The 111,836-nt window shown below is 49.6% G+C and overlaps 7 protein-coding genes across 15 annotated transcripts; 3 read left to right on the forward strand and 4 right to left on the reverse strand.

Moving 5' to 3' along the window:
* Positions 1 to 1,055: 1,055 nt before the first annotated feature.
* Positions 1,056 to 4,902, reverse strand: ARF6 (ARF GTPase 6). Its single transcript, XM_054634401.2, has one exon. The coding sequence runs from the start codon at positions 4,516 to 4,518 to the stop codon at positions 3,991 to 3,993; it is 528 nt and encodes a 175-aa protein (XP_054490376.1). The 5' UTR covers positions 4,519 to 4,902; the 3' UTR covers positions 1,056 to 3,990.
* An 11,678-nt stretch (positions 4,903 to 16,580) lies between these two features.
* NEMF (nuclear export mediator factor) lies at positions 16,581 to 37,270 on the forward strand. 3 transcript variants are annotated; one of them, XM_077180891.1, is made up of 34 exons: positions 16,581 to 16,762; positions 17,838 to 17,906; positions 18,657 to 18,759; positions 20,216 to 20,341; positions 21,109 to 21,257; positions 22,094 to 22,161; positions 23,770 to 23,856; positions 24,541 to 24,617; positions 25,038 to 25,108; positions 25,189 to 25,264; positions 26,474 to 26,536; positions 26,765 to 26,842; positions 27,089 to 27,297; positions 27,761 to 27,946; positions 28,261 to 28,324; positions 28,771 to 28,859; positions 29,457 to 29,560; positions 30,276 to 30,338; positions 30,459 to 30,571; positions 31,442 to 31,499; positions 31,817 to 31,875; positions 32,273 to 32,393; positions 32,737 to 32,791; positions 32,846 to 33,103; positions 33,577 to 33,619; positions 33,702 to 33,751; positions 34,179 to 34,332; positions 34,582 to 34,659; positions 34,734 to 34,928; positions 35,510 to 35,542; positions 36,148 to 36,254; positions 36,330 to 36,373; positions 36,466 to 36,545; positions 37,049 to 37,270. In XM_077180891.1, exons 1-34 carry the CDS (start codon positions 16,704 to 16,706, stop codon positions 37,124 to 37,126), a joined length of 3,267 nt encoding a protein of 1,088 aa, XP_077037006.1. In that variant the 5' UTR covers positions 16,581 to 16,703; the 3' UTR covers positions 37,127 to 37,270. The 3 variants fall into 3 exon arrangements, with proteins under 3 accessions (XP_077037006.1, XP_077037005.1, XP_054490363.2); XM_077180890.1 differs by having other exon boundaries at positions 32,737 to 32,774; positions 32,805 to 33,103; XM_054634388.2 differs by having other exon boundaries at positions 32,737 to 33,103.
* Positions 37,271 to 37,566: 296 nt separating this feature from the next.
* KLHDC2 (kelch domain containing 2) lies at positions 37,567 to 48,776 on the reverse strand. The gene is made up of 14 exons (XM_054634394.2): positions 48,639 to 48,776; positions 47,114 to 47,280; positions 46,272 to 46,351; positions 45,356 to 45,473; positions 44,217 to 44,332; positions 42,976 to 43,057; positions 42,788 to 42,871; positions 41,834 to 41,914; positions 41,694 to 41,752; positions 41,430 to 41,539; positions 40,943 to 41,015; positions 40,071 to 40,158; positions 39,722 to 39,774; positions 37,567 to 38,402 (listed from the first exon to the last, which is right to left on the reverse strand). Exons 2-14 carry the CDS (start codon positions 47,267 to 47,269, stop codon positions 38,279 to 38,281), a joined length of 1,224 nt encoding a protein of 407 aa, XP_054490369.2. The 5' UTR covers positions 47,270 to 47,280; positions 48,639 to 48,776; the 3' UTR covers positions 37,567 to 38,278.
* A 1,672-nt stretch (positions 48,777 to 50,448) lies between these two features.
* On the reverse strand, positions 50,449 to 71,935 carry KLHDC1 (kelch domain containing 1). The gene is made up of 13 exons (XM_054634399.2): positions 71,417 to 71,935; positions 68,895 to 68,965; positions 67,302 to 67,419; positions 66,621 to 66,739; positions 65,175 to 65,253; positions 64,230 to 64,313; positions 63,366 to 63,449; positions 58,910 to 58,968; positions 57,072 to 57,184; positions 56,544 to 56,616; positions 52,438 to 52,522; positions 51,690 to 51,742; positions 50,449 to 51,359 (listed from the first exon to the last, which is right to left on the reverse strand). Exons 1-13 carry the CDS (start codon positions 71,516 to 71,518, stop codon positions 51,185 to 51,187), a joined length of 1,215 nt encoding a protein of 404 aa, XP_054490374.1. The 5' UTR covers positions 71,519 to 71,935; the 3' UTR covers positions 50,449 to 51,184.
* A 2,167-nt stretch (positions 71,936 to 74,102) lies between these two features.
* On the forward strand, positions 74,103 to 91,850 carry POLE2 (DNA polymerase epsilon 2, accessory subunit). Of its 7 annotated transcripts, none has more exons than XM_077180895.1 (19): positions 74,103 to 75,173; positions 77,284 to 77,384; positions 78,328 to 78,403; positions 80,427 to 80,504; positions 81,186 to 81,279; positions 81,646 to 81,720; positions 81,985 to 82,068; positions 82,561 to 82,617; positions 82,995 to 83,043; positions 83,907 to 83,979; positions 84,404 to 84,576; positions 86,126 to 86,215; positions 86,397 to 86,451; positions 86,786 to 86,845; positions 86,943 to 87,020; positions 87,374 to 87,482; positions 90,596 to 90,772; positions 90,862 to 90,929; positions 91,668 to 91,850. In XM_077180895.1, the coding sequence occupies exons 1-19, from the start codon at positions 74,344 to 74,346 to the stop codon at positions 91,684 to 91,686; spliced, it is 2,346 nt and encodes a 781-aa protein (XP_077037010.1). In that variant the 5' UTR covers positions 74,103 to 74,343; the 3' UTR covers positions 91,687 to 91,850. The 7 variants fall into 7 exon arrangements, 6 of the variants coding, with proteins under 6 accessions (XP_077037010.1, XP_054490366.1, XP_054490365.2 ...); XM_054634391.2 differs by having other exon boundaries at positions 75,038 to 75,184; XR_013182918.1 differs by lacking the exons at positions 90,596 to 90,772; positions 90,862 to 90,929; positions 91,668 to 91,850 and adding exons at positions 87,913 to 90,102; positions 90,177 to 90,339 and having other exon boundaries at positions 75,038 to 75,184.
* Positions 91,851 to 93,196: 1,346 nt separating this feature from the next.
* On the forward strand, positions 93,197 to 107,521 carry DNAAF2 (dynein axonemal assembly factor 2). Its single transcript, XM_054634389.2, has 3 exons — positions 93,197 to 95,462; positions 104,662 to 104,808; positions 106,890 to 107,521. The coding sequence occupies exons 1-3, from the start codon at positions 93,318 to 93,320 to the stop codon at positions 107,379 to 107,381; spliced, it is 2,784 nt and encodes a 927-aa protein (XP_054490364.2). The 5' UTR covers positions 93,197 to 93,317; the 3' UTR covers positions 107,382 to 107,521.
* A 1,511-nt stretch (positions 107,522 to 109,032) lies between these two features.
* On the reverse strand, positions 109,033 to 110,950 carry MGAT2 (alpha-1,6-mannosyl-glycoprotein 2-beta-N-acetylglucosaminyltransferase). Its single transcript, XM_054634392.2, has one exon. It carries the CDS (start codon positions 110,862 to 110,864, stop codon positions 109,521 to 109,523), a length of 1,344 nt encoding a protein of 447 aa, XP_054490367.2. The 5' UTR covers positions 110,865 to 110,950; the 3' UTR covers positions 109,033 to 109,520.
* Between the last annotated feature and the right edge of the window lie 886 nt (positions 110,951 to 111,836).

The raw sequence follows: 111,836 nt of genomic DNA on the forward strand, positions 1-111,836 counted from the left end.
TAACAGGGATAATTTCCAATTAGGAATGGTGGGCAGAGTTTTTGCAAGGCCCGTCCATGAGGACAGGGCCCTGCTGGGGCTGAGTCACGGTGCGCTCCGGGCTCACCGCGCTCCGATGGGGCGCGATAAGCGCCGGCATTTTGAAATGTGACTCACGGCAGCAGCCAGAGAGACACCGGTTCCCCTGCTTGTCTCCCAGCTCCGAGCAGTTTAATTAACTCAGAGTAACTTCATTTACACAGCCACACCCTGGTCTGACAGCCAGGCAGAGCCTGAACACCCTGGAAGGGGAAGGCTCCTGCACCCACCTGGCTGGATAATCACGGAATCACGGAATGGTTTGAGTGGGAAGGGACCTCAAAGCTCAGCTCGTCCCACAGGCAGGGATGCTGCTCACTAGAGCAGGTAACGATGCTCCTGAGCATTCCCAAAGCTTTGCAGCAAGGAGACAGTTCCAGGGCTGACACCTGGCCTGGCACCTGCAGCTGTGGGAGCAGCCTCGGAGCAGAGCCCTGGCTGTGACCCCCTGCCTGTCCCAGGGGATGGCAGCTGTCACAGGATCCATATCCCGCTGCTCCCCAGCCCCCCCGCAGCCCCAGCACCTGCCCCAGTCCTTTTATCGGCTCACTCGAGTCCTACTCAGGCACCAGTGAGTCCCAACGTCACATCTGTCACTCCACAAGCACCCCTAGTCACTCATCAGCCCCTTTGTCCATCCCTGTGCTCCACACCGGCCTCGTGCTGCCCTTTCCAGGGAATTTCCTGCCTGGAACACGGCAGGGACAGCCCCTCCCTGCCCTCACCTTCCCCACTTAAGTGGGGCCGGCACCGAGGCTGGAGAGCCCTGACAATAAAGTTTGCTCAAGTGGGAATATTAAAGCAGCATCTTCCTTTTCCACTTTCTCATCTAATTCTCAAAGGAATTACAGCCAGGCTTCCAATCTGGGAGATCCAGAACAGAGCCCTCTTTATGCCAGCACAGCGCCCGAGTCCAGCACCAGATTGCCCCTTTCTGCTTCTCTCATAATTCAATACAAGTAACATACCAGGAGAGCTCCGCTGTATAATTGCTTTATTTTCTGCTTATTAGTTCTTTACCAACACTACAGCCATATTGAGAACACAAAATTCCTGGGAACTTCAGTCAGGGAGATCACAGGCCACAAACTCAGTCACTTGGTCGGACACGATTGAACGCCATTCAAAACTTACTCCATAAATTCACACGAACACAAATCGATGCACTTGGAATTCCAGACTGGTTTGTTTGGTACAGAATTCCCACTTTATCCTACTGACAGCCACTCCCTCGTGCTGAGGTCCTGCTACAGCCTAGAAAGGACGTGTTGGAAGTGAAACCTGTGGGGTTTTGTTCGGTGGCCACGGCCGTTTATTTCTGACGGCTCTGCCACACCTTCCAGTAACTTTTTCTCCCCCACCTCTTCCTCCCCACTCCCCCCCACCCAAAAAAAAATTTTTTTAAAAACCCAGAAGCAAAAGCGATTTCCTTTCACCTACAAAACAGAATTACAAAGTTACTTCTAAGGGGATACAAAATTGCAAAATCAACTTAATGCAAAGGCTGCCCCAGCGCTTGGAAACACAGGAAACCAACTCAGACAAAAAATGAAGGTATTGAAGTTTTCATGTTGACTGAGAATAGGTTTAAGAAAGTTCAAGAACCATTAATAGAGCTTCAAGTTTTCCAGTTTAGGCATTTACTTTGTGCTTGGCTATTTTATTGATGCTCCAGAAGAAAACAGTAACCATATTGTTGTAATTTTAAGTTTTTATACCACCACACTGTTCATTAAGTTACAGCAACAGGAAAAGAAAAACGAAAGCTAGAAAATAGAGCAATGATATCCCAATGGCAAAAAGCCTTGGATTAAAATAAACTAATCTCACTTCCTCTTCTTTAGGGCTGAGATGGAAGAGTTATTTCTACATTAAGCTTCTGCAGACTCTCTACAATTCACAAAGTCCATCAATGCTCTATCTTCTAGCACCAAGAACCCATCCAGTCCCATTTGCAACCCACATCCAGAAAAGTCTTTTTTTGGAACCATACTCTAAAAGGACTTTGAAGTGCTCCAAAGCATTGGATTTCAGAAGTGAATTCAGGATTTTTATCTTCCCATACATCTTTGGTAAGAGCTCCATGTACAAGGTACTCAGCATGCAGAGTCACCACTGCAGCAATGTAGTGTAATGCCCCCAATTCCATGTAAAACTTATATTCTTGAAAAGAGAACACAATTAAGGAAAAAAATGGAAAATAAAAGCCATTTTCTTCTGGTTTTGTAGCATACATTCCTAGAATTCCCCAACGGAGTTTTAACTCCTTGAGGAAATCTGAAGTTAATCCTTAAGGCTGAATAAGAACCAGCTGCTTTAACAGTTTGTGCACCCAGCGTTAATTAATACTTGATTGAGTTTTTATGCAAATACTCGCTCTGGGTGGGGTTTTTGATTGGCCAGTCCCAGCTACAGGCTGTGACATGGCTAACGAGCTGCTTTGCCCTTTAAGAACTAATTATGGAAGTTTACATTCAGCGTCGATTCTCTCTCTCTCTCTCTGCCCTCCCCGCTCTCACGAGCAGTTCCTCAATGGGCCTCAGACATCCACGTTAGTTCCCTTTGCTACAGGACCGCAGCAGCCCCGGGACACGGGCAGAAGCCTCCAGCTGGGCTTGGAAAAACCAAAGCAAGCAGTGATTTCCTCAAAATGGCCATTCCTGATGGCAGAAACCCCGGGCTCGAGCAGAGCTCGGCTCGGAATCGCCCCTTCGCAAGGCTCCAGCATGGAAAAAGAACAATAATAATAATAACAACAACAATTTCCTTCTGGCTGTTGGAAAGAAACAGGAATCCTTTCAAGGTTTAGGTGTCTCCAGCTGCCTTGAGATGGAAGCGAGAGGCAAGTCAGAGCTGGACTTTTGCCAAAACATCTGATTTAAAGTCAAACTCATTGCAACATTTTATTGCTGCATCTGCTGGAAAGAGCCTCGGCCCGAGGACCGACACCAAGGAGTAAAAAACTGCAACTAAACCTCATTTAAGACAAAAAACCTGCCCAGTGCCTGCCCTGGAACTACAGCATCGCTCATGCCTGGTTTGCTATGTGGTGTGGGGAGCTGGTTTTGCATCCCTCCTCATGCATGATGTATGGGTCAGAACTTCCCAGCTGACATTCCAAAGCAGATCTTACATTTCCCAGCGCCCGACACGCACTTTGAACACCTTACAGTGGAATTCCCACTCTCTGCCACTGCAGGCAAGAATTCCCCTCGTTAGCCTGAGCCGTGGAGCCAGACTGAGTCACTGTTTAGTTACAGATTAACAGAACTTTTTTTTGTTTTTAAAAAAAAAGTCCTTAATATAAAAAGACAGACTGCAGTTTGATTTTAAGCAACAATTTTCAGTTTACTAGATGAAGTCGACCTAGCAACATATCCTGCAAGAATGCAAAAAAGTAGCAATCTACAGCAAAGTGAGAGAAGAGAGAGAAAAAAAATATATATAATCAAAAAAGTAGACCCAGAAAGCATACACTGAAAATGGACCCCCTCCCCCAACATCCCCCAAAATAATCAAACCAGCAAAGGGCTAACGAGAGGAAAAGAAAAAAAAAAACCAAAAAAAAGTTACTTAGCAAGTCTATAATGTGTCCTTCCCCTGTTTGCTGGAAGTCTGCCATAGCATCTAGTGCCTGTGTTCGTGTCACATTCGGAGGTTAGAGCATCCTAACGCCAAGCAGGAGGAGTTAGAACAGGAATCCAGCCAAGGGTGCAGGAGGAAAGGGTGGCAACTGGAGAAAGGTGATCATAATCCTATGGATGCGGTTTTGTTTTTACTTTTCAGTAGAGAATCATTCTTCTGGAAAGCCACGTGGGTTATTTTAATTTTTTTTGTTTCTTTTTTTTTGTTTGTTTAATTTTTTTTGTTTTGTTTCTTTAATTCTTTGTAGACTAAATAGTTCCTCTCCCATTAGGATTTATAATTGGACGTTAACCACGTCAGCCCTTCGTAGAGTCCATCCCCCGTCGTGGCACAGGAGGGCTGCACATACCAATTCCTATCCCTGATCCGGGTCAGGCCCAGTTTCTCCTGGATCTCGTGGGGTTTCATGGCGTCGGGCAGGTCCTGCTTGTTGGCGAAGATGAGGATGATGGCGTCCCGCATCTCCCGGTCGTTGATGATGCGGTGCAGCTCCTGCCGCGCCTCGTCGATGCGGTCGCGGTCGGCGCAGTCCACCACGAAGATGAGCCCCTGCGTGCCCGTGTAGTAGTGCCGCCACAGGGGCCGGATCTTGTCCTGGCCGCCCACGTCCCACACGTTGAACTTGACGTTCTTGTAGGTGACGGTCTCCACGTTGAAGCCCACGGTGGGGATGGTGGTCACCGACTGGCCCAGCTTCAGCTTGTACAGGATCGTGGTCTTGCCGGCCGCGTCCAGCCCCAGCATCAGGATCCGCATCTCCTTGTTCCCGAAGATCTTGGACAGCACCTTGCCCATCTCGGCGGCATCCAAGGGAGGGCGAGAGGGCGAGCGCCGGCCCGGCGGGGAAGGGCGGGCGGGGCTCAGCGCGGGCCGCGCATGGGGCGGCGGGGAGGCGGCTCCGCTGCTCCGCCGGGCCCGCGGCGGCGGCTCCGCCCGCTCCTGCCTGGGCTCCCGCCGCGGCGCCTCAGCTCATGGGTGCCGGCGCGGCGGCGGCGGGAGGGTCCCGAGGGCCGGGGAGCGCCGGGGAGCACCGGGAGTGGCCGCGATGGCCCGGGAGCGTCCCGGCCGTACCTGAGGGCCCCGCGCGCCGCTCCCTCCGCCCGCGCCGCCGGAAAGGGGCCGCGCGCGCCCGCGCCCGCTTCCGCCCCGCCGCCACCCCGCGCATGCGCCCGCGCGGACCCCGCCACGCCCCGCCGCGGCCCCGCCCCCCTTCCGCCCGCGCCTTCCCGCCCGCCCCGCGCGCCTGCGCCTGCGCCGCCGCCCCGCCCCCGGGGCTCCGCGGGGGGGCGGGGCCTTGCAGCTGATTGGACGGGGCGGAGTCGCGCGTGCGCGGCGCGCGGAGAGGGCGGGGCCGCAGTGGGGAGAGGCGCCACGCGATCGCGCGTCAGCGCGGGGCGCGTCTTAAAGGGGCAGGACCAGAGGGGACCGCGCCCGGGACCGAGCCGTGCCCGGGAGATAAACCCTGCCCGGGACGGGCGCTGTGCGCAGCGGGGATGGGGAGCCCCCGGCACAGGTGCCCGGAGAGGCTGTGGCTGCCCCCGGGTCCCCGGTAGTGTCCGAGGCCGGGCTGGAAGCGGCCGGGGCAGTGGGAGGTGTCCCTGCCATGGGCCGGGCCGAGAGGGCCCTTCCAGCCCCTCCGCCCGTGATTCAGCGCTGCCTCATCGGGGCTGTGCCTCCTCCTTGTCTCGGGTCACTCCCAGCGATTCCGGCGGGTGAAACTCCACGGATCAGCGCCCGGGACACCCCGCGGCGGCCGGGGCCCGTCCCTGCCCTGTGCCCGGAGCTGTGCCCGGGCACGCCCGGCCCGGCGCCTCCTGCACGCACACGCCGGGCCGGTCCCGCCGCCCGGGCCTGCCCACACCCCGCCCCGGGGCCGTGCCGGGGACCGGGACACGGGAACGGTGCCAGCCGCTCCTCCGGGCCGGGGCTCGGGTGCCCACCCGGGTCCTGTGAGTGCCCGCCTGTGTTGGTGGCTGCTCCTGAGTTCGGGGAGTGAATGGGGGAAGCGGCGCCTGGAACACAAATCCCACAAAACCGTGGAATCCCAGACTGGTGCCGGTTGGAAGGGACCTTACAGCCCATCCCCTTCCACCCCTGCCGTGGGCAGGGACACCCAGGGACACCTCCCACTTGGTCACTTTGGGGTCTCCTGCTGGAGAGCACGGTGTGCATTCCCTTGAGGTTGTGTAGGATTGACTTCACTCTATCTTCCCATTCCCTTCAAAACCACCACACTGTGGGTTGATTTCTATGGCTGATGTCCTGGTACGTGGAAAGCAATCCCTCTTGCAGCTGCCAAGGGAATGCTTTGGTGTCTTTAGGAGATCGGGAGGTCTCCTAAACTGCAGAATTATTAAGGGATCAATTAATAAGGGATCTTCCCTCTGGTGAGCAGGGACAGGAAGGGCTGGAGCTGTGTAGGGAGGTTTAGCTTGGAGATAGGGAAAGAAAGGTTCTTCCCCTGCAGGGCCAGGGGTTGTTCCATGGTCCCTGGGGTCCCTTCCAGCTCAGGATTTTCCATGATTCTGTGATGTCAGGAGGATTCTTTGAGGAAGGCTTTGCTCTTTCCTGCAGCGAGCCAAAGGGAGGATGCCAAGGCAAACACAGCATCCATGGCCTCTCCTGGTGAGAGGCTGTGCCAGGGCATGGCCTGCTGACCCCAGGGCTCAGGAGTGTCCCTGCCTGCCCGGGCACTGCCAGAGTTCACCTCTGCTGATTAAACCAGCAGATAATGCTGCTAATTACCACACTGGGTTGGGATTTCCAGCAAGCCCTGGTCCTGCTGGATGCAGCTGGCTCAGTCTCCTCTCTCACTAGCATGGGATATTTATCTAAACAGAGAGCTGAATATTTGCAGGGCTAAAATTACCATCAGGCTGTGGGTGTTGCTGGGTTTTCACTCAGCTCTGCTCAGTGTGACCATTTCTGTGCTGCTGAGTTCATTCAGTCAGGCAGCACGAGCCCACAAGGGTTACAACAGCAGAGAAAGGTGATGCCAGGAGCTTTGAGGTCCTTCCTTTGCCCATGAGCCGGAATCTGAGTTCTTCCCTCAGCCTCAGAGCAGCTTTTTGTGCTGTCAGGAAATGACTTTTGGTGCTTTTGTTCTGACAGTGCAGAGCGTTGAGGGGAGGGTGTGACTGTGCTGAGGTTGTTCTGCTTTCCTTTGTAAGGGCTGAGAGGCTCCTCTGGGGCTTTCTCCAGGACCAGCAGGTGAGGAGCGTGGATCTCAGGGATTAGGTGAGAATAAAGCACAGGTGCTGGAACACAGGGTGGGGGCTGGGGGCTGTGTCACCCCCTCAGGGTACCACAAAACCCCCTGGAATGAGCACCTGCAGGGTGGGGAAGTTCCCTTTCCATCATCCGCTCCCCACTTTGCACCCAGCCCTGCTGTTCCTCGGGCCTCTCCTCTTGAATCTTGGCTTTGTTTGTTTTGTTGGAGACTGCATTGTCCATCATCCCTGGGCACTGGGTGCAAACAGGGCTTGGCCTGCTTTGGCTTTGCCCATTTCACCTGGCAGAAAGCTTTTCTGAACTCCTTCTGTCCTTTCCCTCCTGGAAAAGTGATGGGACCTGTGCAGCCCCTGCCAGAGTTTCTCTGAGCTGCTCCTGCCCTGGAGTCCTGTGGAGATCGGCCCCTCCCAGTGCCCCTGCTCCAATCCTTGTTGTCCCTCTGCCTGCTAACAATGCCTCAGGTTTGAGCTTTTCTATTTTTCACATTCTGTGCTGCTTTAGTGTGTGGGTCTGGGCTTCATATCAGGGGATGGTGAGCTCTGTGCACAGAGCAGGGAGACAAAACAATTCCTGCTCCAGCTGGGCACCAAGGACAAATGATCCAAACCTCAGCCCAAGAGCACAAACCCCGTGGGCTGGAGAGAGAAAAACAAGCAGGGTGGGACTGCAGGGGCTAAAGCTGGAATGGGACAATGAACTGCAAGGTGCAAATGGAGCAGAACTGATCCCAGGGAGAGACCCCGTGCCCAGCCGTGCATTTTGGGGCCATTTTGGTTCATCTTGGGTGCAGGCCTGGCTGGGCTCTTGTGCTGCCCAAGGTGGATGCATGGAGGAGATGCTTTGAATCAATCCCTGCTTTATTCTGGAACTCTGCCCAGCCTCTGCTCTAGGGCAGCCTCCTCTCCTTTCCCTGGATCCCTGGCAGGGCCCGTGGCTGAGTTGAGCTGCTCTGGGCTGTGGTTGCAGCTTCTGCCTCTGGGTGACACTGAGAGCACCCAAACCTGATCTTCCCATGATCGTCCACGGCTCCAAACCTGCCAGAGGGGAATGATGAGCTGCCCTTCTTCCCACAGAAACCCCACAGTGATGGGGGGATGTGGTTCCGTGCCCTGGGCAGCTCGGGTTGGAAGGGACCACAGAGGGGTCACCTGGTGCCACCTCCCTGCTCCAGGATTGTGCCCAGCTGGGTCTGGAATGTCTCCAGGAGTGCAGACTCCTCTCTGGGCAATCTGTTCCAGTGCCTGGTCACTGCACAGTAACAAGTTCTTCCTCAGAAGAGAAATGGGATTCACTCAAATGCTTTTCCACCTGTGCTGGGATTCATTCCCAAGGATCCTCCCTGCCCTTCAGGAAAACTTCCCAACCTCACCAGGGGAAGATTTGCCATGGCCTGGCTGTGCTTTTAAAGCAAATATTCCTGCTCTTGAGGAGGACAGATAGCGAGGAACCATTTGAGCACTCAGCACTTTGGGTAGTTAAGATCTCAAATTAGTCACTGATGAACTCAGTGCAGTCAGTCCTGGCAGCTCCCGGTTCCCAGTCCCACGGGGAATGGGGAGAAGCTGGGGACAGAGCACCACCTACTTTTGGAACAGTTCAGTGGAGTCCTGGTGGTTTCCGTGAGTGCACGGGAAGGAGGGTAAACAGGAAGCAAATGGAAATAACTTCAGAAAAGCAAAAAAAGGCTTTGCTGTCTGAGGGATCCCACTGCTGAGTCCCTGCTGAGCCTCTGGGAGAGCACAGCCTTTCCAATGAGAATTTGTTTGGGAAAAACAGGCCTTTATTTTTAACAGAGAGATTTAGCTGCTGTGAGGTGCAAATTTGTCACCACAGATGAAGTGTGATGGTCTGAGCAAAGCAGGTTCTTCCCCTCAGGATGGATATAAATCTGTATTTACAGATGGGCCTGTGACACCCTCAGGGAAAGGAGTGCACCTCTGGGCACTGTCCACTCCATAGAGCTCAGCCTTACCCTGCTGGCTGATTTTCAAGATAAAATACACCAAAAAAGCACTCAAAATACCCAAATATGTTCTAAATTACCTGAAAAACGTGAGCTCTTAGGAGGGCTTCAGTTTCACACACCTGCTGGAGAATTCAAACCCTTCTCAGGTCCTTGGCAACCCCCAGTGAGTTACTGGGTAGCCTGCAGGAGTTAAATATTTTAAAAGTCAGTTAAATATTTTAAAAGTGAGTTAAATGTTTCAAAAGTAAGTTGAATGTTTTAAAAGTGAGTTAAATGTTTTAAAAGTGAGCTGAACGTCTTAAAAGTGAGGTGAGTGTTTTAAAAGTGAGTTAAATGTTTTGAAAATGAGGTGAGTGTTTTAAAAACGAGGTGAGTGTTTTAAAAGCCAGCACTGGCTGATGCTGTGTCAGTGGATGGGTTGTCCCTGTACCTGCTGAGGATTTACAGCCCAGAGGGTAAAAAGCAATCATGGTTATAAAGTGATTAGGGCTTACAGCCTGGGGAGAAGGGCAGCAAATACCTGTGGGACCTTGTGGTGGCTCAGCTGGGCCTGGCTGCTCCTTATCTTTCCTTATCTTTCCTTATCCAGAAGCAACTCCTGGGCAGTGCAGGTACCAAGGTTTGCATTTATTGTTTTCCACGGATTTGCAGGCTGTGGTTCCATGTTCTGCCCTCCACCAGAGGTCCAGGTGCTGTCACAGCAATGTGAAACACCAGATTAACCAAACCTTGAGGAAACTGATGCTCATCAATTAGATAATTTTTATCTCTTTGGCTATAAATCAAATTCCAGCCACTGTGGACCATCGGGTCAAACCTGTTTTGAGGGGTGCAGCCCATCTTTCCCTGCTTCCCTCCTGACAGAGATGGGAAAAGCCTTTGTTCCCTGATCCTTCAAAGACCTTTGTGGCTTTCCAAGGAAGGAAAAGGGAATATAATAACAGCTCTGGCTTTAGTATCTGTGTTAGATAAATTCTCCTGTTGTGAAAACAAATTACATCCTCGATACAACAATGGCATTCCAGGGGCAGATTTGTCATGGAGATATCTGACACAATGGGCCAAGTGTCCTGTGCTGGGGTGACTCAGGGAGAGAAGCCTTTCCCAGAGCACTTGGCCCTGGTCCTGCCTCCCTGTGGGCAGGGAGGGGTGGGGATGGTTCCCATGGATGTCTCAGCCCTGTTTCCTGTGATTTGGGCTGCAGCAGCAGCTGGGATTGGCAGGAAGCTGAACCTGAGACCTCCAAAGGTGTGTGTGTGTGTGTGTGTGTGTGTGTGTGTGTGTGTGTGTGTGTGTGTGTGCTACAGGCAGTGGCATCAGAGACACCCCTGGATCTTCCCATCCTTGGGTTAAGAAGCGGAGATGGGAAGGGGTGTTGGAGAATACAGGAATTTGTTGGGAAAGACAGGCCCTTATTGTTAAGAGAGCAACTTTAGCCACTGTGAGGTGGAAATTTGTCACCACAGATGAAATTTAATAGAGCAAAAAATATCCTGACTGCAGCAGGTCTCTGTGAGCCCCAGTGTGCTGAAATGATGCCTTGAGGATCCTGAAGCACCAATAAAATCCCACAGGTATCATCAGGAAAAAGCCCTGTCCTGGTCTCCAGTGCCCTGGGGAAGTGAGGAAGAGATTCTCCAAAGTGGCCTCTCAAGGAGGAAAACCTGTCTGACATCCTGGAGGGGAGAAGGCTCCAGGGAGAGCTCAGAGCCCCTGGCAGGGCCTGAAGGGGCTCCAGGAGAGCTGGAGAGGGACTGGGGACAAGGCATGGAGGGACAGGAGCCAGGGAATGGCTCCCAGTGCCAGAGGGCAGGGATGGGTGGGAGATTGGGAATTGGGAATTCTTTATTCAGAGGGTGGTGAGGTATTGCAATCAGGTTTTCAATATATAAATCTACTCCCTGTAACCATCCTCAGGGAAAGAAATGCACCTCTGGGCACTCTCTACTCCATATAGCTCCGTCTTACACTGCTGATTGATTTTCAAGGTAAAATACCTCAAAAAAACCCCCAAAAAACAAAAAACAAAAAAACCCACAAAAACCCCACACTCAAAAAAAGCACTGTTGGATGCCCCTGGATCCCTGGAAGTGCCCAAGGCCAGGCTGGACACTGGGGCTTGGAGCAGCCTGGGGCAGTGGGAGGTGTCCCTGCCCATGGAATGGGATGGGATTTAAGCTCCCCTTCCATACAAATCATTCAGGGATTCTACGATTCCAGAATATTTAGGGTTTCTAATATATCTTAAGTACATCCAAATGTCTCTACAGGTGCTATTGGCAAAGCTGGCTCCTCCTTTCCCAGGGTGTTCTCAGGAGCAGAGAGAAGAAACGAAGAGGGAGGTGGATACTGCCTGACCAAACCTTCACCTGCCAAAATCCTGGATCACCACCATGGCAACACCAGCCTGGAAAATCCTGAAGCCTTAACAAGAGGAATAATTTGAGGCCCATGGTGGGATTTTGGGGTGTCCTGTGCAGGGCCAGAGGCTGGACTCCATGGTCCTTCTGGATCCCTTCAGCTCCGGGTGTTGTGTGGTTCTATTCCGTGCCTCTCTGGTGGCCTGGCCCTTGGAAGGAGGAGTTCTGGAGCTCAGCGCGATCCCCAGGCTGGTGATTTGTGGGGCTGGAGCCTGGCTTAGCCCTGGCTGTGCACAGAGCTCCCGCGGGGAGCTCAGCGGGATCCTGGGGCAGCTGCTCCCGCTGGGCTGGGCGGGTCCACGGCTCCGGGACGAGCTCCAGAGGGCAGAGCAGGCCCTGGGCTCCGGGATGAGCTCCGGAGGGCAGGGCTGGGCTGCGGGATGAGCTCCGGAGGGCAGAGCAGGCCCTCGGCTCCGGGATGAGCTCCAGAGGGCAGGGCTGGGCTCCGGGATGAGCTCCGGAGGGCAGAGCAGGACTCCGGGATGAGCTCAGGGCAGCCCCTGGGCTCCGGGATGAGCTCCCTGGCTGTGCCAGCCCGAGGGGGCTCATTTGCCATCTCAGCTGTTGCTTTGGTGCTGCCCAGCTCTGTCAGACCCTCTGTCTGCATCCTCCCTGTGCCTGGGCCTTCCTCAGGCTGCCAAGCCCCTTCCCATCACATTTTTTTTTCAGGAAATCATGCCCCTGCTCTCCCAAATCCCTCCTGCTGTGGTTTTTTCACATGAGGAAAAACCCCTGTGTCAGTGGCAGGAGAAGGGGTTACTGGATGTGTTCAGTGTTGTTTCTGTGGGGATGGTTTGCCTTTCTCCCCTGTTTGTGGATGCCAAGCCCCCCCTCTCCTCATGCCTTGATCCCTAAATCATTATCCTAATGCCTTTAGCCAAAACTCCAGCTGTCACCAACAGCTCTTCCTTAAGGAGATAAAAAGAGCCCAGAACAAGGTCTGGGATCTCTCCTGTGCAGTCCTGACACCCTTAATGCTTCAGGCTTGTGCAGCACTGGGGAAAATCTTATTTTCCTTCTCGGAGATGGGATTGTCCTGTGGACTTTAGCCCTGGACTTTGCTCCAGTAGCTCGGGAGGGGCTGGAGGAAGTGCTCGGACACCTCGGAGTGGCTCTGGCAGGGCAGGAGGTGTGGCCCTGCCTGGGCAGGACACCCTTGCCTTGACCTCTGTGCTGGAGAAGCACAATTCCATGAGCCATCCATGGAGGAGAGGGAGCAGCCACTTATTCCCATGGGATACCTGGGCAGGACACTTTGCAGTTATTCCCATGGGATACCTGGGCAGGACACTTTGACAGAGGCAAAACACAGAGTTAAGATAAAAAATCCTCAGTGAATGAGGCAGCTGCCTGTTATGGCAGGGAATGGATAAAAGCAGGGAGCTCCTGAATTTTATTCCTTGCCTTCTTAGGTTTTTGTTATTTTTGTATCCCTTGCTGAGCATCATTCAGCTCATTACACCTGCAGGGAGCAGCTGCCCTTCAGAGTATTTGTAAATCCTTCTGAGCTCTCTCTGGGCACATCCCAGAGCAGGACCATGAACTTAAATTTTCAGCCTACACCAGCACAACCTGCCCTGTCTAAGCCCAAGCATTGTGCTGGGTGCTCACTTGAAGAGCTAAATTTTGCTCCCTGTGCCTGCTGCTCTTCCCACGGTGCTGCTGCAGCCCTGAGGAGCTCCCGAGGCCGGAGGAGCCGCTCCAGGGCTGACGGGGAGCGGAGGCAGCGCCGGGAGCAGCCGGGCACGGTGGCTTGTGCCTGTAATCCAAGCTCCGGGGAGGCTGAGGCTGGCGGATCGCTGAGCCCGGGGGTTCTGGGCTGCCGTGCGCTGTGCCGAGCGGGCGTCCAAGCTAAGGCCGGCATCGATATGGTGGCCCTGGGGGAGCCGGGGGCCACCAGGTCGCCTAAGGAGGGGTGAACCGGCCCAGGTCGGAGACGGAGCAGGTCAAAGCTCCCGTGGCGGTCAGTAGCGGGACCGCGCCTGTGAACAGAGCCTGCAGCGCAGCCCGGGTGATAGGACGGGACCCAGCCTCTTTTGGCACCTCATCCCCTCGGACCCAGCCTCTTTTGGCACCTCATCCCCTGGCCCCAGCACATTTTGGCATCTCCCCTCGGAGCCAGCCCCCTTTGTCAGCTCTCCGTGCCGCGGAGCAGCCACATCGGCACTCCCAGGGATGCTCCTCGTGAAGATGCCGCGCCAGCCTCGCCCACCCAGGCGCGCTCAGGTTTTGGTGGGATGTGTTGGGATCCCAGCAGATGTGATGTAAAACTGGGAAATGCCGGGTTCCTGTGCCGGCCAGCAGGAATTCCCGTCGTGTTTCTGGCTGCGAGTCAGTCCCATCCCGCCCTCAAGGGCTGGGGAAGCTCGCAGGAGCCTCTCGTCACTCTGTTCCGCCCGGCATTCTCTGTCACAGCCCATCGGTGCCCTCGGCTCTGAACTCTCAGGACAACGCTGGCAAATCGGAGAGCTTTGCTCCAGGAGGAGTTTTCCAAAGCAGGACATCCCCGGTCTGCTCTGTCCGCAGCTGTCCCGGGGACAGAGCTCGGGGCTCGGAATGAGAACAGCACCAGCGTGTGCCTGCTCTGGCTGCCAATGGGGGTTTGGGCTTCCTCAGCAGCTCAAACCTCCCCAAAACCCATTCCAAGCGGTTTGGAGCATAAAGCAGAGGGAGCTCAAGGACGTTCCCTCGGTTCCTCACTGCCACTGTGTGGCCAGGCAGAGCTCGCACAGCTCGGGTGGCAGGAATCTGCAGAATGGATGGATCTGGTGGTTTCTGGGATCCGAGTGCTGAGGTTGGGATTTTGGGCTGCGGTTGTTGTGCTGGTGGAAGTTCAGTGTGGATATGGTGCTCCTGAGGGAGCCCCTGATCCCAAATCCCACCGTGAATCTCTGGGAACAACGCCCAAATTGTGTAGGAAGTGAAGTTTGTGCCAAGGATGGGGAAGGGGAGCTCTGTCCTTGGCCTGGCTGCTTCCTCAGCAGGGAAAACTGAACTGTGTGCTGGGGCGAGACAGGGATGGAGGGAAAGGGGAAATAGGAAGGGAGGGAGGAGGGAAAGCAGAAGGGGAAGGGGAAAGAGAATGGGAAAGGATGAGAGGAATGTGAAAAACACATGTATTTTATGACTGGCTTTTCGCAAATATTAAAATGAATATTATATGTGTTGTGTTAGAAAGTAATGCTGTATTAGTTTTCTTAAGTACTGTATTAAATAGAGTTTTAAGTTATAAAAAAATTGTTAAAATAGAAACTACGCTATGTAGGATACTTTTTTTAAAAAGAAAGGACTCGCAGTGAGACAGCAGCCACAGGACACCTAAATCTTTCAGAGAAGAAGAATTTATTGCCCTCTTATCAGAAGAAATGAACTTCTTCCCACCTTGAAGGCGCTATTAGGATTCGGAGGAAGAAGTTGACGGTGACCAGACAGAATCCTGTATTTGAATGGAATTTCTGCATCATGGATGAAGTGTATGAATATACAACAGGCTGTTGTTTTTAAGGGTTAATCCTCTGTTAACGTGGGGCCTTTTTCAGGCTCGTGCTGCCCAGAAAAAGGTACCTGGACGTCCGTAACTCTTTGTCTTTATTGTCTCATATTGTCCTAATTCAGTTTGTCCAAATTATTATTACTCTAATTGTATGACTATTTTTATAACCATTTTATTACTCTTAAACTTTTAAAATTTTGGAAACAAGTGATTGGCGTTTTTAACAGGAAGAAGGGGAAGGGGTAAGGAAAAATGGGGAAGAAGGTGAAAGTGGCAAAGGGGAAAGGTGAATGGGAAGGGAAAAGGAAAAAGAGAAGGGGGAAGAAAGGAAATAGGAAGGGAAATGGGGAAAGAAAAGGAGGAAGAGAAAGGGAGAAAGGGGGGGAAAGGAAGGAGAAATGGGAAGGGGAAAAGGAAAGGGGAAAGGGGGGGAGGAGAAGGGGGAAAAGGATAAAGGGAAGAAAGGAGAAGAAGAAGGAGGAGGAAGAGAAAGAAATTAAGAAGGAGAATAAGGAGAAAGAGGAAGACGACAAGGCGGAGAAGAAGAAGGTGGAGAAGGAGGAGAAGGAGGAGGAGCAGGCCAAACAGGAGGGAGGAGCGGGAACAGCAGAGGCAGCGGGAGGAGGAGGAGCAGCAGGAGGAGCAGGAGCAGCGGGAGGAGGATCGGGGCGGAGCAGCAGCAGCAGGAGGAGGAGGAGGAGGAGCAGGAGGAGGATCAGGGCGGAGCAGCAGCAGCAGGAGGAGGAGCAGGAGGAGGGTCAGGAGCAGCAGGAGGCGGGCCGGGGGCGGAGCGGGGCGGCTCCACACAAACCGTACCGCTGTCGGAGCGAGCTGCGAGCGCCGGGCGCGGTGGCGCGTGCCTGTAATCCCAGCTGCTGGGGAGGCTGAGCCCGACGGATCGCTTGAGCCCAGGAGTTCTGGGCTGCCGTGCGCTGTGCCGAGCGGGCGTCCAAGCTAAGGCCGCCATCAATATGGTGACCCGCGGGGAGCTGCGGGACACCAGGTTGACTAAGGAGGGGTGAACCGGCCCAGGTCGGAGACGGAGCAGGTCAAAGCTCCCGTGGCGGTCAGTAGCGGGATCGCGCCTGTGAATAGCCACGCCAGCGTAGCCTGGGCAATACAGAGACACGCGGGCTCCCCTTTTGCCCCACTGCACGAATAACACACCCCAAAACCCCCCAAAAATCCCCTTTTTGCCCCAAACACAGACACGCAAACACCACCTCCTACTGCCCAAAGGCCGCAACAACGCCGCGCCGCTCAATCACTAAATTCTCAGCTGTAAGCAAATTTTGAAGCCAAATCAGCCCTGAAATAATAAATGTGCACAAACACTCATGAAAGGGTCCCGCTGATCGCTTTGCTGCCGGACACGGACACACCTGGGCTCCTTTGCCCTGCTCAGCACACAGGGACGCGGGGCGCTTTCCTGCCCCTCTCACCACGGACCCTTTTCCCACACACGGGACCCTCTCGCGCCCCTTTCTGTCCCCCTTTCGCCGCCCTCTCCCGGGACCCCTTAGTTATACAAGAACCCTTTTTTGCCACTCCCGGAGTCTTTTTTGTCATTCATGGACCCTTTTCTGTCACTCCCAGACCCTTTTCTGTCTCCGCCGGGCCCCGCTCGCCGCCCGCTCCCTCAGAGCCCCCTCGCTCACAGCGCCTCCTACCGGTCGCGCGCGGCACCGCCCCGCTTGGTTCGGCAGCTGCGCGGCCGCGGAGCGCCGGGGATTGGCACCGGGCGCGACCCGTAGCGCCTGTGGGCGCAGGCGCGGGGCGGCCACGGAGCGCCGGGAGCCGTGAGGGACCGAGAGCTGAGGGGGGCCGCGGGCCGGGATCCCTGTGGGTCTCGGCGGGCGGCGCCGGCGCCATGAAGTCCCGCTTCAGCACCGTCGACATCCGCGCGGTGCTCGCCGAGCTGCGGCAGAGGTACCGGCACTCCCCGCCTGTGCGGCTCCGGGAGCGGGGCCCGGCCCGGTGGGATCTGGTCCTGCCCCGCGTCCCGCTCCGGGCCCCTGGTTCTGGTTTTGGTTCTGTCCCCTCTCCTCCTTCTAGCCGTGGTCCTGGTCCCGGCCGTAGTCTCAGGGCTGTGGGGGCTCTGCTGCTCCATCGTGTTCCGCTGTCACAGCTCTGCCCCTCAGCACAGAACCTCCTCAGCCCCGCTCCCATCCCATTCCATTCCATCCCATCCCATCCCATCCCATCCCATCCCATCCCATCCCATCCCATCCCATCCCATCCCATCCCACCCCTGCCATGGGCAGGTTGCTCCAGTCCCTGTCCAGCCTGGCCTTGGGCACTGCCAGGGATCCAGGGGCAGCCACAGCCACTCTGGCAATTCCAGCCCAGCCAGGAATTCCCAATTCCCAATCTCCACCCATCCCTGCCCTCTGGCACTGGCAGCCATTCCCTGGCTCCTGTCCCTCCATCCCTTGTCCCCAGTCCCTCTCCAGCTCTCCTGGAGCCCCTTCAGGCCCTGCCAGGGGCTCTGAGCTCTCCCTGGAGCCTTCTCCTCTCCAGGGGAACACCCCCAGTTTCCCAGTTGGGAAACTCCTGACACATTCCTGGTGTCCATCCCTGCTCTGAAGGGAGTGACTGACACCCCCAGGCCAGTTCAGTGCCCATACTGGGATTACTGGTGCCCTGTGCAGGCCCAGGAGCTCCACTATCACCATTTCATTTTACATCCCTGCCACAAAGAGGAGCACGGGCAGGACCTGGCAGCTTTCTCCATTTTATCCATTAATATAAATTTCTCCATCTAATTTTCTTCCTCTCTTAATTGCTGTGTCTTAAGAGCAGTTTCTCCATCTCTCCATGGTTGTTGCTTCCAGCTCATTCCATTAATCTTCCTTTGCTGCCCTTTTGGTTACTCCTTGGTAATTTATAGAACATGGTAATTTATCATAACTTGCTCTTCTGTGTGCTTTAATTGCCACTGGGATTTTTCCCAGCCAGTTGTGTTTTGGGTTCTCTAAGGCATTCCTTGTTTTCCTTTTGGCAGCTTGTTGGGAATGAGAGTGAACAATGTTTATGATGTGGATAACAAGACCTATCTCATTCGCCTGCAAAAGTAAGAGCTTTAAATGTCTTTACTTACAAATTCTTTAGAAATGCTGTGAGAAAAACAGATTTTTTAATTGTCTGCAGTAATTTCTGACTTGTTTCCAGTGAAATTCTGCTGGTTTTTTGGTAAAATGCAGTAATTTTTACCCAGAAAGCTCTTAGGAAATGGGAAAACCCTGTGTAGGTGGGTGGGTGGTGGGGTGGCTGCTCCTGTGACACGTGGGATCCCAGAATGTCCTCATTTGGAGGGGGTGCAGCTGGAGGTTTTGGGGTGCAGCTGGAGGTTTTGGGGTGAAGCTGGGGATTTTGGGGTGCAGCTGTGGGTTTTGGGGTGCAGCTGGGGATTTTGGGGTGCAGCTGGGGGTTTTGGGGTGCAGCTGTGGGTTTTGGGGTGAAGCTGGGGGTTTTGGGGTGCAGCTGGGGGTTTTGGGGTGAAGCTGTGGGTTTTGGGGTGAAGCTGTGGGTTTTGGGGTGCAGCTGGGGGTTTTGGGATGCAGCTGGAGATTTTGGGGTGCAGCTGGGGGTTTTGGGGTGCAGCTGGGGGTTTTAGGGTGCAGCTGGGGGTTTTGGGGTGCAGCTGGGGATTTTAGGGTGCAGCTGTGGGTTTTGGGGTGCAGCTGGGGGTTTTGGGATGCAGCTGTGGGTTTTGGGATGCAGCTGGGGATTTTGGGATGCAGCTGTGGGTTTTGGGGTGCAGCTGTGGGTTTTGGGGTGCAGCTGGGGGTTTTGGGGTGCAGCTGCCCTGTTTGTCTCCCAGGCCAGAGTGCAAGGCCACGCTGCTGCTGGAGTCGGGGATCCGCATCCACCTGACGGAGTTTGAGTGGCCGAAGAACATGATGCCATCCAGCTTTGCCATGAAGGTGAGCCCTGCAGGGCTTGGGTTTTAGAAAGTGTCTGCACATCAGGAAGGAGTGCTCACCTTCTGTCCTCGGAGGCAGGAAATTAGGGAAGTGAATCCTGGTCCTGCAGGTGGCTGAGGACAAGGGAAGAGCAAACGTGGGCTCACATCACTGTGTTCAGTGCCTGAAAGAGTCAATATTTATAGATTTTTTATAAACTTTACTTATAGTTTTTTTATAAACTTTATTTAGAAATTCCTTCTGGAATGTTGCCCCAGTGAAGTCCTTGTCATTCCAGTTGGATTGTGTGAATTTTTAGGATGCAGCACCCTGTGCTCAGGAGTTCTCTGTTCAGTCTGCTGAGCTCTGGGGGTTCAGGCCTTGCTCCAGGCTCTTAGGCTGGGCTCCTGCAGGTGCATCCACGGGTGGATCCATGGGGATACAGCCTGGGATGACTCCCATGGATCTCTTTAACCTCTGGGTGCAGCCAGAAGTGACTCAGCAGCGATTTCCAGGGTGGCTTTCCACAGCAGAGATGAATGCAGGGATAATCCCAGTTCTCTTTACAAATAAACTCTTAGAATTTGAACCAGCTGCTCCTTTGAGCTAAACAAACAACATGGAAAAATTATCTTAATGTTAAGATTTGGGCTCAATTATATTTATAATTATAACAATGAAGTGTTTGATGAGCACCAGCATTTTTACTCTTGTGGTATTTGAGTTAAATGGGAAGCGGTTGGTGCCACAGGAGGGCTCTATAGCCAAGCCATTCCCAGGTGTTTTCAGATGTTTCCCAGACATTTTCCTCACTCCTCTGATGCCTGGAGAGGCTGCCTAGAGCAGAGGCTGGACAGAGTTAAAGGATGAAGGTCGATATTTATTGAAAGGCTTTCAAAGGGCACACCCTGGGCAGGCAGGATTCCTGCAGAGGCCACACCCAGGTGGGACAACAAGCACGAGTTTTTCAGACAGATGAAAGTTTGGTCCATTTGCATATCAGAGGTTAATTGTCCAGTTATACCTTCAGGTAATGAAGTCACTTACTCCAAGTTTGCCCCCTGTCCTGGTTTAGGGCAAATTTGGGAGAGAACCTCTCAATAGGTTTCTATAGAAAGCAGATTAAATTGCAGATTCAAAAAGCAGATTCAATTCAACCCAAGCAGTTCAGGAAAAACACTTCCTTGGAGAAAAGTGGAAAAAGCTGTTTATTTCACAGGCAAAGCATTCACCAGCACAAAAACAAAACAAAACAATATTAAACAACAAAATAATTCACTGATTGTTATTCATTCACTGCTGGTTACATTTTTCGGGCCCTGAGCCAGTGAGGCATCCTTGAGTTTCAGGCCTAGAGTGGAATCATTTTATCTGCATAGAACAGGAGGGAACAGCAGCTGAGAGAGTTTGTAGAGTTCCCCCCTGAGGCAGGGCTGAGTTGGAAACCACAAAAGCTCCAACCTGTGCCTCCCCGCAGTGCCGGAAGCACCTGAGGACGCGGCGCTTGGTGAGCGTGCAGCAGCTGGGCGTGGATCGCATCGTGGACCTGCAGTTCGGCAGCGAGCAGGCTGCCTACCACCTGATCCTGGAGCTCTATGACAGGGTGAGCCAGCCCCTCTTGGGGCTCAGCACTCTTCTGTTCTGCTTCTCAAGGTCATTTTCTGTGGTCTGTAACGTCCTTTCCCTGGCCTGCTCAGGTCTGCCCAGCAGGTCAGCCAGTGGCACACTCCCCGCCCTCAGGCAGTGTTGTCTTTTTATACTAAAAACTACTAAAAACTACTAAAAACTACTAAAAACTACTACCTTTTATTCTAAACCTACTACTTTTTGTTCTAAACCTACTACTTTTTATTCTAAACCTACTACTTTTTATTCTAAACCTACTACTTTTTATACTAAACCTACTACTTTTTGTTCTAAACCTACTACCTTTTATTCCAAACCTACTACTTTTTATACTAAAAACTACGTGTACTTTATCTACAATAATTTGCCAATACCTATCACCTATGTTAGACAGTCCATCTCTACCCTAAACCAATCCAAAAGTGCCACCATCACCCAAAAGATGGAAGAAGGAGAAAAAAGGACAAGGCACGCCCAAATTTCTCCATCTTGGGACCCTGAGCCCCCATTCTAATCTACTTTTCACCCTGTGACAAACTAACTATCATTCTGCTTAAACTCAGTGGCTTGTAAATGCTCATATGAGGTTGGTAATTTTTTCCAAGGGCTAAATCAAAGGCCCAGGGGTCTGGGTCTCGAGTCCTCCAGGGCAGCCAGAGGAATTTCCTGGGTTCCCACAGGCTGCCAGTGTCCCCTGGGGCAGGGACACCATGCTGGCCTTGCTCAGGGTCCCTGTGCTCGCAGGGCAACGTTGTCCTCACCGACCACGAGTACCTGATCCTCAACATCCTGAGGTTCCGCACCGACGGCGCCGACGACGTCCGGTTTGCCGTGAGGGAGCGGTACCCGGTGGAGAGCGCCAAAGCTGCCGTGCCCCTGCCCACCTTGGACAGGTAACTCCAATTTCACAACTCATAAATGATACATTTATTGTGGCCAGAGCCAAAGCTGCCGTGCCCCTGCCCACCTTGGACAGGTAATTCCAATTACTGTTGGAATCTGAAATGCAGGGAATTCTCAGAACTTTGAGCCTGTAAGGCAAAGTTTAGAATTAAACACAGGATTTCATCTGAGGCCTTGGAAAAGGCTCCCAAACTGAGGTGCTAGAAGTGAGAATGTGGATTTGTAGTTTAAAGCAGAGACACATTGAGCTAAGTAAAGGAAAGTTTAGAGTTTTAGAGTTTAAGATATAAAAATAAAAGTAGTTCCAGAGGTGAACAAGGAGTTTAGAATGCAGCACTGTGGGTGTGTGTGCCATAACATGAATGGCTAAGGAAGCTCACACTGTAGCAGGGGTCCATAAGATGAAATATTTAAGGATTGGGTGAAAACCATAAATATCCTTGTTGGTGGTGTTTTATTGGTCAATAAATCCTTAAAAAGTCTTGTAACTGGGGGTCTTGTGACCTTCTGAGCCATGCAGTGAAGATGTGAGCCCAACTCACCCTTCCTGTACAAGATAAGAAAATAAATCACAAAATCTAAAATCTCAGAGGTCCCATCTCTAAGTCATTCAAAAATCCCCATGAATTTCAGAGCTCGTAAATTGTGTATTTACTGGGACAAATCCAAATTTATCAGAGCTATGAAAATCTCTGGGAATTTTATTTCAGACCATTTTTAGTTTCATTTTTTTAAGGCTGGAAATCTTTTGTAGCTTCTAAGCAATGCAATGTTGTTTTAAAACACATTATTCTTTGGAATTGCAACTTTTTATTTTCTCCTGCAGGTTAACTGAAATCATATCAAATGCACCCAAAGGGGAGCAGCTGAAGAGGGTTCTCAACCCACTCCTTCGTAAGTGATTGGCCTTTGTCAGGAGATGGGGTGAGGTCACTCAGTGTGTGCTCTGCCATGCTGGAAAATTGGAATAACAGCCTTGGTTTGGAAAGCCAGGTGCCTGCTGAGGAAGGCAGGAGCCCCCCCTGAAATGGAGAATGTGAAACCCCCCCCAATTGCTATAAATTTTAAATTAAGGGGCTCTCAGGCAAAAATATGGGAGCAGGAATAGCAGTTCTTTAATAGGGAAGAAAATCAAAGGATGAAATGAACAATGCAGTGACCAAACCAACAGTGCCAGAGTCAGAGCCCAGCCTGACACCCTGTGGGTCAGGGTGCTGGCACAGCCCCATTGGAATTGTGGCTCAGCCCTCCTGCAGTGCCAGGGGTGGCTCTGCTGGAGCAGGGATCCTGGAGAAGGGTGGAGGCTTCCTCTGCAGATCCAGGGGAAGGAGAGGCAGCTGCTGCTCCTCTGGGCAATCCAGTGCAGAAGCCGTGCTGGTGTTCCAGAATCTCCAGATTCTATCCAGGCAGGAATGCTTGGCTCCTCCCTCTGGGCTCCCATCTGCCAATGGGATGCTGTAGTTCTTATCAGCCATGCAGGGACATTCCATGGCTGTTATCAGCAGGTGTCCCCTCCCAGGGAGGTGTGAATGTGGAAGAGATAAGGAAAAACTGCCCCCTTGACAAGAGACAGCTGCCACACAGATGGTGATAGGACACATCTTGCCTGGCAATCTGGGACAATAACTTATCACAGACCCTGGAGTGGTTTGACTGGGGTTTGGAACCTTAAATCCCATCTCATTCCACCCCTGCCTTGGGCAGGGACACCTTCCACCCTGCCAGGCTGCCTGGAAACAGGGATTTGGTGATTCCAAGGCATCTTCACAGAGCTGAGCCTGCCCTGGTGCAGTGATGAGCCCTGGCAGTGGCTCTGCCTTGGGGCATTTTGCACCATCCTGGTACCACACAGGAGCTGCCAAGTCAGTTTTTCCTGAGCCCAGAACCAAATTTGTCATGTTTGAGGTCATCAGAACAAAATTGGTTTTCCTCCTGACCTGCCAATGCTGCTCAAGCAGAGAATTTCCTGAGCAGCTCAAATCACACCTGAGCATGACTTTCCCCATCTCTTGATTTTCTTTTTCACCATCCTTTTCTCTCACTTTCTCTACCCTGCTCTCTTAAATAATTTCTAAATGATAATGATTATAATAATAATAATAATGAATAATAATGAATAATACTAATAATAGTAGTAGTAATAATGTAGAATTGCTAATTAGTGTCCCCCACTGATGCCAGTTGTGCTGTATCCATGCTGGAATTTGGTGTTTCTGATCCTGTCGTGTAGGAAGCCTTGGCCTCCCTTGGTGTAACTGATCCAGTCACCAGGCACAGCTCCTCCACTAAAATCCCCACCATTTTCCCCTTTTTGGCAATTTTGGCTGTTTCTACCCCTCCTCCTTACCCACCCATCCCTCCTGCCCCTTCCCTGATTTTTGGTGCTTCTCCCTCTTCTCACACTCTTATGTCCAGTTTGGTTTTGTTTTTTTTTTTTAATGCAAATTGTGAATATTTTCTACAGATGATCCTTCACTATTTCTTTTTTTTTTTTTTGAACAGCTTATGGGGCCACTCTCATTGAGCACTGCCTTATAGAAGCTGGATTTTCTGGAGCTGTCAAAATAGATCAACATCTGGAAAATAAAGGTGTAATATTTTAAAGGCTGGGCCACAAACATGGGGAGTTTTATGTCTCTGTAGTGTATTTTTTTCCCAAAGAGATGAGTGAACCTGTGGTTCTGACCATGTGGTTTTATTTTTAAATATTTTTAGCCTGGGGACCATCCTTGTTTGCATTAAAACTGTTGATTTGTGCATAAATTAGAGATAAAATGTCAGATTGTTCCTGTATCTAAATAATTTTATACTGACACCACCTCACCCATGAGGTGAGTTCTGGGTGCTTGACAAGAAGAATTAATATCCAAGTCTTTATTTGTAGCAAACATTGGGGATTTGGTAAAGCAGCAGCTTTACATTTATTGGGAAATTAAAGATTTGGGTAATAAAATCAGAAAATATTTTCCTGCAGTCGTATTTTCCTCATGTGTTTTATATTTCCCATAAATCCAGAGGGTTTTTTCCTTCCTACTGTGCAGTAAAAAAATAACTTCTCACAGCTTCTGGTTTATGCTTTACCTCTGCAGCTTTAATTTCATAAAGTGCTGATATTTGTGGGGTCTTTTTTTTCCTCCTGAAACTTGAATAATTATGTGCTAAAAGCATCTAAATAAATTTTTATATTAAAAATTTCCCAGATGTAAAGTTAGCCTCCTGTTGAAAATGAGCAGTAATTGCAGGGATGAAATATTTCTGCTGTTTTCTCTTCAGAAAACCTTGAAAAGGTTCTTTCAGCTCTAGAGAAAGCAGAAGAATACATGGCCCTCACTGACAACTTCAGTGGAAAGGTGGGTCTGGGTGGGTTTTCAGGGATTTGGAATTGCAGAGTGAAACTGGCAAGCAGGGATTCCTCAGGAATTCCCAATTCCTGCTCTTCCCAGCTCTGCATTTTATTCCTGGGTGTCAGATGCTGATGTGGAATAAAAATTGCTTCTTTCCACAAGCTGGGCAGCAATTGAATAATGCACAGGCAGATTGTGTGAATCCTGGGAGATTTGCACTTGGGTTTTAGTAGGTTCTGCAATAAATCCTGCACAGAAACTCTGCATTTATGGCATAGTCCTGAGGGTTGGAAGAAGTTCACTTCTTTTTCCAGAAGAAATTGGAGTCAAGACAAGCCAGTGGGTCAGGCACAATGTTCCCTGCTGGAATTATTTATTGATACCTAAACCTTTCCACAGACAAATGATATTTTTGTTTTCTTGCAGGGTTATGTTATCCAGAAAAGGGAGAAAAAGCCCAGTCTGGAACCAGACAAACCAGCAGAAGATATCTACACGTAAATATTTGAAGTATCTCTACTAGTCTGCATGACAGAAATTAGTTTTCAGGTGATAATATCAAATGTGTATTTTACAGATATGAGGAATTTCATCCTTTCTTGTTTTCTCAACATTCAAAATGTCCCTACTTGGAATTTGACTCATTCAATAAGGTACAGTGCTTTTGCTGATGCTGTACTTGAGTGCTTGAATTGACTGCTGCTGAAAAGAGTAATTAAAACATGGTGCAGGGTTGTTAATGGAAGCAGAGACCCTGGAGGGATGAATCATTTTATGGGTGAATGTTTGATGAGAAGAGGCCACCCCCAGCAGGGCCTTTGGGCTGCAGCTGGGCAGTGCTGGCTCCTGAGCTCGGGTCCTGCAGTGAGGGAGGTGGAGGCTCCTCTCAGAGAATCCCAAATGTTTTGTTCTGCAGAGCTGGAGTCTGAGTGGGCCTGGAGTAACAGTTGTGGCAGACATCACATTTACACCTCTGCTCCTGCTCTGCAAGCCTCAGGCCTCTTATTTGGTGTTTCCTTGGGCATTGTCCTCTGCTCCTCCACTCATTAACATCTGGGGTCATTAATTGCCTCTTATTCTTGACCTTGAGCTCCAGAATTCCCACTCCATGCTCCTGCCCTGCTTCCTGCCTGAATTTCTGTCATTTCCTTCAGTGATCACAGAACCCCAGAGTGGAAGGGACTCAGAGCCCACCCAGTGCCACCCCTGCCATGGCAGGGACACTTCCAGTGCCCCAGGCTGCTCCCAGCCCAGTGTCCACCCTGGGATCCAGGGGCAGCCACAGCTGCTCTGGCCATTCCAGCCCAGCCAGGAATTCCCAATTCCCAATCTCCCACCCATCCCTGCCCTCTGGCACTGGGAGCCATTCCCTGGCTCCTGTCCCTCCATCCCTTGTCCCCAGCCTCTCTGGTGATCTAAACAGCCCCAAACCTTCCTCACCTCGTGCTTTAAACAGCCCCAAACCTTCCTCACCTCGTGCTTTAAGCACAGCTGGAACACCAGGAGCAGTTCTCTGGCACTCTGGGTCTTTGTGCTTGTTCACTGACCCAGTGAAGCAGCAGGGATTCAGGGCAGACACATCTGCCTGTGCAGCCATTTAATCTGAACCAAAGCAGCTTTTCCATCATTCCTTACCAAAGCAGGTGAGCCATTGCTTGGGCACTTTTTCCTTCTGTGTTTGCACTGAGACTCAGCCCTGAGTGTCCTGCTGGACTCCTCCCATGGGATGGGAAATGGGGAAAGCTCCTGGAGGTGTTTCAGCCTCTTTTAGTGCTTTGCAGCCCCTTCTCTGCAGGGCCCCTCCTGTGCCTGCCCTGAGTCAGGCCAGCCTGGGGATTCTCCAACCTGACTCTCTCCTGCAGGCTACAGATGAGTTCTACTCCAAGCTGGAGGGGCAGAAGATTGATCTGAAGGCCTTGCAGCAGGTGAGTCCTGATCCAGGCTGGGCAGCTGGGATGGCTCCCACATCTCCAGAGGCTTCTCTTGCTTCTTCCACTGATTACCTGATGCCATTTGGTAATGGCATCAGATAATCACTGCAAGATTAAATAGAAACATAAATATATTTTAATAGAAATATATTTTAATAGAAATATATTTAATATAAATATATTTTAATAGAAATATTTTTACTTATATCTTTTATTTAAAAGGAGAAACAAGCATTGAAGAAACTTGAAAATGTCCGTAGGGACCACGAGCATAGACTGGAAGCTCTCCAGCAGGCTCAGGTAAGGCAGATTTTGGGTTTTAATTAAAAAGGTGCATGATCACAGCACCATGGGATGGTTTGCTTGGGAGGGGACTTCAATCCCACCCAGCTCCAGGGGTTGGCAGCACTGGGGTTGGACCTTCTCCCATGCCACCACTCCAGTCCATCCTTGCATTTCTTCCCCGCTGCTTCCATTTCTGTAACGCCTCCTGCTGAGCACTGAGCTGTGTTTGGCTGCACTGCTCCAAGCTGCTCCTTTCCCAAGGAAGCTGATAAGCTGAAGGGGGAGCTGATAGAGATGAACCTGGAGGTGGTGGACAGGGCCATCCAGGTGGTGCGCAGCGCCCTGGCCAACCAGATCGACTGGAGCGAGATCGGCGCCATCGTCAAGGAGGCCCAGGCCCACGGGGACCCCGTGGCCACGGCAATCAAAGAGTTAAAGCTGCAGACAAACCACATCACCATGCTGCTGAGGTGAGTGCACTGCAGCAGGAGCCCAGAGATTTAAAAATACCCCAAAACAGCTTTTCTGTACCCAGAAGTTGTGGTGTAAAAGCTGGGAGTGGCAGAGTTAATCAGTGAGTTTTTGGTTCCCTCGCTTTCAGAAGTAGCAGTTTATAGAATAAACCTTATATATAAACCTATATAGAATAAACCTATATAGCAGAGCAGTTTATTGTTTTCAGTCAGTTCCTTGGATTGGAAGAATTGGGCTCTTTATCTTCTGCTTTTGTTTCTTTTTCTCCCCATATTGGGCTGACTCCAGGACAAAAAAGGGTTGGCACACGAAGCTTCCTGTGTCTCCAACTGGGAATGGTTCAGAGGCTCCTTGGGCCTTTGTAAACTTCTGAGAGAATGAAATTAAGAGCACGTTGCACCAAAGATTAAAAATGAACCAGTTCTCTTACCTTAATCTTATGATCTCATGTGTTTTTAGGAACCCCTATGTGTTATCTGAAGAGGAGGAGGAGGAGGATGATGCTGATGTAGAGAAGGAAGAAACAGAAGAACCAAAGGGAAAAAAGAAAAAGAATAAAACCAAACAGTTGAAGAAACCTCAGAAAAACAAACCCTTATTGATTGATGTTGATCTCAATTTGTCTGCCTATGCCAATGCCAAAAAGTAAGATTTTTCAGTAAAAAAATGTTTGTTTTTTGAAGCAGAAATTTCTCTGTGTGTGCAGTTGTTGGTGATAATATTGCAGGAGGAAGGGTTTTGGGATATCTTGTAAAAAATAAGAGTTAAAAATTGAAATAGCAGCTTGTCCTGAGCTCTGGGATGGGAATTCCCTGCTGCAGAGCAGCTGCTCTGTGGCTCACACTGACTGAATTCTCCAGTTCTGCCCATGGAACAAAAGGCAGAGGCCTGGGATGAGTGGGATGGGGTTGAAGGAGTGGATCTGCTGGGCTTTCAGGACACACACTTGTTTTTCACAGGTACTATGACCACAAAAGACACGCGGCCAAGAAAACTCAGAAGACAGTGGAAGCTGCAGAAAAGGTATTTTTTTCTCTTGGATTTTAGAAGATATTTAAAAGGAAGATCCCTGCCACTCCTCAGTGGGAAATCCTGAGCTGATCTGAGCAGCCCTAGCAAAACATGACAGGGAAAAACAATTACCCAGAATTGTTTTATTCCTGACATTTGGAGCTCGTGGAGGAATGCAGATCCCTGATGGATCCTCCTTTTCCAGCAGCATTGGGAATATTCAGAGCAGGTGGAGGCACTGACAGACCAGGACTGAGAGGGGAAAATCAGTGGGAATCCTTCCCATCCAAGGGCTGATCATTGCAGGGAGCAGCTCTGCAGGGTGCAGTTCTGAGAGCAGGGCTGGGGGGAGCCTGCACTGTGATCAAGTCCAGGCCATTTCCTCCCAACTTTCCCAGTGTTCAGTGGGGAATTCTGTGATTCCTGCAGGTTGGTGATGGTGCTTTCTGTCCAAACAGGCTTTTAAATCAGCTGAGAAGAAGACAAAGCAAACGCTGAGGGAAGTTCAGACTGTCACCACCATCCAGAAGGCCAGAAAGGTCTATTGGCAAGTACAGCTCCATTGTCCTTCTCCCATGTGTCAGGATGGACCTTCCCTGGTTTAGGAGTGGAGCTCTTTGGGATTTCTGAGCTCTGCACTGTGCCTGGAGTCTCCTAAAGAGTCAGGGGATCCCAGAATGGTTCCCAGGGGCAGCAGCCCAGAGCAGCTGTGGCTGCCACATCCCTGGAAGTGTCCAAGGCCAGGCTGGATGGGCTTGGAGCAGCCTGGGACAGTGGAAGGTGTGGTCCAGGGGGACTGGATCATCTTTAAGGTCCCTTCCAAACCAGACCATTCTGGGCTTCTGTGCTTTAAAAAGCAACAAACAAATGAAACAAAACCTCAAAGCTTTTAATTATTAAAATAAAAACAAATAGGAGGACTGTGCTTCTCGTTCCATCTCCAAATCTCCCTGCCAGGGATGCTGTGGTTGTCCCATGCCTTGTTTTTATGTCCCAGGCCTGTGGATGGAAGTAAAAACATTTTCAGTCTCATAAATTGTAGGTGCTGAGGGGGATATTCTGAGATTGGTATCAAAAACCACCTGTGCAATGTCCTGTTAGTTCCAGGTGTTACTCACACTGTGGATTTGCATGAATTTGGCAGGTTTGAGAAGTTCCTGTGGTTCATCAGCTCTGAGAATTACCTGGTGATTGCTGGCAGGGATCAGCAGCAGAACGAGCTGATCGTGAAGCGCTACCTCAAACCAGGTGAGCCCATGGGGGGCTTCCTCCTCTGTCCCACTTCTGGCAGTGTCCAGCAGTGACAGGGCAAGGTCCCTCTGCTTTGTCCTTGAGCTGGGCCTTGGATCCAAGGGAATTTTGGTGGTGGGAGTTCCTCTGGTGCCATGGGGCGAGAGCAGCTTGGATGGGCTCCCCTCAGGAGCTGATTCCCCCTGGGACAGGGATGGGCTGAAAGGGTGTGTGCTGGTGTTCACAGGGGTCCCAGGATGAGGGAAGAGATGAGAATCTTGGCTCCATGTTTCAGAAGGCTGATTTATTATTATATATATAACATTAAAAGAAAATGATATATTAAAACTATACTAAAAGAATAGAAGAAAGGATTTCAGCAGAAGGCTTGAAAGGAATAGGGAAGGAATGATCATAAAATCTTGTGACTGACCAGAGAGTCCAAGCCAGCTGACTGTGATTGGCCATTAATTAAAAACAAGCACATGAGACCAATCCCAGATGCCCCTGGTGCATCCCACAGCAGCAGATAATCATTGTTTGCATTTCATTTCTGAGGCCTCTCAGCTTCTCAGGAGACAAGTCCTGGCAAAGGGATTTTTCAGAAAATTTCATGGCTACACTTCTGTGTCCCCACCCTGCCCCTTGCAGCCAGAGCAGGCATTTCCATCTAACCTTAGAGATTCCCTGGCTCCAGGGCTGTGTGGGTCTGAGGGGACTCTCTGTTTGCCAGGGGACATCTACGTGCACGCGGATCTGCACGGAGCCACCAGCTGCGTCATCAAGAACCCCTCAGGTACCTGTGGAGCCCTGGGGACAGGAGCTGGCAGTGCCCTCCCTTGGGATGGGGATCAGTCCTTGCTGGGAGGCTGCCAGGCTGGCTCAGGGCAGGATCTGAGGGCTCTGGGTGTTCCAGGTGAGCCCATCCCGCCGCGGACGCTGACGGAGGCGGGGACCATGGCCCTGTGCTACAGCGCTGCCTGGGACGCCCGCGTGGTCACCAGCGCCTGGTGGGTGTCCCACAGCCAGGTGAGCACTGCAGGCTGCACTGGCACAGGGCCCAGGGGGCTGGCACGGCACCCCAGACACGAGCCCATGGCTCTGGGTCAGACTTCTGTGTGAGGGTGTGGAGATCACACCAAAGGTGTGCTGGTCTTGTTGATGCCTCAGGTTTGAGCTTTTGTATTTTTCCCATTCTGTGCTGCCTTAGTGTGAGGGTCTGGGCTCCATGTCAGGGGATGCTGAGCTCTGTGCACAGAGCAGGGAGACAAAACAATTCCTGCTCCAGCTGGGCACCAAGGACAAATGATCCAAATCTCAGCCCAGGAGCACAAACCCCGTGGGCTGGAGAGAGAAAAACAAGCAGGGTGGGACTGCAGGGGCTAAAGCTGGAATGGGACCATGAACTGCAAGGTGCAAATGGAGCAGAACTGATCCCAGGGAGAGACCCCGTGCCCGGCCGTGCATTTTGGGGCCATTTTGGTTCATCTTGGGTGCAGGCCTGGCTGGGCTCTTGTGCTGCCCAAGGTGGATGCATGGAGGAGATGCTTTGAATCAATCCCTGCTTTATTCTGGAACTCCATCCAGCCTCTGCTCTAGGGCAGCCTGCACAAGGCATCATTGTCCCCTGAATGCTCCTGAGTAGATCCTGGATTTATTTCCTGGGTTGCTCACCCAGGACTCCTAAAACTCAGTGCTGGTAGGGTGTGATTGGATTGAAGCATCCCTTAGGAAAACTCCCTGCAAAGGAGAGGAAGAGCCCCTTGGATAGGGAGTCCTGCAGAGCTGTTCCCAGGAGATCAGCTCCTGTTGAGCCAGTGTTTCTCTTGGTGCTGTTGTCACCTGATGTTGGCATTCTGTCACAGAGATTTTTTACAGTTTCTTGTGGTTTTCTTTTAGGTTTCTAAAACTGCCCCCACGGGAGAATATCTCACTACTGGCAGCTTCATGATCCGAGGTGAGGCACAGGGGAGCAGTGGCAGTGGGATGTTTTCCCAAAGGTGCTGGGGTGTCCTGCAGTGGCAGCAGATCCCACCCTTCTCCCAGAAATCTGTTGGGAATGGCTCAGTCTGAGTATCAGGCAGCTGCAGCAGCCCCCTGGGCAGAAGTTCATTAACTCAGCTGCTTTTGAGCTCTCCTGTTCTCATCCCAGAGATAAAAACCCCCAGTGTAATTTTTTGGTAGCCTAAAGCCTCTAATAAAAATGAATTTTGGAAATACATCCTGCAGCATGGCTGCTAAACCTCCTCATGAGACTCTCCCTTTCTTTTTCAGGGAAAAAGAATTTCCTTCCACCTTCCTATCTGATGATGGGCTTCAGCTTCTTGTTTAAGGTACAGCTTTTCCCATGCAGCTCCTGCTGGCTTTTGTAATTTGCTTTGAGCTGCAGGAGGTTTATTTTCTGCATCTTGCTTATCAGTATATTCCCAATTACTTCTTTTCCCACTGGGAAAAATCCCATAAAGAGCTTCTTGCTGATAATGACTCAGGGCAGAGATGGAAATGGAAGCAGTGTCTGCATTCCAGGCAGACTCTGCACCTTCCTGCCTCTGCCAGGGCTGCCCTCCCAGCTCTCTTTGCAATCTGAACGTTTCTGTGGGCTTGGCACACTTGGGTCTGGTTTCATTTTCCTGCCTTTTGATGGCAGGAAGTGTTAAAAAGGGAAGGAGGAGCTGAGGGAGGTGCTGTGTGAGCACTGCCAGGCCTGACCCAGAGGCTCCTCATTTCCAGGTGGATGAGAGCTGTGTCTGGAGGCACCGCGAGGAGAGGAAGGTCAAGGTCCAGGATGAGGAGCTGGACACGGTGTCCAGCAGTGCCAGCGAGCTGGTGGCTGAGGAGCTGGAGCTCTTAGGTACAGGGGGACTCTGGGGGCTGCTGGGGGATCCCAGTCTGGGTCACTGATAGGACAAAGGGAATGGTCTCACACTGACACAGGGCAGGGATGGGTGGGATATTGGGGTGGAGTTCCTGGCTGGGAGGGTGGGCAGGCCTGGCACAGGTGCCCAGAGCAGCTGGGGCTGCCCCTGGATCCCTGGCAGTGCCCAAGGCCAGGCTGGACAGGGCTTGGAGCAGCCTGGAGTAGTGGAAGGTGTGGGTGGCACTGGATGGGCTTTGATGTCCCTTCCAACCCAAACCATCCTGGGATGATGGATCAGTTTGGTGTTCCTGTGTTTCCCTGCCCTGGGGGGCCCCAGATGGAGGAGACAGCAGCAGTGAGGAGGAAAAAGCTGAGGCAGCTCCAGAGGCTGAGGAAGCTCCAGAGGCTGAGGAAGCTGCAGAAGGTGAGGAAGCTGCAGAGGATGTGGAAGCTGCAGAAGGTGAGGAAGCTGCAGAGGATGTGGAAGCTGCAGAAGGTGAGGAAGCTGCAGAGGATGTGGAAGCCACAGCTGAGAGCACCCAGGGTGAGCAGGGAGGAGGGAACACTCCTGCTCCAGAGGCTGACTCCGAGGAGGACGATGGAGACTCTGAGGAGGAGCATCCAGAGCCCAAGGGGGAAGTGAAGGAGGAGGAGGTGAATTATCCAGACACCACAATCGACCTGTCACACCTTCAGCCCCAGAGGTGAGAGAAGCAGCAGCTGGGGCACCTGAGGGTCTCCTAAAACACTGCCAGGACAAGGCTGGGATGTGTTGCCATCCCTCCCTTCCTTCCATGCTCAGCAGTGGCAATGCTGAGCAGCTGAGCCCTGAGCTGCCTCTGCTCTGCTCAGGCTGTGGGATGAGCTCAGCTCCCTGCAGTGCCTGGGACTCCTTGCAGGGTGCAGGGGGCAGGGATTGGGTGAGGCTCATGGGAAGCTGCACACTGGGGCTCCCTCAGTGCCCAGGCTGTGTTTGGTGCTTGTGTGTGTGAGAGAGGAGCTGGCAGAGGGCTAAGATGGTTTTCTAAAGTGAATCCCAGGGTTCCTGCCTTTTCCAGTCAGCAAAGCTGGGATTGCCAAGCTCTGAAAGCTGAAAGTTAGAGCCAGGCTGCTGAAGTCTGGGCGGTCTGAAGCGGTTGGTGTGTCCATGGTGAGCTCCTTTTGCATCTCCCCACAGATCCCTGCAGAAAATCATCCCCAAAGAGGAGGAGCCCAGCTTGGTAAGGTCCCAGCTGCCATGGGTGGCCCAGAGCAGTGGGAGCTGTGGGCAGGATCTGCCCTGAACTGCCTTTGCCTCCTCAGGGTGACAGCAGGGCCCAGGGCCGGAGGCATCTCTCTGCCAAGGAGAGGAGGTGAGAGCCAGTGGCTGTTCCAGGGAATCCCAGCATGGTTTGGGTTGGAAGGGACCTTAAATCCCATCCCATTCCACCCCTGCCATGAACAGGGACGCTTCCACCATCCCAGGCTGCTCCAAGCCCTGTCCAGCCCAGCCCTGGGGCAGCCACAGCTGCTCTGGGTAGATGCTTCTTCCTCATTCCCTCCCCATGTCCTGGGCACATCTGTACCCAGTCCCTGCCCATTGTCCATCCTGCATTTCCAGGGCAGGTGCTGCTCCTGGCCTTTGGGAATGCTGCCTGGGAACAGTTGTACTGCTGGGCTGGGGAGGTTTTTCTGAGCAGGGGCTGTGTCCAGTGTTGCTCTGGGTCCTGGGAATGCTGTCAGGAGAGCAGCAGCCTCTCTCATCACCACAAATGGGGGTGCTGGGATTGTTCTCCTTAGGGAAATGAAGAAAAAGAAGCAGCAGAACAACTCTGAGAACTCGGAGCTGTCTGAGGAGAAGCAGAAGGAGGCAGAGCCAGAGACCCAACCTGTGGCTGCTCCCAACTGCCCCAAGGCAGCTCCAGCCCCTCAGCCCATCAAGAGGGGCCAGAAGGTGGGCAGGGACAGGGGCCATGGATATGGGGACAGCAATGCCAGATGTCCCAGACACCCATGGCTGCCTTGTGGTGCTTTGGGCAGTCTCAGATGGTGGTGCTGGGGGTTAGCACAGTTAGAACCAGTGCCTTGCTTACTGGTGACCTGCTCTGAAAGGTTGGGATACTGGGAAGGGAGGAGCATCTGTGGTTGCAAACACTCTGCTAAGAGTTGTCATTTCTGAAGCTGTTGGTGTTTCCTCCTGCAGAGTAAAATGAAGAAGATGAAGGAGAAGTACAGGGACCAGGACGAGGAGGACAGGGAGCTCATCATGAAGCTGCTGGGGGTGAGGGGGGAGCTGTGCCCTGCCCGGGGTGTGGGGGCTCTGCTCACCAGCCCTGACCACCTGTGCCACCACAGTCTGCAGGCTCCAACAGGGAGGACAAAGGGAAAAAAGGGAAGAAGGGGAAGACAAAAGAAGAGGCGGCAAAGAAGCAACAGCAGAAACCCAAAGCCCAGCGTCGTGCAGCAGGAGGGGGCAAGGAGACCCTGCCAGCAGGAATTGTGCTGCACGAGGCACAGGAGCCAGCCCTGGAGGAGCTGCAGGAGGACAAGGTGAGCAGTGGGATGGGAGGGTGAGCAGCAGGAGGGGAAGGTGAGCAGCTCTCCCATGTGTCTGTCCTGGCTCTGTGTAGCTCTCCCGCCCGGGAGGCTGAGCAGCTGCCCTTGGATCCTGGGCACAGTGGAGAGAGAGCTCTGTGTCTGCTGCCAGGGCTCGGGGCTCCCACTGAATTCCCAGAGCAGCCCAGAGCCCTGCAGCCATCCCTGTGCTCGTCCTGTTGCCAGCACAGGCACAACTGGGGCTCGGAGCAGTCCCGAGGCTCGGGTTCACCCAGCACCTCCCCCTCACCGGGCGTGCCCCGCTCCCAGCCCTGCTGCTGGGATTCGCTATCTCTGAGCCCCATCTCCTCCTCCCAGCTCGGCGTGTGCCAGGCAAATGAGAGGTTGGGAAGAAACCTCCACCCTCCCACCCACGGCAGCGCTGCTCTCACCTGGGTTGTGAAACCAGCTCGGTTCTCTGTGCACGGACAATGGGGCTTTCTCAGGCTGCTCCTTAGGGAGTTTCTCGGGGCCAGGGGAGGCAGGAGCAGCTCTGGTTTCTGCAGGCCTGATGTGTCCTCTGTTTGTGTGTGCAGGAGGAGCAGGACCAGGAGCAGCCAGGACTGGAGGTAAAGCTCAGTTCTGTAAGGGCTGAGGTGGGGCTGTGCTCCTCCTGGGACTGGGACATGGGGGACCCCTCCAGGACTGTTTGAACCCACCTTAATTGAATTTTAAAAATTAATCTCATTAAAATTAACCTCCATGCCTGCTCTGCTCATCTCCACATCCTCCATAAACCCAGAGCTGGCTCCAAGGATGTTTGCCCTTGGTTTTTGCCTTGGTGGCTCTGGGCTGGAGGATGACACAGTGAGCAGTGCAGGTTCTTCTTTAGTTTGAAGTTTATTTACATATCAAATTGCTTCAAACTTTTCTGTAATTACTTTTGTGTAATTACAGGCTGTGGATGTTGCCCAGGGCTGGGAATAAGTGAATTCCTTTAAATTCCTCCATGGAGGAGGATAAGGGTGTCTGCTGGGGGAGCTTTGGGTGACCCTTGGCCCAAAACCAAGATCCAGCCAAGGATGTGATTTTAGTGATGAAACAGGATCAGTCACAAACCCTGGCTTGGGCATCCCATGGCAGTTCCATGCTCATGGAACCCTGGAATGCTTTGGTTGGAAGGGCCCTTTGAGGCTGCCTGAGCACAGGCCCAGTGCAGCTCTGTGTGTCCCAGGAGAGCGAGGCCCTGCTGGACTCCCTGACAGGCCAGCCCCATCCCGAGGACATCCTGCTCTTTGCTGTCCCCATCTGTGCTCCCTACACAGCCATGACCAACTACAAGTGAGTGGCAGCCCCTTCCTGGGAGGGCAGGTGCTGGGCTTTTGTTTCACTGACAGAGCCCTTTCCTTTGGGCAGGTATAAAGTCAAGCTCACTCCGGGCACCCAGAAGAAGGGCAAAGGTAGGGTGTGAGCCCCGAGCCCCCTGCTGTGCTCTGCCTGCTGCAGCCTGGGTGCTTTCCAGGCCCTTTCACTCTTCCCTGGCTTTTTCCAGCTGCCAAGATTGCCTTGCACAATTTCATGCAGTCCAAGGAGGCCAGTGCCCGAGAGAAGGATCTGTTCCGCAGCGTCAAGGTGAGCCTGGCCCGCAGGGTCCCAGGTGCCATTGTGGGAGGAAATGCTGCCAGACTGAGGCTGCTGCTGGGTTTGTTAGCAGTGGAGTTTGTCTGTGCTCCTGGGGAAGGCCAGAGAGTCCTGCAGTGGTTTGGGGTGGAAAGGATCTTAAAAATCCATGGGCAGGGACATTTCCCACTATCCCAGGCTGCTCCAAGCCCCATCCAGGCTGGCCTTGGACACTGCCCAGCTCTGCTGCCCAGGCTGGGAGGGACCATGAGAACCTGAGCCTCAGTGGGAGCCCTGGGCCTTGTTTGTGCATTGTCACTGTCTGACAAGAGCAGCGTCTCCCAAGGAACCCTCGGGGTTTGGGAGTGGGAATGCCTGGAGCAGGGGCAGGAGCTGGCACGGGGAGTTGAGGCTGGAGCTGTCCTGGTGCTCACCAGGGCCAAGGACAGGATGATCCCAGTGCTCCAGAAAGGCTTTGCTGCTGTGGTCACCTTCTCCTCTGCCCTGTTCCCTAGGACACTGATCTGTCCAGAAATATTCCTGGGAAGGTGAAAGTGTCTGCACCTCACCTCCAGAACATGAAGAGGAAGTGATTCCATGTCGGGGGCTGGGACAGACGGACACAGACCCACAACCAGGACTGAATCCCTGCACCCAGAGATTCCTGGTGGTTTAGCTGGACTCTGATACAAATTGCAGATAAATGTGGAATTAAACTGCTGGCATTTGGTCAGGAATGTCCTCCCCTGCTGCTGCTTCTCTGTTCAAGCACTCGTTCCCCACTGCTGGGCCAAGGCTCTGGAGTTCCAGGGGGTTCAGTTCCAGAGCCTCCAGGAGGGCTGTGCCAGTGGAGAAAGCTTCCTTTGGGAAGGGGGAATTGTCTCCCCCCAGACATTCCCTGGCTGTGGAGAGAGGGAAGGTGCAGGCCCAGTTTCCCCCAGCCCAGCTGTGCCAGAACCCTGTGGAGGGGAGGAAGAGCAGGGCTGGGAGTCAGGAAAAACCCCAGGATCTCTCAGGAATTACAGCACAGGAATTGTTCTACAAGTCAACGTTTTTAATTAGTTTTTGAAGACAGCTTAAAACATGATTCCCCCCCCTTCCCCACAGCAGCACAGCCTGGCCCTGTCCCCCGTGTCCCCTCTCCATGTCCCTGCAGCCAGGGGACATCCCTGGGGCTGCTCCAGGGGCAGGGGAGCTCCACAGGGCTGGCAACAGGCACAAACACTCCCAGTTACACTCACAGGGCAGAATATCTGCTACCTAAGGTTCACAACTGAAGTTCCACAACATAAAAATTCAAAAAAAAAAACCCAAAAAACCAAAACCAAACTACAGCCAAGCAGAGAGTAGTGGTGCTTTAACATCTCTAGGTTTACAACAGTTTATCAACTGACAACGGGACAACTTCCAGATCCTGCTCCTAACTTCCACATCCTGCTTCTCTGACCTGAAACATCTGTGGCACAACGTGGAGCTGTGGGCTAAACACCACCAAAGCAACGCTCAGAGCCGTGGTGTGCTCAGCATTCCCAGCTCTGCCCCCAAGGACATCCCCCCCTGCTCTTGGGGTGCACAACCCCACACCTGCTCACAGCTGAAGCTCAGGCTCATCTCCTCTGGCATCAAACACATTTATTGGAACATCTCACACAAAAATAGGTTCTCTCTAGGCCATTCACATGCACGGGAGGGCGAGAAGCAACTACCTACACACAGAGGGTGGGGCACGGGCCGTGCCCCGGGGCTCAGGAGCCCGAGGTGTTGTTGCTGCCGAAGCGCTGGTTCACGCTGTGCAGCAGGTGCTTGGGCAGGCAGTGCCACGAGCTGGCCAACAGCTCCTTGAAGCAAATGACGGCCTCCAGGCACAGCCTGCAACACAGGGACAGGCTGCACTGGGAGCCCCAACACACACAGGGCCCTGTCAGCAGGGACAGGCTGCACTGGGAGCCCCAACACACACAGGGCTCAGGCTGCACTGGGAATCCCAACACACACAGGGCTCTGTCAGCAGGGACAGGCTGCACTGGGAGCCCCAACACACACAGGGCCCTGTCAGCAGGGACAGGCTGCACTGGGAGCCCCAACACACACAGGGCCCTGTCAGCAGGGACAGGCTGCACTGGGAGCCCCAACACACACAGGGCCCTGTCAGCAGGGACAGGCTGCACTGGGAGCCCCAACACACACAGGGCCCCGTCAGCAGGGACAGGCTGCACTGGGAGCTCTAACATGGGGCCCTGTCAGCAGGGACAGGCTGCACTGGGAGCCCCAACAACCACAGGGCTCTGTCAGCAAGGACAGGCTGCACTGGGATCATGGGGCTCTGTCAGCAGGGACAGGCTGCACTGGGAATGTGGGGCTCTGTCAGCAGGGACAGGCTGCACTGGGAATGTGGGGCTCTGTCAGCAGGGACAGGCTGCACTGGCAGCTCTAACATGGGGCTCTGTCAGCAGGGACAGGCTGCACTGGGATCATGGGGCTCTGTCAGCAGGGACAGGCTGCACTGGGAACCCCAACACACACAGGGCTCTGTCAGCAGGGACAGGCTGCACTGGGAACCCCAACATGGGGCTCTGTCAGCAGGGACAGGCTGCACTGGCAGCTCTAACATGGGGCTCTGTCAGCAGGGACAGGCTGCACTGGCAGCTCTAACATGGGGCTCTGTCAGCAGGGACAGGCTGCACTGGCAGCTCTAACATGGGGCTCTGTCAGCAGGGACAGGCTGCACTGGCAGCTCTAACATGGGGCTCTGTCAGCAGGGACAGGCTGCACTGGGATCATGGGGCTCTGTCAGCAGGGACAGGCTGCACTGGCAGCTCGTGCCAGAGGTGCTGAGGGAGGGGAATGCTCCATGCTCAGCCCTGGCTGCTGCTCTGGCAGCATTTGGAGGCAGAAATGGTTTCCAGTATTTTAGGAACATGAACAGGTCTAATGGTAACCCTGCCTCATTTGTCTTAGAATCCCAAAATGGTTTGGGTTGGAAGGACCTTAAATCCCATCCCATTCCACCCTTTTTCTATGGGCAGGGACACCTCTCACCATCCTAGTGCTCCAAGGCCTGTCCAACCTGGCCTTGGGCACTTCCAGGGATCCAGGGGCAGCCCCAGCCATTCCCCACCCTCCCAGGAATGCCCCCCTGCCAGCTAAGCTGGGACAGACAGTTCCATGCTGAACTCCTGCTCTCTTACCTTACAAGAGATCTTGGCTGGAGGGAGAATACCAGGATTTCATTACTGTGAGCCTGAAGGAGGACAGAGATAGAAAATTGGTTCTGTGGGATCTCAGCAGGAGCCAGAGCAGCCCAGGGAACACAGCCAGGGAACCCCAGAATGTTGGGCTGGAAGGAGCTCAAAGCTCATCCCATTCCAGCCTGCCCTGGGCAGGGACACTGGAGGAAGCCTTCAGGGTTCCCAGCCTTGAGGGACTTGGGGCAGGAGCAAAGCATTTCCCCCTCAGGCTTTGTCCCTGCACCTTTGTGATCCCCACGAGACCAGCACTGCAGATTCCACGGGAAGGGGAAGCTCAAAACCAACTCACAGCTTTGGAATGGGCCAGCAGGTTGTTGGCACAGCCCCCAAAGATGATGACCTCGCCCTCCTCGCTGGCACAGGCCGTGTGCCACAGCCTGGGAACAGAGAGCAGCCCTGCATTAACCCAAACCCCAGCGCTGGGGAGGTCCCTCCTCATCCCAGCCAGCCCAGAGGAGAAAACCAGGAAGCAGCAGAGCTTTAACTCCCTAACCTGGCTCAGGGCACTTCCCTGAGCACAGGGAGGAAGACTCGTGTTCCCCATGAGTGCATCACAGGGGCTTTAAACTGCAGGTCACCAACCCCTGTTTGCTCAGCAGGAAGCCAAGAACAGCCCTGGGTGTGCACAGGATGAGCCTCGGGCAGGGCCTTGGGGACACCAGCCCCTGCCTGGGGGGTGGCAGAGCAAGGACACGGGCTCCAGTCAGCTCTGCTGGCACTCACAGCTCGGAGTCCTCTGCAGCCAGATCAAACCCTAAACCCTGAGATCAAACCCTAAATCCTGAGATCAAACCCTAAATCCCGAGGTCAAACCCTAAATCCTGAGATCAAACCCTAAATCCCGAGGTCAAACCCTAAATCCCGAGGTCAAACCCTAAATCCCGAGGTCAAACCCCAAATCCCGAGGTCAAACCCCAAATCCCAAGGTCAAACCCCAAATCCCAGGGTCAAACCCCAAATCCCAGGGTCAAACCCTCAATTCTGTGCTTCCTGCTGTTTCCCAGGCTGTCTGCCCTGGAGTTCTGGGGGCACACACCCACTGCACTCTGGGGCATGTGAAAGGAGAGCAGGGAGGAGGAACCAGGCTCCTCTCTCTGGCAGCCACCACCAGGTGCTTCCACAGCCCCTCTGTCCCCGTTTCCAGGGAATTGTCTGCCATACCTTGGCTTCTCAGAGTAGTTATGCTCAAACTGCACCCACTCGTTCTTGCTGATGCAGTAAATCCAGGCATCACCTGAAAACCCCAGATAAAATCAGGATTCTGTCAGTTCTGGAAGCTGCTGCAATATACAAATACTCTGGTGTAGCACATCCCATTTCTGTCCTTAGATAAATCAAATATTTTAGGAAAAACCTTATAAAACATTGGCTCCTGTTTGACAACAGGTGTTCAATGTAACAGAGATTTATGGGGGTGAAGGTGGAGAATTGTAAAGCTGTCACCAATTGCAGTTTGCACTTTTAGATACAATTTTAGAGCAGATCAGTTGCTGCAAGTTGTGGTGTCTCCACACCCTCAGCAGCTCCTGCTCTGTGGAACGAGGAGTTGAAGGAATTTAGAAGGAATTCAAGGCAGTCATGAAAGCTCCTGTGCAGAGCTGCTCCAGAGCACAAAAAGCCACCACCAAATCCCTCTGGAATGACTTACTCAGGGGCTGCTTGTTCGTGGTGAAGCCTCCAAAGAGGAAGAGGTGATCCGAGGAAATTGGCGTTAAGGAATGCCACGATCGGCCCACGGGGCAGATGCCTTGGGTGAGTCTGCATTGCAAGAAAAACACCCAAATCACCACAGGGACAGCAAAATCCCTCTCTGTTTCCTGATCATTTCTCAGCTATCTGCAGGATACTGCAGTGACCCAAGGACCACAGGAATTTCTTCAGTCACAAGAGGAAATCGAGTCTGAGCACCCACATTTCGTTCCACTCCCACGTGTCCAGGTTCAGGCAGTAGAAGTCGTTCATTCTGGACTCCTGCAAGAGAGCAGAGCGTGGCTCACACCTCAGGCCCTGCTCAGCTCTGGGCTCAGCACAGCTGGGGCAGCCTGGCCTTACCCTGTATCTGCCTCCAAACACGTAGCCCCTGTTCCCAACCGTGGCGCAGGCGTGGGCGGCGCGGGGCGAGGGGGTCTTGCCCTGGGAGGGGACAGGGACAGCACAGATCAGGCACCAGAGGAGAGACCAGAGAGACCAGGCTCAACTCAGAGTGAAGGCCAGCGAGGATCAGAGTGAAAAAACACAGCCAGTAAATCCCCCTGTGTGCAGGTTTTTGATGGATGGAAGGCCAGGGAACTCATTAAAAATGGGGTTTATAAATTTTGCTTTTAGCACAGGGTTCAGCCACAGAAGACAAACTGTAAATGAGACAGTGACATAATAAATCCTTAAATTCATAAACCATGGAAGCGTCCAAGGCTAAGCTGGACAGTCTGGAGCAACCTGGGACAGAGGAAGGTGTCTCTGCCCATGGCAGGGGTGGCACTGGGTGAGTTTTAAGGTTCCTTCCCACCCAAACCATTCTGGGATCCCATTAAACACCATTTCCATTTTCCTTGGGTTTCTGAACCAATGAGACCTGAATGGAGCAATCAGAGCAATTCTTTGGCAACCTGGAGCTCCTGGTCTCACATTTCACTTCCCCCAACCCTGTGGCAACCCCAGCCCATTTCCCTGTTCCTGCACACTCCAAATGTGTGTATTTGCAATTAGCAGTGTTTAATTGTCTCCTGAGCACACTCAGCCCCCCAGGGACAGGAACCAGGCATGCCCTGGCACTGAGGGTGACAGCAAACCCCACTGCCCTGCAGCTGCAGCAGCACCCAAAGCAAGCAACAGGAAAAAATGCACAAAGACAAATCAAAATAAAAGGCAAATTTCCTCTTTTCGCAGAGTGGATCTGTCTAAATGAATGCTTTCAATTCATTTAGACAGATCCACTGTCTAAATGAACACTCCTAAATACCATTACTGAGCTGTGACTTAATTAAATGACAGCAAAGCATTAATTACCGTAGTTATGGGCTGGCTCCAAGTGAAAGTTTCAAGGTCCAGAACGTGCACGTGGTCGTTCCATCCTCTAGGAAGGCCTGAATTCTTAAAAAAAAAAACAAAACAACAACACAAAGAAGCAACAAGTTTTAACAAGCACCGATGAAATATTAAAAGTTGAAGCAGAAATGGCTTCCAGGGTTACTTACCCAAAAAGAAGTTTCATCAAATTCAAATGTTCCACGTTGCTTCCCTTCAGGAAAATAGCCATAGCCTCCAAAAAATATCAGCCTGCAGGAAAATATGGAGCAAGAGCTGTGAGATATTCTGTTATCATAAATATAAATATAAATATAAAGTATAACTATTAAATATAATTATTAAATGTAATTATAATTTTTAAATATAAATATAGATAAAACTAGAACTGTAAATTCTGTGCTCAGAAAAGCAGGGAAGCTCCTTTGGCTTTCCAGGAGAGGGCTCTGTTTGCTGCCCCACTGAACCCCTCTGGAGCAGTTTGCAGCCCCAGGCTCCCAAGCTCTGCTCCACCTGCAGATCTCTGAGGCTGGCAGGATGTGCAGCCCGCTCACTGCACTTTGGCCTTTGCCACCTTGTTCTCCTGGAGCTGAAGTGGGAATTACCCCCAGGTTTTGCCTTTGGGGTTTAGCCTGTGTTAGGAACTGGCAGGGCTTTGCCAGAAATTCCTACAGGATTATGGAGTGCCAAAACCAATGTGCAGCACCTCATGAGCCACCCACAGGTGCAGCCCTGCACATTCACAGATTCCCAGCTGAGCTGATGCTGTTGGCTGTGCTGATGAGGAGCTCACTCCCCACACCAAGGAGCTGAAAAGGCAGCGCTGAGGGCAAGGCCACAGAACCAGGGAGCAGCCCCAGCTGCAGGGACACTCAGGGGCTCCCACGTTCCCTGAGTCCCTGCAGCAAATCCCCAGCAAATCACAGAGAGAGCTGGGAGCTCCTCCATGGAGTGGCCAGGGCAGCACAAGAGTTAAACTCCAAAACCCCAGAATGGTTTGGGTGGAAGGGACCCTAAACCCCACCCAGTGCCATCCCTGCCATGGCAGGGACACCTCCCACTGTCCCAGGGTGTCCCAGTGTCCAACCTGGCCTTGGGCACTGCCAGGGATCCAGGGGCAGCCACAGCTGCTCTGGCAATTCCAGCCCAGCCAGGAATTCCCAATTCCCAATCTCCCATCCATCCCTGCCCTCTGGCACTGGCAGCCATTCCCTGGCTCCTGTCCCTCCATCCCTTGTCCCCAGTCCCTCTCCAGCTCTCCTGGAGCCCCTTCAGGCCCTGCCAGGGGCTCTGAGCTCTGCCTGGAGCCTTCTCCTCTCCAGGGGAGCATTCCCAGCCAGCCCCAAGGTGAGGGAGGAGGAGGAAGAGGAGGGAGAAGCCAAGAGGGAGCAGAGCCTCACTGGGGCCTCACCTGTTCTTGTGCACCCACACCCCCAGCTTGTCCTTGGACGAGGGGGGCACCCCCTGGCACTCCACTCTCACCCACTGCAGCACTTTGTCCGTGGATCTGGCATTTAACATGTAGAACTGGGAAAATAAAGAGGTTTTTTTGAACTCACATCATCAGCTTCGAGCTTAAATCTGCTGTTAAAATAGCAACTTTAAATGAACATGTGTTGGTATAGAAATAGTAATAAATGAAAAGTTCTTTTCCTAGCTGAAAAGAAGAGCACTGGAAATATTTTGTAACAAAAGATGGATTCACAAATCAAAAAGTCCTGACCTTTTTCAGACTCAAACACCTTTTACAGCACCAACAGGGTTCTGGGCACTGAGCTTCAGCATCCAAAAGCTGCTGTGGGATACACTGAAGGTGTGTACAGAGCACAACTGTCTTACAACTAAAAAATTGTTCAGGAGTTTGCAAAGTGACTTTTTTACAGGATTACCCCTTCTCTGCATTTATATAATTGTACAGGAAGAGAACCTGCTGCACTTACACCCAAAACTGAAATGTAAGAATGCCACAGCAGGAGGGAAAGAATTCCCACCTTACAAATGAGGTTTGTTTCAAATTGTCTGCAAAAACTCCTTCCAACTCCTCCTAGTTGATATTTACATGAGAAATTGATGATCTTCTATTCAAGTACATAAACTACATATTTATATAGACCAAAACTACTTAATATAAACCTCATTGCCAGACTATCAGAAAAGATCATTAATTAGTTCTAGTTGAAGGGGTGGGGATGGGGCAGTGATCTTGGAGGACTTTTCCAACCTAAATGACTTTGGGATTCTGGGATTACCACAGACTCGAGGGAACAGAAACACTTCCAGCCACCCCAGATCAATTCCAGATCAGTTCCTGATATTATCCAGGCAACTCTGGCAACTCCCATCTTTTAAAATCAGCAAACTCAAAGGCAGGGACCCAATCCAGCTGCTGAGGGGAATTGCACAAGGACACAGCTGGTGCCAGCTCGGGCTGTTCCTGCAGTGCTGTGAAGCCTCCAGGGCACAAGCCCATGGGAAGGGATTCTATTTGATGATGATGATGATGATGATGATTCTGTTGTTGTGTTATTCCACTAGAAAGGCGTTGCTGACCTTGTTGGTGTTGCCGCGGGCGTGGTGCCCCCCGAAGAGGTACAGGACTCTGTCCACACACACGGCACAGCTGCCAGACATGGAGGGGGGAACGTCTCCCTCAGTCTTGCTCTTCTTCCTGCAAAACCAGGCTGGCATCTTCACCTGCCCCCAGCCAGCAGGGATGGCCTCATCTGGAGGGTTCTGCTTACCACAGCTCACTGTGGATATTCAAGCCTGTTCCTCCCACCTTTTCAGATGTAATAATTCACAAAATTATTCTCTGTTATGATGGAGGGGTGAGGAAAAGGCACTTCAGTTAATACATGGGTTTTTTGGGGGTTAGGAATCCCATCTGCCCAGCTCAGGGGTTTGGAATGCTCAGAATCCTCAGGCAGAGAGGATTCACCTGTGTAAACTGCAGGTTTCCACTCTGCTCCTGGATTTTTCCTGTCTGCAAACACCATAACCACAGAGAGGAGATTCCAGCCCGTGCCCCAGGCTGTCCCTGACCCCAGGGAGGGCTGGGGCACACCTGAAATCCCATTTCCTGCACAGCACTGAGCAGCTCCTTTGGCTGCATCAGCCCTGGAAAACAACTCCTGAACTCAACAGGGATTCCCTGACCAGCACGGGCATCCAAAGTGGTACAAACACAAATTCCAGCTGCTCTGTCCTGTCCCAGGAATCCCAAAACAGCCCACACTCCTATCCAGGCTGCCTGCCTCAGCTGCCTCTCCTACTTCATCCTGGGAAAACATTTTGGATGCTTTCACAGGAAAAAAAAAAACCCCAAACCTGAAATATTTGGCCCACTTTTGCAAGAGTTTGATAGCTGGGAACAAAGAGATCAGGGAATTCTGTCCCTGCTCAGGCCCTTTCCATGCCTATTCAAGGATTTATCAGATTTTTTCCCCAAATGAATGATTTACTGTACCATCTTCCAGTTTCCATGTTGTAGATCCATATTTCATCCCTAGGCAGGTAGAAGTCATAAAACCCCCGGACCTGGGCATTCTGCAGAAGGAAAGGCAGGGTGAGAAGGGTGTTTGACACAGGCAATTTCAGACTCCTGGGAAGGTTTGCACCTCCTCTGGGACAGAATCCCAGCACAGATCACAGCAGGAGCAGTGCCTGTACTTCCCACACTCCTGTGCCTCCCACCTGCACGGAGAGCAGCAATCAGCCTGCTTCAGCACCTGCTGGGGACAGTCAGCTCCCACAGAGCCACACAGGGCTAAATGGAGGTTAAACCTCTGGTTTACAGCCTGAGCCAGGCAGCAGAAATGAGCCAAGAGCTCCTTTTTCCCTCCCCCACCCCCTCCATGACAGGAGTTTATTTACTGAGTTCATTTTGTCACTGAAATGATTTTGTGGTGCTGCAGCACACAGTGTGACAACAACAAACGTGGCATCCTTACCGCCCCAAAAAATTATTACCACCCAAAAGTACAAATTACAATTACAAAATGTAATTACAAATTACCACCCAAAACTACAGTTGTGCAAATAAAATCACCACTCCCAGGGTGCACAACTCCAATCAGACAATACTCCCTTCACCTTTTGCCAAAGGCAAACGACACCCCAAAAATCCGTGTTATCTGCCAAGCTCTTAACACCCAGTGATTTATCCCGGCGTTGCAAAACACCCCCGAGGGCCGCGTGTTACAAATTCGCTCGCTGGAGCTGCTGCTGCGTTCCGGGGGAGGAATAATTGCCCAGAGTGCGGCCCGGGTGGACGGACGGGACGCGGTTCCCGGGCTGGGGCAGCTGTACCTTGTATCCTCCCCAGACGTACATGCAGCGCCCGTCGGTGACGGCCACGTGCCCGCTGCGCTCGGCGGGGCTGTCGTTCTCCAGCTGCTCGAAGCCCTCCTCGGCCGGCGCCGGCAGCTCCTCGTCCGCCGGCAGCTCCTCGTTCTCATCGGCCATGTCGGGACGTGCTGCAGGCACAGCGACACCGAATTCCCTCCGCGGGGTCGGCCAGGGCCCGGCACAGACCCCCAGCAATCCCACCCCGAGCATCCCAAAGGCTCCTGCAGCTCTGGCAGCCTCGGGGCTGTGCCCGCTCCCCGGGGAGCCTGGGCAGTGCCAGCACCCTCTGGAATAGTGGGAGCTTTCCCGGAGATCCTGACCCTCCCCTGGCACAGCGTGGGGCTTGGAAAAGCCAGGATGGGCTACACACGGCTGGAATCAGAAATGTTCCACGTAGGGACTCAATGGTGCACGGTTTGTAATGGTTACAGTTGCCACTGTGACTCAAAGCGACCGTTTTTAAAAACATTTAAAATCTTATCTATAAGACAAGATTGATTTGCCCAGAGCAGCTGTGGCTGCCCCTGGATCCCTGGAAGTGTCCAAGGCCAGCTTGGAGCAGTCTGGGATAGTGAAAGGTGTCCCTGCCCATGGACAAGATGAGCATTAAGGTCCCTTCCATGTCAGAAAAACCCATGATGTCAAAAAAACCAATCCAAAGGGGAATAAATTTGACAGCTTTGCCCACAATAGCAGCAAATCCTGGAGCTTTTCAGTGTCTTCCCACGGCGGCTCAGTGCAGGACAATGTCACCCGTCCTACACAAAATCCCACAGAGCTCCAAAATCCCTGCTCCAAACCCCAGACACTGCTGGGAAAACACAGATCCAAAGCCCGGGGAAGCCAAACAGCCCAAATTTGTGCATCCAAATCCAGGGAAAAGGACCTCAGTGGGACAATCACACCGGGCACTCCAGGTTGGATACCCTGCTGTTCCCATACACCGCTCCTGAGGGGTTTTTGCTGTTTAATTTTAGCCACTCCCGCCACGGAGACGCTGCAGCACCTCCGGGGGGTTATCTGTGAGCTTTAATTACGATTTCTAATTTAGATTAGCAAGCCTTGCCCACAGCCCCGTGAAACCTGCCTGCTTCGAGCTAGCGGTGTCTTCACCGCCTCGGAGAAATAACACCGATAAAATATTTATCTATAATAGGTATGTACAATATTCTGCTATTCATTTTGCCCCTCAGACACGCTGGGCCGCGTCCCTTCTGCCATTTCCCCCTCAGCTCCCCGCAGCCCTGCGGCTCTGCCCACCCCCCTCACACACAGCAGCCGAGGGTTCCTCACGACACCTTCTCTGTCGCGACATGAGCCTGAGCGCAGGGTGGGCCCGGCGGGCTCCTCACGACACGCTCAACTGTCGCGACATCGCGGCCGTCCGAGCGCCGCCCGCCGCCGTTACCGGCCCGGCCCGAGCCCGCCCCGCGTCCCCTCAGAGCCCCCCGACCCCCCCGCGGCCCCGGGCCCGTCCCGCTCCTACCGCGGCCCCGCCGCTGCCGCTCCGCCGGCCCTGCCTCCCTCCCTCCCTCAGCCGCGGCCCCGGCGCAACATCCGCCGGGCGGGCGGCACCTTCCGGCGGCAGCGCGCAGGCTCCGGCACCCCGAACCCAACCGGGGCACCGGGCACCCCGGGATTAACACTGCGAGTGTCTGAACTGGCCCCAAATTCACCCTAAATACCCCCGAACCCAGCCCGGGGCACCGGGCACCCCGGGATTAACACTGCGAGCGTCTGAACTGGCTCCAAATTCACCCTAAATACCCCCGAACCCAGCCCGGGGCGCCGGGCACCCCGGGATTAACACTGCGAGCATCTGAGGTACCCCATAATTCACCCCGAGAGCATCTGAAATACCCCAGAATTCACCCTGAGGGCACCGGGCACCCCAAAATTAACGCTGCGAGTGCCTGAGGTGCCCCACAATTCACCCTCAAAGCACCGGCACCCCAGAATTAACCCTGGCAGCGTCTGAACTGCCTCAAAATTAACACTGGAGCACCTGGGCAGGCTGAAATTCACCCTGAGGGCACCCGAACCGGCCCAAAATTAACACTGGGAGTATCTGAACTACCCCCAAATTCACCCTGAGAGAATCTGAAATACCCCAGAATTCATCCTGAGGGCACTGGGTACCCCGGAATTAACACTGTGAGTGCCTGAAGTGCCCCCAAATTCACCCTAAATACCCCCGAACTCAGCCCGGGGCACCGGGCACCCCAGGATTAACACTGTGAGTGCCTGAGGTGCCCCACAGCTCACCCTGAGAGCATCTGAAATACCCCAGAATTCACCCTGAGGGCACCCCAAAATTAACCCTTGGAGCTTCTGAACCGCCCCAAAATTAACACTGGGGCACTCAGGCACTCTGAAATTCACCTTGGGACACCCAAACTGCCCCAAAATTAACATTGAGAGCATCTGAACCGCCCTGAAATTAGCACAGGGAGCATCTGAAATACCCCAGAATTCACCCTGAGGGCACCTGAACCACCCCAAAAATTATTCTGGGGGCACCAGGCACCCAAAAATTCACCCAGGGGGTACCTGAACCACCACAAAATCACCCTGAGGGCACCTGAACAACCCCAGAATTGACCCTAGGGGCACACGGGCATTCCAAAATTAACACTGGAGGTTCCTGAACTATCCCAAATTAACATTGGGGGCACCTGAATAACCCCAAAATTAACATCCCAAACCATCCCAAATTTACACTGGAGACATCTGAACCTCCCAAAAATCATCACTGGGAGCAAAACCAACCATGAGGGCACCTGAACAACCCCAAAAATTTACCTTGGGGCATCAGAACCACCCCAAAATTAACCTGAGGGGCACTTGAACCTTGTAAATTCACAATGGGGGCACCTGAACCCAGCAAAATTCCCACAGGGGGCATCTGAAAGCCCCAGATTAACCATGGGGGGCACCTCAGCCCTCCCAGAATTAACCCTGGGAGCACCTGAAGCCAACAAAATGAACCCTGGGGGCACCTGAGCCCCTGCAAATTAACCCTGAGGTATCTGAATCCAGCAAGCCAATCCCAAACCTCCAAAATCAGACCTTGGGGGGCACCTGAGCCCCCCAAAATCCCACCTTGGGGCTCAGGGGGCATCTGAACTCTCCCTCCCAAAAAGGAGGGAGTTCAGCACATAAAATGAGGCTGTTAAAATAACACATCACCAAACTTCCTTCTTGAAACAAATTTGCTCCCCACAAAGCTCTTTTCCCCAAATAATTAATTTTTGCAGACTTTAAAACCATCAGAAATGTGTCCAAATGCCTCTTGCTTCAACTCTCTATAAAATTTTAATGACTGTGCTCCTGTTAAGTAAATATTTGAAACAGAAAAATAATCAGTACTACATTTGCTTTTTTTTTTAAACAATAAATAAGCAACTTTGTTGTTGTTGTTGGTTTTTTTTAACAAGAATGAAATATAAACTTTGCACATCCAAAATACAATATACAACTTATTTCCAAAAGGATTTCCTGATGACAGAACCAGTCAAACCAGGTGATGAACTGAAGTTTTCCTATAGAGACCAGGTGATGTTGCAGCTTCTTCTTCCAAGTTCCACAATTCCCAGGTGGATTTTCCTACTTGGAGAGTGAGGTGTGAGACTCCAGGGTTGGATTTTGGTCAGAGCCTGGTGGAAGCAACATTTGGGGGTGGTAAATTTGTTACCTTTGAGACTGACAAAGTGTGAATGTCCCCAAGACACCGAGGTGAATTTATCCTTTTGGGAAGACTGATGGAGGTAAGGCCAAGGAGGGTTTTTAAACTTAAACCATATTTTATCCAGCTGAAATGGATCCTTCCAAAAGAACAAAAGGTTGGCAGGGCTGTGTGGCCAAAACCACGAGAGCAGAGGTGAACAATTATCTAGAAATGAAGTGGGATCAGTTCTCCATAACGCAGGAAAGGAGAGATTCCTAAAAAAAGGATTTGTTGTCAAACTTCCCTCAGAAATGCAGCAGAGCTCCAAGCTCTGGACAGAGCCTGGGAGGTGTCCCTGGCCTGCCTCATGTGCAGTGCAGCTGGCTTTGTCTCTCAGTCTCAGCCTTCCTCTCCTGCCTGTGGGTCATGGCAGCCCAAAAGGTGATTTTTTTCAGCACTTCCTGCACAAGTTTGGGTGGCAAACAGGGAATTTGCTTCTCCAAGAGAGCTGCGTTCTTCCCAATGCAGTCAAGACACAGCCTGAGGAAGGGAAATAGGAAAAACATTTTAAAAATGTAAGTAAATGGTTTGTATTCTAACAAATGACACCTAGCAAAAGCTGATGTGCATGAATTACAGGTGGTAATTACAGGTGCAGGAATTACACAGCACCAGTGACCCAAGTGCTGTGCAGCACCACACACTGAAGGGTTCAGGGATTTCCTGAGGAGGAAATTGGGAATTTCACCCCATTTCTGCAGGAGCAGGTGCTGAAACAACACCTGGGCTAGGGGGAGGCGCCCTGCCCATGGCACAGGATGGGATTTCAGCCCAGCCCAAACCCTCCTGGCTTCTGTAACTCCAACTCACCTGAGCAGGGAGTAAGGCTGAGTCTGAAATATCAACAAGTCACTGCAGTGACCCTGAGCAAGAGAAGAGAAGAGCCATGAGAATGGCAAACAACTTCCCCCCCTCAGCAATCCTCCACATTCATGTCACATTTACTGCCACGTGCATGATTCAGAAACACTCTCCTTGAGTATTTATAAGGAACCTGAATGACAAATTCCTTTTTATTCTGTCAGTCAAGAAAGCCTCAGGTGGGGATTCCTCAGTAGTGTGTAAACTATAATTAATTTATAATCTGAGCTGTGTAAATTATAATGATTTCCTCAGTGGTGTGTAATTTGTAATGGTTTCAGTTACCAATTTGAGCAAATTGTTTGAGCCAAATTCAATCTGATTTGGTTTTTAACTGAATTTTAATTGAAAAATTTAAATCAATCAATTAATATATTTATACACTGAAGTTTTCCTATAGAGACCAGGTGATGTTGCAGCTTTTTCTTCCAAGTTCAATTAATTTTCTTCAATTAATATATTTATTAATATTTTATTTATTTATTTATTTGCCCAGAGGTTTTAGACTCCCCATCTGTGGCAGTGTCCAAGGCCAGGCTGGATGATGCTTGGAGCAACCTGGGATATTGGGAGGTGTCCCTGCCCAGGCAGGGGTGGATTAAATGGGCTTTAGGGCCCCTCCCAGCTGCAACCACCCCATCATTTGATATTAATTATCATTATGCCAGGGATGAGATTTGGTTCTCAGTTTACTGACCGTGTCCATGAAAAGCAGATCATCTTTGCTGCCCCCAAACACCATCACCTCTCCCTCCTGCCCAAGGCAGGCTGTGTGCCACAACCTGCAAATCAAACACAACACAGTGAGTGCCCAAGCAGCAAGACAAAACCACCATTTCAGAGGTAAAAAATAACACCTTAACATTTATCACTTGTTTGTTCAATAATATAAAAGAAGAGAGCAATGTAACTCCCCAGCTCATGAGAGTTATTTTCATACAGACCAATATATTTTGGCATTATTTGACTTTTCTGTATTCTGGGCATATCAACTTTGTCTTATTTATCACCACAGTGGAAAATTTTTTTGGCAGCTCTACAAACCAAGCTTTTGCCAAGCTTTTCCTTTTGCAATTTTCCACTTTCTTTGGTTCAGAAGTACAATTTGCTCGTGGCTTTCAGCCTGGGGGGTTCTCAGTGCTGCCACTTGGATCTCCAGTTCTCCTGTTCCAGTCTTACCCTTCCCCAGAGATTCCTGGGATCACTCTCTGTCAGTAACTTCCAGCACACCAAGGAAGTTTTATCATGAAGACCCCACAGAACCAAATCCTGACTTTATAACTTTCAGAAAGATCCTGCCCCTTCAGCAGCCACCCCTGGGTGGGGATTTGATTTTTCAGGATTAGATTTTTCTGCTCTGTCACCACTGCTGATGGACTTTAGAGCCACTGAAGCAAAATCAAACACACCACTGAAGTTTCATGCAAAAATCAACGTTCCCACTTTGTCTCATCAGTCCTTAGCAGGTTCCTCACCTTTTCCCTTCCTCATACCTGTGCCAGATCTGTCTCTGCCTGCTCTGCATTAGGGAAATCTGGGCTTGGTCACGGAGAACACGGGGAAGCCTTTCCTGCCTGGGCTCTGCTGACATCCTAGCTTGAAACCTGAGGCTTTTCCTACTGCCTGAGAGCTCCTGGCCTCCCATGGGCTGCTCTAACTTATCACCTAAACATTCTAACAAAGCATGTTATTCAATCACACAGGGCTCTTCCAGCACAGCAACAGCATCACATGGCAAGGGGAACATGGGGAACCCAGGGGTTACACACGTGGGGCTCTGCTCAACCCAGCATGCACAACTAAAGGTGATGGACAGAGGGAGGAACAGGATTTTCTGCAGTTATAGGAATGAGAACATGGGGAACCCAGGGGTTACACACTTGGGGCTCTGCTCAACCCAGCATGCACAACTGAGTGATGGACAGAGGGAGGAACAGGATTTTCTACAGTTATAGGAATGAGAACATGGGGAACCCAGGGGTTACACACGTGGGGCTCTGCTCAACCCAGCATGCACAACTGAGTGATGGACAGAGGGAGGAACAGGATTTTCTGCAATTTTGGGAATGAGAACATGGGGAACCCAGGGGTTACACACTTGGGGCTCTGCTCAACCCAGCATGCACAACTGAGTGATGGACAGAGGGAGGAACAGGATTTTCTGCAATTTTGGGAATGAAAACATTGGGAATCCAGGGGTTAAACACTTGGGGCTCTATTCAGCCCAGCATGCAAAACTAAAATTGATAGAGGGAGAAACAGGATTTTCTACCAATTTTGGGAATGAAAACATTGGGAACCCAGGGGTTACACACTTGGGGCTCTATTCAGCCCAGCATGCACAACTAAAGGTGATGGACAGAGGGAGGAACAGGATTTTCTACAGTTATAGGAATGAAAACATTGGGAAACCAGGGGTTAAACACTTTGGGCTCTATTCAACCCAGCATGCAAAACTAAAATTCATGGACAGAGGGAGGAACAGGATTTTCTACAGTTATAGGAATGAAAACATGGGGAACCCAGGGGTTACACACTTGGGGCTCTGTTCAACCCAGCATGCAAAACTAATGGTGATGGACAGAGGGAGGAACAGGATTTTCTGCAATTTTGGGAATGAGAACATTGGGAACCCAGGGGTTAAACACTTGGGGCTCTGTTCAACCCAGCATGCAAAACTAAAATTGATAGAGGGAGAAACAGGATTTTCTACCAATTTTGGGAATGAAAACGTGGGGAATCCAGGGGTTAAACACTTGGGGCTCTATTCAACCCAGCATGAACAACTGAAATTCATGGACAAAGGGAGGAACAGGATTTTCTACCAATCATGGCAAAGAAAACTTTGGGAATCCAGGGCTTAAAATTTGTATTTTATTTCAACCCAGCATGCAAAACTAAAATTCATGGACAGAGGGAGGAACAGGATTTTCTACAGTTATGGGAATGAAAATATGGGGAATCCAGGAATTCAACCCAGCATGCAAAACTAAAATTGACAGAGGGAGGAACAGGATTTTCTACCAATTTTGGGAATGAAAATATGGGGAATCCAGGAGTTAAAAATTTGTATTTTATTTCAACCCAGCATGCAAAACATTGGCTGAATAAAACTAATGGACAGGAAAAGGAACAGGATTTTCTACAGTTATGGGAATGAGAACATTGGGAATCCAGGGGTTAAACACTTTGGGCTCTATTCAACCCAGCATGCAAAACTGAAATTGATAGAGGGAGAAACAGGATTTTCTACCAATTTTGGGAATGAATACCAATTGGGAATCCAGGAGTTAAAATTTGTATTTTATTTCAACCCAGCATGCAAAACGTTGGCTGAATAGAACTGTATTCAAAAAAGGAAAAAGGAACAATATTTTCTACCAATTTTGGGTATGAAAACATTGGGAACCCAGGGGTTAAAATTTGTTCTTTATTTCAACCCAGCATGCAAAACTAGAATTGATGGATAGAGAGAGGAATAGCATTTTCTACCAATTCAGGATCACCTGAGAAGGCAATTTTTAAGAAACTGCTAAAAGTGAAGGTTGCAGGAAATTATTCTCTACAGAATTTAGGGAGGGAATCAGAGCTGCAGAAGCATCAGGAAAAGACACCAATAAATTTCATTACAAAGTAAGAGAAAGGAATAACAGAAGTACACACAGATATATTGATGTGTTACTGCTCTGCATTTGAAGAGCAGCTGGACTGATTTAAAGCTTTTCCTGCTGCAGAAAATAGAATTATGGTACAAATACTTGAGCCTTAAACAGTCCAGTGTATGGACAGGCTTTTGGTGAGGCTCCTTTTACCCACACATCCCAGTGTCACCTGCTGCAGGTGGCCCTGCCCTGGGGCATCTCCAGAGGTCCCTTCCAACCCTAACAATTCTGGGACTTCTGGGAAAATCCATGGTTTCCTGGGAAAATCCATGGTTTCCTGGAAAAAATCCATGGTTTCCTGGAAAAAATCCATGGTTTCCTGGAAAATATCCATGGTTTCTTGGGAAAATCCATGGTTTCCTGGAAATATCCATGGTTTCCTGGGAAAAATCCATGGTTTCCTGGGAAATATCCATGGTTTCCTGGGAAAATCCATGGTTTCCTGGGAAAAATCCATGGTTTCCTGGGAAAATCCATGGTTTCCTGGGAAAATCCATGGTTTCCTGGGAAAAATCCATGGTTTCCTGGGAAAATCCATGGTTTCCTGGAAAATATCCATGGTTGTGATCTATTATAATATAAATATTGTAATAAAAAAGCCCATTGTGATATACATTATGATATAAAATTGTGCTGGGTGTTCCTGGGTGAATGCAGGGAATGAATTCAATGAAAATCTGAATATTTATTATCTTCAGCAAATCAGTTCAATAGTTTTTAACTTAGAAACAGAGATAATGCTTCAAACACTGGGTTAACACTCAATTTTGTTTTTGAACCCTGAAAGAGGAATCAAGTTTTTCATGGTCTCCCCTGTTTCTAATAATTTATAGATATTAATGAGCTTTTAGCATTCTCCTTGGTTATTTATTCCTCCAATTTTTCTATTTTTTTATAGAACAATAATTTGGCTACAGAGTCCCAGGTCAGCTGGACACCCAGATCCTTCACCACAAAATAAGAAAATAAGCATCAAATACAGAAATTAAAATGAGGTATAAAAGCAAAAAAAGGTGTTAAAGCAAACTATTCAACCACACTGCATGAATATTCTAAAATATTCTGTAAAAGTACTGCTCAAGACTTGAAAAACTGGTTCATTTAGAGGAAGGATTCCATTTCAGGATTTCAGTTTGTGTACCTGGGCCTGCTCTTGGGCAGGTGGGTGAGCTGCTTCCATCCATTTGTTGCAATGCTGTGGATCCAACCATCACCTGCAATGGCAGAATTATTATTATTATTATAATTATTATTATTATAGAGCCTTCTGGTGGGGCTTTTGGGATACAAAGTTAGCTTTGTGTTCACACAAGAGCACGTTTATGAGGTAGCAGAAACATCAGCACTCCATGAAGCTGCATCTTTTCACTCTTTGTGATTTAATGTTGTCCCAGAACCCTCCCTGCACTGGAATTTGGAGTTAAAACACCCCCAGTCCCTTTCTTTTGGGTAAATTGAGGAAATTATCTCCTCCCAGTGGATTTGTCTGTGAAATTATTATTTATCTTCCAATTATTTTTGCCAAGTTCAGGTTTTTTCATGGAAACAAGTTGCCTTTTCTACAAAAGCAACTCCTGTCAGCCAGCCCAGCCCCTGTTTGTGTGACCTGAAATGCACAAGAGAATCAGAATTACAAATTAGAATTACATTTTTACTTTTAATTACTCACTCAAAGGAACATTATCAGAGCTTAGTCCTCCAAAAAGGAAAAGTCTGTCCTCCCCTATGGGGGTGAGCGTGTGCCAGGAGCGATCTCTGGGCTTCTCTCCACTGATATTAATCCTGGGGGAAACAAAGAAACAAAACCCCCAAATCTTCAAACAATGCTGAAATTGTTGAATTGTTTCATTTAAATGAATTTGGCAGAAAATTTCAGGTTGTCCTAGAACCACCTTGGGTGTTTTCCCAGGGAAAAAAGAGATTAAATACCCAAATAAATTCCATGTACACGTAGGGAAATGGTGAATTGGGATCAAATTGATGAATCCTGAGGGGCTCCAGGCTCTCCACTCCAAGGAAAATCATTTGAAATGACACAAGGATTGTGGCTTTACCTCTGATCCAAAAGCTACCACCTCTTCAAGCTGGGGCTCACCCAGACTTTGGAATAAATATTAGTAAAGAGGGGAATTCTTAAGTACAGAACAGATGGAAATGTATTATTGAAAAAGTCTCATTGGAAATCTATTTCAGCTGAGCTGTATTGAAATGGATTTTATTGTAGTTGGGTTTGCTTGAGCATGTGAACAGTAAAGATCCTGATCTCCCAAACCCAGTTATCAGAGAGAATGAAACAGGGATTGCAGAGTGCCCTGCTCAATTTGGCACTCAAGGCCAAGCTGCAACATTTGTTTGAATCCAAGTGAAGAAAAGAAGCTTCTAAAATTGGCCAAGGGGCAGCCTGACCATTGATGATTAAAGAAATATCACACAGATCCTGATAATTGAGAACATTTCAATTTTCATGCACAAGGAAAGATCTCAGTACCAGAAATAACCAAATATTGAATGAGTTCAGCAGAGCTCAAGGCAGGGAAAGCAACTTCTGGGCAGTGGCAGCTGAAATGGGTTTTGCAATCTCTGCTGGATGCTAATCCTGGGTTAGCAGGTTCATCTGCTGCAACTCCTTAAGAAAGCTGGGCAGAGGTGGGTAAGGGAAACACTTGATGTTTAGTAAATAAAACCATTATTTATTAATAAATAATCATTGGCTCCCTCTGTGATCACAGGAATAAATGATCATGAATAAATACAAACATTTTAGCTCCTGTGAGGTGCCAACAGCAGCAGACCCTGTGAAAACTCTTTTTTTCCACCAATATCTTAAGGGTTTTTTTAGTCTTAAGTCTTTTTTTTCAGTTTCTAAAAGACTCTGCAGAGGTGCTGCAAGAGCTGAACAGAAAATTCCTAAATTTACAGTGATCCAATATATAAGTATATAAATATTTATGTATTTAAAAAAATAAATTTACAGTGATCCAATATATAAATATAAATGTCTATATATTTAATATATAAATGCACAGTGTTCCTATATATATATATATATATATACACACACTATACTAAATAATGGATAAATCTTATGAGCTTTTCTTGGATCACAATATGGAAATAACTTGAATTTTGGAAAAATCTTCATTTTTTAAGGATTTCGTGGCCTTTTATGGAAGAGACCTTTCCCCAATTTGTGCTGTAACTACAGACATTAAACCCAGCATTCAAAAAGCCCTAAAATCTGGAATTCCATCTGGATAAATGGAGCCAGGCTGAAAATGAGGGTGTTAAATCACTCCATGCTGTGCTTTAAACAGCACCATCAAAGCAGGAAAAGCTCAGTAACCACTCTCAAAATTCAATTCCATTGAAATCACAAGCCAGCAGCTGTTAGGGCTCCCCAAACCCTCATTCTCCTCTTGGAAAAGCTGCAGGAATAGCTCTGGAACTATTTCACAATATGTTTCCATCTTCTAAATTCAGTTGGAAGTGTTACAAAAGCAAACCTACCTTCCAGACCACGTCCAAGTGTCTAAATTCAGGCAGTGCAAATCATTCATTCTGGTTTGCTAAAACAAAGAAATAAAATCCCACTCGGGTTATTTTGAGCAAACAATAAACAAAATATTTCAGTGAGGCCTTCTTGGGACAGAATATTCCAAGTACCAATAGTTTGAAGAAATCTGTACCCACTTGCCTTAATATAAATCTGAATTATGTGGCAGAAGAAAAGCTTTTCTCCTCACAAAAACCATGCAACACTCAGGAAAGTGCCTGGCAGAAATATTTCCAGTCATGCAACAGCACTATGGGGCCAATTTTAGCTTGTAAAAGTGAAGAACTTTGTGGGATTTTATCCAGTTCCTGCCACTGTTTTTAATTTCCATCCACAGAGCTCCTGGCAGGGCAGTGCAGAAGGTGTTTTACTCTCCTATTGTTGCCTGCTGTTATTTTCCTTGGCTTTGTGATCAGAAGTTTGGATCCTCCTGTCTGTCACTACTCCTTGGAGTATCCTGGTAGTGCTGTACTCTGGCTATTCCCAGGAATGTCCATCATTTGTGCTTTTCCCTCTTTTCCTTTCACAAAGTGACCACCAGCAAGGTTTTATTCAGGACCCTTTAGCGTTTGCCATCAAATCAAATGGGAAATCTTTGCTCATCTGCCTGGGGTTTGAGATGAGGAACTCTCTGCCTGCCTGGGGCTGGTGCACAAGCTGATAAAAGGATTTCTCTGCTTGCCTGGGAGCTGGGATTCCCCTGGGAACTACAAAACCAGCTGGGAAGTAGGGAAATGTTTCTTGCCTTACCTTCCAACTCCTTTTCTCCCTGGGCAGTCCATAGATCTATTAGCAAGAGGATTTTTCTCCGTGGCAGATCCTCTGAGGCACAGCTAGGCTGGAAGGAGGGCTGGGGCCCCAGCAGGGAGGCTGAGGCACCCCCAGGGCTGCCCAGCACAGCTCTGGGAAGTCTCCCAGGCATTTCAGGAATGCCACAACCTCCTCTGCCAAGCACTGCTAACCCTGCTGGGCTGGGAGGGGAATGGGGAGCAGCATTTGGGGAGGGACACGGGATAAACACAAGCAGATTGTGAGGGTTGGAGGCATTGCCCAAAAACAACCTAAAACCAACCAAGTGTGGTCCAGGTGACAGCCAGGGGAACAGATCTGTCTTCATGACTCCTCTCTCCAGTTTCCTACTCCTTCCTTTGAAATCAGGAGGGGATCAAATCATCCAAGCAGAAAGCAAAAATGCACTTGGGATCTTCTGGGGGCAAACCCAACATCCTGGCCTCTACAACTGGAAATACTCAATCCTGTTGGAGTAATACAATTGGATATAAAGGATTCTATCAAAGAGTTGCTGTTCTGGTGAAATTTAAGGTTTCAAGAGGATCCTGTTCAGAACCTCCTCGCTGACTTTCCTTTCCTGGGCATTAGGCAGAAGATGGAGAAATTCTCTTTCCTGCTCCCTAGGAAATCAAAAAATCTTGGCATTCTCATGATTCAACAGCTGGGCAGATGCAGCATTACAGCAACCTCATTTTGAATCAAAACACCATCAACTGTCCAAGACTGAGGCCTTTATCAAATACAAGCACCTCTCTGGCCCAGCCCTCTCTGGGAGCTGGAAGCACACAGAGCTCTACAGGAGCATCACCTGCCACAGCTCTCCTGCAGCTCCTCATGGCTTCTCTGGCCTGCTCTATGATTTCATCATCCTGCTGCCAATCCTAAAATGATTTTAATTGGCATAAAAGCACCAAGCCTCCTAAGAGGGCTGGAATTTCCCTTGGAGCTCCAAGGGCTCCTGAGACACTCTGCTCATCTCTGCAAGTTGATTTCTTGGCAGCCCAGGGCAGGAGAGGCAGGAGCTGCTTGGTCTCAGGATCAGCACAGAGAGAGGCTTTAAGGGTGCCATTATTGCCAGCTCCCTGTGGCACAGGGAACTCTGCAGCTCTGCCTCCTGGATTTACAACCAAAAGCTGTTCCAGCTCCAAGCTTTGCCAAGAGAAGGATTGCAGCTCCATGGATCTTCTGAGCTTGGCTGACAGGAAATACAAACATGCTTACATGAAGGCACCAGATGTGCAAAGACTTTGGTTTATTCACTTCATTCTCAACACAAAACTTTTCCACTTAAATCAAACATAAGACTCACATCAACTTCTGGACTAACTCTCCTTCCTTCCCACTTTCTCCCATTTCTGTTTTTCCAGGGGCTTACCTGAAGGAACTGAGTCCACATAACACTTCTGAGCCTGTTTTCAAATGATTCCTGGTACAACTGATTCTCATCATCATCATCATCACCATCATCATCATCATCTTCTTTTACCAGTTCTAGCTCCAAGTTTGGAAAAAGGTGCCCTTTCCTCCCAGAAAGATGAATAGGAGAAGCCTCATGACACTTCCTGGCCCTTTCTGGTTCCTTGCAGAGCCTTTTCCCTGGGAAGATTTGTATTATGGTGAACTAGAAGGAGAAGGAGGAGCAGAGCAACCCCGTGTTTGCTCCTCAATTTCTGGAGAAAAGCAAAACTTCATCCTTTGGGGAGGAATTATTCCTGGTGTCAGGAAATTGAGTGGTTTTCTGCTGTCTTTAGCTTTTTCTTTTCATGACTTACATTAATTCCTCAACCCCCACTGAATGCTCCCTCACTTTTTTTATGTTTCCTTCCATTTATTTCTAGGACAGAAAATGGATCAATAATGAAAATTACACTTGCTGCTCTCCTACAGAATTAAGCACAGCTTTTTCCACAATTTCACTCTTCTCTGACACGGCTTCCCAAGTGGTTTCACTGAAATTTAGCAAGATTTTAGGGAAGCTGAAGGAAAAAAAAAAAACCCTTTTAAGGTCAGAATGCTGCAGTCAAACAGAGTTAACCAGAAGGCTGAGGGTAACTCCTGAGAGGGCAGTGCAGGGATGAGAGCTGAGCTGCAGCTAAATGGGAACTGCAGGGGCAGAGGCTGCATGGGAGGGAGCCCAGCTGGGCTGAGAGGGGCACAGAGGTGGGCACAGAGGTGGGCACAGAGGTGGGCACAGAGGTGGGCACAGAGGTGGGCACAGAGCCCTGGGCAGGGAGCTCTGTGTGCTCAGGAGGAACTGCCAGGCAGCACCAAACCATCCAAGGGACCTTGACACCCCCACATTTGGGGTTTTCCCCTCTCAGCTCCCTGAGGGAGGAGCAGGACTTGGCTGTGGTCAGCTGGGAGCACACAGGACAGGGCACAGGGCTCACTCAGGGTGTGCATAACCCTCATCTTTCACTCCCCTCAGATCTCTTGATTTCCTTCAGGTATCTGCAAAGCCACTTTATCAAAGCTACAGCTCTGGGAGGTGCTGAGTGCAGCTCTCTCAGCCTTGAGGAACAATTCCAGAGATCCTGAACCAAAGCTCACATCATGGCAGGAACAAACAGCAGCCAATTGAATTCTTTTCTTTTTTTGTTTGCTCTGGAATATCTTTTTCCCTGCAGGTGGGGAAGTGGCTGGCCATGGTGTGGTCAATGTGAGCAGCAGGAGGGGAAGGGGTGCAGATTATCCAAAGGAATGTTGCAGCAGGAAGATCAGGGAATGGGGAACAAAGTGCAGTTTTACACTGCTTTGTCTGCCAGGATTTGGGAGTACAGGGCTGAGGCTGTGGCAGCTTTCCAAGCTGGAGCTGGAATATGTTCATTCCCAAACTAATTCCTTCTCTTTTTCAGACCACAACTACAGGAACACAGCATTGGGGGCTCTCAGAAGCTTCTTCACTGGCAATTTTGGAGATAGAAAACATCCAGGCTCATCCTCTAGCTGAGTAGGATTAAAGGATCTAAATCAGCTGCAGTGAAAAGAGCTAAAAACTTCAATTAAAATAAAACACAAGAGTGCACAGTCACTGGAATTGGGAGGGTTTTTAACTTGCCTTACAGGATCTGTTTCTCACATCAGTGCTTCAGCAGAGAGGAACTGAGGAGAAAATCTCCTTTAATTAGCACTGGAGAAATTCCAAGTGCTGCTGAGAGGTTTGAGTATCTCCCTGCTTTAATCAGGGGGGTGGTGCCTCTGGCTTGTTTCAGTTAAAGAGAGTCAGGAAGAGTAAAAATTACACAGGCACAATCCAGCCCTAAATTATTTATGCACAGATTACATCCATTGTCTATGACCTCTTCCAGACTTCTCTACTTCAGTCACTTATGTGCAAAAAGTGGCAAAATTCGATTAGAAAGCAAACCCAAATCTGTTATTTACCACACAATCATCTGTGTTTTACCTTTTTTGGGACAATCATTAATAGTACAGATAAAAATATTCTTCTTTTTGGAGAGGGTGATGACAAGCAGCATGCTGAATAGAGAGCCCTGAACATCCAGCTTAGGCCAAAAACATTTGGGATTTTTTTTTTTCTTACTACAAAATGAGAAGAAAAAAGAAAAACAAAACTGCCAAGAGAATAATATGACAGCTAAGAAAATATTGAATTACCAGCACTCGTCCTCCAAAGATGTAACCTTTATTTCCCAGCACAGCACACGTGTGAGCTGCTCGAGGCTGAGGTGGATCTCCACCCTGAAAGAACCAAAAGAATCCTTCAGAACAGCACAAAACCTCCTGGCCACTTTGATTTCCTGACCTACAAATCATCAGAACTGCTACTGGAACCCCTGGAAATCACATCTTAAATTTGATGTTGTATCCACGTGCCAAAATGCTCTCCCTGTGTAAACCAGAACTGAAGGTGGCCAAGCTGGCTGTTACTTTGCAATGGTCATTTTACATTCTGCATTTAGAGGGATTTTAGAACATCTTGTACAGACCATAAACAGCTGCCAGACATTCTTTAAAAGATACAACTTCTGCTGAGTTAGAAAAAACTTAAATAAACTTACCTGGATTTTATGAACTTTAGAGAATATTTTCATCTCAATAAGGCAGAGCCCTCCTGTGAGAGGTTTTCCATGGGAATTATACATGGATACAGATTTCCAGAGGGCTGGAGCCCCTCTGCTCCAGGGAAAACTGGGAATGTTCACCTGGAGAAGGCTCCAGGGAGAGCTCAGAGCCCCTGGCAGGGCCTGAAGGGGCTCCAGGAGAGCTGGAGAGGGACTGGGGACAAGGACAGAGGGACAGGAGCCAGGGAATGGCTCCCAGTGCCAGAGGGCAGGGATGGGTGGGAGATTGGGAATTGGGAATTCCCAGATTTGCTGTGGCTGCCCCTGGCAGTGCCCAAGGCCAGGCTGGACAGGGACTGGGACAGTGGGAGGTGTCCCCAGTTTCTGGAGCACAATAATGATTCAAAAGTCAGTAAAATCCCAATTGTGTCAGGATGGGAGATCAAAAACCACTCACTCGAATTGTTGGCTGAGACCAGGTCTGTGTGCTTGTATCAAAAACATGAACATCATTGTGCCATCCCCAGAATATCTGTCCTTCCTAAAAAAAAAAAAGAAGAAATTCTTAAAAATACATCCTTTATTTTAAAATCTCGCTGCTTATTGAAGGATACAAACCTGGATCTGTCCAAACAGAAAATACACTAAAATAGGCAATTTCATAAAAATGTGTGGTGATTTTTTAAGAATGCTGCAGCAGCTTAGATTCACTTGAAAGTCAGCAGCACCCAGGGATGTTCAGGCTGTGACCCCTGAAAATTGGCTTTGGGCCCCAACATCAGACACTGCAGCAAATTTCACCTTCTAAATTTCCTTGTAACACACTGGGAAATTAAGAGATTGTAAAAAACCATTCTTGGGTGTCAGTCTTGAACATTTGATGTCAGGAGCTTCCTGTCAAAGCTCTGCTCAGCCATCTTTGTATTAATTATAAGAAATTACTGTAGGAAAGTTGATAATCCAGGCATCTTTCTGGAAAATAAACTCAATAAATTCACTCAACGAGTATTTGTCAGCCAGACTTGGGAAGTTATAAATTCCCTAATGTTTCTTCAAAAAATGAACTATAAGAATTATTACATTTAATTATGAAATTTAAATAAATTTTCTGTGATTTTCAGCTTTAAAATATGCCTTCAGATTAAAATCCAGCATTTTGCTGCTTTGACAGCATTTAATTCACTGCACTCCAAGGCCAGCACTGGGAACTTGGAATATTGGAACAATCACCACTCCCAGCGTGCAGCATCTGGAATTTCAACCTAAACAGATTCCACATTTGCATTTCTGCTGATGCTATAAATCAAAGAAAAATCAGATTTTCACGCTCATCAAGGATGATACAAAGGATCTTTTTGTGTTTTAAATCAGAAATCAGTGGGAATGGGGGCAAATCTCTCACCCAAAATGCATCGTGGACATCGAAGCAATCACTGAGCTCGTTGTGCTTCCTGCAGCCATAACCTCCAAAATAAACCAGCCTGGAACAACAAAAGCAGCTCAGTCTTTTGTAAACAGGATGAAAATCAAGAAGCTGCACTAAGGAATATTTTGGGTCATGCTAGTGATACAATGAGAATATTTTGTGTTGCACCTGATGATGCAAACCCAAACAAGGTGAAGGTCACAGCCCTCAGCAAACCCGACTGAAACCCACACAAGGAAATGATTCAAGACACTTCAAAGGCTCTGCTCCCCTCCCCAAAAGTTTATTTCATTTCCAGGGCTGTTTTCAGGCAAAACTGGGAAATCAAACCCAGGACAGTGAAATGCCTCCTCCTCTGCCCTTCCCTAGTGAAGTTCCTGTGCTCCTGCTGCATTTTTTACCTTTTGTGTCCAATTTTTGGCAAGAAATGTTCCCAAGCTTTGTCCCACAGGACACAAAAATTCTCTTTTTGGCTTCAAATAAAAATTTTCAACCAAGCACTACTGAAGGATCCTCACACACCTGCCAGGCCAAGGAAAGGGCCATTCATAAAGGATCTTTTTTCCATCCAAAGGTTCCATTTTATCATCTAACCCAGGTGATTTTCTCAGCATGCAGGTGACACAATGCTTTGAATAAATGCATTTAATTTTGAATAATCTTGTGCTAACAGCTAGGGAGTTGTTCAAATATCTGCATTTTCTTATCTCTTGCAGTTAAATTAGAATTCCAAACCCAAGATCTGGCACCCAGGGCCATTGCACAGCTTATGCAAAACCTCTTTAGATGTGGAGTGCAGAGAGAAATAAATCATTGCCATCTGATAATGCTCACCATAAATCACATTCTGACCTGTTTGTAACACACTTAATAACAAATCACTGCTTGTGATCACTTCTGCTTCATTACCCAACATTTGCCATCATAAACAGGAAACCTGGGGTATTTCTGTTTTCTAAACACACTTAAGGCACTTTCCCAACACAAATGTCCAGGCTGACTCAGCCCTGGCAAGATAAAGATAATCCCTGAAATGCCTCTGCAACTGTTCAAATCCTTGGGAATCCACAAAAATGGATTTATGGCAGGTAAATTTAATGCTTAAAATAATGAATATGGCAGAGAAAGTAATTTTATACTGGTTTTAATGGGTTAAAATCATATAATAGATGGATGATTGCTTTCTAAAGTATAAAACATTCCACAAATTTACCCCAAATCTCCTAAAGTGGGGTTTTATTCACCATTAGTTCAGCTCACATGTGAGGAAACTCCTGTACAAAGTTGTTACAAAATCCCCCAGCAGGTCAAGCTAAAAATCAGTTTCCCCCATCCCAAACCTGAGTTCTCTTCACTTTTTAACCTCTTCTCTCTGCAATGAACACAAATTAAATCTTTGTAACGTTTTCAATATTTTTGTACCTGTTTTTGTACACCCAGCAGGAGAGTTTGTCCCGAGGTGTGGGAGGTTGACCTTTAAAATTTGTGATTTTTTTCCACCTGTAGGTTCCGGTTTTTGTTCTCAAATTGACATAATACAGCTTGAAAGGAAAGAAAAAATGACAATGTTTTCAGAAAAAACCACAAATCACCACCAGAAAAAACAACCCACCACCCCCAGAAGCCTGCAGGTAAAAGAGGAAGTGGCAGTGAGTTTAAAATGGGAAATACACCACAAAAACAAAGTTAAAGTGGAGAATGGGCAGAAAGTTTCAGCAGAGGCTCCATTTCACTGACTTTCTAGTCAGGAGTCAACTCTGACTTCATTTATATTCAATGATAAAATAACTGATTTAATCTATTTTCTTAATTCAGTTTTCAGTCATAAGAAAAGCTGGTAGCTCTATTTTAACCTGAATGATTACCTGATCACTTAAAGCAGTGAATTGTTATCAAAGAGCAAAAAGAAAAGTGATGTTCAGAGATTGGTCTCAATTAAGGTTGTCAGAGTATTTTTAAAAACCAATGGGGAAAGCATTGGCATAAATATAGAAAGTTTAAATAAATAAAAATTTCTCTTTAATTCAAATAAAACCACACCAGATAAAGAGTATTAGTACTTATTAAAATACAATGTTATGGGGGAAAAAAAGACTGCAATACCCTATTGCTGTATCCTTTATCATCAAATCCCCCAAAAATGTACAGCTTCCCATTGATGCTGGCCCCACAGCTGCCTGACATGGAGGTGGGTAACTCCCCTTCCATCAGGTGCATTGTCCTGCAATTAAAAAAAAATAAATAAATACATGAAACCCTTTCCAGCCTGCCCAAATGTAACAATCCCAACAGGATTTATTCAGAAATTTTAGACCTAAAGGTGAAAAGACAGTTTGGGCCAGGAGTAGGAGTGGGAGCTGCAGGTGAAGCTGGGCTCCTGTGGTGGAAGAGAACTTCCAGGTGCATATTGTGTTGTCTAAAGTATCTTGATTTTTCTGGAGCTGAGATTCACATTGGGAGAGCTTCAGGAGAGCTGAAATATTAATTATTCAGAATGTGGAAATATTATTAACTCCAGGAACTGCTGAAATGAGAATCTGGCAGTGCTGGGATGGCAGAAATGGGAAACTGAGAAGAGCTCAGGCAGGCCAGGAGATCCTGGTTAAACAGAACCTGGAAAATTCTGTTTGACCCAGATCCTGTTCCTGATCCCTGGGAGCACAGGAAGGAAAACCAAAAAGGGAAAAAGCAAATTGTGGTCATAGGGGGAAAGAAATGGGGGAAAAGTGGCAGGAGAGAGAAAGGGGAAAAAATGGGGCAAGAGAGAGAAAGGGGAAAAAATGGGGCAAGAGAGAGAAGAGAAAGGGGAAAAATGGGGCAAGGAGAGAGAAGAGAAAGGGGAAAAATGGGGCAAGAGAGAGAAAGGGGAAAAATGGGGCAAGAGAGAGAAAGGGGAAAAATGGGGCAAGAGAGAGAAAGGGGAAAGTGGGGCAAGAGAGAGAAAGGGGAAAGTGGGGCAAGAGAGAGAAAGGGGAAAAATGGGGCAAGAGAGAGAAAGGGGGAAAAATGGGGCAAGAGAACGGAGGAAAAGGGAAGAAAGGGCAGGAGAGGAAAGGGGAGAGAAGATGAAGAGAAGAGGGAAGGGAAAAGGAGAGGGAAGGGAAGAGAGAAGAGAGAAGAGAGAAGAACAAACAAAAGAAGGAAACAAAAAAGGAGGGGGAAGAAGAAAACAAAAAAAAAGGGGGGAATGAAGGAAAGTGGAGGGAAAGAGAAAAAAAAACAGGAATAAACAAAGTGGAAGGAAAAAGGGGAAGTTCTGAGTTCTTTTTGGGAGGAGAAAAGAAAGTGGAAGGAAAGAGCAAAAGGGGAAGTTCTGAGTTAGTTCTGAGTTGCAGTGTACATGGAATTAACACCAAAAATACCAAATGTGTAACTGTAACTGGATCAGAGCTGGAGTAGCCAGGGTCTGAGTGTTCTGCCATAAAAGTGAATGTAAAATCCCAAGCCAAGACAAACTGGCAGGTGAAGGCAGCTGTGCTGGCAGAGCCTGGAGCCAGCAGTCCCTTGCACACCATCACTAATTAACCTTCAGCAGGGCTTTGTTTCCTTGGTTTCACCTGCCAGCCAGGGCTGTCCCTCAGTGCTGACATTCAGCAGCTGCTGTTTAACATGACCAAGGGCCCTGAAGGCTCCTCCCTGCAGATCAGTGACAGAAATCACCTTTAGGGGATAATTCAATAGAAATGGTGCACTCACCACAGCCCACTGTCCATGTCATAGATCCAGAGCTCATCACTGGGCAGATAAACTTCATTTTCTTCAATGGACTGAAAGGAGAACAGTCAAATGTTCAATCAGCTCTGCTTTGTGTGTTTGCACGTGAAATGCCAAGCCAGGTTACTTGGCAACACTGAAGGATCTCAAGGAAATCAGAAGTGACACCCCAGTGTTCCTGCTCTGATCAGAAAATCAATTTATGTTAAAAAGAAACAGCTCATTGCTCCTCAGGACCTCTCAATAAAGGCACACATTGAACAGCTTCACATTTTGCCAAGAAAAGATGTGTAACAACATCAAGCAGATTTGAAGCTCCTGAATGAAAACTCATTTAGGTACTTTTTATCAGGAGCTATTTCCATTGGCATAGTGGAAAATAGAAAATAGAATATGAAAATGACTGGAAACACAAAAAGTTACTTGCAGCAGAAACTTGAAAGACCAAGGTGTCAAATATAAAGGAGAAAATGAATTCTTCTGTGGAAAAAAAGCTTTATGAAGAGTCCTGAACAGAGGTCATTAAGAAAGATAAATAATTTGGGAAATAATGATGAGGAAAAACAACAAAGAGTAGAGGAAGCCCAAAAAAATGCAGTGAGTAAGAACTACAGCATTAATTACTGCCTTGGCACCAGGAAGAAATGAAAGCCTGGCAGTGAGTAAGCAGCCAGAGCCAGTAAACAAATAAAAACTGGCTCAAAATTAAACAAATGTGGGGAAGTTAAACACAAAACTGAAATTTAATTAGTGACAATCCAGCTACTGATATTGATGACTTGCCTGCACATGATGTTTGAGTATGAATTCCTCCCTGTGAAAGGTGCCAGGCAGGCAGGTTCATCCTATTTTTGGTGATTTATTGTGCCAGGCACCCCTGCTCTGCTGTTACACAGCCCTGGCAGCCTCTGCAAGCAGCACAAGTTGTCTCAATTTCATCTGCAGATGTCAGAGGTCGAGCACCTGCTCCTGAACCAGCTCTGAGCAAACACACTGATGCCAAAAATAGAGTTTGCTGGGCAGGAGTCCAGCAGCAACACGTGAAAAATGATTTATCTGGGGAAAGGGCTGCTTACAGAGCAACAATTTTCATAATATTTTCAACAGATAAACATGTAAAACTACTAAGAACACTTGTAAAGTTTCTCTGCTAAACTTCACGTACACTTTCTGTTTTGAATGTGCCACGAATACACAATTTTGTATTAGAAAACCTTTGAAAACATTGTGCTCATTAGTTCAAATGAGCACAGTTTTAAAGGCTAGAGCCTAAAAACTACTAAAGATTGAAGTGATTATGGGGATATTTAGTTCTACAGAATATTATGAGTTTCAATCCAGGAGTTTCCCACTAGAGTTCTTTGCTTGAGTACACAAGGATAAACTTTGAACACTTTAAAGTTACCTCAGACCATGAAAAACATATATATAATATTTTATATAGAATAGACATATAAAATATTATAGAACATTTATAAATAGAATATTAAGTATTCTATATATATACATCCTATATATTGAGAGAATATATATGGAATATGAAATCTCATTACAGAAATAACAGTTTCCACCTGATCAAGACCAGGAATTACACCAAGCACAGGTATTTGCAATTTTATGGCCAATGTGCACAGCCAGACAAGATGAACAGATAAATATAAACAGAAAAACAACAGGTAAAACTAAGTGGACCTATTTGATGTAGTATCATTCTTATCTCCTTTTTGGGTCGTATTCATAGAGTTAAACTTATTTATGACAGAACAAGAAGTGTTCTTTTTATGAAAAAAGAAGAAATTAAATTATGGGTGCGTTTCAGCCTGCCACCAGCTTGTTTTTGAGGTGACAGCAGCGCTTTCTACGGGAGGAAAACGCGCTGTAAACACCACACAACTACTAAAAAATAAAAAACACGGGGACTCAGCAGCGAGAACACGAATGACACCCTGGAAAAACTGAGCCGCAAATTACAGCGTCAAACTTTGAAAGGAGACGCGCTGAGGAGCGAAGGAAGGGCGGCTTGGAAGGAGCGAACCGGCTCCACCAGCCCTGCCCCACACGGGCGAGCGGGGCAGGAGGAGGGCGCTGATCGCGCAGGGAAAGGCTGCGGGACGAGGCGATCGGAGAGGCCCCGCTGTCCCCTCAGTGCCATCCCCTCAGCGCTGTCCCCTCAGCGCTGTCCCCTCAGTGCTGTCCGTCCCCTCAGTGCTGTCCCCTCAGCGCCGTCCGTCCCCTCAGTGTTGTCCCCTCAGCGCTGTCCCCTCAGTGCTGTCCCCTCAGTGCTGTCCGTCCCCTCAGTGCTGTCCCCTCAGCGCCGTCCCCGCCGCCATTCGAACGGCGCGCGGCCGCCGCAGCCAATCAGCGCCCGCGCCACAGCCCCGGGCGCCCGCCGAGGGCTGAGGGCCGGCGGGGGGACCCCCCCTGCCCTGCCCCGCCCGGAGCTCCGCTCCCCGCGCTCCGAGCCCGCTCCCGCCGCTCCTTGCCGGCTCCCACGCCCGCCTTACCACGTATCCTCCCCACACGTAGAGAAAGTTGCCGTCCACCACGGCGCAGTGACCGCTGCGCTCCTCGGCCACGCAGAACTGATCCGCTGGGTCCGCCGCCATCTTGGGGGGGAGGAAGAAGAGGAGGAGGAGGGAGGAGGAGGAGGAAGCGGCTCGGCCGCCTCAGGGCTCGCGTCCCGCCACCGCCTCCTCCGGGTGAAGCTGCGGCTCCGCCGCCGGTCGCTCCCCTGGGGCGGACGGGAAGCGAGGAGGGTCCAAAGTGTGGGGCGGCACCCGGCGCGCGTCGGGGTGGGAGCGGACGGGGAGAGCGCGCTGGCCCCGGTGCCGGGCGGCCGTGCCGGGCTGAGGCGTGAGGCGGAATAAACCGTGCGGGAGGATGTGAATAATGCGGGAGGATGTGAATAATGGGCGCGAGAGGAGGAAGGAAGCACCGGGAATAGGAGAGCTAAACGCAAACCACAGGGCGAGAAGGGAAGGAGGAGCCGGGTCCCAAAGCGGGACAGGGTTTAAGGCTCCGGGCAAGGGCACGGGATGATGGACAAGGGGGAACGGCTTCAAAGTGCCAGAGGGCAGGGATGGGTGGGAGATTGGGAATCGGGAATTCCTCCCTGGGAGGGTGGGGAGGTTCTGGAATGGAATTGCCAGAGCAGCTGTGGCTGCCACTGGATCCCTGGCAGTGCCCAAGGCCAGGTTGGACACTGGGACACCCTGGGACAGTGGGAGGTGTCCCTGCCATGGCAGGGCTGGAATGAAATTGATTTTAATGTCCACTTCAACCCAAAGCATTCCGTGATCCTGTGGATTCTGTGATCAGGCAAGCACAGCAGAACTCCCTGTCTCTCTGAAGGGGAGACAAGCCAGAAGCAGCAGCTATGAAATAGGACCTGATAGTAATTAAACAGCTTGGGCAGTTCCAGTTCTTACTCTGTTTTATCAACAACTGAGTCAGTTCCAGCTGAACTCTGTGTCCAGCTGAATGAATGGATTTCAAAATAAAACAGGTACAGCTCTTAAGAAATAGTAGAGTAGAACTTGGGAGAAATGTGCACTTTAGCATCTTATAAAAGGGCATCAGAAAGTAATTGTCAGGATTTTCTTGTGAGAGTAGGACACACACATCCTCTGTTGGATCTAGGAGGGAAGATGTTAATTATTCACATTGATAAACTGGTAATATTAATCACAGACTCTCCTGAATTGGAAGGGACCCCCAGGGATCATCCAGGGCAGCTCCTGCCCTGCCCAGACCCCCAACACTCCCACCCTGGGCATCCCTGGCAGCTCCTGCAGCTCTGGGGCTGTGCCCATTCCCTGGGGAGCCTGGGCAGTGCCAGCACCCTCTGGGGGAGGAACCTTTCCTGAAATCCAACCCAAACCTGCCCTGGCACAGCTCCAGGTGTTCTGTCAGTGGTGACACAGAGATCAGGACCTGTCCTGAACTCTTAAAATGAGGCAAGCTACTGTTGGTGCATTGGGATGGTGGTTAAAATGCAGGAGTCAGCATTTGGAAGAGGTAAAAAAGCCATGGAAGCAGACAAACCCTATCCACAGATCTCTAGGTCAGGCAGAGCTGCCTTGTGCTGTCTCAGGAGATGGGATTTTGCCAGTGGAGCAGTGACAGACCTGGAAATGAGCTGTTTGTCAGTGTAACAAAACAATTCCATGGATCCAGGCAGATCCATGCTGGCTGATCCTGGAGCACTGGGCTCCCTCCAGTCCCTCTCCAGCTGCTGTGATGTCCAGCAAAGCCACAGGAGGTGACAGAGACGAAGATCTGGGCATGGTCTGCAGAGCTGCAGATGGCTCAGTGGAACACAAGGCTGCAGCTCACGCTGGAATACTTTTATATCTCTGGTGGGAGGCTCCAGGCAAGCTAAGAGAGCCCCCAAATCCAGCAGGATGCTGTAGGAGTGTGCTTTGCATTCCCTGGTTGGTCATAGCTTCAGAGAAAACTATTTTTGGACAAGGGGCACATCCCTTCTCCAGGTGCACCTTCCTTCATGTGGCGAGACAGGAGCTGAATGGCAGGACCAGGTTTTCTTAGAAGGAGAATAAGCAGTAATTTTAGCAAATGAAGGTACTTATGTAAGAATTGGGCTTATAATGTGCACCTAGCTGCATGCCTGTGACAAAAAATGAATCATATTTCCTGCCAAAATAGCTGAGACCTGTCAGATGGCAGCTCTTTGTCTGAAGAGAGTAGCAGCAGCTTCACCCATGAGCTCGCTCCCCGATGAGGAGCAATTATAAATTATGCAGTTGAGAATGGGCTATAGAAAATAGCTGACATTTTCTGTCTGTCTTCATATCCCTGCAGTCTTTCGATCAAACTCTTTCAAGAGTTGCTTTGTGAGCCTTCTGTGGAATCAAAGCTGTACTTTGAAAGATGGGGATGAGTGTTTGAATGAAATATCAGGTGTTTTCCATCTGGAGAGAAGGCAGCTGCTCCACAATCCTGGAACTGTGGCTGTCCCTGGATTCCTGGCAGTGTCCAAGGCCAGCTTGGATGAGGCTTGGAGCAACCTGGGACAGTGGAAAGTGTCCCTGCCATGGCAGGGGGTGGGATGAGATGAGTTTTAAAATCTCTTCTCATCCATACCATTCTGTGATGTTGTGATTATATAAAAACAGCCCTGGAGAGCATCCTGTGCTCACAGGACCGATTCACAGTCAGATGTGTTTGATGGATGTTTTGTGCCAAGAAAATCTGAAGTGAGAGACTCTGGAGAACTGGAGATGCAGAGGAGCCTGTGCTGAGCCTACAGGGAAAGAGCAGGGAGAAATATTGTGAGCTACAAAGGAACAAAGTGATAGTGTGGATAATTGTAACTTGTGTCAGTCACAGCAAGTGTTTTATGGAATCAGGGAATTGTTGAGGTAGGAAAAGCCTCTGTAAATGTGGAGTCTGCCAAGGCCACCACTGCCCCATGTCCCCATATGCCACATCCACATGGTGTTTAAAGCTTTCCAAGGATGGAGACTCCACCACCGCCCTGGAAGCCTGTGCCAGGGCTGGACAAACCTTTCCATGGGGAAATTCCTGCTGTGCCCACCCTGAGCTGCCCTGGCCCAGCCTGAGGCCGTTCCCTCTGCTCCTGTCCCTGTTCCCTGGAGCAGAGCCCGACCCCCCCGGCTGTGCCCTCCTGGCAGGAGCTGTGCAGAGCCACAAGGGCCCCCTGAGCCTCCTTTGCTCCAGGCTGAGCCCCTGCCCAGCTCCCTCAGGGATTCTGCAGCCCCTGCCCAGCTCCCTCAGGGATTCTGCAGCCCCTGCCCAGCTCCCTCAGGGATTCTGCAGCCCCTGCCCAGCTCCCTCAGGGATTCTGCAGCCCCTGCCCGGCTCCCTCAGGGATTCTGCAGCCCCTGCCCAGCTCCCTCAGGGATTCTGCAGCCCCTTCCCAGCTCCCTCAGGGATTCTCCAGCCCCTTTCCAGCTCCCTCAGCCTCTTCTGGAGCTCCAGCTCCGCTCCCTTCTCCAGACCCGCTCCAGCCCCTCCATGTCTCCTGTCAAGAGGGACCCGGAGCTGCCCTCAGGACCGGCGGTGCCCATCAGTGCCAGCTCGGGGCACAATCCCTGCTCCAAGCCGGGTCCGGCACCGGCGCTGTCTCCAGCCGGGCAGAGCGGGGCCGTGCCCGGCTCCTCCCGCGGCGGGGCCGGCCCGGTCTGAGGGGGCGGCCCGGCCGCTTTTGGCGCCATCGCCGCCATGGAGCCCGAGCGGCTGCGGCGCCGCCTCAGCTCCGCGTTCCGGCTGCGGGGGCTCGTCCTGCGCCCGTGAGTAGCGCCGGGCCCGACCCTGCTCCGGTCCTGGACCCTGCTCCGGTCCCGGACACTGCCCCGGGCCCTGCTCCGGTCCCGGGCCCTGCTCTGGCCGCGGACCTGCGGGGATCGGGCCCGGGGAGCGCCGGTGCGGGATGGGGATGGGGCCGCTCCGCGTCCCTCGCGGCCGGGGCTGCCTTTCCCACCTCCTCCTCCTTCCCCCGCATCGAGGCCTCTGAGGGCTCCTCCAAAGCCATCTTTAGCCTGTCCTGCTGCTGCGGGCCCCTTCCTTCCATCCGTCCGTCCGTCCTTCCGTCCGTCCATCCGTCCCTCTCATGACCCTGGGTGTCACCAAAGGCTGCCCATGGTTTCCCCTTGGAGCCCTCCCTGCTGCTGGTGCCGGGTGTTTGGTTGGGGTTTTTTGTCAGCCTCTGAGCCTGACAGCCCTGGGATCTGAGTTCCACTTGCCAGTCTTGTGCTCAGCGCTCTTTGCTAGAGGAAGGAATGGCATTTCCAAAGACAGGAATGGTGTATTTCCAGTATAATAGGATGTGTTATTTAGGGATGCCAACGAAAAGGGATTCGTGCTTGCAGTGGAAGGTGTCATGATTTATAAGTAACTGGGTCTCCCATTGCTCTTACTTTCCCTTTCTTTCTGGTGTGTGTTAATATCAATTAAATTCTCTCTCTGTCATGGATGGGAATGTGATTATTTTGGACAGTGCCCTGATACTTTCATTAGAGAGGGGCACAAGTGCAGAACTCCTGACTCCACAGTTCCATGAGCTGAGACACTTTGAAGGTCAGGCTGATCACCAAAATGCCAGTTTGGTTGGCCAGCAGATAACATGAGTAAGAAAATTGTTATCTTTAATGTGAGACTCTTGTCTAAGGTTGAGGGAAGAACTGGATTTCTAATTCTTGTGTTATTGAGAATTAAAATAACTTCTATTTCAAATATATTGCTAAACTGGAGCAGGTCCTGTGGGGGCTGTTGAGGTGGTCCTGGGCTAGAGGCTGTGGGGAAGCACAAGGGGCTGCAAGAGCTGGAAGCTCTGCTCTGGTGACATCCCAGCTTCAGGGCTGCACCCGGATTTGGAGTCCAAAATGAGGGATGTGGAGCTGCTGGAGTGAGTCCAGAGGAATCCATGGAGCTGCTCCAGGGCTGGGACCCCTCTGCTCTGGAGCCAGGCTGGGGGAGCTGGGAATGTTCACCTGGAGAAGAAAAGCATCCAGGGAGAGCTCAGAGCCCCTGGCAGGGCCTGAAGGGGCTCCAGGAGAGCTGGAGAGGGATTGGGGACAAGGCATGGAGGGACAGGAGCCAGGGAATGGCTGCCAGTGCCAGAGGGCAGGGATGGGTGGGAGATTGGGAATTGGGAATTCCTGGCTGGGCTGGGATTGCCAGAGCAGCTGTGGCTGCCCCTGGATCCCTGGCAGTGCCCAAGGCCAGGCTGGACACTGGGGCACCCTGGGACAGTGGGAGGTGTCCCTGCCATGGCAGGGGTGGGATGGGATGGGGTTTAAGGACTCTTCCAACCCAAAGCAATTTGGGATTCCATGATTAGAAGGTCAGAGAACCTGGCATGGGGAGGATGTGGAGGATTTGGGTTGATTTAGCCTCAAGAAGGGAAAATTCATGAGGAGCTAATCCCAGTTTTCCTACAAATGAGAAGTGTTCTCAAGGATGCACAGTGACAGGACAAGAGACATTTAATTCTTCACTGAAATTGTAGTTAAATTTGGAATTTGAGGGAGTAGAGAAGTGCTGGAATCTCCCCCACTGGAAGCTCTCAAGGCTTGGCTGCACAGGGCCCTGGACAGCATAACCCAAACCCTGCTTTCAGGAGAAGGTTCAACCACAGGGTCTCCAGAATTCCCTTCCCACATGGAATTTTTTGTGTGAGGCTGAGGTTCTCTCCATCTTTTCCCTGATATTTTCAATCCCAATGATTTTTTTCTTTGACTTGAACCAAGGTGCTATTATGCAGAGCTAATTATGTCTGCTTTTTAACCACAAACCATGTGGTGATGATGTGCACACCTGCTAAAATCAGCACAGTTTGTGTCAACTATTGAACATTAATTGCTTTTTGTGCTTTCTCCTCTGGGACTAGGGATGCCCTGAAGTATCTCACTGAAGCTTTCCAGTCCACCAGTGAGGGAGAACTTGATGATATAATTGAAAATGTCATCGATGCAGTTGAAAAACAGCCTTGTAAGTAAACAATTTCTTTTTCTTGAGCCAATTTTCCTGGCATTCCTGATGCCATCAAGACAAAGACAGTGACTGGCAGCAGAGGCACTGAGGTGTCTTTGTAGTGTAAGGGGTTGACTGAGATAAATGTATTTTTTGGCCTTTTATTTTGGTTAAACACTGAGGTTTTCATTGTCAGCAGACACTTGTGCCATATAAAGAGCTGGCAGTGCAGAATATCCTGACTTTTCCAAGAGTAGTGACATTTCTCAGTGACAGTTGCTAAAAGTTTGTCTGGACATCTTTGTAGTTGAAACTGTAATTTTAAATGTTAAAGTGGAGAGAAGTGGCTATTTACACATGGAGTGACAGGACACAGGGAATGGCTTCCCACTGCCAGAGGGCAGGGATGGATGGGAGACTTTGAAGGAATATTTTGATGGAATATTTTAATGGAATATTTTGATGGAATATTTTGAAGGAATAATTTTGAAGGAATATTTTGATGGGCTATTTTGATGGACTATTTTGAAGGAATTTTTACCTGTTAGGATGGGGAAGCCTTCAAACTCATTTCAATTATCAGTTTAAATTAATGAAAACAACAATGTGCCTGTCTCCAGAACTGTGTTGGAATACTTAAGGCAGCAATCCTTGTGATACTGTTCTGGAACCAAATTAACCTCCAGAATGTGAGAGCTCAGCTCTAACACATTTGTGATATATTTGGCAGCTTTGCATCAACTATAATTGTCTTGTTCTCCATGTTTGGGGTATTTTTTCCCCAGGAATGTGTCCTTTTGGTGGCAATATTAAGTGATCCATCTGTGTGTCATTACAGAAAATTCATTACATGAATTATTTGTGTGTGTTCCTGGGAGGAGACTCAGCCATTTAACGTGGAATACTGGAGACTCACTTCCTTCCTTGCTGCAGGTTTAATCCTTGGGATTTTTCTTTCCAGTGTCATCCAACATGATTGAGCAGCCCCTGGTGGAAGCAGCGGTCCAGGAATGCAGCCGGGCCCCGGATGAGGCCATGTAAGGGTGACATTAGAAATGATCTGGGGACTTCTGGGAGCTGCTGGCATTTCCTTGTTCCTCCTGGGGACAGGAGTGCCAGGCACTGTCTGCAGTCATTGCTCGGTTGTGCTTTTGCCCTCCTGCTGCTGCCTTTGCTCCAGGGATGCCTCAGGATTCAGCTTTTCTATTTTTCACATTCTGTGCTGCTTTCTTTAGTGGGTGGGTCTGGGCTTCACATTATGGGATGGTGAGCTCTGTGCACAGAGCAGGGAGACAGCAACTCACCCCTGGCACCCAGTGCCACATCCAGGCTTTGTTAAACACACCCAGGGATGGGGACTCCACCACCTCCCTGGGCAGCCATTCCAGAACTTTCTCACCCTTTCTGTAAAAAACTTCTGATATCCAACCTGAATCTCCCTTGGCACAGCTTGAGACAGGGAGCCCCAGGAGAGGCTGAGGGAGCTGGGCAGGGGTTGGAGAATCCCTGAGGGAGCTGGGCAGGGGCTCAGCCTGGAGCAAAGGAGGCTCAGGGGGCCCTTGTGGCTCTGCACAGCTCCTGCCAGGAGGGCACAGCCGGGGGGGTCGGGCTCTGCTCCAGGGCACAGGGACAGGAGCAGAGGGAACGGCCTCAGGCTGGGCCAGGGCAGGTTTGGATTGAAAATTGGGAACATTTCTTCATGGAAAAGTTGCCCAGGGCAGGGGTGGAGTTGATGTCTCAGGTTTGAGCTTTTGTATTTTCACATTCTGTGCTGCTTTAGTGGGTCTGGGCTCCATATCAGGGGATGGTTCTGATGCTGTGCAGTTCTGAGCTCTGTGCACAGAGCAGGGAGACAAAACAATTCCTGCTCCAGCTGGGCACCAAGGACAAATGATCCAAATCTCAGCCCAAGAGCACAAACCCCGTGGGCTGGAGAGAGAAAAACAAGCAGGGTGGGACTGCAGGGGCTAAAGCTGGAATGGGACAATGAACTGCAAGGTGCAAATGGAGCAGAACTGATCCCAGGGACAGACCCCGTGCCCGGCCGTGCATTTTGGGGCCATTTTGGTTCATCTTGGGTGCAGGCCTGGCTGGGCTCTTGTGCTGCCCAAGGTGGATGCATGGAGGAGATGCTTTGAATCAATCCCTGCTTTATTCTGGAACTCCATCCAGCCTCTGCTCCAGGGCAGCCTGCACAAGGCATCACCAGGTTGCTCCTTGGAGTGTTTGTTCTCATGACTGGGCCTCCAGGGGGCCCTGAACAGAACCTGGAATTCTGGAATTGTGGAATTCAGCTGCTGGGGTTGTGTGCTGGGTGTGCTGCAGGTGGAATATTAACCAGCACTTCTGGCCATGCTTTATTTGCTTTGCTCTAGATGAAAGTTATCTCAAGTTGCTTTTGTTCCTTTCTTTTCTGAAAGCACTTTGGAAGAGTTTTCCTCTGGGGTGCCTGCTCCTGCTTTCTTGTTTAGTTTTTTGAAGCCCTGATTGATTTCCCTTCTGTGATAACAAAGTGTGGAGCAATTCCTGGAGTTTCTGAGAACTTTGTGATGCTGATGGATGTGTTTCCTTTCCTGTTCACATCATTGATGCCAAGCATGAAAAGAGATTGTTGGCTGGGCATGTCAATTAGATCCTGTCATCCCCCAGCCTCTCTCAGGGTGGAGAAAATTTGGGTTTAATTCTTGCCATTGGAATCTTTATGATGCAGATGCTGTGAGTGTGACTTTTCTTTGTGGTGCTTTTTATACTTAATGTAGGTATTTTCTGCTCCAGAAGTGAAGAGAAATCCATATGTACAGATTCAGTGCAGAGTCCTGAAGGGAAAAGCTCTACAGATCACAGGGACAAGTCTTTGTCATTATTTAACTAAAAGATGAAGGAGAAAATAGACTAGAAAATAGAATATAAAATAGAAAGAGAAATGGTGATGATACTGAACAAAAAAAAGTCATTTTAGCCAACATATTTGTCAGTTTGTTTCACCCTCTTCATGGAATCACAGAATGGTTTTGCTTGGAAGGTAACATTCAGTCAATGCTGTCTCTGTTCTTATTTCAGAGAAAATGTTTTCAACATTATCGGAGCCTTTGACATTCCACGTTTTATTTATAATTCAGAAAGAAAGAAGTTTCTGCCGTAAGTCCCCCATATTTTAAATTTCAAGCACTTTTCTGTTTTAAGAACAAAGCCTCTATTTCTGTAAGATAAGTCTGGTTTTAATCTTTCCCTCTTGGCTCTGTTCAGCTGAAGCCTGAGTGAGAAAAGTAATAAAAGTTTAAGACCATAAACCAAGTTTATTCCACCTAATGAATAAAAAAGACAGCAAGGCTAAGGTCATACATCACCAAAGGTAGTTTGGGGTTATTTTTTTCTCACATTGGGCTGTTTAAATTTATTTTTTTAATAAATTTGATCTGTCTGTTGCCTGTATTTATTTCTTAGTCTGTATCTTGCAGCTCCCTGAAGCCCTGGGGGGTTTCTAAGGAGAGCTCCAAACAGTAACAAAGAAAAATTAGGAGCAGCTGGTGAGAAACTGGAGGAATAATGCTTTTGTCCACAACTGCTTAAAGGCATAACTGCTTTTTTTTAAAAATGGATTTCTGCAGAGGTCTCTTTGGGTGGAAAGATAAATCTCAAGGCCTGGGAGTTAGAGGGGAATGAAATGGAGGCAGAAATGCGGAAGCACAGAATCCTGAGCAGGAATGTACCTAAATCATGGAGCAGCTTTTGCAGCCTCCCAGAGTTTTTAGGTCAATAACTCATCTTGCTGGGGGCAGTATCCCTTTTTGACCCTGTGCTTGTGTTATTTCCTTGCAGCCTGCCCATGACTGACCTGCCCAGGCCCAGTTTATTTGGGACTGCCCGGGACAAGGCCGAGCTGTTCCGGGAGCGCTACTCCATCCTGCAGCAGGTCAGGAATCCTCAGGGATGGATGGATCCCGCTCTCCTTCCAGAAATACACCCTGCTCTCTGCCTCAGAAAGCCTCTGCCTTCCAGCTTGTCACAAATAACTTCTTCAGCAGCCTCACAGATGCTTCCATGACACTTTCTTTAGGCTTTATTACCCGGTGTATTTTTTAGGCTTAGTTTTATGATCTGGTGTTATTGATCATCTGTTTCTTGGGAGTAAATTCTTGTCGAAAGGACTGAATTATTAAAAGTTGTTGGATGGAGTAAGAACTTTCTGAAGTGTTTTGCACAGTGCTTGTAGCAAACTGGCTCTTTGGCAGTGCTCATTGCTTTTTAAACTGAATCACTTCCATTCTGGTTTGTGCAGAGGACTCACAGACATGAGCTGTTCACTCCTTCACCAATTGATGCTCATCCTGATGACAGCAAGAACAAATTCCAGGTAAAAAAATGGGAGTTCTTTCCAGTTTTAACCCAAATAATGACAGCAGTTCTTTGTGCTAGCAGCCACTATTGGGAACCTTCTCCTAAGGCACATTCAGAAATAAGGCTCTGATTTTGGTGATGAGCCTGCATCCTCTGGCTCAGCTGTGTGTTCATGTACAGCCATGTCCTGTGTGGGGCTCTGGGGGGAAAAGCAAGCAGGGGAGTTTGAGTTTGGGGAGTTTGATTTGACTCTGATTGGATTCTTTGCCTTTGACCCCAGCTGAAGACAGTAGAGACTCTGCTGGGCAGCCCAGCTAAAGTGGGAGAAGTGATTGTGCTTGGGATGATCACTCAGCTCAAGGAGGTGAGGTCCTTTTTCTTGTGGGGTCTCTGATCACTGCTCATTCAGTGCTGTAATACATTAAAAATGAGAAAACTTCAATATCTCACACTGACCCATTCTGAGAGACTTTTCCACAAGCATTCAGTGCCAGTGTGTGTGGAAATGTCTTTCTTTGCCTTCCCACCATAAAATTTTTATGTCAGCAACCAGAAGCAGTTAGGGTTTTTTGGCTTGTCCCTTCTTGAGGGGCTGGAGCTTCCAGTGGCTGAGTTTGGACTTGCCAATGCCCTGGACTGTGATTTTAGGGAGGGGAGCACCAGCAATCCCAACTGCAGCAGCTCCCAGGGAAGCTGCTGAGATACATTTTCTATAAATGACATTATTTTCAGTTCTTGCCAGCTTAAAACATTAAACCCAGCCAAAACATTTCTAAATGCTGCCTGATAGATGTTTGTGATTGAAGCATTTGTGTGTTTGGTATATTTTGCTTTATTAATGAATCCTGTTTTGTAGGGGAAATTTTTCCTAGAAGACCCCACAGGAGTGGTCCAGCTAGACCTTAGTAAAGCAATATCCTTTTGTTGTGAGGGAAGAGCTGGAGGAGTTTCCTGTGGACCTGCAGGATTTGAAATTGAGCAGCAAATCAGTGCTGACCATTCAGAATTCCATACTGAGAGCTGCAGCTCTGTCTTTCTCCTTTGTTTGCAATTCCTTGTCCTGCCTTTCCCTTGGACACGGTGACTTTCCCTCCCCATGGAAGCAGAGCCTGTTCCAGTTCCTGGGCTCTCTCTGGGCTTACCTGCTCAGGGACCAGGCAATTTCCAGGCTCTTCAGGCAGCCTGTGAACTTTCAGTGCTGTCCAAATCCATTACACCAGCTGGAAAGCAAATTTTGGTTCAAAAACCTACTTTGAATCTAAGAAAATACATTCCTTAACCTTCCTGCACCAGTTCCACAGTGGGTTATACACTGAATCCTCCTTTGTTCTGGCAGAAGGTAAAGCAGCCTGGGTTTATTTTTGAGCTTGTAATAAATTATTCTGTTCAAGCTGTGGCTGAGCAGAGAGGTCTCATTTTGGTGACCATCAGTGAGTTTGGGACTGAGATTTTTGGCCTTCAGCTTTTGCTGTGACTCTGGAGGCAGAGAGGAGGAATTTGGGGGTTTTGGGGAATGTGAGCAGCTTTGAGGATTGGCCCCAGCATGCTTGGAGAAGTTATGACTGGATTAGGAAGACAGCCTGGAATAAGCAGAGGAATGATTTAATGATCTGAAAATACTGCTGTGTGCTGGCAAAGCTTTTTAATGAGGCTTCTCATTAGGATGATGTAAGAGCTTGCAGTTCTGGAGCCTTGTTTTAGCAAAAAAAAAAAAAAAAAAAAAAAGGCTATTTCTGTATGTGGAATGTTCCTCTGTGCAAGATGCACAGTCTCAGTCTGTTTTCTGGGCTGTTTTATGCTTGTAAGAAGAAGTTGGGAGCAGAAATGAGAGCGGGGATGGATAAATAAATAAAGAAAGAAATCACCAAGTTCCTTCTGTTCTCAACAGTGGGGTTTGAGACAAGGAGCAGTGGGATGGGGCCAGCAAACTCAGGCAATCCTTGTGTGCTCCAGGGGGTTGTTCTGTGGCTGTGCACCAAATCCACTCACAGAAGTGGCTGGGCTTTAAAACAAAAGTTGATTTTCCTTCTCAGCCCTTTTTCCACCCAGCCCATTCCCTGCTCTGGTTGTGTGGAGCTGCCACAAGAGAGGGATTGATGGAGGCTGGGGCTGCCAGCTCTGAGTAATGTCTAGGACATGAGGCTGTTAGAAAAAAAAAACTCAAGGCTTCTTTTGCTGTTCTGCTCTTCCAAAACCTCCTAGGCTGGTATGAGGATGAAGTTTTTCATGTGAACGCTTTTGGATTTCCGCCCACCGAGCCTTCTGCTACCACCAGGTACAAAAGTGACTTTTGGCAGCCTCACTCCATGTTTTCCTAGGGCTTTCTAAGTAAGAGCATTGTTATTTTGTAATCTCTCTGACATTCAAGTATGTTGTTCTTCCTCCTCCCCAAATGCTTTAAAATAAATACCATTTTAAGGAAGCAGTTCTGGGCTCAGAGGCACTGCACTGTTGGCACAAAAACCCTTCCAAAAGCCTTTGGCTTGTGCTTATTCATGGAAATGGGGATGTAAACCCTTCTCAATGGCCAAGCCAGGTAACTGTTCCATGGGAATCATAAATTCCTTGTTGCTGAGAGAGTGGATCCCTGGGACAGTGGAAGTGGAATGGATCCCATCCCACTGGAGTGGGATGAGCTTTAAAGTCCCTTTGGACCCAAACCATGCTGGGATCCTGACTGGAGCATTTTAATGATGCAGAGCCTTCTATGGGAACATCAACTTCTTTGGAGGCCCTTCCTCAACATCAGTGAAGGCTTCTGCAAAGCTGAAGCAGCTGGAGGAAGAGAATGAGGATGCCATGTTTGTGTTTGTGTCTGACGTGTGGCTGGACCAAGCAGAGGTGCTGGAAAAGCTTCACATGATGTTTTCAGGTAGGTGAGGGCTGCTTTCACTCTAAACCTTGTCTGCCTGATTTATTTCCATAAATTCTCAATACAAACAGTGGTTAGACCAGGAGCCATTTTCTGGGCTATGATAGAAATGTTTCCCTTGCTCCTGAAAGTTCTTCCTGGGCTAATTCCTTAGTTCAGAGAGATGAGCATTGCTGCCCACTGCCAGATGGGAGATTGGGAATTGGGAATTCCTGCCTGGGAGGGGCTGGGCTGGAATTGCCAGAGCAGCTGTGGCTGCCCCTGGATCCCTGGCAGTGCCCAAGGCCAGGCTGGACAGGGCTTGGAGCAGCCTGGGACAGTGGGAGGTGTCCCTGCCATGGAAAAGGGGTGGGATGGGATGGGATTTAATGTCCCTTCCAACCCAGCTCATGCCAGGATCCTGGGGTCAGTAATGGGGACAGCTCTGGATAAAACATTTATGCAACATAAAGGAGCATTTATGAATGGCTCCTTTGCATTGCAGCAGGTTGGGAACAGCTTGTCCCTCCTGCCTGGGGCACAGTGGAAGTGTGTTTAAAAACAGCCCAGAATTCAGGGTGGGAAGCTGCTCCTCACCAAAAGGGAGCTGGACACAAATGAGCAGAGTCATGCAGGAGTTACAAAACCAGTTCAGTGTCTGGATCCGAGCTGGGCAAACTGGGCTTGAGCCAGGCCTGCAGGTGCTGGGGCAGGAAGGGACCTTGGTCAGGGAGGTTTGTGTGCTGAGCTCACCTGGCAGAGATGCACACCTTGCATTTGCTATTTTGAGACTTTCACAGGCAAGTAATAACCTTCTTAATTATCAGCTAAACGAGCAGCTGTGGGGGAGAGCAAGGGAAAAAAATATTGATGAGCCATTTCTCTGGGATAAGCAATTCTGTTCTATTTACCAGCCCTTTGAAAAGCAGTGAAGTAAATCCAAGTGTGATTCTGTGTGTCAGGAAAATGGAGAGGAACTGGGATGTGAGATGAATGCCTGAGTAGCTGTTTCTATTTTTATTTCAGGGATGGGAATCAGGTTTCTTTTTTCCCCCCACTTTGCTTTGAAGCAGTTAATGGGTGAGGTTGTGAGCACTCATCAGATCCTCAAACTGCTCAGGCAATTCCAGTTACTGTTGCTTTATAATGCCAGGGGGGAATTGGATGTTGGGAGAGTCCTTAAATTGGAGTGATCAGGGAGGTTAATAGCAACCCAGTGCTGCCTGCTTGCTGTTTTCCTCTTGAGGGCAATAATACATTTAAAAATGGCATTATTTCTTATAATTGCACTTGGTGTAATTCTGTGGCTGGGGCAGGAGTTGGAGACACACAAACACTGCTGGAGCTCAGCCTGTAAATGCCACAGGGCTCCCTCAAAGTGACATTTGTACATTGCCATCCCCTTCCTGAGCTAAAAACAGCCTGGATCAAGAAAATCAGTCAGGTGTATGAATAGCACAGAGCCTGAAGTGCTGTTTCAGTTCCTGCTTTTCCTGGGATGGGCTGAGTGCTGGGAGGTGCTGGAGTGGAGGGGTACACTCACAGATCCTCTCTTTTCCTCTTTTCCCAGGTTATTCCTCTGCACCTCCCACCTGCTTTTTCTTCTGTGGAAATTTTTCATCTGCACCATATGGCAAAAATCAAATCCAGTCCCTGAAAGGTGAGGTCCTTGTAAACAGCCAGACATGTGCACTGAATTAAAATAATGATGGCAAACAAATGAAGAGAGCAGAAAATAAAAAAATCTTTTTTTTTGTTTGTTTTAAGTGCACTGCAGCAGAGGGGGGATTGACCCAAGGTGTGTTCATTTCTAACCAGGTCTTGTGCCCTGTTTTGCCCAGGTTCTTTGAAGGCTCTGGCAGATATTATATGTGAATATCCCAGCATCCACAAAAGGTACAGAGCAAGGGGAAATCTGTTTATTTTGTGAAGCCTTTAATTGCTTGTAGAAGCTGAGAGTTACCCTATTTTCTCTGTCCTGTGAGGCAGCTGTGATCAGATAAAAAGCTGCTTTTGTAACAGGCCCGCAGGTTTGTTTGGGAGCAGGGCGAGTTTGATTTTATCTAAAATAGCTTGGGCATGGAAAGTGCTAATGAGGGAGCCAAGGTCTCTCCCTGGGATACTTCCCTGGCTCCTGCTCTCTGAATTCAGAACATCAGACCCAGTTTTTAGGATCAGTTTATACAAAGGAGATTTGTTAAACCTTTTTTTTTTGGGTTTTTTTTTGCAGCAGTCGATTTGTGTTTGTCCCTGGCCCTGAAGATCCTGGGCCTGGTTCTATTTTACCAAGGTCAGTTTGCTTCCCTTCCTCACATCTTGGAATTTTGAGTGAAATTTGAGTTAAAGATGTTAAGAGTCTTTGTTGATACCTCTGTTATTTATTTTAGACCTCCCCTGGCTGAAAATATCACTCAGGAATTCAGACAGCTGGTGCCATTTTCAGTTTTCACCACAAATCCCTGCAGGTAACCATGTAACTGCTATTTTTTAAAAATCTTTTTAAACTAAATTATGTGCAAATATAATTTTCAAAGCCTACAGATTTTGGGGAAAATTTGCCTTAATTTTTTCAAATTAATAGAATTCTTCACTTGCATGAATTGTAACTAGTTTTAAATACACTAAGACATAAAAAAATCAGTGAAGAAAGGAAGTAGTGCTAAAAAATGATATTTAATATAAAAATCCTGTTGAAAACCATCTTAAGGGAAAGTATTATTTTCATTCAATTGTCTGTATTAGAGGGAGATCAACTTTCTAATGCATCTTCCTCATTTTTGGGTTAACCTTCATGAATTTCACTGCTGTTTTCACTCAGGGTTCAGTACTGCACCCAAGAAATCATTATTTTTCGGGAAGATTTGGTCAACAAAATGTGCAGGAACTGTGTTCGCTTCCCAAGCAGCACCATGGACATTCCCAACCATGTGAGTGAGCTGAATTCACCAATTTTTGCCAAGATTTTTGATTTTATTGACCAGCAGGGCTGGATTTTGGGGGCTCTGATCTTCATTCTTGTGCCACACTGCATGAGTAACCCAGAGGGGCTGTAGGAAGGATTTATACATTTAGTATTCTTATTTTTCTTCACATTTTGACAGCAAAATAACTCAAACCATGATGGTTTAAGGTGGGATGGGGTCATTCTGTCACACTGGAGCTGCCCTCGAACACAGAACTTCATAGCAGCAGCCAGCCCTCAATGTCCTGCCAAGAATCACTGATTCCTAAAGGCAAATTTTAATGGAAATTACCATTTTTCCAAGATCTGACTGGTTACTCAGTGCCATTTGCAGTAAAGCAGCAGGTCACTTCCTCACTTGCTCTGAAATTCATCTGCTTGTTTTGTCTCCTCAGCTGAAACTGAAATTCTGCTTCTCAGCCATCAGCAGTGAGCTCAGGGTTGTGGTTCCACTAAATGAATGCACAGCAGGAGCTGATGGGATTTGCTGAAATCATGGGATGAGAACCATCCAGGTGGTGCTGGCTCATTGCAGTGATGGATGGAGTCAGGTTTTATTTGTTCTGCAGGAGTTTTGGTGTTTGTTTGCCTCAGAAAGGTGTTTGAGCTCAGGGTCTCTGTGCACACCCCGTGGACACTGAGGTACCTTGGGTTTGTGGAATTTGCATTCCTGACACTTCCCTGTCCTCATCCAGGGCTTTCCAGCAAGGAAATGTAGAATTGCAGCAATTTCTGCTGGTTGTTTTTTGCATACTCCACTCTTGCTCTGCCTTTTTTGCCTATTTTAATTCAGCCATCAGTGTAAAACAAACAAGAAAGAGGGAAATTTTATCACAAAGAAAGGAAAATCATCTGGGAATCAAATTATTTCTTCAGTTCAGGGAAAAGACTTTTTAAGTGTGAGTCTTGTGGTTAACTGGAAAGCAATAAGGAAAATAAAACCAAAAAAATGAGAGTTGTAGCAGTGTTGGTACTTTCTGGGCTGGAGGAGCAGGTAAGGAGATTCTCCTGGAGAATCTGAGGAGGTAATTGTGGCATCTTCAAATGCTGGCCTTTAGAAAGGCTTTTGTGTATGAAAAACCTCCCAGCTGAAGAGAGGAAAGAGCAGCTCACTGCTTTACTCCAGAAATCATCAAAGATCAGCAGGAATGAGATACAGAAACCCCCAAACATTTCCAGGTTCAAAAAGGTTCTTTATTAACCCACACGTGCAGGGCTGAACTGAGCCTGCAGCAAATGCTTCAAACCAAGAGTTTGTGGGGTTTTATTTGCAGTTTGTGAAGACCATTTTATCCCAGGGGATAAATGCTTCAAATGCTTCAAACCAAGAGTTTGTGGGGTTTTATTTGCAGTTTGTGAAGACCATTTTATCCCAGGGGATAAATGGTTCAAATGGTTCAAACCAAGAGTTTGTGGGGTTTTATTTGCAGTTTGTGAAGACCATTTCATCCTAGGGGGTAAATGCTTCAAATGGTTCAAACCAAGAGTTTGTGGGCGTTTTTATTACAATTTCTGAGGACCATTTTATCCCAGGTGTAATCCTTAAAACCAAGTGTTTGTCGTTGGTTTTTTTGGGATTTTTTTGTTGTTGTTGTTTTTTATTTTATTTTTTTGTTTGCTTTTGTTTTTATTTTTGGTTTTTTGGTTGCAGTTTGTGAAGACCATTTTATCCCAGGGGGTAAATGCTTCAAATGGTTCAAACCAAGTGTTTGTGGGGTTTTTTTGTGCAGTTTGTAGAGACCATTTTATCCCAAGGGATAAATGCTTAAAACCAAGTGTTTGTGGGGTTTTTTGTTACAATTTGTGAGGACCATTTTATCCCAGGGGTAAATGCTTAAAACCAAGTGTTTGTGGGGTTGGGGTTTTTTGTTTTATTTTTTGTTTGGTTTTGGTTTTTTTTGTTGTTGTTGCAGTTTGTGAAGACCATTTCATCCCAGGAGTAATGGTTAAAACCAAGTGTTTATTGGGTTTTTTGTTACAATTTGTGAGGACCATTCTATCCCAGGTGTAATCCTTAAAACCAAGGGTTTGTCGTTGGTTTTTTGGGATTTTTTTGTTGTTGTTTAGTTTATTTTTTTGTTTCCTTTTGTTTTTGTTTTTTTTTTTTTGTTGCAGTTTGTGAAGATCATTTTATCCCAGGTGTAATGCTTAAAACCAAATATTTGTGGGGTTTCTTTTTTGCAGTTTGTCAAGACTTGTTTTATCCCAGGAGTAATGCTTAAAACCAATTGTTTGTGGGGTTTTTTGTTACAATTTGTGAGGACCATTTTATCCCAGGCGTAATCCTTAAAACCAAGGGTTTGTAGTTGTTTTTTTTGGGATTTTGTTGTTGTTGTTGTTTAGTTTATTTTTTTGTTTCCTTTTGGTTTTTTTGGGTTTTTTTTGGTTGCAGTTTGTGAAGACCATTTTATCCCAGGAGATAAACGCTTCATATGTTTCAAACCAAATGTTTGTGGGTTTTGGTTTTGTTGTTGCAGTTTGTGAAGACCATTTTATCCCAGGAGATAAATGCTTCATATGTTTCAAACCAAGTGTTTATGGGTCTGTTTTTGTTGTTGCAGTTTGTGAAGCCCATTTTATCCCAGGTGTAATGGTTCAAACCAAGCATTTATGGGTTATGTTGTCATTGTTTCAGTTTGTGAAGCCCATTTTTTCCCAGGTGTAATGGTTCAAACCAAGCGTTTGTGGGTCTGTTTTTGTTGTTGCAGTTTTTGAAGCCCATTTTATCCCAGGTGTAATGGTTCAAACCAAGTGTTTGTGGGTTATATTTTTGTTGTTGCAGTTTGTGAAGCCCATTTTATCCCAGGTGTAATGGTTCAAACCAAGTGTTTATGGGTTATGCTTTCATTGTTGCAGTTTGTGAAGACCATTCTGTCCCAGGTGTAATGTTTCTAACCAAGTGTTTATGGGTTATGTTTTCATTGTTTCAGTTTGTGAAGCCCATTCTGTCCCAGGTGTAATGGTTCAAACCAAGTGTTTATGGGTTGTGTTTTCATTGTTGCAGTTTGTGAAGCCCATTTTACCCCAGGTGTAATGTTTCTAACCAAGTGTTTATGGGTTATATTTTCATTGTTGCAGTTTGTGAAGACCATTCTGTCGCAGGCCCACCTGAGCCCGCTGCCGCTGTTCGTCAGCCCCGTGTTCTGGGCCTACGATTACGCCCTGAGGGTTTATCCCCTGCCAGACCTGCTGGTCACCGCTGACAAGCACGACCCCTTCACTGTCACCAGCAGCGACTGCCTCTGCATCAACCCCGTGAGTGAGCAGCCCTGCCGCCCTCCTCAGCCCTGCACTGCCATTCCCCTCACGCTAATGGGGGTTTTTCCCCGCTTTTTCCTTCACAGGGTTCGTTTCCCAGAAGTGGGTTTTGCTTCAAGGTGTTCTACCCCTCCAACAAGACAGTTGAAGACAGGTAAATAGGTTTTTCTTATGTGCTGAGTTTCTGATTATCATTAAAAAAACCCACATAAAATTTGTAATATTTGAATGTTCCAGCAGCTTAACTCACACTTCATACTTAGGCAGTGCAACAAATCCAAATGGCCAGAACTAAAGCAATAAATGGAGAAATTACAAATATCAGTGATGGGAAGCACAATTCAGAAGTGAAAGGAGATGATTGCACTGCCTGATTTTCAATAATAGAGAACTAATTGGGGGGCAGATTTGTTTCTGGGGATGATGGTTGTTACATAAATTAATTAAATTTAGGACCAGTTTTTGCTTCATTTTGTGATAACCATCAAGCCCAGGAGCCACTTTCAGGCTTTGATTTCACATATTTTTAAATCTGCACTTGTTCATTCCACTGACCGGAGAAAAACCAGTTGCAACACCAAAAAAGTATTAAATTGTATCAAAGGGCTTAAAATGGATGAAAATTTACCTGTTTGAAATAATGATGGTATAACCCATTAGGAAAAGAATAAATTTATCTTCTCCTTGTTGGAGAAGCCCTCTCAGGGAATTAATAATGGGTCAGCCCATTTAACTTCTATTTGAATATAAAAAATACCACACCATGAGATACTTTAGGTCTTTAAATAGTTCAAAACATTATCAAGTCTTTCCTAGATAAAGAAATAGAGGAACATTATGAACTATTTTTAAACTAAACCTTTAAAATACTGTTTTTCTTTGGTATTTTCAGCAAGCTTCAAGGACTCTGAATTTCTGTGGCACTGAAAAAAGGTAGTGAACCCATGGGAAGCCAACTGTATTTTTTTTTTATTTACATGCCTTAGTTTTGTGATATATCATGGACTTTTTATAAAGAATGTCAAAAGTCAGAACTGATTTGTTTTGTACACAAATAAACTTTTACAGGAAAAGACACTGGTGTCAGTTTAGATAAATTGTAAAGTCAGAGTGAAAAATAACTGGCAAAGCATTAAAAAAAGGTTAAATGGAGGAACAAGCTGTATCAAACAGGAAAGGAGCATTAAAAAAAAAAAAAGAATTAAAGATAAGGAGAACTTGGATAGCTGGTTATCTGCAAGGAGCCTGGAAATGGGAGTAGGATGTTTCTTTGTCTGGGAAATGCCCAGGCAGGATCTGTGAGGTGTTTTATGATAGCAGCAGCCATTTGGGGATGCTGTTATGCAGACAGGACAAGGAGTGGTAAAATCAAGGACATGATCCTTTAGAATTTCTGGAGAAGGCTGGGAGGAGGAAATCTTGGTGGGGAAAAGAGAGAAACTGAGCCAAAAGCTGCTCCAGGTGTTTGTGGGCATGGAGAGCAGGGGGGGCAGCCCACAGTGCCCACAGAGGGGACCCCTGGCACAGGAGCTGTGTCACAGCCCTGCTTGCTGTGCTGGCACTGCCCAGGGCAGGGTTATAAATACATATCATAATATTGGCTTCTCACTAATACTTAATTGGATTCTATACATATAATCTAAAAGTAACTTTGCTATACAGTTTTTATTGTGCTATTAACTAAACTTAGACATGGTAGTGAAACAGCTGATAGAGTTATGCTGGTGATAATTGAACTGCCTACTTAGTTGGGATAACACCCAGTGAATGTGTGATGAAGACCCCTACTGCTATCAACACCTGGCTGTAAAAATTATAGACCAAAATATAGACTGAGGTGATGATAACAATGGACTAAAAGCACAGCCAAGAAATGCTCTGAAAAGGTGGACCCGATGCTAAACACTTCTTAGAACATGTAAACTACTGTGGGGAAAAGTTTAAATATGCATAATGCTGAATATGCAGTAGGCTGATGCAATAGAAGAGGTTTATAGTAAAATAGTAAAGGGTTTCTCCAAAATAGCAGGAGTGCTCTTGGCTGAATGCCAAGCACACAGCTGTTACCTTTGCCTTATTTTTGTATCCTACTGTCCTGTATGAAACTTCTGAACTTTACCAGGAGAGTGAACCTGGTTTTTCACAGCAGGAAGGAGGAGGCTCAGCAGGATAGGGGCTCTGAGGGAAGCTGGGCCTGCTGAGGATTTAATACTGCTCTGTGAGGGGATGGCAGTGGAGCTCGGAGCTGTGGCATGGGGAGGAACATACACTTTGCAGAAGGATGAGGAGATGACGGTGGGAAACGAGCCCTGCAGGTGCCAGGGGTGCTGGCTGGAAGCCGCTGAGGGGAGGGGAAAGGCGAGGCCGGGACGGCGAGGCCTGGGCCCTGAGGGCCCGCCCGCCATGCTGTTTGCCGTCTCCATAGCAACCGCCGCCCCGGCGCCGCCATCTTGTTTACCGTTACCACGGCAACGCCCGCCATCTTGTTCGGCGTCCCCATAGCAGCGCTCCCGGCCGGGCCGAACCGAGCCGTGCCGGAGCCATGGCGAGCGCGGGGCGGCTGCACGACCTGGACCTCAGCGCCGAGGAGGCGGAGCGGCTCCGGCGCGCTTTCCGCGACGAGCAGTTCCGCGCTCTGTTCGCGGAGTTCGCGGCCGAGCTCACCGACCCCGAGCAGCGGCGGCTGTACGAGGAGGAGGTGGCGGCGCTGGAGCGGGAGCGCGGCGTGGAGGTGCGCTTCGTGCACCCGACGCCGGGCTTTGTTCTGAGGACCAGCCAGGAGGGCTCCCGCCGCTGCTACATCAATGTCTGCAGCAACCCTCTGATGGGGGAGCCGCGGGCCCGCGCCGAGCGCGGCGGGCAGCGCTGGGAGCTGCCCTACAGCCTGGCCCCGGGCCGCGAGGAGCTGCGCCCCGCCGGCCGCCGCCGCCTCCTGTACGACGTGGTGTTCCACCCCGCGGCGCTGCGCCTGGCCGCCCGCAGCGCCCGCTTCTACCGCCTGCTCCGCGACACGGCGCTGGAGGCCGTGGAGAGCCAGTGCGGGGTGCGGCTGGACCGCAACAACGCCGCCGTCCTGCGAGGAGTCTCCTACAAGGGCATCCCGCAGGCGCCCGTCATCCGCTCCCCGCTGCCCGGCGGCGCCCCGAAGCCGCCCGACGACGGCGAGTCCCCGCTGCCGCCCTTCCCCTTCCCGCCCGCCGCCGCCCCGCCGCCCGCCGCCGCCGCCCGAGGCTCCGCGCCCGCCGCGCCCCCGCCGCCCTCCGGCCCCACCACGCCGCGCTGGAGCATCCGGCACCGCTCCTACGTGGACCTGCAGGACTACCGGCACAGCCGCGACTCAGCGCCCAGCCCGGTGCCCCGGGAGCTGGTGGTGACGGTGGAGCTGCCGCTGCTGCGCTCCGCAGAGCAGGCGGAGCTGGAGATCCGCGGGCGGGAGCTGCGGCTGGACTCGCAGTGTCCCGCCTACCGCCTGCGCCTCCGCCTCCCCTACGACGTGGACGAGAGCGGCGGCCGGGCCGCCTTCAACCGGGCCCAGCGGCAGCTGCAGGTCACGCTGCCCGTGGTGCTGCCGCCCGGCCCGCGGGAACCGCCGGGCCCGGCTGGGGAGCGGCTGGAGGAGGCCGAGGGGCCGGCGGAGGCGGAGGCAGGGCCGGCAGAGGCGGGCGGCGGAGCGGCTCCTCCCCCGGAACTCGGGCCTGGCGGCGCGGCCCGGGGCACGTGTGGCGGCGGGGAGCCCGGTGATCCGCTCACCGAACCCCCGGCTGATCCTGACCCACTTTGTGATCCTCCCGCTGCTCCGTCTGCCGAGCCCCTCGCTGAACCACCCCTAGAACGACTCTGTGACCCACCCGCTGAACTCTCGGGTGAACCTCCCGTTGGTCCAACCTCTGAACCCTTTGCTGACTCCCCTGCTGAACCTGGCCCTGATCCAACCTCTGCACCCCCTGCTGAACCTGCCATTGATCCAACCTCTGAACCTGCTACTGATCCAACCTCCGCACCCCCTGCTGAACCTGCTACTGATCCAACCTGTGAACCTGCCCCTGATCCAACCTCTGAATCTGACACTGATCCAACGTCTGAACACCCTGCTGAACCTCCCGTTGGTCCAACCTCTGAACCCTTTGCTGACTCTCCTGCTGAACCCCCCACTGAACCCGCCGCTGATCCAACCTCTGAAGCCCCCACTGAACCTGCCCCTGGTCCAACCTCTGATCCCCGCTCTGAGCCCTTCACCGCCGCTGATCCCCCCGCAGAATCCCCTACCGAGCCCCCGGCCCTGCCCTGCTCCGGCGCCGCTTCCCCCATCGCCATCCCCGATCCAGCCATGCCCACCGGGGACCCCCCTCCGCCGGCCTCCGCGGGCCCTCCCATGGAGACGGCCACATGCCCTCCGTTCCGTGCCCGGCAGGACGAGGTGTCCCTCACGCTGCTCCTGCTGGTGCCCGGCATTCAGCCCCAGAGCCTCCGCGGGGATTTGGGCACCCACCACTACAGTCTCCGCTTCCGCACCGACGGCGCTGCCTTCGCCCTGTTCCTGCGCTTCCCTCCCTCCGCAGCGCTGCTGAGCCCCGAGAGCAGCGTCAGCATCTCTGCCCACAACGCCGTGGTGGGGCTGGCCAAGGCCCCCGGCAGCACCGGGCTCTGGGACAGCTTCAGCTTCGGCCCCGCGCCCTCCGCTCTGCAGGTAACGCGTGGGGCGTCACTGCCCGATGCTGGCTGGGTGTGCCCGCTGTTTGCCAGCGCTGGCTCACGGAGGTGCGAGGAGCAGCTCGGAGCTGCTGCTTCCTCCCAGAGCTGCTCCCGGATATCAGTGCCGTGACCTGATTTGTGCGAGTCTTGTACAAGGTCACACCGCGGAGCTGACACCTTCATCCTTGGAATTGGAATGACTTCTGCCTCCCATACAAATTTTTTTTTCTAAGGGAAATTCTGGTGATGAATGAAAACGGTGCCTATGTCCTCTATGTCCTTAGTGCTCGCTTTTAAAGCCCTGTAAATTGCTCGTGCAGCCTGTTCACACAAAGAAAGCTCTTTATGATCCACCAGGCTTACACACACCACCATGAAGTGTAGGGGGAGTGTCCCTGTGTCTGTGTTTGGGACAGAATTCCCATTTACAGCCACAGAAACCCCCATTAGTTCAACCAGAGCAGAACAGCAAGCAGCAGCTGTGAGCTGTCCCACTTTGCTGGGATAAATCTTCACCACCTCTGTCTGAATGTGATTCTAATTTAGTATTTTCAGATTTTATGGGTTGTTGGGCAGTGGTGCTCCCGTGGTGGGAGGCAGTGAGGTGGCTGCATCCAGTGTCCCCAAAGGGATGCCCACCTTGTGACACTCTTTGTCCAGAGCCACTCAGAGAAGTTTTGTGGAGAGCCACGTTCCTCTGTGAGCTCAGACTTGCAGACAGCTCCTCATGAGCAGGGATTAAAGCTGCACAGTTCTTGTGCAGCCTTGTAGCCATGGGATTTGGAGTTTGGCTGGAGCTGAGAGCAATAAAATCCTCTGCAGTCTGGATCACGTGCAGCGGGATTGCACGTCCAGGAAGCTGGCAGGCTTCAGGCACATCCACTGGGATGGACTTGGCTTGGAGCAGCTTAATTGCTCCATCCCTCCAACTAGAAATGGCTTGTGCATGGTTTTGAGTGATATTTATCCAATTAGTGTTTGTGCAGCTGAAACCACGTCGAGTTTTTGCCATTTAGCAGCCACACACCTTCTACAGCAGCAATTCCTGTGAAGGAGGAGCTGATCATTTCGGGGAAAGTATCAAAGATGATGAATTTATGGAGAGCCACCCACGCTGAGCTGTTTGCAGAGCGTTTCCTTTGCTTTTACCGGAGCAGGAGCCTGCAAGTCTGTGCAAGTGGGGCCACAGAACACTCAGTGCTGCTGTTCACTGCTGTGATCTGGCACTGCCTGCTGCTGCCACGTCAAAAAAGCCACTGTGTAAACTCCTGCCTGGTTTCTGTGCAGGTCCTGAGGCTGCCCAGGGCACTGGTGGAGTCCCCATCCCTGGGAATGCTCAGAAAACCTGTGGATGTGGCACTTGAGAACGTGGGTTAGTGGTGAGCATGGTGGAGGCCGCAAGTTTGGGATATGGATTTGTTATTGCAGTTGGAGGAACATTTTGTGATTGAAAGGTTTTAAAAGGCCACCCAGTAATGAGATTTTTTGGCTTTGTGAGTTACAAAAACCCCTTGAATGTGCTGATTTTATTATATATTGCAAAATGTTTTGGGTGGAGTAGGAGAAAGAGGTTGGGCATTAGTCATCAACTTCCTGGCCATTCATTCACAGCAGACTCCAAGAGATTCTCCTGGCCTCCAGTCCTGTTGGACGCTGGGCCTGCAAACTGAAGCAGGAGAAATAAACTGAAGCCATTTGTCCTGTTTGCTTTTCTTTTTAAATCTGTGCCATTTCCCCAAAGTGCCTGAGAGCTGCTCAGAGTGAAGGGAGAAAAATGAATATTTAATTAGAGCCACTATTACTTGCTGCCTTCTGGCCATTAACCATTTGTTCCTGGTCGCTTTTCTTCTACTTAAGTTGATTCCTTCAATTTGTCTGGTGCCACCTTGGGGGTTTTTCTGCCTCGAGTCTCATTCTATAAATCAGAGCTGTGGTTCTTGCACTGAGACCTGTAAGGAGTCACATCAGTCACTGCAGAGTGCAGAGCAGTGCCAGGGCCTGAAGGAGCTTTGGGGCTGAGGCCAGCAGGAATCTTATCCTGGAGCAGGAATTTCATCCTGGAGCAGGAATTTCATCCTGGAGCAGGAATTTTATCCTAGAGCAGGAATCATCCTGGAGCAGGAATTTCATCCTGGAGCAGGATTTTCATCCTGGAGCAGGAATCATCCTGGAGGAGAAATTTTATCCTGGAGCAGGAATTTTATCCTGGAGCGGGAATTTCATCCTGGAGCAGGAATCTCATCCTAGAGCAGGAATCATCCTGGAGGAGAAATTTTATCCTGAAGCAGGAATCTTATCCTGGATCCTGGAGCAGGAATTTTATCCTGGAGCAGGAATTTCATTCTGGAGCAGGAATTTTATCCTGGATCCAGGAATCTTATCCTGGAGCAGGAATTTCAACCTGGAGCAGGAATTTTATCCTGGAACAGGAATTTTATCCTGGAGCAGGAATTTTATCCTGCACCTCCCAATCTGCTTGTTGGCCATCTCCTCTCTCCAGAGGATGGTGCCTGGCAAAAGTGAATCATGGAGTGGTTTGGGTTGGGAGGGTTCTTAAAGCTCAACCATTCCCACAGGCAGGGACTCCTTTTGCTATCCCAGGTTGCTCCAAGTCCTGTCCAGTGTTTTTAACTGGAATTCCTGCTCTGCTCCATTTTGGGAGGCTGATGGAGGCTGGGGGTTGCTGTGCTGTTCCATGGAGCAGATCCCTCCCTGGGTTAGTTCAGAGGCTGCTCTTCCATGCCATGATGGCTTTGTAGTGCCTGCCCAGATCATTCCCATTAAATTCCAGTTCCTCCTTGGAATCTGGTCTGATCCACGTGCTGGTAGAAGAATGAGTTGGGCTCATCCTTAGAGCACCATGCTTGAAACAGAACTTGAGGAGCTGCTTTTCCTTTTGCAGTCAGCAGTGCCTGAATCCCTGTGCTGGAAGAGGGATCTATTTAGAGCTCAGTTTCCAGGGATGCTGAGCACTTGGAATTCCCACCCCTGCCTCTTTCCAGGAAATCTCTACAGTGCCCTGCTCCTCCCTGGACCTTCACTGTGAGCAGTTTCCCTCCTTGGCCAAAGCAGAATGTCCAGGCTAAAGTTGGACTTGATGATCTCGGAGATCTTTTCCATCCTCTTGGTTCCATGACTGGTTATGGTGACCAGAAATCCTCTAAAGAATAAAGATTCCATAACTGTGAGCGTTGTGAGTGTAGGGTCACACATTTCAGGGGTTTGAAAGCCACCTTTTGTCACTGCCCTGCTGCTCAGTCACTGCAGCAGAGACCACAGTGCTGATCCTTCTTCAGGCCCATTATTTCCAGGGAATAATTTCCTAACCTGAGGAAGCTGCCTGATTTCCCCACTGCCGAAATCTCTGCGTTTTGCCTCAAAATTCCAGCCATGGGCTGTGCTCTCCCCATTGCTCTTCATTGCAGTTCACCCTCCATAACCTTCTACACCTTGTGCTTAAATCCTGGGAATTCAGGCTTGGGAAACTCCTGCATCAGAGAATTTCCCTTTCATTTCCAGACAACACAGCCTGGGGAGAAAATGACGAAGGAGAAGGGTTGGGAGTTAAATAACCATGAATACAATTTGTAAGCCTGCCAGGCAGGGATTCTGAGAACACGTCCCAGTGTGTCCTGGTTTATGGTAGTGCTGGAGCTGGGCAATTATGGAAATTGTGCCTTTGGAAAGCACTTGGAAGGTCTGGGAATGTTTGGCCTGCTGGGGTTAAATGCTCCATTCCTAACAGAAATAAAAAGCAGTTTTCTGGGGGTGTATTGAGCTGCTCAGACTTGGGGGCTCACTTCTTGGAGCATGTGAAACACAGCTGGCAGGGAGTGAATTCTGCAGTTTTGGGGTCGTGTCTGCTCGTTTTCACGGGATTAGAAAAAGCCTGGTTCGTGCAGGAATTCCCGTTTGGGCTGATCCCCACCCTTCCTGCCCTTCTCAGGGGCCTGCAGTGGGTTTGTTCAAAGGATGTGTGCTCATTCCTCTGGCCATTCCCCCCGTGCTGGGCAGGGAATTGCAGCCAGCCCATCCCTTTCCTAAAAGCCCCCTTCAGATCTTGTGGAGAATATTCAGATTTAACTCACACAAACCCCCCCGGGGCTCCAGAGAGCAGCAGGGAGCAGAGGAAAACAGAGGAAATATTTCCTCTGCTTTCCTATGCATTGCTTTTTTTTTTTTTTTTTTTCACATTTACAGGCTGAAAAAGATTATATTGAACATTCCTGAGGAGTTCATGGTTGGAGCTGGGTCTGAGTTAGGCTGTGTGTGAGGGATCCAAATGGGAATTGCTCAGAGATAGGGGAAGTTTTGTTTAACTTTTCTGGGAGTGTTGAGGCCTCCATGCAGGATGTTCCACATGGGTGTGATTTTTCTGCTGGGCACAGCCACCAGTGCCTTGGGAAGGAGACCCTTTGGAGGCTCCTGGTGCTTTTTCCTTCAGAAAGCAGCTGGTAAAAAAAAAAAGTGGAGCTGTTGGAGCAAGTCCAGAGAGGCCACAGAGCTGCTCCAAGGGCTGGAGCCAGGCTGGGAGAGCTGGGAATGCTCCCTGGAGAGGAGAAGGCTCCAGGGAGAGCTCAGAGCCCCTGGCAGGGCCTGGAGGGGCTCCAGGAGAGCTGGAGAGGGACTGGGGACAAGGGATGGAGGGACAGGAGCCAGGGAATGGCTGCCAGTGCCAGAGGGCAGGGATGGGTGGGAGATTGGGAATTGGGAATTCCTGGCTGGGCTGGAATTGCCAGAGCAGCTGTGGCTGCCCCTGGATCCCTGGCAGTGCCCAAGGCCAGGCTGGACACTGGGGCACCCTGGGACAGTGGGAGGTGTCCCAGGGCTGGCACTGGGTGGGATTTAAGTTCCCTTCCCATCCAGACCATTCTGGGATTCTGGGATAAGTGGCCCTAGAGGAGGCTGAGGCCTGGTCAGGTGATCTGGGCTGATCCAGCCTGGCCTTGGGCACTGCCAGGGATGCAGGGGCAGCCCCAGCTGCTCTGGGCACCTGTGCCAGGGCCTGCCCACCCTCCCAGCCAGGAATTCCCAATTCCCAAAATCCCAGCTACATTTCCCTTGTGTGGGGCTGGAGGTGCCAGAGTTCTGTTGCTCCTGGCACTGGGACCATGTGGAAAAGGCCAAGGGCTGGATGTGCCCCCAAGGGCTGGAAATGTCCCCAAGGGCTGGAAGTGTCCCCAAGGGCTGGAAATGTCCCCTTGGGCCATGCTGGGCCGTCCTTTTGTTCCTGCTGTGCTCAGAATTTGGGCTCTTGTGGATGAAAGTGTTCCTTGGTTGGAGAGTCAGCCAAGCATGAAGCCTTGAGAGCTGTGTTGGGACGTGTCAGACATGGATGTTTTAAACCTTCCCCACCTTTCATGGAGAAATCCATCCTGGAGAGCTGCTTTGCTCTCATTTCCAAGCTATTTGGAGTTTATAATTTTCCATTTCCAAGCTACTATAAAGACTTATTGTAATAGTCAGGGGTTACTTCTAAGAAGATGCTGCTGGAAACTGGGGCTGTTGAATGTAATCCTCCAACAGTTTATTTTTGGTTCAGTTAATTCTGTGCTCAGCATTTCAAGACTCTTGGCAAGTTTTTTTGGGAGGTCAGAGAAGGACAAAGAAGGAGAACACAACAAACTTATTATTTCACATTTTTCAAAGTAATCCCTTTCCCAAGCTACATTAAGGACCATAATTAGTTTGCTTCTGCTATAAAACAAACTAATTTCTGAATAGTCTTTAATTGGTAGCTGCATTTTGGGAATACCATGACTACACAAAACAGTTATGTCAGGAAACATTATTAACCTGCTGATGAAGCTCATCAAAGCTTCTTTGGAGCTGTTTCATCTTTGCAGTCATGAGCACCTCAGAAAAGTTTTCATTTCACTCTGGGTACTTTCAAATTCTCAGCTCTCAGAGCTGCTTTGTGCTGGGATCCCACAAATGCAGAGGTCAGGAAATCCAAGTCCTTTCCCATCAGTTGTTGGGTTTGGATGAGAGAGGTTGTGGTTGCCCCATCCCTGGAAGTGCCCAAAGCCAGCTTGGATGGGGTTTGGAGCAGCCTGGGACAGTGGAAGGGTTGGAATTCTATGGGATTTAAATCCCCTCCCAACCCAAGCCATTCTGAGATTCCCTGATCCACTCATTACAGGAACCACCAAAATAATTTAAGCTTGAAATCTGTCCTGCTTTTCAAACTTGCAGGCTGTGTGGGAGGTAACTCTGGATGGAAAGTGTCTTCAGTGTGAGAAATGAAAGCAGAATGAGCCCATCTGAGAGCTGGGGGCAGCCGGGAGGGGAGCTCCCGGTGCTGGGAGACACGGGGACGGGTTTGAATGATGAATGTTCCAGAAACCAAAGTCATCCCTGCTAAGGTTTATGTTAATTTGGTCTCAGTTTAGTCACAGGGAAGAATGAATGTGTACCAAACAGCAGATGACAGTGTGTGCAGGGAAAAACAAATTAAATTCGAAGTTGCTAAGAGAGCATCATAAATACCAGAAAATAAACGGCTTAAATTGAAGAATTATTTTACAGGGTCATTGAAATCAGCTGCAGATGGTTGTCCTCTGTTTGCTCTGGCTTGGAAGGCAGAGCAGGCTTTAGAATAAATTCCTGGATCATTTTTTTCCAAGGTCTGTGCTCTGATAACATCTGCAGTAATATAAATGGCTCGGTGAGTGCTCCCCGTGAATGCAAAGTCTGAGTTCCAGTGCCTGGTGGAGCAGGCTAATGAGAATCACCTTCCTGACAACAAACACACCCCAGGGCCATGATTTATGGCAGGCCATGGGGTGGGGATGGGATGAAATGGTAAAGACTTTTGGGAATTCAGTGCTGGGCTGGGGTGAAACTTGGTAAGATTGGTTTGTGCAGTGAGTCAGAATTAACGGAGCGACAGCACAAGGGGTTCCTTTTTACCCTCCTTTGAAGCACTGATTAATCACAGAATTATGAAATCATTATGGAATCACAGGGATCATCCAGGGCAGCCCCTGCCCTGCCCAGAGCCCCAACACTCCCACCCTGGGCATCCCTGGCTGCTCCTGCAGCTCTGGGGCTGTGCCCATTCCCTGGGGAGCCTGGGCAGTGCCAGCACCCTCTGGAGTAGTGGAACCTTTCCTGATAATAGACCTCCCATTCAGGTCTTCTTTTTTAACTGTATTTTCTGTGAAGAAAACAAATTCTTTTGCTTTTAATCAGGAAGAATTTCTCCAGAAAGATTCAGGGTGTTTGTATCCAAATTGCAAAGTCCTGATTGCTCTGGGGAGGAGAGGGTGTCCCTCACACAGCCACGGGTGCCAGAGGCAGACTCAGAGGGAAAAGAGATTATTTTCCCTATTTTTATGGAGGAAAAGTAGGATGGGACTTGGTGCAGCCTGGTCTAGTGGAAGGTAATTAAAGGTCCTGAAATCCATCCCATGGCAGGGGTAGGAATGAGCTGAGCTGTGAGGTTCCCTCCAACCAAACCGTGCTGTGATTCCCTGGCTTCCATTTTTCTGCTGGGAGAAAAATTTGATTTTTCTCCTCTTTCTGAGGAGGGTTGTGCTTTGCTCTCCTTGGGAGTGCAGGCACCAAAATCCCAAATCTCCTCCAGGAGGCTGAGCTGGGCTCTGTGGGCCAAAATCCAGGGCAGAGCTGGGAATTCTCCTCCTGAGCTGCCCAGGGCTGGCGTTCAGGAGCCTGTGGGAGTTGTGTGCTGCACAGATTTTGTGTCTGCAGCCCCTGCCTTGCTCTGACACCTTCCCCTGGACTCTGCAGAGCTTTCCCACAGCCTGAAGCTCTGGCTGATCCCTCTCTGGCAGGCAGCAGAGGATGCAGCACCAGGGAATAAGAATTTTCAGGCTTTGCATGCAGAAATGCAAGAAGCAGGGATGTTCTGAGAGGGTTTTCAGTCAGGGCAGCTCTGCTGCACTTTAATCTCTCCCCAAACCATCCCAGCATCCAGTGCTGGCTCCTTGCCTGGATTGTAATCTTGCTGGATAGAAAATGAATCCAATCCTCTGCCTTGGAAAACCAACAGTTCGTGTGTTATGACTTTCCATATTGTGATTTCTAATTTAACTAGTGGAAAAAATAGGACTCTGGCTGATTTTTCCAATCCTTGTTTGGTTTTTTTTTGTTTTTTTTTCAAGATGACAGTGAAATTTTGTACCTCAGACACAATGTGACATCTGGCTGTGCATAAGGCTCCATCCACAGGGGGCCAAAAATGTGCAGAATTGCCTTTTTGCTTCTTGGTCTGCAAGATGTCAGCGATAATTGAATTTAACTTTCATTGGATTGACAGGAAGGTTGAACTGGACCGAGAAATTTAAAAGTGTGACTTAATGTGGAAGGTTTGCAACTTGTCCCTGTTATTTCCAATTAAATAAGGAAGGTAATTCCCAGAACCTAAGCTGCTCCTCTAGGTCAGACCATTTGGATTTTGTCTGTCCTTGCCCTCAGCCTGCACAGATGATGTGTGAATAACACAAGGACAGGGAAGGCTCTGCAGTTCCTATCAAACAGCCCCTCCAGGATATATTTGAGGACCTTTAATTACCTGTAACTGATGTAAATCTCTGAGCCCGTTGCAACACGTTTGAGGTTATTTATGAACAGCCTGGAAACGCACCCCAGGCTGTGTCTCTGCCTGTGGATACCTCTCCTTTTCTTGCTTTTGTTTTGTTTGTTTTTCCAACTGGCTTGTCTGCAGGGAGATCAGAGCAGCCTCCGTGGCTGGGTGTGAAATGGATCCAGCCCCGGGTGCTCCAGATCTGATCCTGGAGCGAGGATCCCGCAGTGCCTCTCCAAGGAGGTGTTTGTGTTCTCCTGCAGGCAGCCAGAGACAAACCCCCAGCAGTCTGACACCTTCCTGCTGCTCACACAGGTGGGGAAGGTGCAACGAGGCTGGGACAAAAAATCATTTTCCAGAGAGAGTCTGCATCTCTGTATTAGTCACCCATCCAGAGAGAGAAATAGTTCCCTTATATTTGATACCATGCAGATTTGTACTTTCAAAATTAGCTAAGCATTGGTTTGAATTCATTTCACCTCATTCTTTGAATGTCTGGCTTAGAATTTCTCCGTCAAGGCTTGAGTGTGCTGTGAAACTTGGGAATTGCTGTCCTGGCTTTCTTTGCAGGGGGTTTTTAGCCCCAGTACCCCTGAAGTGTGGCACAAAAAGAACATAACCTGCTGTTTTCTCTCTTTTTCTTTAGGAGAGGTTGTTTGTCAGTGAGGAGAACGTTGATGGATTTCTAGGCACTGCTTTGTGCCCTTCCCCTTGCTCCCAATCAGCCCTGGAAAGGCAGCCATTAATTGAAGTGCTGGATGTTACTGAGGACAGAATTCAAATCAGGGTGGAGGTAAGGACCCAGGAGCAGCCCAGGCTGATTTATGTTCTTCTGAAAGATCCTATCAAACCCCACTGAAACAGCTTTGTTCCTGTTTTGTCCTGGGGAAGCCCCGCACTGGGGTTATTTGCAAGTGTAAATGTCAGTTTTCAGAAGTAAAACTTGTGTTCGTGCCATTTCATGTCACCCAAGGATTGAAACCTCCTCTGTTTCATTTGGAAGGTGCAGAACTGTGCTCCAGACATTTAAAAAGTGATTTTTCCTTGCAGTGATAGCTCACCCACTCAGCCTTGTACAGGTAGAGAAATCCTGGAGGGTTCTGTCTGGGAAGAATCCTGCCTCATCTTTATTCAGTCCATGTATTGGAATACTTGGTGGGTTCCTGTTGTGTAGATAATTAAACATGAGGCTATTAATCTTAAACACTGGTCTCAAATTCAATCCTTGTAGTCTGAGGCCTCATTCAGGCTCTCCTTCCTCTGCCTAGAGCAAGCCAGGCTGTTTCTGGGATCTGCCACGGGATTAAATCGTCCTCCCTTGGCAAAATAGATGGGCAGATGAAGAAATCAAAATGTTCATTTTGTGAGGAGGAAAGTGTGAGATAAACCCCCCCACGTTCACTGGGATTCCTGGGTAGGCACTGCATCCAAAATTCAGATAAAACTCTTCCTAAAGGGAAGATAAAAGGCAGGAAGAAGCAGGTCCGTGCTGTGGGCCTGGACTGGGGGCTCAGCTGGGGTTAATGTGTGGCTGGGTTACTGGGAGCCACGTTCACAGGAAGAACATGACCTCTGGAACTGGGCTGGAGCACGAGCAGCTTCCCAAAGATACCGGAGCCAGCTCAGCTTTCACAGCTGCTCTGGGCTGCTGGACACGAAAAAATGAAATTCTAAATGTTGGAGAGCAGATGAGTCCCTTTGGGGACCTTAGGGCAGCTGAGAGACTTTAAATGATCCCATTCCTGCTCCTGTGTGGGGCCAGGAGCTGAGTTTGTGGGAAGTACAGTAAAGGTGAGGAGATTTTTAGGAAGTTGTGAAAGCAGGCTTTAAAAATAGAAAGAGTAGAAATTTAGAGTTAGTTGGAAAGTTGGAAAGTAGAAAAGTTGTAATAGTGTAGTAAGTAAGGATATGAAATAATAGTTTGAGTTTTAGATTTGGTTAAGATAGATTTTAAGATTGTAGAAAAATATGTTTAATATGCTATTGGCTAGAAAGTTTTTAAAATGTTCTGTAACAGAAAAATCTTTACTACTAACAAGATATAAACTATTACCATCTTTCAATTATCTCAACCATATCATAAGACTAATAGCACAATAAAACTCAAACCCCACATCCCAGCAGTCCCATCCCATTGATACAAACTCCAGCACAGAGCTGGAGATTCCTGAGGGTCCCTTCCAGCTCATGATCATGTTCCTGTGGGAGAACTGCCCAGTTTGGGAAGGACTCACTGGTGTTTCCCAGGTTTCCTGTGGTTTGGGGCTGTTAGGAAGAGGCTCTGTCCCTGGATCCATGAACCAGCTGCTCTTGGATGGGTCCTGCCTGATCCTGACTCTCCACTGCCAGGGACCTGTGAATTACCAGCAGCTCTTTGCCAAAACTCCCAGTAATGGTGAAATGGTTGTTCAGCACCTCTCCCAGCTCCTGCTCTCCCGAGGCAAACTGCAATTCCCAGATTAGCCCCACAGGCCAGGAATTTCCCTAACTGCAAAGCTCCAACCTTGCAGCAGGAGCTGAGATCCCCTGGCTGATTCTGTGGCCTCTGGGATTTGGGGATTTGGGGATTTGGGATCAGGCTGGGTGTGGGGAGTGGCTGCTGCTGAAAAGGAAAGCAGGAAACCCTGGGGAAGCAGAAGGGGCTCCCTGCCCCTCATTCCCACACACCAGACAAGGGCAGGAAAACCTCAGCGCCCGCTCTGCAAGGAGAATCACAGAATCACAACCTGGTTTGGAACCTCAAGGATCATCTGCTTCCAAAGGGACACTTTCCACTATCCCAGTGGAGCTGAGCTGTTGGACAAACAAACCTCTCCTGTCTTTGTGTGCACAGTTTGTTCCAGCTATGAAATAATTCATTTATTTCCTTGACAGCCACAGGAACGTGATGGACGAGGAACTCTTGGCAGCTCGGGGGGAGCCCTTGCTGGACAGACCGACAGCAACCACCCCGAAACAAAGGCAGAAACAAAGTGTCCTGCAGCCGAGGGAGGTGCAGCAGGAGCCAGCCCGGCTCCCAGAGCGGGAACAATGGGAACAGCAGCCGGCTGTGCTTCACCCCATTGTTCGCAGCCTGAACCTCCTGCCTCCAGCTCAGCCGCTCCCGGCGGATCTGAGAGAACCGAGCCCGATTTAGAAAGTGCTGCTGCAGCAGGAGGCACAGCCACAGCCCCGGGAGCAGCAGGAGAGCGGCAGGGGGGTGGGGACGGGGCTGGGCATGGGCATGGGCATGGGGATGGAGATGGGGCAGGGTGCCCCGTCCTGAGGGAGGTGAACCCTGAGGATGGCAGCGAGCGCATCCTGAGCGATCACCGCACGCACTGCCCCCTGCACTTCCACAGCTCCCTGCTCTACCAGCTGGACTGATTTCATTGTTTTAGAGTTTCCCTCCTTGTTTGATGCTCGTTCTGACTTCCATGGGGATGGAGATGGGGCAGGGTGCCCCATCCTGAGGGAGGTGAACCCCGAGGATGGCAGCGAGCGCATCCTGAGCGATCACCGCACGCACTGCCCTGTGCAGTTCCACAGCTCCCTGCTCTACCAGCTGGACTGATTTCATTGTTTTATCATTTCCTTCTCTTGTTTGATGCTTGTTCTGACTTCCATGTGCTGGTGGGTGACATGGAGGCCATGGGTTCCCACTGAAACTGGTGCAACACCAAAACTTTCCGTGGTTAACAGTTTATCAATTCCCCAATTTGTTGCAATAATTTTACTTGTAAGAAGAGTTGCAGTTGGAGGTGACTCTGAGCTCCTGGAAAAAAAAAATGTATCTTTATTGTTTACATAAATTTTTTATTCTCTTCCCACGTTTCAGGGATTATTTGTATATATCCTCAGTCTAATGGCTCCCTGGGGAATTGAGCAGTAGTCATCATTTTCCAAACCTTTCATTTTGTGATAACTGCAGGATTAGACTCACAGTGATTCTTAGCAATCAAATGAAATTTCTAATTACCCAGAGAAGTTCTAATTAGTCTCCTAGAAATAATCAACATTTATACCCTGTATTCCATCCTAGTGCTGTGTTTCAGATCTGCAGCACCCAGATATCCCCCAGCTGAACAAATTCCATTGCACAAGAACATCCTCTGGGTGCATGTCTGCTCTGAAGTATTTACAACTGGTGAAATGGATTCTCTTTAGCCAGATTAGATTTATTTTTCTCAGTTTCCCTCGAGTGTCAGCGTTTCTCACCTCCCTAAAGCAGAATAACCAGGAGAACACATCTAATAATAAACTTCCTGTTCCCCTTTCTCACTGCTGCTGAACCAACTTCTGTTTTAGTTTGAGAGGTGCTTTAGAGGAGAGTTAATTTTGCCTCGTTTCAGGGCTGCTCTGGCACTGCTGTCACATTCCAGTTTGTGTGAGTGGTTTCAGAGTTCAGCAGCAGCCACAGCTGCCCAGAACACCTGCCCTGCCCTCCCTGGTGGCACATCCTGCTGGAGCTTTGCTGGGCTCAGCTTAACCCCCTCAGCTTTTTGGGAGAGGCCTCCGAGGGCGAGGCTCCAGCACAGCTCCAACCCAGTGGAACAGAACACGGAGCAGTTACTTTGCAAAATTGTGTTTAAATAACCCCTGGAAAAAGAAAAAAGCAGCATTTTCTTTCTCTGGCATATTTCTGTGTTCTACAAAAGCTGCTGAGGTGCTTCTGCCACAGCTGAGTTCACAGAGGAGTGGCACTGAAGCTGCTGGAGCATTCACAGATGGCTCCGTGGCCCCCACTCCCACCACACTGCAGCAGTTCTCACACAGCTAATTTGAAACAACTTTTCTTTTTAAAAAAAATCCAAACAAAAGAGGTGTTGTGCCACCAATTTGCTACCCTTTCCTGCCTCAATTAATGACTATCATTAAAAATGTAATGAAGTTAAATGCACACTGCTGGAAGGAGTGATGGCACAGGTCCAGCCCTCGGGATTAAAGAAGAGAAACTCCCCCCTCCTTCCCATCCTGACTTTTTAGGAACACGAGGTGACATCACCTTTTTGCTGACAATCAAGAACTCCTCTAGGCATACAAAACAACGGAATTTTTTATTTCGGCAGAACTAAAAAAATCATATATTTATCTACATCGTAGTAAAAACAATGAGATTTATTTTCTTTTCATCCTTCATATATTCATCGACACGGCGCAACCGAACCGGGACTCGGGGATCAGGCGTGGGATGACCCTGGGTGGGACCCCAGGCACCACCAGAGCTTTGAAGCACCAAAAAAGATGCACTTAAAAAGTGTTCTCCTCCTCCTCCTCCTCCTCCTCCTCCTCCTCCTCCCAGCAAACACAGCAGCAGGTCACTTTTTGCGTAGGGGCTGCAGCACGTCACCCGTTTCCAAAACGTGGTTGCCAAACATGAGAGATTACTATTTTGGGACACCTTTAACAAGAATGTTTATTCATATTAAAGCAGAAACCAACTCATAAATGCTGTTTATACACGTGTGTGCCTGCAAAGGACACAATGGAACAAGTCAAGGAGAAAAGGCGCTGTGAGGAGGATCCTCACTGGAGTCTGCGGTAGCTCTTACAGAGTTCGTGGTCCCTGATGTCTCCCCACCCTCCGTTCTTGACGTGAGGGGACAGGGGAGCCATGGAGTACCTTTTACTGACACTCATCGCCTCGGGAAACAGGTACTGTTGGTTGCTGTTCAAGAGAGAGTCGATTTTGGCACTCTGGGTGGACGGTCTGCAGGATTTCTTGTGGTGCATGCCACAGTCCCCCGTGTGAAAAATCCTGGGGATTTCGGGAACCAGCACTTTCCAGAACTTTGGAAGACAAGAGACAGTCAAGTGCTGCAGAGTCCAGTCCCAGTTGTAGTCATCGTAGGTGCAGAAGGCGTCCGTGCACTCGATGAGCTTCTGGTAGGTGTCTCTGCCGAAGGCCATGCCCATGTTGTGCTCCGTGGACTTCCACGTCTTCATCTCCACCTTGTCGGCGCGGCCGGCGAAGCCGCCCCGCACGGGGCTGTAGGTGCCCAGCGACACGAGCTGGCACTCGGGGCACTCCCGCTGGCGCAGCGCCCAGAGCCGCTTGAGGACGTGGTAGAAGTCGGGGGCCAGGTAATGATCCTCCTCCAGGAAGAGCACGGGCCCCGCGTGCTCCCGCAGCGCCCGCACGCGCTCCCACACGAAGTGCAGCTTCCACCACCAGTGGTGCTTGGTCTGCGCGAAGCGCGCCTCGCGGTAGTGCCCGAACGAGTCCGGGAACTCGGCGTTGATGCAGCCCAGCCGCAGCGCCGCCGCCTTGCCCACGTCGCGGGGGCAGTCGCGGGGGTCGTGGCCCGGGAACTCGCGCGGGTACAGCTGGATGCTGAACGGGAAGAACACCTGCAGCACCGGGCAGAAGTCCACGCGGGCCGCCAGCCGGTTCAGCTCCTCGGCCCACAGGTCGTGGCTCAGCACCAGGAACACGTTCTCCACGCCCGGCGCCCGCCGCAGCGACTCGAGCAGCAGCCGCAGGTGCTCGGCGCGGTCGTGCACCTGCACCACGAGCACCACGTCGGGCCGCGCCGGGAAGCGCCCGGCGTTCCGCACCGGCTGGTCGAAGTTCAGGCGGTACACGAGCGAGCGGTAACTCAGCGTCGCGTTCTCGGACAGCACCTCCGCCGCCACGGCGGCCGACGCGTTGGCGGCGGGGCGGCGCGGTACCGGCGGCGGGGGCTCGCTGACCCGCGGCGGCTCCCCGGTGCTACCGGGACCGCCCCGCTGCTGCTGCTGCTGCTGCTGCAGCTGCTGCTGCTGCTGCCGCCGCCGCCCGCCGCCGCCGGTGCCCCAGAGCGCCAAGGCGCAGAGCGCCAGCGCCAGCGCCAGCAGCAGCACCTTGCGCTTGTAGACGCGCAGCCGCATCGTCCCGGCGGCGGCGGCCCCGCTCCGCCGCTCCCGCCGCCGCCGCCGCCGCTCCCGCTCCCAGCGCGCGCGCGCCGCCGCCGCCCCGCGCGCACACGTCGCCGCGCCCCATTGGCCGCCGCTGCGGCGACCGCGGCGTCGCCATTGGTCGGAGGAGCCGTCAATCAACTCATCGGCGCTTCCGCCGCGAGGGGAGGGCCGCGCAGCCGCCGCAGCCGCACCGCGCTCTGATTGGGCGGCGCTGGGAGGGGGCGGGGCCAAGGCGTGACGGGAGGGCGGGAAGGGGCAGCGAAATCCTTCGGGATTGTGGAAAAAAGGGAAAAGAACTCTGGAAATGCGAGGAAAACACACGGAAACCAGCCGGGATCCGCGGGAGTAACATGAAAAACAAGTCAGTACTAGGTTTGGAAAACAGCACGTTAAAAAGCAATGACAAGCATTGCAATGACAAGAATAAGGTGAGAAATCATTCTGGAAATGCAGGAATAAGGTAAAATCATTGTAGGACTGAAAGAATTAGATAAAATAACTCTAAGATTGAGAGAAAAAAAATCTAATATTTATAGAATAAAATAAAATAATTCTAGATTTGAAAGATTAGGATTATGAACCCATTCTTGAATGGTAAGAATTAAAAAAATCAGATTAATTAATTCTAGAGTCACAAGTATAAAATGACTCCAAAGTTTTCAACATTAACGTAAGAGTAAAATAATTCCAGAATTGCAAGAAGAAGACAAGGAAACCGTCCCAGATCCCTGCAGGGATGGGGACTCCATCAGTGCCCCATGCTAAAGCCCCCTTTCCATGGAGAAATTTTCCCAAAATCCAAACTAAACCTCCCCCAGCTGGCACTCAATGTGCTCCTGAGCCATCACATCTTCCAGGGAATGGGATTCCTAAAAACTTCTCAAAATAATTCTAGATTTGAAAGGTTAGGATTATGAACCCATTCTTGAATGGTAAGAATTA

This window comes from Agelaius phoeniceus, chromosome 6 (assembly GCF_051311805.1).
Source record: "Agelaius phoeniceus isolate bAgePho1 chromosome 6, bAgePho1.hap1, whole genome shotgun sequence".
Classification (NCBI taxonomy): Eukaryota; Metazoa; Chordata; class Aves; order Passeriformes; family Icteridae; genus Agelaius; species Agelaius phoeniceus.

Bases quoted from the DNA above. Each gene is read 5' to 3' on its own strand.
- ARF6 (XM_054634401.2), bottom strand. From the start codon at position 4,518: ATGGGCAAGGTGCTGTCCAAGATCTTCGGGAACAAGGAGATGCGGATC.
- NEMF (XM_054634388.2), top strand. From the start codon at position 16,704: ATGAAGTCCCGCTTCAGCACCGTCGACATCCGCGCGGTGCTCGCCGAG. The intron at 31,876-32,272 runs GTACAGCTTTTC...CCTCATTTCCAG, and splicing joins GCTTCAGCTTCTTGTTTAAG to GTGGATGAGAGCTGTGTCTG. The intron at 35,543-36,147 runs GTAAAGCTCAGT...TGTGTGTCCCAG, and splicing joins AGGAGCAGCCAGGACTGGAG to GAGAGCGAGGCCCTGCTGGA.
- KLHDC2 (XM_054634394.2), bottom strand. From the start codon at position 47,269: ATGGCCGATGAGAACGAGGAGCTGCCGGCGGACGAGGAGCTGCCGGCG. The intron at 41,753-41,833 runs GTAAGGCCAGGC...GCTCTCTTGCAG, and splicing joins TGTTTGGAGGCAGATACAGG to GAGTCCAGAATGAACGACTT. The intron at 41,540-41,693 runs GTGGGTGCTCAG...CTTGCAATGCAG, and splicing joins ACGTGGGAGTGGAACGAAAT to ACTCACCCAAGGCATCTGCC.
- KLHDC1 (XM_054634399.2), bottom strand. From the start codon at position 71,518: ATGGCGGCGGACCCAGCGGATCAGTTCTGCGTGGCCGAGGAGCGCAGC. The intron at 65,254-66,620 runs GTACAAAAATAT...TTGTTGTTCCAG, and splicing joins TGCTGGGTGTACAAAAACAG to GCTGGTTTATTTTGGAGGTT. The intron at 64,314-65,174 runs GTGAGAGATTTG...TTTTTTTTTTAG, and splicing joins ATGTCCACGATGCATTTTGG to GAAGGACAGATATTCTGGGG.
- POLE2 (XM_077180895.1), top strand. From the start codon at position 74,344: ATGTCCCCATATGCCACATCCACATGGTGTTTAAAGCTTTCCAAGGAT. The intron at 80,505-81,185 runs GTAAGTCCCCCA...ATTTCCTTGCAG, and splicing joins GAAAGAAAGAAGTTTCTGCC to CCTGCCCATGACTGACCTGC. The intron at 81,721-81,984 runs GTAAAAAAATGG...CTTTGACCCCAG, and splicing joins ACAGCAAGAACAAATTCCAG to CTGAAGACAGTAGAGACTCT.
- DNAAF2 (XM_054634389.2), top strand. From the start codon at position 93,318: ATGGCGAGCGCGGGGCGGCTGCACGACCTGGACCTCAGCGCCGAGGAG. The intron at 95,463-104,661 runs GTAACGCGTGGG...CTTTTTCTTTAG, and splicing joins CCGCGCCCTCCGCTCTGCAG to GAGAGGTTGTTTGTCAGTGA. The intron at 104,809-106,889 runs GTAAGGACCCAG...TTTCCTTGACAG, and splicing joins GAATTCAAATCAGGGTGGAG to CCACAGGAACGTGATGGACG.
- MGAT2 (XM_054634392.2), bottom strand. From the start codon at position 110,864: ATGCGGCTGCGCGTCTACAAGCGCAAGGTGCTGCTGCTGGCGCTGGCG.